Below are 125,979 nucleotides of genomic sequence, written 5' to 3'. Positions count from 1 at the left end.
CTATAAAAGCACACAGAGCTATGGGGACTGGGTATTGTGGATGTGTTAGCGGCCATATAGCAAACCATGTTCTCACTTCTATACACAAAATCCTGGTGACAGGTTCCCTTTAACCTGTTGGGGACACATGACGTACCCGTACGTCATGATGCCCTGGTACTTAAGGACACATGACGTACCGGTATGTCATGTGTATTTACGATCACCGCCGCACAGCGATCGGAACAGAGTGCCTGCTGAAATCATTCAGCAGGCACGCTGTCACAATGCCAAGAGGGGTCCTGTCCTGTCCTCAGCTCTATTCGGGTCTCTGGTGACCAGATAACCCAGAATAGGATTGTGATCGGTGGTGTGATAATACACCACCAATCACCATCCTGCGATCCTGAGAGGTGATGGTGACATCACCTCTCAGGATCGCTTCTGATTGACTGCAGGGCGGGCGGAAGGTTTAAGTTACTGCAGCTCTGCTCTCCTCCTCCTTTCTGTGTCTGGGAGAGAGGAGCCTGCGTCGGATCTGTGCCCAGCAACCCCCATCTCTGCCCAGCAACCCTCTTCTGACCGTCCACAGTGCCATCTGGCACTAAAAGGTACATAGGGAAAGGTTAGGGAAAGGATAGGCTAGGCAGGGATATTCAGGGAAAGTTTAGGGGGGGGGGAAATAAAATAAAAAAGTTTAACTGTTGCATCACCCTGATCGGGTGTCTGGGGTCCACAGCTTTGTGACCCTAGACCCCCCAGGGGTGCTGCATCTTGCCCCCCCCCCCACACATTTTTTGGGGCGCAAGCGTGTTTTTATGTTTTATAGGGCTGCAACGATTAATCGACTTTATTAATAATATTCAATAACGGGATTCGTTGTCGACGAATCCAGTTATCGAATAATCGCCGATTCGTTGCTATGCGGGCGGGCGGTTTACTTTAAATCAGCGCATCTTTATTTTACCTTACAATGAAGCTCCAGTAACAGGCAGAGCGGCTGGCAGCGTAACGTCACTTACTCACGAGATGCGCCTGCTCCGCCTCCTTCATTCATAAAGTGGGCGGAGCAGGTGCGTCACGTGAGTGAGTGACGTTACGCCGCCGCCCGCTCTGCCTGTTACTGGTGCTTCATTGTAAGGTAATAAAGATGCAATGAGTAAAAGTTACTGCCAGAATAGTCTGCTGTGAGCAGCGGGGCCAGGGCTGCTATGGGGAGGGGGATCTGTGTATGGCATTGTTATGGGGAAGGGGATCTGTGCACTGTTATGGGAGGGGGATCTGTGCACTGTTATGGGGAGGGGGATCTGTGCACTGTTATGGGGAGGGGGATCTGTGGATGACACATATAGCATAGGATGCTATATAGTGTCATCTATAGATCCCCCATATCAGTGTCATCCACAGATTCCCCCTCCCAATAACAGTGCACATATCCCCCTACCCATAACAGTGCCATCCACAGATTCCCCTCCCCATAACAGTGCACAGATCCCCCTCCCCATAACAGTGCACAGACCCCCTCCCCATGACAGTGCCATCCACAGATCCCCCTCCCCATAACAGTGCCATCCACAGATCCCCCTCCCAAAACAGTGCCATCCACAGATCCCCCTCCCCATAACAGTGCCATCCACAGATCCCCCTCCCCATAACAGTGCCATCCACAGAACCCCTCCATAACAGTGCCATCCACAGATCCCCTCCATAACAGTGCCATCCACAGATCCCCTCCATAACAGTGCCATCCACAGATCCCCTCCATAACAGTGCCAAAATTTTGGTGTTTTTTCCTGATTAATCGATTAAATTATCGACAACTAATCGATTATTCAAATAATCGTTAGCTGCAGCCCTAATGTTTTATTTTTTGCGTACGCTGACTGTGGCCGGCACTGTTAGCGCATCGCCCACCCCACCGCTAATCAGCTTTGGACGGCTGATCAGCGAGTCTGAATCCTTTTTTGTTTTTCTTTTTGCCTTTTTTTATTTAGTTTTTTTTTCTGTTAGGTTTAGGGCAAATTCCACGAACACCTGTGTCCCCACACACACTAAATAAAGTTTTCCACGCACACACACACTCCCCTATAGCCCGCCGGATGTTCTCAGTCGAGGAGGCATACGCCCAGCTTGCCTCCCACTCCGAGAGCCCCAGTGAGGACGAGGATGACCCAACTTTCCTCTTGTCATCCGTGTCCTCCTCATCATCTAGCAATGATGATGAGCCCCCAAGGCGGTGGAGCAAGGGGACCGCCATGCCAGGGACCCTGTGAATCTGATGGTGGAGCAAACAAACTTGTACGCCCAACAGTTCATTGCTCAACTCCCAGGCTCTTTTTTGGCTAGGGCCGGTTGCTGGACTCCAGTCAGTGCAGCCGAGATGAGGACGTTTTGGGGCCTCGTGCTGCACATGGGCCTAGTCAAAAAACCCAGTGTCAGGCATTACTGGAGTGGGGATGTCCTCTACCAGACCCCAATTTACAGTACGGCCATGACATGCTCCCATTTTGAGGCCATTCGGAAATGCCTGCATTATGCAGATAATGCAGCATGTCCCCCCCCAAGGTGATCCTGCCTATGACCGCCTGTACAAAATCAGGCCGGTCATCGATCACTTTGGGGCCAAATTTGTGGAGGCCTATGTACCTGGAAGGGAGGTCGCCGTTGATGAGTCTCTCATTGCTTTCCGCCAGTATGTTCCCTCTAAGCTGGTGAGGTATGGCGTGAAGCTGTACAAACTTTGTGAGAAACCTCAGGGTACACTTACAAGTTTCATGTGTACGAGGGGCGAGATTCTCATATTCAACCCCCAGAATGTCCCCCCACTCTGGGTGTTAACGGGAAACTTGTGTGGGACCTTATGCACCCTCTACTAGATAAGGTTTACCACCTGTAATTGGATAACTTTTATACTAGTATCCCCTTGTTCCAGTCCCTCGCCACCAGATCCACGTCCGCTTGTGGGACCGTGCGGAAAAATCAACGCGGCCTCCCTACCCACCCCCTCCAGGTACCTCTCCCCAGGGGTGAGACCCGTGCCCTTACCAGTGGAAACCTGTTGCTGGTCAGATATAAGGACAAGAGGGATGTCCTTGTACTGTCCACAATTCACGGTAATGGCATCACCTCTGTCCCTGTGAGAGGTACTGCGGCAACGGTCCTCAAGCCTATTGTATCGTCGACTACAATCGGTATATGGGAGGAGTTGATCTCTCTGATCAAGTCCTAAAGCCATATAACGTCATGCGCAAAACCCAGGCATGGTACAAAAAAGCTGCGGTCTACTTGGTACAGGTTGCCTTGTACAACTCTTTTGTGCTGTCCCGGAGCACTGACAACACAGGGAAATTCCTCCAGTTCTATGAGGCAGTCATCAAGGCCCTGATCTTTTCTGACCGGGAAAGAGCAGGCCGGAGTACCTCAGGATCTGGAGGCGCCCGGATCGTCCCTGGCCAACACTTTCCAGGTGTGGTCCCCCATACTGAAAAGAAGGGACGGACCCAAAAAAGGTGCAGAGTGTGTCACAGGAGGGGGATATGGAAGGACACCACCACTTAGTGTGACACGTGCCCCTATCATCCGGGCCTCTGCATTATTGGTTGCTTCAGGGAGTACCACACTTCCATAGAGTACTAAATTTATAATCCCCTTCCGCAATTTTAATTCCATTTAGCCACTGACAATCGGAAAAAAACGATGGTTCTCAGACTTGAGACACCCAAAAATTATATTTTTTTTCAAAAATTATATTTTGCAAAACTCAAATAAATAAAAAAGTAGACATATTAGGTATCGTTGCGTCTGTAAGAATCTGCTCTATAAAAATACTCCATGACTTAACCCCTCAGATGAATACGGTCCAAAAAATAAAAAAAAATCAAAACAAGGTATTTTTTGTCACCTTACATTACAAAAAAAGTCTAATAGTAAGCGATCAAAAAGTCATATTCCCCCCCAAAATAGTGCCAATAAAACCGTCCTTTCATCCCGCAAAAAATGAGCCCCTACCTAAGACAATCGGCTAAAAACTTTAAAAAAAACTAACTCTTAGGCCTCATGCACACGACGGTCCGCAAAAAGGGGTTCCCGTTGTTCAGTGATGCAAAAAAAAGGAATGTAACAAAAAAAAGTGAGATTTAAATATCCACACCCAGGATACAGGTATATATGATGGTCACCTGTGGTTTGTTTGGTGGCCATTTTCTGTAGTCTTTACAGGGTACAGAGGTGCGTTTGGTTGCTTGGCTTTGCTGGTCTTGGCTTTTTCCTTGTTGCGTCTTGGTTTCACCATGGCGGATGACTCTGAGGAGGAAGTTTTACTGCAATGGCTAGTTTCTTCGCGATGGGGACAGCGCTCAGTTTTGTTGGATAAGGAGCTGACTAGAAGGCGGCGATTTTGGGTTCATCCGATTGTTTCCCAATGCTACCAATGCTACCGGAAAGGACACTTTCATACCCTCTATCAAGATGTTCAGCAGCATCCTGAGAAGTTTTTTTGCGTTCTGTCAGATGTCAGTGTCTACATTTGATCGCTTGCTGTTGTCTCTACGTACTGTCTTTACCTTCATGGACACCAATATGAGGCGCAGCATTACACCTGAGGAAAGGCTCATTGTCACGTTGAGGTAAGCTATATCTTTGTCATAGTTCAAACTGTCATCAGTAACATGTTTCTGGAAATGGCTGGTGTTAGACATGTGCTAATGTTTGTAGAAGTTACCTTTCTTTTTCCATAATATGTTTGCCCAATTCTCAAATATATTATTGGGGTTAACTGACTGACACATAACATGGCCAGATTAAAGGTAGTCGTGTATGTTAAAATGGTTAATTATTTCTTTGGTTAATGTCATCATCATGCCGAGTGTTCACATCATGCTTGAAGTCGCCTATACATTCTGCATGCAAATGGCGTAAACACAGTTGCTGTAGCATAGCTGGTGTGAGTAGTGCCCACACCCTAATTTCCAAAAGTGTTTTGGTCAGTTGTACCCAATGTCTCATATCAAACATTAGACCAAAAATTATGTATTGTTAGTTAACTTCTTTTAGCTGCTTATTGATATTTTATTTTTCTCTATTTTTTAACAGATTCCTTGCAACTGGGAACTCATTTGCATCCCTGCATTTTGAGTTTCTTTTGGGAAACAATCCCATTTCTCGGATTGTGTGTCACACTTGCCAGGTCATCTGGCACCAACTCCGAGAGGCGGTGATGCCACAGCCCAAGACGGACAATTGGATTTGGATCGCTGAGGGCTTCAATATTTCAGCGCAGTTTCCCAACTGCCTCGGGGCACTGGATGGCAAACACATCCGTGTGAAGAAGCCTCCTCACTCAGGGTCCCGATTCTTCAATTATAAGCAATATTTTTTGGTAGTGCTTATGGCTGTTGCTGACAGTAACTATCAGTTTATAATGGTTGATATTGGGGCCTATGGAAGCACAGCAGATGCTCGCATCTTTAGTGCTTCTAGAATGGGTGAGCGGCTTCGTGCCAACCAGCTTGCCCTGCCCGAGTCCAGAAGACTGCATGGATCTGCTGGTCCGCCCGCTCCATTTGTCATCGTGGCGGATGAAGGGTTTGCATTGACTCACCATGTTATGCGGCCCTTTCCAAAGCGTGGTTTGGATGTCAGGAGGCGTATTTTCAACTATCGGTTGACTCGTGCCCGTCGGTATGTTGAGTGCGCTTTCGGGATACTCTCTATCAAGTGGAGGGTGTTTTTGTCATCCATACAGATGGATCCGGAGAATGCTACCCTGGTGATTCAAGCTTGTGGTGTTCTACACAACTTCACCAGAATTCACAAGGCTTCCTCTTCTGTTGACATGGAAGATTTTCCAACGTCATCAGGTTTGGGTAGGACCCTGCATAGAAGACCTGGGACTGCAGGCATTGCAGTTTGAGAACTCTATGCAGACTACCAGAGGGGTCCTTGCCATGGCAGAGGGACACTATTCATGGCAGTGTTTGATTTCTTCTGTGCTCGCTAGTATTTTTTTGTTTTCTAGATAGCTTGTGTAATTTATGTCATAGTTGAGTGTAGGGACTCGCAAGAGAATGAGGACCCTTGACGTGGGCTTGCGGGCTGAGGTTTTTTGTAACCAAAACATAATCAAGCTCAAGGATAAAACTTACTAGGAAAGGTTAAAGGACCTTAATATGTATAGCTTGAAAGAAAGAAGAGACAGAGGGGATATGATAGAAACTTTTAAATACATAAAGGGAATCAACTCGGTAAAGGAGGAGAGCATATTTAAAAGAAGAAAAACTACCACAAGAGGACACAGTTTTAAATTAGAGGGGCAAAGGTTTAAAAGTAATATAAGGAAGTATTACTTTACTGAGAGAGTAGTGGATGCATGGAATAGCCTTCCTGCAGAAGTGGTAGCTGCAAATACAGTGGAGGAGTTTAAGCATGCATGGGATAGGCATAAGGCTATCCATAGTACTCAGTATATTGGGCAGACTAGATGGGCCAAATGGTTCTTATCTGCCGACACATTCTATGTTTCTATGTTTCTATAACTAATAATGATGTTTATGGTTAATTTTTTATAACCTTCATTATTGTATTTGCTATATGTTTCAAAAAACCTTCTAATACTTCATTTTTTCGTAATTTGATGTTTGTTTTACCACGGAAAATAAAGTTTGTTTATTACTACAAGTATTGTGTGTGTCTTTCAAACTTCTAAATAGGTTGAAATGTTATGCATTTCATATCAAGCACTAATCTAACAATAACACTATCACATTCTACATGTATTTCTGTAACATTATATGGTTTATTTCAAAAATAACACTCAATACAAAGTGTTGTTGTCAGAAAATGCACAACAACCACTTGGTTATTAATATTTCACTCAACCTATTAGTTTATAGTGTGTTTGTACATTTGTGCCTTTTACTGTCAACCAATATTAGCTTAGATTTATCCCCGTACAAACAGATGTTTGGACTACCAGCAATTCCTTTGGCCTATATAATCTGTATTGCTACTTCACCATCCAAAGGTTGAGTTGTTTATTGAGCCACGTCCCATAGTTATTATATTTGATTGGAGGCACTATTGTAGTTGTTTATGATTAGAAAAAAAAAAGACACATAGCATTTAGTAATAGTCAAAATTTACTGAAACCCAAGCCCCCCAAATAAAAAAACAGCACACAATTTTGCCAAAAAATGAGCAAACTTAAATAACAATAAATGAAAACAAAATACCTTGGGGTGTCTTCTTTCCAAAATGGGGTCACTTGTGGGGTAGTTATACTGCCCTGGCATTCTAGGGACCCTAATGTGTGGTAAGTAGTTTGAAATCAAAATGTGTAAAAAATGACCTGTGAAATCCTAAAGGTGCTCTTTGGAATGTGGGCCCCTTTGCCCACCTAGGCTGCAAAAAAGTGTCACACATCTGGTATCGCCGTACTCAGGAGAAGTTGGGGAATGTGGTTCGGGGTGTCATTTTACATATACCCATGCTGGGTGAGATAAATATCTCGGTCAAATGCCAACTTTGTATAAAAAAATGGGAAAAGTTGTCTTTTGCCGAGATATTTCTCTCACCCGGGATGGGTATATGTAAAAAGACACCCCAAAACACATTGCCCTACTTCTGAGTATGGCGATACCAGATGTGTGACACTTTTTTGCAGCCTAGGTGGGCAAAGGGGCCCACATTCCAAAGAGCACCTTTAGGATTTCACAGGGCATTTTTTACACATTTTGATTTCAAACTACTTCTCACACATTAGGGCCCCTAAAATGCCATGGCAGTATAACTACCCCACAAGTGACCCCATTTTGGAAAGAAGACACCCCAAGGTATTTCGTGATGGGCATAGTGAGTTCATGGAAGTTTTTATTTTTTGTCACAAGTTAGTGGAATATGAGACTTTGTAAGAAAAAAATAAATTTTAAAAAATCATAATTTTCCGCCAACTTGTGACAGAAAATAAAAAATTCTAGGAACTCGCCATGCCCCTCACGGAATACCTTGGGGTGTATTCTTTCCAAAATGGGGTCACTTGTGGGGTAGTTATACTGCCCTGGCATTTTAGGGGCCCTAATGTGTGAGAAGTAGTTTGAAATCAAAATGTGTAAAAAATGCCCTGTGAAATCTGAAAGGTGCTCTTTGGAATGTGGGCCCATTTGCCCACCTAGGCTGCAAAAAAGTGTCACACAACTGGTATCGCTGTACTCAGAAGAAGTAGGGCAATGTGTTTTGGGGTGTCTTTTTACATATACCCATGCTGGGTGAGAGAAATATCTCGGCAAAAGACAACTTTTCCCATTTTTTTATACAAAGTTGGCATTTGACCAAGATATTTATCTCACCCAGCATGGGTATATGTAAAATGACACCCCAAAACACATTCCCCAACTTCTCCTGAGTACGGCGATACCACATGTGTGACACTTTTTTGCAGCCTAGGTGGGCAAAGGGGCCCACATTCCAAAGAGCACCTTTAGGATTTCACAGGGCATTTTTTACACATTTTGATTTCAAACTACTTCTCACGCATTAGGGCCCCTAAAATGCCAGGGCAGTATAACTACCCCACAAGTGACCTCATTTTGGAAAGAAGACACCCCAAGGTATTTCGTCATGGGCATAGTGAGTTCATGGAAGTTTTTATTTTTTGTCACAAGTTAGTGGAATATGAGACTTTGTAAAAAAAAATAAAAAAATCTGCATTTTCCGCTAACTTGTGACAAAAATAAAAAATTCTAGGAACTCGCCATGCCCCTCACGGAATACCTTGGGGTGTCTTCTTTCCAAAATGGGGTCACATGTGGCGTAGTTATACTGCCCTGGCATTTTAGGGGCCCTAATGCGTGAGAAGTAGTTTGAAATCCAAATGTGTAAAAAATGCCCTGTGAAATCCGAAAGGTGCTCTTTGGAATGTGGGCCCATTTGCCCACCTAGGCTGCAAGAAAGTGTCACACATCTGGTATCGCTGTACTCAGAAGAAGTAGGGCAATGTGTTTTGGGGTGTCTTTTTACATATACCCATGCTGGGTGAGAGAAATATCTCGGCAAAAGACAACTTTTCCCATTTTTTTATACAAAGTTGGCATTTGACCAAGATATTTATCTCACCCAGCATGGGTATATGTAAAATGACACCCCAAAACACATTCCCCAACTTATCCTGAGTACGGCGATACCACATGTGTGACACTTTTTTGCAGCCTAGATGCGCAAAGGGGCCCAAATTCCTTTTAGGAGGGCATTTTTAGACATTTGGATCCCAGACTTCTTCTCACATTTTAGGGACCCTAAAATGCCAGGGCTGTATAAATACCCCACATGTGAACCCATTTTGGAAAGAAGACACCCCAAGGTATTCAATGAGGGACATGGCGAGTTCATAGAATTTATTTTTTTTTGGCACAAGTTAGCGGAATTTTTTATTTTTTTTTCTCACAAAGTCTCCCTTTCCGCTAACTTGGGACAAAAAGTTCAATCTTTCATGGACTCAATATGCCCCTCAGCGAATACCTTGGGGTGTCTTCTTTCCGAAATGGGGTCACATGTGGGGTATTTATTAGGGATCGACCGATATTGATTTTTTAGGGCCGATACCGATAATTTGTGAACTTTCAGGCCGATAGCCGATAATTTATACCGATATTCTGGGAATTTTCATTTTTGAGAAAAAAAAAATTTCCTACACAAATCTGCTGAAAATTAATATGTTTATTGTTAATGTGTATTTTTTTTGTTTATTGTTAATGTGTATTTTTTTTTTATAAATCTTTTTCATTTATACTTAATATTTTTGTGTTTTTTTTTTTTACTAACTTTTAACCACTTAGGGACTAGAACCTTTGTCCTATTCACCCTGATAGATCTCTATCAGGGTGAATAGGATCTCACACTGTCCCTGCTGCTCTGTGCATAGTGCACACAGCAGCATGGAGCTGAACATGGCAGCCAGGGCTTCAATAGCGTCCTGGCTGCCATGGTAACCGATCGGAGGAGCAGGGGAGAGGGGATCCTGTGGCCACTGCCACCAATGATTAATACTGGGTGGGGGGGCGCACTGCGCCACCAATGTTTTTACTATTGGCCGGGATTGGGATGGGGGTGGGGGGCGCACTGCGCCACCAATGATTAATACTGGGGGGCGCACTGCGCCACCAATGAAGATAAGTCTCTCGATCATTCATATACAGGAGGCGGGAGCTGGCTGCAGAATCACATAGCCGGCTCCCGACCTCTATCAGCGGTAGCTGCGATCCGCGGCACCTGAGGAGTTAACTACCGCGGACCGCAGCTATTGCTCATAGAGGTCGGGAGCCGGCTATGTGATTCTGTAGCCAGCTCCCGCCTCCTGTATATGAATGATCGAGAGACTTATCTTCATTGGTGGCGCAGCGGCCACAGCCCCTCCCCTCCTCTTATGTTCTATCCCCTTATTGGCGGCAGCGGCAGCAGCAGCACAGGGGGAGGAGACACTGCTTCCTTCTCCCCTGTGCTGCGGAGGGAACACAGAGAGCGCTGAGAGCAGCGCGTTCTGTGTTCCCCATACGTTATCGGTATATCGGCAAAATTGATGCCGATACCGATAAAGTTCAAAATCCTCAATATCGGCCGATAATATCGGCCAAACCGATAATCGGTCGATCCCTAATTTTTATACTGCCCTGGCATTTTAGGGGCCCTAAAGCGTGAGAAGAAGTCTGGAATATAAATGTCTAAAAAAAATGTACGCATTTGGATTCCGTGAGGGGTATGGTGAGTTCATGTGAGATTTTATTTTTTGTCACAAGTTAGTGGAATATGAGACTTTGTAAGAAAAAAATAAAAAATCAATTTCCGCTAAAACTTGTGCCAAACAAATTTCTGAATGGAGCCTTACAGGAGGGTGATCAATGACAGGGGGGTGATCAGGGAGTCTATATGGGGTGATCACCACCCTGTCATTGATCACCCCCCTGTAAGGCTCCATTCAGACGTCCGTATGTGTTTTGCGGATCCGCGGTGTCCGTGTTTTGCGGATCCACAAAACACATACGGATCCGATCCATGGATCCGCAAAACACATACGGACCTCTGAATGGAGCCTTACAGGGGGGTGATCAATGACAGGGGGGTGATCACCCCATATAGACTCCCTGATTACCCCCCTGTCATTGATCACCCCCCTGTAAGGCTCCATTCAGACGTCTGTATGTGTTTTACGGATCCATGGATCGGATCCGCAAAACATACGGACGTCTGAATGGAGCCTTACAGGGGGGTGATCAATCATAGGGGGATAATCAGGGAGTCTATATGGGGTGATCACCCCCCCCTGTAAGGCTCCATTCAGACATCCGTATGTTTTCACGGATCCATGGATCGGATCCGCAAAACATACGGATGTCTGAATGGAGCCTTACAGGGGGGTGATCAATCATAGGGGGATAATCAGGGAGTCTATATGGGGTGATCACCCCCCCTGTAAGGCTCCATTCAGACATCCATATGTTTTGCGGATCCGATCCATGGATCCGCAAAACACATACGGACCTCTGAATGGAGCCTTACAGGGGGGTGATCAATGACAGGGGGGTGATCACCCCATATAGACTCCCTGATCACCCCCCTGTCATTGATCACCGCCCTGTAAGGCTCCATTCAGAGGTCCGTATGTGTTTTGCGGATCTTTGGATCCATGGATCGGATCCGCAAAACACATGCAGATGTCTGAATGGAGCCTTACAGGGGAGTGATCAATCACAGGAGAATGATCAGGGAGTCTATATGGGGTGATCACCCCCCCTGTAAGGCTCACTTCAGACGTCCGTATGTTTTGCTGATCCGATCCATGGATACGCATTACCGTATTACTGATATCCTCCGCAACAAGTTGGTTCTCCGCAATGAAGATCCACGCTGGTGCACAGGGCTCAACCACGGACTTAATTACAGCATACACCGGGTGGGTCTGCTGGTGTTCCCAACTTCTTTTGGTTCAGAATTTTCTGTGGCTACAAGTTGCTCCCACCATAGTGAAGCTCCGATGACTATTTTAAAAGGTTTATTTAGTACATACTTACAAACATGCACTTTAAAATCGCATAAAAAATCCCAGCGTCTTTCTCCTTGCCCGACCCAGGTTTCACACCTGACGAAGCTCAAGGAGCAAAACCTGGGTCGGGCAGGTTTTGCAGCGCCTGTGTGCGCGCGCATTCACAGGAAATCTCGTGTCTCGCGAGATGACGCGTAGATGCGTGACTCTGCCTGGGTGAGCCGCCTCCGGAACGCGATCCTGCGTTAGGCGGTCCGGAGGCGGTTAATCAATATACATTTACAAAAATTATCACTGTCAAATCATTAACAGATTTAACAGTGATCATTATGATAGGGTAACCCCTTTAAGGGTGCTTGGTTTGATTTTTTTTTTTATCACTTGTCAGGTTTTTTAATTTTAGCAAAAAACAAACAAAAAAAAACCACTGCAGCCAAACGTTACGAGTTGCCTGAAGGAAATTAGAAAACGCCCTGAAGGAAAAAAAAGTTTTTTTTCTAAATGGATTTTTTTTGCCCCCTTTTTTTTTTCCTTTTCAGGTATTTTACCATAAACTACTCTATAAGAACTAGGTCTGACTGCGAGTAAAAAAAAAAACACCCACTTATAATGGCAGTGTTTACATGCAAAAAAATAAATAAAATAAACTTCAATTTGGAAGCAGCCAAAAGTTTAAGTTTCTTTCACAAATAACTTTAGAATAACTCAATTAGTGACCGTTCTCTACTGCCATCACTTGTTTTACCACAAACTTCAAAATCGAGAAACATCACCACCTATCGTTTAAAGTCAGTGAAAAAAAAAAAACCTCAGCTAAAAAAATCATCGCATGACTAACACGGCGTCTGAACGGTCTCCCACTGCTAACAGAGGACACGTTCTCCGCACGTTTTTTAAGAAATCGTCAAATGAAACTTCTCCACAGCTTGGCTGCGAGGCTGAGACGTGGAGCCCGCGCGGCCGCCATTTTGTTTTCTGCCGGGTGACAGACGACAGCGCTGAGGGCTCTCCTCCACTGCCCGGCGCTGCTCTTTATTGTATGGCTCCTCGGCTACCACTTGTCTGCTGGCGGAGGACACGCCCTAACCTGACTGGAAATTAAAACCCTCTGATATTTCTGCTCTAGCCCATGGCACGTCCGTCACGTCGTGTGTCTCCCCCAGTGACAAAATGGTGGACGGCGCGGCACTGAGAGCCAAGGACGGGACGTGGTGGAAGCCACTAGTGATATGGCGTGGGGGGAGGGGTGCCTTGGAGCGGGGAGGCGGGCGGTACGCTGGTGCAGCACCAGGAGGTGTGAGGTGAAGCGTGGCCGCTGGGGGAGGGGTGGCACACAACGTCCTATGCTTGTGTGCGCCACTGCTGCTGCCATGCAGCCCACGTCCATCATCGCCATCACGATGAACCCGAGAGTACACGATGTACACACGTAAAACGCGACCTCCGTGTTTACATTAACGTGTCGACCTATTGGGCGCTTTCCACACGCTGCGTTATATTTTAATTCCGAGGCTAATTGATAGTTTTGCCGCTTCAACAAATTGCGCATGCTAAGTGCGTTCATCTTCATTACTGACGGAGAAATGCTTCCGGCACCGAAAGGGTGTGAAAGGCTCTATGGCGAGACGGAGCAGCCTCTCGCCATTACCATAGCGCAGCATAGCTCCGTAACGCGCCCGCCTCCGGGCTAAGCCCCTCCCCCCGTATACTGCCGTCAATATCAGCCGCTTCGCCCGTGTACAGCGCCAGGCTAATAACTGGTTCAATTCCTCGTCTGACCCTCCCTCCACCTTCTCGCAGACTAACTGCAACGCATGGGCGGTGCTTCGCCTTCATCAAGTTTCTCGAGGGACCGCCCTTCACCCTCGCACTAGAGGAGGCGGGAAAACCTTCAAGCGATTGACGGCTCTCTCTACCAATCAGCTCCGCCCTCCTGTACTCTGGTGCCGAACGGGCTCTGCCAATCGAGTAGTTAAGGGGGCGGGACATTCGGTAGCTCAGGCCGCGCCTTCTCCACTTTGCTGCTCTTTGACTCCGCCCCCCTTATGCTCCGGGACTGGACGGGAGAGTTGGGTTACGGGGGGAAGGATCGCTGTGAGGAAAAACTGCGGTTGGGGCCTGTTCTCTCTCTTATCTCTAGCGACCGGTAAGTGGACGAACGATGTTGGGGCACGTAACGGAAGAAAGCTTCTACGTTATTCGACCTGCTTTTGCCCCCGCGTGTGGAGGCGCTCTCTCACGCCACCTGGCGGGGGTATAGATATTATTTATTCCCCCTAGTATGTGGCGGGTATTAATCTGCGGTTGTTGCTCGGGGATGGCGCCGCCGCTCGCCGTGTTGTGACGGGAGGAGATGCCTGCTGTGCCCGCCGGGCGTTATTGTGTGGTGCCGAGGGGCGCTCCTGCCGTGGTCGGGTCACCTCGGGTGTGCCGGGGCTGCCTGCTCTCTGTATTGTTCGCCTCCTCTGGCTAATGGCGGACGGGGAGGCAGAGCGGAGTGGAAGTAACAGCGCTGGGGCAGAAACATTCCCACAGGGCAAACCCCACGTCCCCTCCTCGGTCCCGCCAGTCTCTTCATACAAAGGGACGGGATGTGGGAACCGCTGCGGTAACGCTCCCTGTATTCCCTCCCACTGTGCGGGGCCCTGGGGATATGGGGGGGACGCAGGCTGCGGTATGTGCCCCCGGCGCTTCCCACTTTCATATAGGTAAATGGTATGCACCTAGGCAGCTGTAGTGCTCCTCGGGCGATACCACTCATATATGTGGGGGAGTATATGTGTGTATTACCTATTCTTTCACATCAATCTGCTGTGAGGCCCGGGCAGGCCGCGCTTGCGCCGCAGTAGTGCAGCCGCTCTGCTCACTAGGCCCGACTCTCACATTTGCAGCCTGTTGTATTGTGTGAGGGGAATCCTTGTCTGCTCAGTGAGTGTGGCGATTGGAACATCATGGCAGCGAGGCTGGTTTGTGGGAGGGGGCAGCGAGCGCAGAGCTGAGTGCGGTACCGGCTCCGGCCGCTAGGTGTCTCACAATGCAGCGCAAGAGGGTAGAATGCAAATGCTTAGCATCTGCCTCGTTACCACGGTGCCTTTCTGCCTGAAGCCACACTGGGAGCATGTTGGTCTCATTTAAGCATGGCTCCTGGTTTTAACCCTTTCCATTCCAGGAAACTAACACTGCTGATTTGGAACTTATCCGGGGTTGAATATTCTATTCTAGTACAATGTACAATAAAGTAAAGGCTGCTGTGGCCCTCTGCACGTACCCGTTACCGTTAGGATTGCGCTGTTTCGAAGTCGTTGTGCTGCTGGCTGCCGTAAATGGTGAGCGGCTGGCTTTCTGCAGGACTGCGTTAGGCTGCGTTCACACTGTCAGTGTTTGGGCAGTGATTTTTCAAAAGCAGAAGGGGAGTCTGCACAGAGAACTGGTATAATGGAAGGATTCTGCTCCTGTTCTGTGGATTTGGATCACAGTTGCTGACCAAACACTGTGTGAATGCGGCTTTACTAGTAGGGAATACAGCCCTCGTGTAATGATTGTGACTGTAAGCCATTCTTTATGGTGGAGAGAGTCTTGTCCACGAGCTCTGCAGATTTCTGGGCTGTTGAGCGTTTGGTAAAAGCTAGGGCTGAAATACTTTGTGCTGCAGTGGAGCTGAGATGCTCTGCTTGCTCCTGTGGATGCAGTAAATGCATCCGACAGAGAAGAGCCTGCCGGAGTTCACCGGATACTGCCGTTGACCACTGGACTCTGTAGAATATAATGGGATCCGGCTTTCGGCCGGAGTAAAACTGTTGCATTCAGCCTGACGTTTTGGCGCATAGCGGATGGAAGCCATTATGGTCTATGGAGTCTGGGGGTGAATGGCTGGATCCGGTGAATCCAGGCAGGCCGTTCTCTGCCGGACAAACTTACCACAAATGTGAATGTAGCCTTACGCAAAAACGCTTCGGATAATACAACCGGCTGCATCCATTCTGAACGGATCCGGTTGTATTATCTCTAGAATGACTAAGGCGGACACATAAGAAAACGGATCCGGCGCTCATTGACTTAGAATGGTTTTAGTGCCAGATCCGTTTTCTTTCGTGTCTGAGAAAACGGATCCGTCTTGATCAGTATCCCATGACGCACGCAAAAATGCTTCTGGCATGGGAACGGAAGCCGAACGGAAGGCATACTGGTGCAAAACTGAAGCGTTTTCCTCCGGCGTTGAGATCCTATGACGGACCTCAATACCGGAAAAGAAAACGCTGATGTGAATGTAGCCTTAGTTTTGTGGCCGTGTTGCCCTATCAGGTGCCTTCTTTCCCGAGCTCTCAATATCCTTGCGTGTTTAATAAGTTTATGTAATACTGCCGTAATTGCTTGAGCCTTTTAATGCCAGTTAAGCCTCTTCCTAACCCCCCCCCCCCCCCCCCACATTCGCACTTCTCGATGGTTTGCGTTCTTTACAGAAAGTCTGACTGCTGACGTACGCCCCGTCAGAAATTAGGCGCAGCATCTGGCGTAGATTACGGTGTTCTTGTACACCAGGCAACTGGCGTAAATGATGGCTGTGGGTGCGCTGCTGGCCCCGCCTCCTCCCTGCCCTTGCCCTTCTCGGGTAAGTGGCGAAGGCAGAAACGTGACTTGCAGGAAATGTTTGCGCATGTGTTGTAGAAAGTCAAACATGCAGTTTACTGTTTCATACTAGAGCACCGGTGCAAGTTTATAATAAACGAGGGCCCGTGTCCGTGCTGCTGCTCACATCTCCTTTGGTGATTTTCGCCATGGTCCGGTATAGGAGCAGAACATTGAAAGTGCATGGCGGACGCTAGTGGCGCCTGACAGACCTCACTGACTCTTGGTGTCATTTCGTATTCTGTTATTATGTTTGTCATTTTATTGGACAGGATAGCACAGCATTTTACGCTATTCTGTCTGGCATTTGAAGGTCATCAGATGTGAACACAATCTAAGGGTTAATTTAGATGGCCGTATGAATGAATCCGCATGGACCCATTCATTTCAATGGGGCCGCAAAAGATGTGGTCAGCACCAGTAGTAGGACCCCGACCGATCTGCTACCCCCTATCCTGTGGATAGGGGATAACTTGTACCTACTGGAATACCACTTTAAGGGTCCATTCACACGTCCGTTGTTTCTTTCCTGATCTGTTCCGTTTTTTGCAGAACAGATCTGGACCCATTCATTTTCAATGGGTCCTGAAAAAAAATCAGACATTGAGCTGTCCGATTTTTTTTCAGGACCCATTGAAAATGAATGGTTCCAGATCTGGCTTCATTCACACTACAGTGAAAAACAGATGTCGTGTCCCTTTTTAAAGAGGACCTTTTAATGCAATTTTATTAAGGGAGATATATACCTGTACTTGTGGGGTACCCCCCGCTGATGCTGCCACCCTGCTTTAATTTTTATTTATTTATTTAAATATGCCTCCTACACCCCACTGTGCCCCGCTGGATTTCTCCTGCTCAGTATGCTAATACTGAGCATCGGAACAGGGAGGAGGAGACGCCAGGGTTTCTCAAGGTGTGTCTCCTTCTCCCTGGCTGTGACGCTCTGTGCTGTGATCGGACAGCACTACAACTGGGTGAAGGAGACGCCCATTGAGAAACCCTGGTGTCTCCTCCTCCCTCTCCCGATGCTTAGTATTAGCATACTGAGCGGAATAAATCCGGTGGGGCAGCATCAGAGGGGGGGTACCCTGCAGGTATAGGTATATACAGTAGTGTTCAAAATAATAGCAGTCAGACATCACTAACCTGATCAATCACTGTTTTTGGTAGAAATGCTATTTCTACATGGCAAATTTACTAGCAGGTGTAGTAAAGTAATAGAAACCTAACAGACCCAACCGTCATGACATGCATGCTGCTGATTCTCTGTAATTCAATCACTTATTGAAAGGGGCATGTTCAAAATAATAGCAGTGCGGAGTTCAATTAGTGAGGTCATTAATTCTTCGAAAAACAGGTGGCAATTATTGCCCTTATTGAAGGAAGGCAGCAAATGTTGTACATGCTGGTTACAGTGCATTTCTCTCTGAAATTCTGAGGACAATGGGTCGTTCCAGACATTGTTCAGAAGAACAGCGTACCTTGATTAAAAAGTTGATTGGAGAGGAGAAAACATATAAAGAAGTGCAGAAAATGATAGGCTGCTCAGCTAAAATGATCGCAAATGCTTTAAAATGGCAACCAAAACCTGAAAGACATGGAAGGAAGCGAAAAACTACCATTCGAATGGATAGAAGAATAGCCAAAATGGCAAGGACTCAGCCAACAATCAGCTCCAGGAAGATCAAAGAAGGTCTAAAGTTACCTGTGAGTACTGTTACAATTAGGAGACGCCTATGTGAAGCCAAGCTATCTGCAAGAAGCCCCCGCAAAGTCCCACTGCTGAAGAAAAGACATGTGCTGAAGAGGTTACAATCTGCCAAAGAGCACATTGACGGCCTAAAGAGACATTTTGTGGACTGATGAAAGTAAGATTGTTCTTTTTGGGTCTAGTGGCCGGAGACAGTTTGTCAGACGACCCCCAAACACCGAATTAAAGCCCCAGTACAATGTGAAGACAGTGAAGCATGGTGGACAAGCATCATGATATGGGGATGTTTCTCAGACTACGGTGTGGGGCCTATTTATCACATACCAGGGATCGTGGATCAGTTGGAATACATCAGAATACTTGAAGAGGTCATGCTGCCTTATGCTGAAGAGGAAATGCCCTTGAAATGGGTGTTCCAACAAGACAACGACCACAAACACACCAGTAAACGTGCAACATCTTGGTTCCAGACCCACAAGATTGACGTTATGGAGTGGCCAGCCCAATCCCCGGATCTTAATCCAATAGAAAACTTGTGGGGTGACATCAAAAATGCAGTTTCTGAGGCAAAACCAAGAAATAGAGAAGAACTGTGTGATGTAGTCCAATCCTCCTGGGCTGGAATTACCTGTTCACAGGGGCAGAAGGTGGTGACTCCGAGCAACACAGATTCTCAGAAACAGCGGTTATACAACTAAATATTAGTGAAGTGATTCAAAGGAAAGCTAAATCTTCAAACATTTTTCAGTTGATATAGTCAATGTTTGAGTTTGTAAAGAAGAATACAAACACTGCTATTTTGAACAGTCTAATATTCACTTTTTTTCAATATTTTTTTCAGAGGAACACAAAGTTGATATCTTTTTCTTCATGTTTTGATTTGGAATAGAATGTGTAGTGTTCCCAATGCATTTGTGTGTATGGAAATAAAAGCTATTAGAAGGATTTTGAGCTTTATTCACTTTTTTAAACACACTGCTGTTATTTTGAACACAACTGTATCTCGCTTAATAAAATCGCATGAAAGGTCCTCTTGAAGAACAATGGTAGTCTATGGGATTATTCACACAGACTTTTTTAAATTAATTTAACTGCCTGAATAATGGGCATCCAAATAGGGACCTGTCCTATTTTGTCTGTTTTCACGGTCTGACATTCCCCCCATACAATTGAGGCCTCATGCACACGACAGTATTTTTTCACGGTCTGCAAAACGGGGTTCCGTTGTTCCGTGATCCGTTTCCGTTTTTTTCCCCGTGTGTCTTCCTTGATTTTTGGAGGATCACCAGACATGAAAAGTGATAAAAAAAAGTCAAGTTTGCCTTCAAAATGATAGGAAAAAAACGGACACGGACGCGGATGACAATCTTGTGTGCCTCCGTGTTTTTTCACGGACTCATTGACTTGAATGGGTCCGCAAACCGTTGTCCGTGAAAAAAAAATAGGACAGGTCATATTTTTTTCCCGGACTGGAAACACGGATCACGGACTCGGATGGCAAACGGTGATTTTTCTGAGTTTTCAACTGACCCATTGAAAGTCGATGGGTCCGCAGAAAATCACGGAAAACGGAACAACGGACACTGAACCCAACAACGGTCGTGTGCATGAGGCCTATAGGGAACCATTTTAATGACAGTTTATCAGAAAGGCATCAGTGATGAGTGACTGTTACAAACAGTTTTTATGTTTTTAACAGCCATATTATTATTTTTTTGCAGTCATATGAATGTGCCTTAAGGGTCCATTCACACATCCGTAGTATATTGCGGATCCACAATACACCTGGCCGGCTCCCCCATAGAACTGCCTATTCTTGTCCGCAATTGTGGAATATTTTTTTGCAGAGCCGCGGTCCGGAATTTCGCAGCCTAAGCCCAGAAGTTCGGGGTCACACTCTGGAAACGCGGAGAGCACAAAGATAGTGTGCTCTCCGCATCTATTCGTGCCCCATTGAGAATGAATGGGTCTGCACCCGTTCCCGATATTGCGGAACGAATGCAAACCCATTTGCGGACGTGTGAATGGACCCTAAAGGGGTTCTCCAGGAGTAGCAAATTGATGACTTATCCAAAACATAGGTCATTAATGAGATCGGAGCAGGTCCGACATCCCCCACCATCAGCCGTTAGCAGCAGCCGCAGGTCCCGGGAGTAAACAATGAGGCTCATTTAGCTTAACTGTCTAAAAGAGAAACCCTTTGCCCATTAAAACCTTAGCCCTGACTGGTTGTTATTTCTGCTTTGGTAAAATGAAAGCTGTGCTGTAATTAAGCACTGCTTTAATTTCTGACTTGGGCCTCTCACCAAGTTAAGGCTACTTTCACACTTGCGGCAGGACGGATCCGACAGGCTGTTCACCATGTCGGATTCGTCCTTACGCTATTTCGTCGTGCCGCTGGACCGCCGCTCCGTCCCCATTGACTATAATGGGGGCGGAGCTACGGCGCAGCACGGTGAAAGCCGCCGGACTAAAGTCCTGCATGTCCGACTTTTTATGGTCAATGGGGACAGAGCGGCGGCACGGCGAGATAGCGGAAGGGCGGATCCGACATGGTGAACAGCCTGTTGGATCCGTCCTGCCGCAAGTGTGAAAGTAGCCTAAGCCAGTACACTCTGCTCTGCACCGATGAGGGGCAATCGCCCCGAAACAGCTTTCTGGAGATGAGATGCTGACTTATTTAATATCTGAGTGATATCTCAAGTAGGGATCGACCGATATTGATTTTTTAGGGCCGATACCGATAATTTGTGAACTTTCAGGCCGATAGCCGATAATTTATACCGATATTCTGGGAATTTTCTTTTTTTTTTTACTAACTTTTAGCCCCCTTAGGGACTAGAACCCTTGTCCTATTCCCCCTGATAGATCTCTATCAGGGTGAATAGGATCTCACACTGTCCCTGCTGCTCTGTGCTTTGTGCACACAGCAGCATGGAGCTTACCATGGCAGCCAGGGCTTCAATAGCGTCCTGGCTGCCATGGTAACCGATCGGAGCCCCAGGCTTACACAGCTGGGGCTCCGATCGGAGGAGCAGGGGAGAGGGGATCCTGTGGCCACTGCCACCAATGAGTAATACTGGGTGTGGGGGGGTGGCGCACTGCGCCACCAATGTTTTTACTATTGGCCGGGATTGGGGTGGGGGCGCACTGCGCCACCAATGAAGATAAGTCTCTCAATCATTCATAAACAGGAGGCGGGAGCTGGCTGCAGAATCACATAGCCGGCTCCCGACCTCTATGAGCGGTAGCTGCGATCCGCGGCACCTGAGGGGTTAACTACCGCGGATCGCAGCTATCGCTCATAGAGGCCGGGAGTCGGCTATGTGATTCTGCAGCCAGCTCCCGCCTCCTGTGTATGAATGAATGAAAGGCTTATCTTCATTGGTGGCGCAGCGGCCACAGCCCCTCCCCTCCTCTTGTCTTCCCTTCTGTCATTGGCGGCAGCAGCACAGGGGGAGGAGACACTGCTTCCTTCTCCCCTGTGCTGCGGAGGGAACACAGAACGCGCTGATAGCAGCGCGATCCTTGTTCCCCATACGTTATCGGTATATCGGCAAAATAGATGCCGATACCGATAACGTTCAAAATCCTCAATATCGGCCGATAATATCGGCCAAACCGATAATCTGTCGATCCCTAATCTCAAGTCTCAATTAAAGAGCTGAACATTGACTTATAGGATACCTGCCTTGCATCAGGTGGCATCCAAGGCAGAGCTTAAAGCGAACCTTTCACCTCATTTTCACTTTATAAACTAGCAACAGTACCTTATAGGTTATCTTCAGTGTGTTCTTATACATGTTAGTGCCGCTTTCCTGCGATGTTTATTCTTGAAAAAATAGTCTTATAAAGTTCACATTTCCAGCTCCAACAGTCATGCAATAAGTCAAGGGGGTATCCCTTCCCTCACCTCTGGCTGTACCTCCCCTGCCCTAACCCCGCCTCTATGCTCTGTAATTGACAGCCGGCTCAGTCGCCGGGACCGCGCTTGTGAATCCACAGGAAATGACTGTGATGCGTTCCACAGTGGAACGCATTAGAACTCAATTATAGGATTGTTACTATGCGTTCCGTGGATTGAAGCAGGGGGAGGTGTGGACTCTTGAGGGGCCGCTGTGTGCTGGTGAGTTTGGGCAGACAAGGGAGAGGAGGCGTGTTTGATGAGAGGGCAGGGTATACTGGGAGGCGCTAGTTCCAGCATGTAAGCTGGTGGGTGGAGCGCACCAGGGAAGGTAGTGCCGATGCGTTCCAATGTGGAGCGCATCGGGAAGGAAAGGGGGCGTGGTGTGGAAGGCGGACTTCCTATATGGGCGTTACTGTAGATAGGGGAGCGCGCGGACGGGAGGGAGAGCAGACAGACAGGCATTGCGTACGGCGCATGCGCGATTCTGTTACAGGATCGCACTTGTGTCTGCAAGAAAGACGGGCGGCGAATGAGGAGGTCGGCGCATGCGCAGGATTCACAAGCGCGGTCCCGGCGACTGAGCCGGCTGTCAGTTACAGAGCATAGAGGAGGGGTTAGGGCAGGGGAGGTACAGCCAGAGGTGAGGGAAGGGATACCCCCTTGACTTGTTGCGTGACTGTTGGAGCTGGAAATGTGAACTTTATAAGACTATTTTTTCAAGAATAAACATCGCAGGAAAGCGGCACTAACATGTATAAGAACACACTGAAGATAATCTATAAGGTACTGTTGCTAGTTTATAAAGTGAAAATGAGGTGAAAGGTTCGCTTTAACAGCTCATTTGCTTCCCTTTCATTCCAGGGGAGCATGTATGGCCTATAAGTCTCCTTATGTCGACTAAGGGTGCATTCACACGTCCGTAGTGTATTGCGGATCCGCAATACACCCGCCCGGCACCCCCCATAGAAATGCCTATTCTTGTCTGCAATTGCGGACATGTTCTATTTTTTTGCAGAGCCGCAGCCTGGAAGTTTGGGGCCAAGCTCCGCAAATGGGTATGCGGAGAGCACATTATGTGCCAATGAAAACATGCATATTCAAATCCCCTAAAAAGTGATTGGGGAAAGGAAAGTCATTTTTATTTTTTGCTTACAAAGGTCTGTCCAGATAAAAATAATAAAAACTATAATTGACTAAACTATAATTGATGCAAAGGAAGCAGGTCACTGCTGAGGTCAGCAATCGGTGGTATGTTCACCAACGCTGGTCAGTTGCTCTGAAGCCTAATATAGTTTTGGGTAACCCCTTTAGAGGTGTTCAAGTGAATGGGATGGAGCCGCTGTCATTACACTGCTCCTCTGCAGTGTTGGCGGTGAGCAGGTAAAACCTTCTCTGTGCTCTCAAATGACTTTACCATGGGTCCAACAGCTGACACCCACCAATCGGCTGCCCTCTGCAGCCTCTGGCACCACAACTAGTCCTCTGAACGGATCCGGAAGTAAAGCTCCATATAAAGTGTGTAGTGCCCATGCCGAGTTACTGCAGCTCAGGTCCCATTCATGAATGAGCATGCAGAAAATGGCTAATTGATGTGGGTGCCTGTTGCCAGACACTCATTGATTGGATAATTATGACCATTCATGAGTAAAAGTCATCTGTAGTATGACCCTCAGAAGACCCCCTTTAATATTGTGACTTGAGAGGCCACTTTCATTCAGCTCTTTAGACTTCTTTGCTCAGCTATCTTTGGCAATCCCCTAGAGAATGAATGAAGCAACCGTGCACGCACCTGACCTGCCACCCCATCAGGATTACATAGTAACAGTACATAAGGCCGAAAAAAGACATTTGTCCATCCAGTTCGGCCTGTCAAGTTTATCCAGAGGAAGGCAAGTTGATCCAGAGTTAGATAACTCCTGTTCTCAGGGTCGGTAGGGGTTCTAGCGGTCGGACCCCCACTGATCATCTAGTTGTCTCCTATTCACTGGATAGGAGGCCATGTGACCGATGAATGTGCTGTCACATGACCTAGGTAAAGCTGTGAGAAGGCCACAGTGTTTACAGGAGCGCCATTGCCTTCTCAAACAGCTGATCGGTGGGAGTTCTGAGTGTCAGAACTAGGGATCGACCGATATTGATTTTTTTAGGGCCGATACCGATAATTTGTGAACTTTCAGGCCGATAGCCGATAATTTATACCGATATTCTGGGAATTTTCATTTTTGAGAAAAAAAAAATAATTCCTACACAAATCTGCTGAAAATTAATATGTTTATTGTTAATGTGTATTTTTTTTGTTTATTGTTAATGTGTTTTTTTTTTTTTTATAAATCTTTTTCATTTATACTTAATATTTTTTTTTTTTTTTTTTTTACTAACTTTTAACCCACTTAGGGACTAGAACCTTTCTCCTATTCACCCTGATAGATCTCTATCAGGGTGAATAGGATCTCACACTGTCCCTGCTGCTCTGTGCATAGTGCACACAGCAGCATGGAGCTGAACATGGCAGCCAGGGCTTCAATAGCGTCCTGGCTGCCATGGTAACCGATCGGAGCCCCAGGCTTACACAGCTGGGGCTCCGATCGGAGGAGCAGGGGAGAGGGGATCCTGTGGCCACTGCCACCAATGATTAATACTGGGTGGGGGGGGGGGGGGGGGGGGGGGCGCACTGCGCCACCAATGTTTTTACTATTGGCCGGGATTGGGATGGGGGGCGCACTGCGCCACCAATGAAGATAAGTCTATCGATCATTCATATACAGGAGGCGGGAGCTGGCTGCAGAATCACATAGCCGGCTCCCTACCTCTATCACCGGTAGCTGCGATCCGCGGCACCTGAGGAGTTAACTACCGCGGATCGCAGCTATTGCCGGCTATGTGATTCTGCAGCCAGCTCCCGCCTCCTGTATATATGAATGAATGAAAGGCTTATCTTCATTGGTGGCGCAGCGGCCACAGCCCCTCCCCTCCTCTTATGTTCTATCCCCTCATTGGCGGCAGCGGCAGCAGCATCACAGGGGGAGGGAGACACTGCTTCCTTCTCCCCTGTGCTGCGGAGGGAACACAGAGAGCGCTGTCAGCAGCGCGATCCTTGTTCCCCATACGTTATCGGTATATCGGCAAAATTGATGCCGATACCGATAACGTTCAAAATCCTCAATATCGGCCGATAATATCGGCCAAACCGATAATCGGTCGATCCCTAGTCAGAACCCCACCGATGAGATACTGATGACCTATCCAGAGGATTTATGATGTAGAGAAAGTTAATACAAGCCACTTACTACAGGGAGTGCAGAATTATTAGGCAAGTTGTATTTTTGAGGATTAATTTTATTATTGAACAACAACAATGTTCTCAATGAACCCAAAAAACTCATTAAAGGGTTTCTATCACTTGGTATGACATAATTAGCTGTCAGACACTAGCGATCTGCTAGTGTCTGCTCTGGCCAACCATCCTACTATAATCACTTGTGGGGCAGCGGTTTTGCTAAAAAACTAACTTTTATAAATATGCTAATGAGCCTCTAGGTGCTATGTGGGCGTCATTAGCACCTAGAGGCTCCGTCTACCTTCATACACAGCCGCCGCCCAGCGCGTCCCTCCAGCCCGCCCATGTCCTCCTCCGTGTGACGCAGCGGCCGAATTCTCGCGCATGCGCCGTGCGCGGCTGTATTCGGCGCATTTGAGATGTGAGCTCGGAGCGGTCAGACATTCAATGCGCATGCGCCGAATACATCCGCGCATGCGCATTGAATGTCTGACCGCTCTGAGCTCAGACATCTCAAATGTGCCGAATACAGCCGCGCACGGCGCATGCGCGAGAATTCGGCCGCTGCGTCACACGGAGGAGGACATGGGCGGGCTGGAGGGACGCGCTGGGCGGCGGCTGTGTATGAAGGTAGACGGAGCCTCTAGGTGCTAATGACGCCCACATAGCACCTAGAGGCTCATTAGCATATTTATAAAAGTTAGTTTTTTAGCAAAACCGCTGCCCCACAAGTGATTATAGTAGGATGGTTGGCCAGAGCAGACACTAGCAGATCGCTAGTGTCTGACAGCTAATTATGTCATACCAAGTGATAGAAACCCTTTAATATCAAAGCTGAATATTTTTGAAAGTAGTTTTTAGTTTGTTTTTTAGCTTTAGCTATTTTAGGGGGATATCTGTGTGTGCAGGTGACTATTACTGTGCATAATTATTAGGCAACTTAACAAAAACAAATATATACCCATTTCAATTATTTATTTTTACCAGTGAAACCAATATAACATCTCAACATTCACAAATATACATTTCTGACATTCAAAAACAAAACAAAAACAAATCAGTGACCAATATAGCCACCTTTCTTTGCAAGGACACTCAAAAGCCTGCCATCCATGGATTCTGTCAGTGTTTTGATCTGTTCACCATCAACATTGCGTGCAGCAGCAACCACAGCCTCCCAGACACTGTTCAGAGAGGTGTACTGTTTTCCCTCCTTGTAAATCTCACATTTGATGATGGACCACAGGTTCTCAATGGGGTTCAGATCAGGTGAACAAGGAGGCCATGTCATTAGATTTTCTTCTTTTATACCCTTTCTTGCCAGCCACGCTGTGGAGTACTTGGACGCGTGTGATGGAGCATTGTCCTGCATGAAAATCATGTTTTTCTTGAAGGATGCAGACTTCTTCCTGTACCACTGCTTGAAGAAGGTGTCTTCCAGAAACTGGCAGTAGGACTGGGAGTTGAGCTTGACTCCATCCTCAACCCGAAAAGGCCCCACAAGCTCATCTTTGATGATACCAGCCCAAACCAGTACTCCACCTCCACCTTGCTGGCGTCTGAGTCGGACTGGAGCTCTCTGCCCTTTACCAATCCAGCCATGGGCCCATCCATCTGGCCCATCAAGACTCACTCTCATTTCATCAGTCCATAAAACCTTAGAAAAATCAGTCTTGAGATATTTCTTGGCCCAGTCTTGACGTTTCAGCTTGTGTGTCTTGTTCAGTGGTGGTCGTCTTTCAGCCTTTCTTACCTTGGCCATGTCTCTGAGTATTGCACACCTTGTGCTTTTGGGCACTCCAGTGATGTTGCAGCTCTGAAATATGGCCAAACTGGTGGCAAGTGGCATCTTGGCAGCTGCACGCTTGACTTTTCTCAGTTCATGCGCAGTTATTTTGCCCCTTGGTTTTTCCACACGCTTCTTGCGACCCTGTTGACTATTTTGAATGAAACGCTTGATTGTTCAATGATCACGCTTCAGAAGCTTTGCAATTTTAAGAGTGCTGCATCCCTCTGCAAGATATCTCACTATTTTTGACTTTTCTGAGCCTGTCAAGTCCTTCTTTTGACCCATTTTGCCAAAGGAAAGGAAGTTGCCTAATAATTATGCACACCTGATATAGGGTGTTGATGTCATTAGATCACACCCCTTCTCATTACAGAGATGCACATCACCTAATATGCTTAATTGGTAGTAGGCTTTCGAGCCTATACAGCTTGGAGTAAGACAACATGCATAAAGAGGATGATGTGGTCAAAATACTCATGATTCATTTCCCCCCCCCTCTTTATACACTACTCGTTTCCATTATTACGACCACCCTGCAATCCATCAGTGGTGGCCGTGCTTGCAGACTACAGGAAATAGCACTAGTCTATGCACACTCCCGTGGTCCTGGCCACCAGACAGGCCACAGCTTTTTCCTTTAGTGTCCAAGCACGACTAGCACTGCTGGATTGCAGGGTGGTTGTAACCATGGAATCAAGAAGTGTATAAAGAGACGGAAAAATGAATCAAGCCAGCAAATATGGACAATCGCAATATATTAGTACTGTAATATAACAAGGGGAGAAAAACAGAACTGGATTGCACATCCAAAATGCTAGGCTTTGATCTAATTAAACTCTCTTCTCAGCGCCATATTGAAGTGTACATCCCACCCATGCTACATGCTGTACAAGAGGCATTAGTGTACATTTTGTTCATAAGGCGTAAACCCACTCACCGTGCAAAGGTCCCCTCTTTGAGTGGGACCTACTCTGACAAAAAAGGCTCATCACACTGCGGGGGAAAAAATCTGCACTGCCCAAGTAGGCGGCAGGACCCAGGAGTCAAACATCAACCAGCTGTCTGACAATGGCAACGCTTTGTCACCGCATTGTGCTGCGCCCTTTTGTCAGAGTAGGTCCCACTCAAAGAAGCGACCTTGGCGTGGTGAGTGGGCTTATACCTTTTGATCAAAATGTACACTAATGCCTCTTGTACAGCATGTAGTATGGGGGGCTGTACACTTCAATATGGCGCTGAGAAGAGAGTTTAATTAGATCAAAGCCTAGCATTGTGGATGTGCGATCCAGTTCTGTTTTTCTCCCCTTTTATATATACAATACATTAGTAAGTTCCTTTTTTTTGGGGGGGGGGGGGGGGGGGGGGACACTTAAAGGGGTTGTACACCTTTCTTGTGTTTTTTTTTCTTCCCCAGAAAGCAGACAGATTATTCCCCTTCCCGGTTTGATCGCTCCCCCATTCTGAGCTCCTTGGCTAAAATACTTTTTAAAAAGGGTAAGAGGAGTATTTTTACTGTTTGAAAAATGGAGCCTGACCACGGCCGATCTTTTCCTGCAGTGGTCACATGAAACAGCCTGCTTGCCTCGGGTTGCTACAGCACCTGCATTCCCAATTTGCAGTGTATGGGAGACATCATTACAGCTGGTCTCCACCACATAGGGAAAACTGAAGGTTAGAGCTGGAGCTTGCAGAGGAGGAAAACTTCCAAAAAACGCTGCGAGTCATAATGGCCAGAAATGGTGTTGTAATGTATCGCTTAGGCAGAGTTCACTTTTTGATCAGTTTTAGGGTCCCTTCACACGTCCGTAGTGTATTGTGGATCCGCAATACACCCGGCCGGCACCCCATAGAACTGCGGCACTGCCTATTCTTGTCTGCAATTGCGGACAAGAATAGGACATGTTCTATTTTTTTTCCAGAGCCGCGCTCCGGAAATGCAGATGCGGACAGCACACTGTGTGCGGTCTGCATCCATTCCTGCCCTATAGAGAATTAATGGGTCAGCACCCGTTCCTGATAATTGCGGAACGTTTGTGGACACATTCTACGGACGTGTGAATGGACCCTTAATTGGCTTTCATTTGAAGGGTTATTTTGGGTATCGGTTGTGCCTGTGTCGGAGCCTTCCTTTGAGCGCAGTATTCTGAAAAAAAGTCCCTGAAGGTATGCTATAAAACTTCAGGCGCTGGTAATTAATCTTATTATCCGGTGTAGAGAATTCCAGAGAAGGGAAAGGTATTGGTGTAGATGCTGTATTTAGGACAGATTAGGAGGCATTTAGCTTCACTATAGGGTGCGCATGGAGCGACGGTATGTGATAAAGAGTAACGTACCGCGTGGTGGTTGCTTTCTGGTCACTGAAGGTCCTTGCCCTACTGCCCCTTCCTGCTCTCTGATGTGATGTAGCTTCTAACCAGCAGAGGTCGCACTACATTTTTTCCAGAAGAGTAAAAATACTCCTCCAACCATTTTTGAGGAGTATTTTTTACCCAAGGAGGAGTACGAAATTTGCAGTAATTCAAATACATAATATATAGCACCTTACCATACCAGGATGCCTTTATCTATGCAACTATCAAGATTGATTGCTTTTGATTATCTGATTATTCATCTGTGGTCCCCTGATGAACCAGTTCTACGGACTCTAGGGAAATGCGTTGGGTCAGGAATCTATCAATTTCACCGGCAGGGTCACAGTAGGTGAGGGCTTAGCCATCGAGAGAGGTAGGGTCGCTCTTTTCGGGGCGGGTGCTCCGCCTGTAAGTAGGGGTAGTGTTCAGGGATCTCCCCCCCGTCTTGACTTCACCTCCTGATATCCATTATCCCAGGCCTCGGTCTCCAAACTGTAAGTCGTTGCATCTTTATTCATTTGGATGGTATTACCATGGTCACATCCAAAGTAAGACTTTGCCTATTTACCTGCCACAGTTCATCATACATGTTCTATTTGTATGGGATGGTATTTTAATATCTATAAGTAAAAGTTAAGTTTTATATGATGTCATTTTTCTCTGATATTACACTTGTTCACATCTGCAGTGGAGGCTTTGTTGCAGATGAAAAAAGCCTTGTATGCAGCACTTTTTTTGGTCTGGTATAACAGTGCTCCAGACAAAAAAAATATGAAGGAGCCATTGGCTCCTAACCTGAAAAATTTAGGAGCCAAATAAAATTTTTAGTCGCCAAATTTAAAATATATATAATATAGCTGAGATGCTTAGGAGCATATAAGCCATCTAAGGCCTCATGCACACGAACGTGTATATTCTTTCCATGTCCATTCCGCTTGTTTTTTTTTTTTGCGGGCCGTATACGGAACCATTCATTTCAATGGGTCCGCAAAATAAACGTAAGTTACTGTGTGCATTCTGTTTCCGTATGTCCGTACTTCTGTTCCGCAAAATAAAATAAAACATGTCCTATTATTGTCCGCATTACGGACAAGGATAGGACTGTTCTATTAGGGGCCAGCTGTTCCGTTCCGCAAAATACAGAATGCACACGGACGTCATCCGTATTTTATGCAGAACCATTTTTTGCAGACCGCAAAATGCATACGGTCGTGTGCAAGAGGCCTAAGTCTGAGAGGACACAATAACCCCTTTAAGCAGTGCATGTTGATGAAGTCAGCTGGTACATGCCCAATGAGGCAGGTCTGTGAACAGTACCGTGCCATGAGCTTTTAATTTACTTTTTTACTAGGCCATCAGCACCTGCAATGACTGAAAATAATCTAACACAGCAATCTAACTCCTGTTATAGGTGCCAGGAAAAAAAAAAAAAAGGTGTCAAGGCTGTCAATAATGGACAGCTTAAACCAGGAACACACTAGAAATCAGACAGCAACTGTACATATGTCATTTAGTGCTGATTTGGAAAAATATTAAAAGGAGTTGACAGGGGAGGCAAAATTTTTAGTACAGTGCTCAGGGTGGTTTAAAAAGAATCAATACTCACCACCACTGATCCCCTGCCACTCCTATTTCAATGCTTAATGGATCTCCACTGGTCTCGGCAGCTCAGTCAATCACTGGCCGAGAAAAGTATAGCGCCATAGCTAGTGATTGGCTGAGCAGGCGTCTCCTGGCATTTCCTGCTTGTGGAGACTGGACCATTAAGTAGAGACCAGTGACCAGTGGGAACCCAAGGTCTGCTGGGAGCTTGACGGGATTTGCGATGCAGGAGTGCTGAATTCACAAGTCTGTGAGATCCCGGCCCGGAGTCCTGCTGAGTGCAGGAGTGCACGGCATCATTGGTTGCTATGACGCCGTGCGATTCCTGCTGCCGCCGCAGTACAATAATACACTAGTATGATCTATACCAGTGTATCACTGTACTGCGGCGGCAGCAGGAAGCGCACGGTGTCATAGCAACCAATGACTCCCTGCACTCAGCAGGACTCCGGGCCGGGATCTCACAGACTTGTGAATTCAGAAGCAGACTGCTGGAAGCGGAAGCACAAGATGCGGGAACCCAAGCCACGCCCACCCTCTATGCCGAGAAGTGTGAGCGAGCGGATCTTCATCCAGCAGACGGCTGCAGCGTGTCTCTGCTGGATGAAAGCCTTTTTTTCTTAGCGGCAGAGCAGCGGAGGGTTTAGGCGCAAATGGCGACAAGACTACAAAGTCTTGTCGCCATTTTGCAATTCCAAGTCGCATTGGCGACCATTTTGGTCGCCATCTGAAGCCCTGTATAAAGACAGGCTCGTGAATAGAAACTGAACGGACTCCATCATAGTAAGTGGGGTTTGTTAGGCCGGGTTCACATGACATTTTTGCTATATTTTTAAAGGGATGGCTCATCATGGACAATGGGGGGCATATCGCTAGGATATGCCCCATTGTCTTATAGGTGCGGGACCCGCACCTACAGTGGATATAAAAAGTCTACACACCCCTGTTAAAATGTCAGGTTTCTGTGATGTAAAAAAAAAAAAAAAAAGAGAAACAAATAAATCATTTCAGAACTTTTTCCACCTTTAATGTGACCTATAAACTACAACTCAATTGAAAAACAAACTGAAATCTTTTAGGTGAAGAGAAGAAAAAATATAAAATATGGTTGCACAAGTGTGCACACCGTTAAACTAATACTTTGTTGAAGCACCTTTTGATTTTATTACAGCACTCAGTCTTTTTGGGTATGAGTCTATCAGCATGGCACATTTTGACTTGGCAAGATTTGCCCACTCTTCTTTGCAAAAACACTACAAATCTGTCATATTGCGAGGGCATCTCCTGCGCACAGACCTCTTCAGATCACCCCACAGATTTCCAATCGGATTCAGGTCTGGGCTCTGGCTGGGCCATTCCAAAACTTTCATCTTCTTCTGGAGAAGCCATTCCTTTGTTGATTTGGATGTATGCTTTGGGTCGTTGTCATGCTGAAAGATGAAGTTCCTCTTCATGTTCATCTTTCTAGCAGAAGCCTGAAGGTTTTGTGCCGATATTGACTGGTATTTGGAACTGTTCATACTTCCCTCTAGCTTAACTAAGGCCCCAGTTCCAGCTGAAGAAAAGCAGCCCCTTGGCATGATGCTGCCACCACCATGCTTCACTGTGGGTATGGTGTTCTTTTGGTGATGTGCAGTGTTGTTTTGGGGCCAAACATATCTTTTGGAATTATGGCCAAAAAGTTTAACCTTGGTTTCATCAGACCATAACACCTTTTCCACATGCTTTTGGGAGACCTCAGATGTGTTTTTGCAAAATGTAGCCTGGCTTGGATGTTTTTTTTTTCGTAGGAAAGGGCTTTCGTCTTGCCACTCTACCCCATAGCCCGGACATATGAAGAATACGGGAGATTGTTGTCACATGTACCACACGGCCAGTACTTGCCAGATATTCCTGCAGCTTCTTTAATGTTGCTGTAGGCCTCTTGGTCGCCTCCCAGACCAGTTTTCTTCTCGTCTTTTCATCTATTTTGGAGGGACGTCCAGTTCTTGGTGATGTCACTGTTGTGCCATATTTTCTCCACCTGATGATGACTTCACTGTGTCCCATGGTATATCTAATGCCTTGGAAATTCTTTTCTACCCTTCTCCTGACTGATACCTTCTAACAATGAGATCCCTCTGATGCTTTGGAAGCTCTCTGTGGACCATGGCTTTTGCTGTGGGATGCGACTAAGAAAATTTCAGGAAAGACCAACTAGAGCAGCTGAACTTTATCTGGGGTTAATCAGAGGCAGATTAAATGATGGCAGGTGTATGCTGACCCCTATTCAACAGGATTGTGAATGTGATTTGCTTAATTCTGAACACAGCTACATCCCCAGTTATAAGAGGGTGTGCACACTTATGCAACCACATCATTTTTTTTTTTTTGTTCCCTCCATCTAAAAGATTTCAGTTTGTTTTTCAATTGAGTGGTACAGTTTATAGGTCATATTAAAGGTGGAAAAAGTTCTGAAATTATTTATCTTTGTCTCATTTTTTTTTTACAGCCCCGAAACCTGACATTTTAGCAGGGGTGTGTAAACTTTTTTTATCCACTGTATATCGAGAATGGAGCCCTGCAAGGTGGCTGGAGGATTCCGGTCTGGCCAGCACCAAGCCAGCTACCGATAGAAGTGAATGGGAGAGTACCGCACATGCGCAGCCCCCCGCTCCTACTCATTTCTTTGGGGCTGATGGAAATAGCTGAGCCAGCAGTGCTTCACTTGCGGGTCTCTGTTCTCAATATAGGTGTGGGTCCCTGCGGTGGTACCCGCACCTATAAGAAAATGGGGGCATATCCTAGCGATGAGACAACCCCTTTAATGTACACACAAAAAAAGTATATAAACATTAACAGATGCCATAACTGTGGCTTCTGTCACCATAGAACTCCATTTGTAAAAAAAATTTTTTAGCCTACATGTTTTTTTTGCTGGACTTTGCAGGAAGGTAAAACATGGTACACTACACTTTCCCATCCTGACAAGAACGTGTTTTTTTTTTAAAAAAAATTTAAACTATGGAACTCCATGGTGATGGATGTCCTAGTATGGCATCTGTTGTGTATGTTGATCGTATGACAAAAACCCAGACTTGCGTGCCTGATCCAGCACTTTCATTATTTTCGTTGTTCTGAGCAGAACAACAGAAAAAAAAGTGGTGATGTAAACGGGGCTTAAGAAGAGGGGGGGGGGGGGGGTTTTTGTAGGGGACCATTACTGGTCTAAATAACATCAAGCTATTATAGCGAAGTTATAAAGTCCAGTCTAATATGGCGGATCTTCCCTGTACTTTACCATAATGGTCTGTCTGCATTCACTACATACTGCACCACATACATGCGTGTGATGTATTGGTTCAGCGTGTGATGTATACGTGTGTGTGATGTGAGCTGATTGGAGTCCAGCATGATGTCATTGAGTCCAGCGTATATTTAATTCAGACCTATAGCCACTCCCCTGCCCACCTGCTGCTGATTCATATGGAAACAAACCGTCATTCAGCAGCAGGTGGGCGGGCAGAGTCAGGAGCTCATGAATATTCATGACTCATCATTATCAGCTGGAGCTTTTCAATACAATATGTTGGCAGATTGACTGGGTCAATTAAAGAAAGTGACCCAGCATTTTGCTAAGAGAATCAGTCACTTATTTATGTTGCCCTTAGTTAGGACACCATAAAACTGGTGACAGGTTCCCTTTAAGTTACATGCTGCTGTCACCTTCTTCTGTGTCCATCTTCATGTCTGGGCCCAGTCTTTAGCTCCACCGCCGCCAGGGTCCTTGTGCAGTGCACCCGGCACTCCATATTCAAACATCCCCTAGGAGCCAGCCCCCCGGCTTCCCCTGATGCAGGACCTGTATTGCTCCTGCGCCCGCCCAAACTAACCAATAGTAAAGCTCCTTGCTGTCCGGAGCTTTGCTATTGGTTGCTACAGGCAGCATCGCTGCGCTGCCTGTTCCGTTCACTGCGCGTCCTACGCAGATGAAAAGCAGGGAAAAGTCTAAGGCAGGGCTTGACAAATTTCCTTGGAATCTAGGAGCCAGCTAAAAAAGTTAGGAGCCAGGCGGAGCCGCGTCATAAAGCCCCTAGTAGGTGCCCCCATAGTGCTCCCCCCCCGACTTTTCCATAGAGCCCCCCAATAATGCTGTATACCATGTTGCATATACCGCCGCTCCGTCCCCGGACCCTATTGACTATAATGGGGACGGGGGTGGAGCTCCGGCACAGCACGGCAGTTCGCGGTGAGAGGCCGCCGGACTAAAAAGTTGGACATGCAGTACTTTTAGTCCGGCGGCCTTTCACCATGCACTGCCGTGCTGCGCCAGAGCTCTGCCCCCATTATAGTCAATGGGGACGGAGCGGTGGTCCGGCGAAACAGCGGAAGGACGGATCCGACAGGGTGAACAGCCTGCCGGATCCGTCCTGCCGCAAGTGTGAAAGTACCCTTCGTTATATAGCTACTGAATGAGACAGAAGAAGGGATGCCTTTTAACATGTATATCTCCTTGAGAAGCCAATTTGATCCTAAAGGGTTAATTCAACCTGTAATCTAAACTGTGTCATCTGTCACTTTTATCTCTCTGCTCCTGTCCCTTAATCTGATCACTGCTGCAACAAAAGCATCAGCCACAGCCTCAGTGTAACCTGTTCTTTTAACTCAAAGAATCGAATGAGTCACTAACTAATCGGATCTTTAGATTCTTTTAACCTGAGACTCATTCGATTCTTTCTAGACTCCCTCCTGTACTTGTGTCAGTGACCTAGAGCTGCTAGTCCTTGCCTCAGCTCTGATTGGTTGGTGGGCGGGGAGGGGAGGGGCTGGCAGAAGCAGCTTCCACTCTAGGATCAGATTACACTCCTCCCGAGCCCCTCCCCTCCCTGCTGCCAGCGTCTAGCTCTCTGTGTGCTGTGACTCACTGACTGAGGAGCTGTTTCAAACGGTGCTGCCTCCGGACAGAACGGCAGCTCCGCACCCATCGCCCGGGCACCTTTGAAAACGGGCTGACAAATACCCAAGCGCCAGGACTAAAATTCTGGTCGCCATGGCGACCTGGCGCCTGGGATTTGTCGAGCCCTGGTCTAAGGCGTGTTGGTGCGTCTTAGACTTTTTCCAGGGAGTAAAATTGCCGGAACAGGCGTCTATGACGCTTGTACAGGCGTTATTGCGACCTCTGTACATGTGCTTGTATTCCTGGCTGATATAAATGGCTTTCTGTAACAATCTCACATAAGGCTCACCTACAGGAGTAAGACACATTAGTCCTCAATGTTTGCTCCTTCTACCTGGCAGGACAGCTCGGTGACTACCTCTGCCAGAACTGATGGTGCCTGATGCTTTCATGTGACAGTGGATGGAAGCACCCAGCAGCTGATTGCGCCTAGGTCTCAGAGGGAGACTGTCTTGCAAGGGCTGATTTCTCTAGTCGCCATGGAGACCAGGGTTTGCTCAGCCCTGTCTTAGACTACGTATGCATTTACAGAATGGTACTTGGTGGCCAACATAGATTCTGCAGCAGTGTACGAGGATTGTAAGCGCTCAGTCTTTTCTTATGTTAAAAGGGTTTTTCGACACTTTAGAACTGAGCTATCCTCGGGATAGGTCATCAGTATCTGATCAGTGGGGTTTGACACCTGGGACCCCTGAGAAGGCACCAGCCCTCCTGTCCGCACCACGGCCTTCCCCTTACTCACCAAGCACAGCGCCGTCCATTGTAGAGTGGCTGTGCTCTGCCTAGGCTATGTGACTGAACGTGCCACTGGCCTAGAGAAGACTGAGAGAAGGCTGCCATGCTGCTGCGAGTGCCTCTGCCTTCTCAAACAGCTGATTGGCATTGGTCCCGGGTGTCGGACCACCACCGATAAGATATTGATGACCTATCCAGAGGACAAGGTCTTGGAAAAAAAACCTTCAAGCTTCATGAACGCAGCCATGGCTATGCTTCAGGGTCTTATGGCCCCTTTACACAGGCCGAGCATCAGGGACATAATTGCTAACAAGCATTTGTAGGAACACTAATTAGCGATTATCTGGCAGTGTAAAGGTGCTTGTTCATCGGGTAATATGCTCGTTTGTGCGGTCACCTAAATAATTTTTTGCCATCAGCAGATCGTGCTGTGTAAACCGCGAGTCTGTATGGGGAACGATCAATGGCATTAGCGATCGCTGCTCCCCATACTGTGGAGGAGATCGCTGCATGTAATTGCAGTGGCCTCCTTCCTTCCCGTCAAACGTCTGCTCTGCAGTGAACGCTTCCCTCCCCGTCGTTGCCTGCTCAATTGAGAAGAGTAAAGCAGGATTTAGACAGTCTCTTTAGGTCCATCTTCATAGTACAAAAGTAACCCATTTGTGTGTTTGAAGGAGACTGGAGTATCCAATGCTAAGCCATACATACTTGGATATTCGAACTCCAGACACTTGGTGCCCCCCGGTATGCTGTTACACTGTGCCGCACAAAAGTATTTAACACCCAGTCCACAGATTTTTATGACTTTAGTTACAGGGATCATGCAGACAGTGCTGGCTGATCGTGGGTGCAGCCTGGAATCTGGCAGAAGGAATAGAGCATGGTCTAACTACGGCAGAACATTTCTAAATAACGTCATTTAAAAAACATTCCTGGAACCTAAAAAGAACATAGTCACGGCCTTTAGGGGTGTCACTTCTGCCTAATTTGCAGTCCACTACCAGGAAGATCTGTCCCTGGTAACGGAAGGCATAGAGGAAGTGGGCGGATGTCAGAGCTAACTAGGATACTGAGCCGGATAAGAACAGCTTCTACATGGCTTATGAAAATTATAGGAGTCTCCTGTGTATCTGTAAGTGTGGTGTCGTCGTCCCCCCCACCCCCCCCCTCCTCCTGTTCTGGGAGCTCCAAAGCTGAAAATCTATTGGGAGGGGAAAGGATGTCGCAGCAGTATAGTGCTGGCAGATTCCACAGAAGGAAGACACACCCTCTGCTTCTGAATGGAATGCATCTAGCTGTGCAGCTGAAAGACATTAGGGAAACCCAGAAAAAAACTGATCCTTCATAGTTATGATTGTATAAAGAAGCACAGCCATTATGCAAACTTTTTTTTTTACTTGAGTACTCTTTAAAGGGAGTTTGTCACCAGTTTTATGCTTCCCTAATTTTCAACCCTTAGGCCTCATGCAAAAAATGCGGATGACGTCCGTGTGCATTCTGTATTTTGTGGAACGGAACAGCTGGCCCCTAATAGAACAGTACTATCCTTGTCCGTAATGCGGACAATAATAGGATATGTTCTATTTTTTTGCGGAACAGAAATACAGACATACGGAAACTGAATGCACACGGAGTAACTACATTTTTATTTATTTTTTTCCCAGTTTAGCAGCCCCATTAAACTCTGATGTTCTGTGCAGTGGGAATGAGTTAATTAATTTCAGCTTCCTACAATAAAAAACTGCATACTGACAGCATGTCAGAACTGCACTGTGTGCCAGCAGCTTAAGGCCCCTTTCACACGGGCGAGTATTCCGCGCTGATGCGATGCGTGAGGTGAACGCATTGCACCCGCACTGAATACCTACCCATTCATTTCTATGGGGCTGTTCAGATGAGCGGTGATTTTCACGCATTACTTATGCGTTGCGTGAAAATCGCAGCATGCTCTATATTCTGCGTTTTTTTCACGCAACGCAGGCCCCATAGAAGTGAATGGTGTTGCGTGAAAATCGCAAGCATCCGCAAGCAAGTGCGGATGCGGTGCGATTTTCACGCATGGTTGCTAGGTGACAGTCTATTCGCTGTATTATTTTCCCTTATAACATGGTTATAAGGGAAAATAATAGCATTCTGAAAACAGAATGCTTAGTAGGTGATCAATTGAGGGTTAGAAAAAATAAACTCTCCTTCTCCTCTTGTTCGCGTAGCTCCCGGTCTCTTCTTTACTTCTTAAAAGATAAACTACCGGCTAGGACCTGTGGTGACGTCAGATCACATGCTCCAATCACATGGTCCATCACCACGGTGATGGACCATGTGATTGGAGCATGTGATCTGACGTCACCAAAGGTCCTTTAGCCCACAGCTCATCATTAAAGAAGTAAAGAAGAGACCTGGAACTACGCGAACAAGAGGAGAAGGTGAGTTTATTTATTTTTTAACCCTCAATTGATCACCTACTATGCAGTCTGTTTTCAGAATGCTACTTTTTTCCCTTATAACCATGTTATAAGGGAAAATAATATCTACACAACACCTAACCCAAGCCCTAACTCCTGTGAAGAAGTTCGGGTTTGGGTACCAAACATGCGTGATTTTTCTCACGCGAGTGCAAAACGCATTACAATGCTTTCCACTTGCGCAGAAAAATCGCGGGTGTTCCCGCAACACACCCGGACCCCGTGTGAAAGAGGCCTAAGAGCCCCAGCACATGCTGATGAGTCCTGATATTCATGATCTGCTGCCTCCTTACACTGACCATTTGTTTCAGCTGAGCCGTGAGCTCATGAATATCGGGACTCATCGGCATGCGCTGGTTATGTAATATTTTAGTAAAACTGGCTTGGGCAATTAAAGAAAGTAACCCAGCATGTAGCTAAGGGGATCTGTCACTAATTAACACTGCTTTTAGTGAGGATGCCTTAAGGGTCTATTCACACATCTGTAAAATGGGTCCGCATCCGTTCCTCAATTCTGCGGAACGGGTGCGTCCCCATTCATTCTCAATGGGGATGGAAAGGATGTGAACAGCACACATTGTGCTGTCCGCATACGCGTTTTCGGTCCGCGGCTCCTGAAAAAAAAATAGAACATGTCCTATACTTGTCCGCAATAGCGGACAGGAATATGCATTTCTATAGGGCTGCCGGCCCGGTGTATTGCGGGTCCGAAATTTGTGCATCCACAATACACTATGGACGTGTGAATGGACCCTAAAACTGGTGACCTCTTTCCCTTGGCGCCTCTCAGACCCCTGGTTTTAAGCTGGCGCCTGATTTGCTAGTGAGGCAGTAGTCAGGGGCGTAACTACCATAGCGGCAGACCATGCAACTTCTATGGGGCCCAGGGCAAGAGGGGGCCCAGTGTTAGTTGGGATTATCTCCTCTACTACTTGAGGTGAAAACTTGGTCAGGACTCTATCCTGTAAAGCAGGGATGCTCAACCTGTGGCCCTCCAGCTGTTGTAAAACTACAACTCCCATCATGCTTGGGCAGCCTACAGCTATCAGCCTACAGCAGTGCATGGTGAGAGTTATAGTTTTACAACAGCTGAAGGGCCGCAAGTCGAGCATCCCTGCTCTAAAAGAACAACTTTTAACAAAAACTAGGCAGTGTAAAGATGGCCCAATGGTCATTGAAAAGAGTTTATGCAGAAACCCTTCTGTCCTGTGTGGGGGGTGTCTAGGATATAAAGCAAAAGGCTTTATATAAAAGACAGGATCAAAGAAAAGATTAATCCTTGAGGTGGACATTTATAACCCCTCAAGAGTTCGACCGGTTATTTAATTATATTGTGCAATCAGTAAAACAAGGTACAAGCATCTATGAAAAAATATAAATTATTTATTATGCAATAATTTAAAATACAAAGATTAATCAACGTGAAATTCAATAATCTGCAATGATGCACAGTGATATGCAGTACCCAAAATTCAATACCAGCGTATGTATACACAGTACCTCTCAGACAGAAGAAAATAATACAATCCGTCTCTACCACAATTTTTAGATATAAAAACTTAATAATGTTCAAGGATGGCTACGAACCCTTGCTCTGCACAAACCATGACAAATCTCGGATTGAGTAGGATGGTCACACAATTTATAAATGATCAAGCCTGGTGTTGACTATGGAATGAAATTATTTCAATCAGAGTTACCTCTGAAATCAATATTTAGGTATTTTATTCAGTAACATGCATCTTAACTGAATAGTGACAATATTGATGTAGCACTGTTAACAACTATACATCCGCCAACAGTGGGGAGTTTGCTAAATATCAGGTTGATAAATTTTTGTCAATACTACACAAAATAAAGTTATACATTACCGAGAATACGGATGATGTGCAGAGACTAAGGGAAGTCAGCTCTAAGGTATGATCTGGTCATTATGATCTTTCTCCTGGCTTTTCTTTGTCTTTTTCCTGTTGCTCTTTTTGTTTCCGTTCTGTTGCTCTCCCTCATGTGTGTATGAAGTTTGTGATCATAAACCAATCAGTTAGGCACACCTTCCTAGCTTGGAGTTTTCCAATCAGTCGACTAGGCGTGTACATATGATAAGGACTGTGATGTCATTGTATTAACCAAAATGCACTTCTGCTGTTGGTGTAATATTACTCATTTACCCCTAGGTGACACTATTACCTAAGCTATTAGTATCATTCTATTAAGGGTTAAATATCCAAGTATGACTTATGACTTTCTCACATTCTATACACATGACCTCTGGAACCTAAATCAAAGCTAGAGGGATTCATTCTGACACTTCTACCAATTAAGCACAGACTTTTAGTAGGGATCGAGCGATATTGATTTTTTAGGGCAGATACTGATAATTTGTGAACTTTCAGGCCGATAGCCGATAATTTATACCGATATTCTGTGAATTTTCATAAAAAAAATAAATCCTACTCAAATCTGCTGAAAATGAATGTTTGTTAACGTGTATTTTTTTTTTTAAATCTTTTTTTCATTTATACTTAATGTTTTGGTGTTTTTTAGTTTTGTTTTTTTCCTAACTTTTAGCCCCCTTAGGGACTAGAACCCTTGTCCTATTCACCCTGATAGATCTCTATCAGGGTGATTAGGACCTCACACTGTCCCTGCTGCTCTGTGCTTTGTGCACACAGCAGCATGGAGCTAACCATGGCAGCCAGGGCTTCAATAGCGTCCTGGCTGCCATGGTAACCGATCGGAGCCCCAGGCTTACACTGCTGGGGCTCCGATCGGAGGGGAGAGGGGACCCTGTGGCCACTGCCACCAATGATTAATACTGGGGGGGCTTGGTTAGGGGGGTGCACTGCGCCACCAATGTTACATAATACGATACATATGTCTTATTGATTTTCTTATACAAAACTAAGGTTGATTATACGGGTATATACATATTACAGACTTTCTGCTTCATTAATAAATGCCAAACTGTAGAGGTAATTGGCACCAGCTGCGTCCAGAGAATATCCTTGTCAGCCATAAATCCATAAGGAGACAAGAAGGCCTCTTTTCAGACTGGTACAGCCATGAGAAGAAATCTTAACTACAGCGTCCTTCCCATGACCCTCTCTCGGCCTTCTTTAAAATACATACATACATATAGCAATATGGCCTCTTATAGGTCTAATCAAATCCACTATAATTATGATATTTAGATAAATGTTTTATACACTTATGAAAAAGCACAACAGGGGCCTGGTTTGATCCTCGCTATGGGGCCCTTACTTCTCTATGTACGCCACTGACAGTACACAGGGATGCAGCGCCGACATCAAAGCTGGACTGTCCTGCTGGGCTGTGTGTTCCTCGGTCAACAGCTATTAACCCATAGGATACCAGTGCTGACAGCGGCATGTGCGGTTTCCTGCCAAGTGCGGGGTTGGGTGGCCATCGGGTCCCCGCGCTGCTGTGACGGCGACCAGATGGCTTGGGCATCGTGGCTGCCTTCGATAAGAGCCTGTGAGATCCAGCCACCTGGATCTCACAGGCAGGAAGCTGTAGGTGTATTACACTGTGTAATAAACTTACAGCCAATACATCACAATACAGTGATCCCTCAAGTTACAATATTAATTGGTTCCAGGAAAACCATTGTATGTTGAAACCATTGTAACTTGAGTAATTGGTTCCAAAGCCTCAAAATGTTATCCAAGATGAGAGAAACTGAAGATTTTAAGAAAAAAAAAAGCAGTTGACTAAGACGGATTAAAATATGTCTTTACATATAACAGTCAGGAATGGCTGTTAACTAGCAACTAATTCAGCTATTTTTACCAGAGAAGTGGCCTTGATTTGTTGGATCTGAGTTGGAGACATTGTATGTTGAGTCTGGTTTCAACTTGCGATGGGTCAGAAAAGACCATTGTATGTTGAAAATATTGTATCCTGAGGCCATTGTATCTTGATGGATCACTGTACAGAAGTATTGTAATTCATTGTACAGGGGCTCAGGCCCCCAAAAGTTGAAATCCCAGAGTGGGACAAAAAATAAAGTGAAAAAATAAACTTTATGGATATATGAACAAATTTTTTTTTTAAATTGTGGCTTTTGGAAGATTGGGGGGGGGGGGGGGGCGCAAACGAAAACTGAATTGGCCTGGTCCTTAGGGGTTAATCAAGACAAGTCTTGACTGTTAGGCTACTTTCCCATGAGCATATTCAGGCTGTGAAATACGCTCTGTATGACAGCAGTATTTTAAAGTGAACCTGAAGAAGACAGGTGAGATGATTTCAGCGGTCTGTCATTTAGAAGTAGTTAATAGTAAGTGGTTGCTGAGAACCAACATCACAATCATTGCAGACTGGGCCTGGAAAGGAGTCCCGGCCACCTGAGAAGAGTCCTGGTTATTCCTGCCCACCTGCTGATGACTGACAGTCTAATACCTAGTTTTCTCCCTTTCTCTCTAGGAGAGAACTGCCAATCATCAGCAGATGGGCGGGAGAGCAGGAGATTAGGAATAACCAGGACTCTTCTCAGGTAGATTGGACTCTTTTCCAGGCCCGGGCTGCAATGATTATGATGCTGGTTCTCAGCAACCACTTACATTTAGCTGATGAGTGACACACCGCTGACATCAGCATTTCTGTCCTTATTGTATGCTGCCCTCAGTGAGATCAGCATAAAGTTGATGACAGGTTCCCTTTAAATGGATCCGTCCCCATTGACTTGCATTGTGGGTCATGACAGATCTGTTTTTCTCTGAAGCCCATGACAGAAAGAAAACCACAGCTTGCCTTGGTTTGCTCTCCGGTATGGGAATGCAATCTGTTCAGTTTTGTCCCCATTGACAATGAATGGGGACAAAACGTAAGCGTTAGAAATGCTAGTGTGAAAGTAGCCTAAGTCATAATTAGTATGGTGCAAAGAAACACTAAATAAAAAATATATTGTTAAAAAAATAATAATCCACTGTTCAACCCTTTTCTGTAAAAAGCTGCTCCATCAATTAACCATATTCTGCTAAGGCTAGTCTCACCCCTTTGGTGTTGGCTGTTCTGGCAGACGATGCCAGGAATTGGCCAGACACCAGCTAGAGCATGCAGCAGCTGGCATGCTGTGTGTCACTTCTTTGCTCAGGGCTCGGTGATGGGAGCCAAAGGCACCCAAGTGATGTATAAACCTTTTAGGGGCCAGATTAGGGGTGGGCGATATAGACGATATGCGATATAAACGATATAAATTTGGCCAACGATAGAGATTTCGTTTATATCGCAGATTGCAGTAGAACTTGGCATGCACCGCTCTCGGCATCCACCATGTTCTCCTGAGCCGGCAAAGTGGAGAAGGAGAGAGTCGTCCCCCCCCCATCCCTAAAGAGGAGGAGGAAGGATTGTGGCCACTGCGCCACCAATGAATATAGTTAATATTCCTGAATACAAACGTAGCCTGTATGTGCCGGCCATATCCCATACCTGGCCTCTATTACTGCGCGCCGTGATCCGCAGCAAATACCCCCCTGAAATTGACTATCGCACATGCTTAAAATTATATTGCAATATAGATTTTAGGCTATATCGCCCACCCCTAGGCCAGATGATATTTTTTCATTTGCATCATTGTAGTGTCTTTCTGGAGCCCTATATCATTTTGATTGTAGCATGGACCAGTAACACAGGGCTGAATACATGCTATAGAATTACTTAATGGGGTTAGCCGAGGAAATGCCTCCCCATACTCCCGGGCCCCTACATTGATTCTACTTACCTAGGTCCCCGCACGGTCGCTGCTGCTTCTCCCGATGCGCAGATGAAAACATCTGGTGGTGGTGGGGGGCGGCAGGGGGAGCCAATGGCAGGTGGAGCCTCCCTAGCATTGCGGTGACGCTAGGGAGGCTTGTCCCAGTCACCGCCTGCCTTTGGCTCCCCCCCCACAGATGTTTTCATCCACGTGTGGGGACCAGGAGCGGCGCAGGTGTTGGGGAGCCAGGTAAGTAACAATAATCTGTGTACTCAATGTGACTTTGGCAACTGGCATCCCTGTGGGTCATAAGACTGCAGAGCTCATGGAAACGGCTGACTACCATACTCGGATGTATGGTCAGTCCTATTACTTTGAATTGGCATGTACGCTCGACAGCCAATCCATTCAGACTCTCTACCACCATCGGACTGTAAGCAATGTTTCTCGGGGAGGACATGTTCAAAATACAGCATGTGAAGCCGTACAATGTTACACAAAGTATCAGGGCCCCTCTCTCTTAGTGCTGTGTTGCGCAAAGAATAGTTATAAAGACTTTTGTAGTTATTTTTGCCACTTTATGGATAAAGTAAATTAGATCAAACTGCAATAGCAGGCTCATTTTTCCGGTTACCCCAGTTTCTTAGTTGTGGTGCTGCCTGCCCTGCCAATGATCCTTTTATGAAAAGATCTAACCCGCTATAAAGGGCATTAGGGCATATGGACATGATAGAGAGGGGTCAAATGCTTTGGACCCCCTGAGTCAGAATGCTGTGGGGAACTTAAAGGGAGTCTGTCACCGCCATATACAGCGCTTACATGGCTCTGTAGCACACCTATACAGGATTGTAACGGTACCTTTGTTCTTTTCTTTAGACTTGCACAAGCAGGGAAAACGACGTTTAATTCATATGCAAATGAGCACTCGCAAGTGCCCAGGGGCGGCGTTCAGTGCGTAGGTGCCCAGGGGTGCCCAGGCTGCTCTGCCTCCTTTTCACTTTACTCCTCCCCAGTCTCTGCCTTTGCCCGCCCTCCAAGTCTATGCCATCCATATTATTATTATTATTATTATTATTATTATTATTATTATTATATTTTTTGCGGATCCATTGTAACCATGCCTAAAATGGACAAGAATAGGACTTGTTATATATTTTTTTTGCTGGGATACAGAACGGACATACGGATGCGGATAGCACACGTTTTTTTGTGGATCCATTGAAATGAAGTGGTCTGCATCCTATCCACAAAAATGAACGAACAAGGAAGGAAAATACGTTCGTGTGCATTTCTTGGCGACTGTCGCAGGTGCGGCATATCGCATTGTGAGACTTGACCATTACAAAAAAATGTTGCACAACAAAAAGAATACAGCTAAATGGTGACGTGTGTCGCACAACTAATTGTCGCTGAAAAGACGTTCAACATTTTTTGTAATGACAGTGAATGGAGTTGTAATGCCATCATGTAGCCCCGGCAGGAACAGGTAGGAGCACTGATGTGTGTGCCAGTACAGAGTTAACTAACGCTACAATGGAATCCATACACTGCATACGTGTCAGCGCTGTACCAGTGTACAGATGCCTATTTTGTAAATTAAACGGGGAAAAAATAAAGTATATTACAAAAAAATAATCTTGGAATAGATTTTAATAACATTATTCAATAGGTTAGGTTCTCTTTAGCTATTGCCAGTGTCATAATGACTGTGTATTTCTCTGTCCTAGGTTACCTGGAATGCACATGTGTCCTTTTAAAAAGGGCTGAAAATTGACACAGTCTGTTTCTCCATCTCATGCAATGGCTACAGGACTAAAAAATGTGGGCAATGCTTTTGGTGGCCCAGCTTCCTCTAAAACCTTCCAGACCACCCCTGTTGTAGTAGACGACGATGATGACGTGGTCTTCATTGAACCTGTGCAGGTGCCTCCGAATGCAGCAGCCACAACTCCAAGAAGTGCCGGATTTTCATCAACGGCAAAAGAAAATAACAGGACAGACTTGAAATCGCACTCTTCCAGCAAGGATTTAGAGACTAGCAAAGGAGCAATAAGTGAGACAATCATCATTGATGATGAGGAAGAACCTGAGCCCACTCGTGTCCATGACAAAAATGCTTCCACTTATGCCAGTCGCAGACTTATGGACTCCAACAGACCTATCGGTGTGGATTATCCATCTTCATCCAACTTCTCAAGAAACAAGCCAAATGCCGGCCTAATCAGTTCTGGTATTACTACTGAGCCTGACTCTGAAATACAGATAGCAAATGTCACCACTTTAGATTCTGGATTGAACTCTGTAAGCGATGGACACCATCACACTACAGAGAGTAGAGATATGAATCTGATGATCACACATGTTACATCCCTGCAGAATCCTGGTATGGGAGACGTATCTAATGGATTGCAGTCAGCTAATTTTAGTGGCCATATACCGACTTTTCCACCTCCACTTACCTCACAGACCAAGTCTACAACAGGACCTTATAATCCAGGAAGAATTAGCGTCGGTGGTGATGTCTTTCAAAATGGTGAATCTACGACACATCATACTTCTGGTTAGTGTTAAATGATAAGTCAATAAGCTATTAAAATGAGGATAAAATTACAGATTCTGGGAAGATTTACATATCCTGCATTAATGAATATGCATATTACTTACTTTAAAGGGGTTATCCGACACAAATGCTCCCACATATGCAGGGCTCCTCACACGGATTCCATTTACCTGGCTCCCCGCGTCGTTCCTGGTCCCCGCGCCGCCTCTGTGTGCGCTGATGAAAAGACCAACCAATGGCAGGCGGTGACGGGGACAAGCCTCCCTAGCGTCACCCGCGATGCTAGGGAGGCTCGTCACCGCCTACCACTGGCTGCCTCCCCGACACCGGATATTTTCGTCCGTGCACGCGGAGAAGCAGCTGCGGTGCGGGGAGCCAGGTAAGTAGAATTGGTGTGAGGGGCCCGGGCATATGGGGGAGCATTTGTTAGTGTCGGATAACCCCTTTTAAAGGAGTTCCTCCAGTCATATGCATAAAAACCCCTTATACATGTCAGTGCATAAATTCTGTCTTTTTTTTTATATATATTATTTATCTAGAATTCAAAAATAATTGTTATATCCTGTGTTTTTTTTTTTTTTTTTCTTTTTGCAGGATGCTCCTACCATTGTTTTCAGTATGGGGCTTAGTAGGAGTCCTGCATTACTGCAGCTAAAGTAACTTGACTAAGGCAATGACTTTTATAAGCCATATTTGTGTCTTTTAAAGGGAATGTTCCATCTAATAAAATCCTGTCACCTTTGACCATGACCGGTTTTCAGCTCTACTGTATCTTTATTGTTGCGTATAGTGAGAGCTTCCTATTGCTTAGTAATAGGGATGGAGACATCTTTAGAAAAAAGAAGCTTTAAAAGGAAATCTCACATTACATGTTAATCTAACCTACTTTTTAGATGAGCACTTGCCAGTTGATTTTGATGCTTTTTTTTTGCACGTAGATCTTCTTAACTCAGTTTCCTTGATGGCTGCCAGACATTTCCCGGGCTGAAGGAAACTGTACTGCGCCAATGCCAGGTAAGGAGGAAACAAAGGCATCGGTGCAGTATAGATTCCTTCAGCCCGAGAAGCATCTGTCCTGCTTTCACAGGGGCAAACAGACATTCGCCAGGCTTGGTTACGTATGACAAAAGCTACTGTACATAAGTATCTTAGAGCGCTTTGCTGGCTTGATTAATTTTTCCATCACATTATATCCGGGGATTACGACAACCATGCAATCCAGCAGCGGTGGCCGTGCTTGCACACTATAGGAAAAAGCGCCAACATATGTGCACTCCCACGGTCCCAGCCACCAGAGAGACCAAAGCTTCTTGTAGTGTCCAAACACAACCACAGCTTCTGGATTGCAGGGTGCTCTTAACCCTGGATACGAGCAGTGTATAATGTGGCGATCAAACTAGGTAGGCCATCTGTTTTAAAGTCCCATGAGATCCCTTTTAAAGGGCTTTTCTGGGATCCTGCGGTCCCACAAACCCACCTTAATTACAAATAACCTGCCTTTCAAACAAAGATTGTCATTTACCTAGCATTCGGAAGTTAAGGGCCTCTCGGGAACCCAGTCCTGTGACTCTGCTCTTATGAAAATCTTGCTTCTGCCGACGTTGCGTTCTTTTACCAGGTTTCTGGCCTGGGCTATGGGCAGGACATTGCTTGGACTGTGGATGTGGACAGAACTATTGCTTTCCCTAGTGAATGCACAGATGAGGTGTATTCAGCCAGGAATCGTTGTGGCCCCGGCCACAGTGGAAGAGACATCCTGTCCATAGCCCAGGCCAGAAACCTGGTAAAGGGAGGTGTCTTGATGGAAGCAGGATTCTCAGAAGAGGAGCGTCTCATGATCATGTTCCTCAGATTACAAACTTTCTTCCATGGGCATGTAATGAGTAGTTAAGGTTGCTTTGTGGGTCCTGGAAAATGCCTCTAATGCATGGTGAGCTATGAGCTCCCAGCGTTGCGCTCTACAGCATGTTACTCTGTACAACAAGGATCAGCAACCTCCGGCTGTTCTGAAACTACAACTCCCAGAGCCCTCCTTTAACTTCTGTGGGAGTTACAAGAACAGCAGAGTAAGTGTGCATGCTGGGAGTTGTTGTTTCACAGAAGCTGGAGTGCCGAAGGTTGCTGATCCCTGCTGTACAATGATGCTTTATGGAATAGCTCAGCTTGCTTAGGCTACTTTCACACTTGCGTTCAGAGCGGATACGTCTGGTGTCTGTACAGACGGATCCGCTCCTATAATGCAAACGCTTGCATCTGTTCAGAACAGATCCGTCTGCATAACTGTTTTTTTCAGATCTCATTTTTCACTTTGTGAAAACTCAGATCCGACAGTATATTCTAACACAGAGGCGTTCCCATGGTGATGGGGACGCTTCAAGTTAGAATATACTAAAAGAACTGTGTACATGACTGCCCCCTCCCTCCCCTGTATTTAACTCATTGGTGGCCAGTGCTGCCCCCCTCCCTCCCCTGTATTTAACTCATTGGTGGCCAGTGCGGCCGGCCCCCCCTCCCTCCCCTATATTTAACCCATTGGTGGCCAGTGCGTTAGGCCCCCCCCCCCAATCATTGGTGGCAGCGGAGAGTTCCGAGCGGAGTACCAGTTTAATCGCTGGGACTCTGATCGGTAACCATGGCAACCAGGATGCTACTGCAGTCCTGGCTGCCATGGTTACTTAGCAATTTTAGAAGCATTATACTTACCTGCGATGTCTGTGACCGGCTGGGCGCTCCTCCTACTGGTAAGTGAAAGGTCTGTGCTATAAGCAATGCGCCGCACAGACCTTTCACTTACCAGTAGGAGGAGCGTCCGGCCGGTCAGACATCGCAGGTAAGTATAATGCTTCTAAAATTGCTAAGTAACCATGGCAGCCAGAACTGCAGTAGCGTCCTGGTTGCCATGGTTACCGATCGGAGTCCCAGTGATTAAACTGGGACTCCGATCGGAATTCTCCGCTGCCACCAATAATGGGGGTCGGTCATTTTAATTAGGGGAGGGGGGGCCGACCGCACTGGCCACCAATGAGTTAAAAACGGGGGGGGAGGGGTGGGCGGCCGCTCTGGCCACCAATGAGTTAAAAAGGGGGGGGGGCCGCACTGGCCACCAAGGAGTTAAATACAGGGGAGGGAGGCCGCACTGGTCACCAATGAGTTAAATACAGGTGGGGGGGGGGGGGGGGGGGGGTGTCTGCCGGGGGCAGTCATGTACACTTTTTTTTTTTTTTGTATATTCTAACTTGAAGCATCCCCATCACCATGGGAAGGCCTCTGTGTTAGAATATACTGTCAGATCTGAGTTTCACGATCTAACTCAAATCCGATGGTATATTCTAACATAGAGGCGTTCCCATGGTGATGGGGACACTTCAAGTTAAAAACTTAAAATATACCATCGGATTGGAGAAAACTCCTATCTGATGGTATATTAATAGGGACTCCTGACTTTACATTGAAAGTCACTAAGGGACGGATCCGTTTGCAATTGCACCATATTGTGTCAACGTCAAACGGATCCGTTCACATTGACTTGCATTGTAAGTCTGGACGGATCCGTTTGGCTCCGCACGGCCAGGTGGACACGAAAATGCTGCAAGCTGCGTTCGGGTGTCCGCCTGCTGAGCGGAACGGAGGCCAAACGGTGCCAAACTGATGCATTCTGAGCGGATCCGGATCCGCATCCACTCAGAATGCATTAGGGCTGGACGGATGCGTTCGGGGCCGCTTGTGAGAGCCTTCAAACGGAGCTCACAAGCGGAACCCCGAACGCAAGTGTGAAAGTAGCCTTAGATGACAAGTCATTACTATAGAAAATGTGGTCATGACTTGCCAAATCCAGGAGTTTACAAATCGTCCTTATATTTTATAGAGTAACTGTGACCAAAAATTAGTTTACAGTACTCCCGAATCCTCATAGGCAGTAACTTTCTAAGCCTTTCTATTTAAAGGGTTTTCTGGGTGTTTAAAAATTAGCTTAAGGGGGTTGTCCCACGGAAAAAATTTGTTTATATAAAATTTTTGGTAGTGGTCCTGCTTGATTCCTCATTCCCATGGGGGAAGAATCTTGTTACCCACTTCTGTCTTAACCTGTCACTGTGAGTTTCTGGTTTGTCATACTCAAGGACTGAGGTGCTGCCAAAATGGGACTCTTGAAAGGGTTGTAATGAGGGTTTGGTATTTGCATAAACTTATGAATCATGAATTTAAGCAGCATAACTCTGATGCAGTTAAAGGGCTTGTCACTTCAGGAAATCGCATTTATCATGTAGAGAAAGTTAATACAAGGCACTTACTGATGTATTGTGATTGTCCATATTTGCCTCCTTTGCTGGCTGGATTAATTTTCCCATCACATTATACACCGCTCGTATCTAGGGGTTATGACCACCACTACAGTGCAGATACGAGGTGGCTGGGACAGGAGCTGCTGCGCATGCGTGCCTGTGTGTGTGCTCCCACTTTCCTGGCCACAAAAGAGACCGGTGCATTTTCCTATAGTGTGCAAGCACAACCACCGCTGCTGGATTGCAGGGTGGTCATAACTCCTGGAAACGAGTAGTGTATAATGTGATGGAAAAATGAATTCACACAGGAACGGAGGCAATATGGACAGTCACCATACATTAGTAAGTGCCTTGTTCTCTACATGATAAATGCATTTTGCTGAGTTGAGACATCCCCCTTTTCAGAAAAAACAATTTGTTGCGATTTTTTTTTTATTTTTTTTTTATTCCCCCTTTCCCACCCCCCTTTCCCACTAGCATTAGAGAGGCCATGGAATAACTAGGATAGCTATGTCCATGTGACCGGACCTGCAGCTCTCTATATTATTAAATGGGTCTGAGTTGCCTTACCAGAATTTAGAATGGAATCTGAGTGCTATCAAAATTGACTCCTATGTCTTTTTCCTTTTAGATGCCTGGATATCGCAATCTGCATCATTTCCTCGAAATCAGCAGCCTGGTGTCGATACCATGTCGCCAGTGGCCTCCCTTCCTAAACAAGTCTTGCAACCTCCCCCACCACAGCAGCCTTCCAAAGCTGTCAAAGTCACTTGTGCAAACTGCAAGAAGCCGCTTCAGAAAGGGCAGACGGCATATCAGCGGAAAGGATCCACTCATTTGTTCTGTTCCACTACTTGCTTATCATCCTTTACACAGAAACCGGCTCCAAAGAAGCTCTGCACTATGTGCAAAAAGTAAGCCGCTGTTTAACATTATAGAGAGTGAGAGAGCGCAGGACAGGGGTTCTTAAATACATCCGACTACTACATTGTCCCTGACTGACCAGAAGCCTTACTTAAAGGGGTTGTGCCAACTGGACAGCTTCTCTGTGTGACGCTGAACCAGTGATCAGCTGGTAACATCTGGGAAATGTAGTATTACATTGCGCTCTTTTAAATGAATAGCAATTGTGGTGTTCACATCTGGTGTCAAACCTACCAGAGCATTGTTTCTAGCAACTCTGCATCTTATATAGGCTGTCCAGAGTGGTCGACTGGCTCTCTACCTTGTCCATGTGCCCAAACAGGTCAGACAGACGGAGGTTGCCGAAAGAGACAAGTGTGTATTTTATGGCAGTATGAAGTCATTGATTGAGAATCAAAATGAAAGCTGCTTTGCCAACAGGACCATGCAAAGTCCTCTTTCTATGCTATGACTCTAGGCCACCTGTACACATTGTGTTATATGTGCGTTTTTTTCTGCAAGGATTCCTGTGTGGGAAAAACCGCAGTGTATTACGGTGATTGCTTAATTTTTCCGCAGGAAAGATCTTCTGAAATTAGGCTAGCTCTGGGCTCCTTACTCCAGTGTCTATAATCGTGTTGAGATGCTTTTTCCATTTGTTTTTCAGAGATATAACAACAATGAAAGGTACAATTGTTGCCCAAGTAGATTCAAGTGAATCTTTCCAGGAATTCTGCAGTACCTACTGCCTATCACTGTACGAGGACAAGCAGAACTCTGCCAAAAATCAAAACAAGTCAAGGTGTACAATTTGCGGCAAATTAACCGAGGTATATCTTTCTTTTATTATCTTAAAAACTCGAATGCATTAAATTCTGCACTGCAAATTCTTTAAAATACTTTATTTTATATATTTTTTGAATTGGGAAGAATTCTGATAGCAGTTACATTTTAGGCCTCATGCACACGGCCGTTGTTTTGGTCCGCATCCGAGCCGCCGTTTTGTCGGCTCAGATGCGGACCCATTTGCTTCAATGGGGCTGCAAAACATCCGTTGCTCTGTTCCGTGGCCCCGCTTAAAAAATATAAGATGTCCTAATCTTGTTCACGCTTTGCGGACAAGAATAGGCATTTATATTAAAGGCTGACTGTGCCGTTCTGCAAATTGCGGAACGCGCACGGACGCCATCTGTGTTTTGCGGATCTGCGATTTGCTGATCGCAAAACACACCACGGTCGTGTGCATGAGGCCTTAGTCTGATTGGGGGAGCTGAGTATAGCACAATCACAGTCCAGTGATGGTATAAGACCTATTTGTGATGTAGCACTCCTTCAAATCTCCTCTCTGAACTAAAAATGACCATGCTATTTTTATTTTTATTTTTTATATTTTTTTCCCCATCTGCAAAAAAATGGATTCGTGAAAAAATCTTGTGTGTTTTTTTTTTTTTTTTTTTTTTTTCCTGCCTCATTCCAATCAAAAAAAAAAAGGACCTGAAGTGAGTTCCTGAGATCTGTTAAAGGGGGATTTGTGAATATGTATGTGATTCTTTGAAAATGGATAGCACACAGGAGAAAAATATGGGCATGAGAACTAGGCCTGCTTCGTGTTTGTCCAGAGATCTGGTTCAGTTCCCCTCTGGCGTTTTCTACACTGAAGGTAGAGCTGATCCCATAGTTTTCTGTGGAATCATTCCTATTCATTTGGCGCCAGATGTCATAACGCCAAACAGTAAAACTCTGCATGCTACGTCTTCCCGTCCAGCGTTAAAGTTTACATGCGTTGGATCTGTGCACTGACATCAGTTGTGTCCGGCTCCCAGCCTAAAAGAGCTGGGCGGGCACAAGGGATATATATGTGAAGCGGACCTAAGCTCTTTAAAAAGACCTTCTAAAACAGGCATGCTCAACCTGCGGCCCTCCAGCTCCCACAATGCCCTGCTGTAGGCTGATAGATGTAGGCTGTTCGGGCATGCTGGGAGTTGTAGTTTTGCAACAGCTGGAGGGCCGAAGGTTGAGCATGCCTTTTTCTAAAATAAGCATGTCTGTATGACATAAGGGTATCGTCACACATTGCACGTTTGCTGTGGATTTTTTGCAGCAGAATTTTGGGTGGAAAATCCACAGGGTACAATGGAACTAGCAAAGTGGACGAGATTTTACAGTATGTTAATTTATGCTGCGTATTTCCACCATGGAGTTCACCATTTGCAATACATAGGGTGCTATCCTTGGCAAATCCGCATTTAATGCATACAGAATTTACCCATTAAATATTCTGAAGCATCTTTTGTTTTCTAGTATACACTGTAATAAATTCCCATTTAAGAGAATGAATGCAGCTCGAGTGCTTTGGTGTTTCAGGTCTAACTATTTCTCTTGTTTTTATGCTTCCAGATTCGTCATGAGGTCAGCTTTAAAAACATGACCCACAAGCTGTGCAGCGACCATTGCTTCAATCGCTACAGGATGGCCAACGGCTTGATCATGAATTGCTGTGAGCATTGCGGTGAATACCTGCCAAGCAAAGGAGCTGGAGACAATATACTCATGGTTGATGGCCAGTGGAAGAGGTTCTGCAGTCCAGCCTGCCTCAATGAATTTAAGCTGGTAAACTACTTTTCAAGTGTTCCCAACATATACTTCTAGAAAGGAAAGAGAGTCCTTCATTGTGATAGTCTGCACACACTGCTATGCAATTTGTACCAGGCGCCTTTGATACTGAACATGTGAAACAATGAGTGGGAACCTGCATTAACTGTTTCCAAACTATGCGGGGCATGGTATTGCCTGTTCACCAGCCCCAGTGCATTACTGACTCTCAGGTCTGTAAAAAAAACACACATTAAGATTCTTGCAAGAAGAGTTACTACTTTAAGAATTTACTTATATTGAGAGTGCCTACTCTTCATTTGTTATTTCTGCTTGTAGATTTGACATTAACATACATTTTTGGGGACATAGAGGCAATTACCTACCATCTTTTGTCATTACCAATGCCTTTTATGTTTTGATGTTCTCGGCAAAACCCATTTGTTAACAAATAACAAGTATTCATTTGAAATATGCATCTTGTTCTTTGGAAATATTTAATCCTTTTGGTTTTTGCAGTGCTACCCTTTGTTGCATGTTACAGTTAGGCCTGGTGACTAAGGTTTGAGTAGACGGGGAGCATTTCCTGCTGTTCCCAATGCATTTGTATCGGTCACACTCTGACCACTAGAGTCCTGTAATACACCTACTATTAGCTTTAACGTTAAAAGCAAATATATGACAACTTCCTTTGTGTGTGATGAAAAAAAAAAGATATTTACCTACCGTAACATGCGTTTTTTGTTCTCATATTTTTTTTAAAATCGTAGCGAACTATACCCGAGTGCTGAAGACCGAGCTTACTTTGACAGGGCGTTAGTAGTGTTAGTTGGGGTGCATTTTTCTTCGCAGTTCCTCTTGTTTTTCGTCAGCCTGTTTCCGTGATTTCCTCACCAGAAATAAGGTGCGGGTTTCGCAGAGCTAATTAAAGGGGTTGTCTGGGATTGGGGACATTGGTCTAATAGTACTAGACTGCCTTACACATTACAAACATGCATGTACTACCTCTTGCACATATTTCTCATGCCCCGTTTTCATCCAGTAAATTCTTGGCCGGAAGTGACTGTTTTCTTGGTCTCCGTAACGTACCGGGTCCCTGGCAGGCGAGCAAAGCCTCCTCTTCCACTGCTCAGGGAGCCCGGTGACGTCACTGGCAGCCTAAGTCATTATGCAGAGTGGATGGAGGGGAGGTAACTAGGCCGGCTGACATCGCGCTAAGCCCCGCCCCTCCGGTCCAGTGACGTCATGGAGCTTTATAATGAATGGAGGCAGATCACTATGCTAGTTAGCATAGAAAACTCCTCCCATGTAATGTGCATGAGGCATGAATATGTATGAGGGGGGCGGGTGCAGGGATGCCATGTTAGAATGTAGAAACCGGGAGATGCTGCGCTGGGACCCGCAGTGCGGCAGGAAGTGATCGCACAGATATGTAAACAATCTGTTGGGGACTGTAGGAGCCATGCTGCAGTATAAAAGCATCTGGGGAACATATTCTGCTAGTAACGGTGAGTAAGCTGTTATAAAGTTGATCCCGGACAACCCCCTTTAAAGCTTGAAGCAAAGCCCATCCTGTTAGGCAACTGATTGCCTCAAGTCCTGTTTCTGAAACTCCCAGGGTTCCCTCTGGTGGGGGTGGGGTATGGGAGTTGTGGGAAACCATATATTCCCCCCTTTAGCGGCGGCTGCAGGGGTTATTTAGTATGACACACAGTGGCCTTTCATGTGATAAATGAATGGGCTGGGACTGCCGCAGGTACCATCACCTGGCTATCAGGTCCATTATAGGACACCTGGAAAAGCAGAGGGAATAAAGTCTTCTCATAGTTTATGGTCATCTTTACAATAGTAATTGAATTCAGGCTGCATAAAATGTGTTTTGTTTCTATATTCATCATTCTGCTATCATTTAAATTAACTGTGCGCAGTATTTTTTATTTTTTTTGGGGGGGGGGAGGGGGTTAAAGTTATGCCGTAAATAGACCAAAAATAGGGTTTTGTGTTGTTCTGGTTTCTACGTTTAATTTGTTTTATCACATGTACTTAATCGTAGACACAAGTTTAGGTTTAAGAAGTGTCTTGCATTGTCATATCTATTGTGTGGATCCTAATCGGTATATACAGGACTCGCTTGGCAGTGTATACACTGATGTGTATGGTGGCTTGGATCCTTACAGCAAACCTATGACGGAGAAGAGGTAGGCCAAAGCATTGAGGAGGGACATGATGGCGGACAGTGACAGTGTTGCTTCATGCTCTGTGAACTTAGTAAAGAGGGGAGATAATTTCTTTTTTCATTTACACTAAATAGTTCTGGTCGTTTTCCTTTTTATGTATTTCATCCCGCAAACTTATTAGTATTTTCCTTCTAATATAAATTCAAGGAAACTTGAGCCAGAGGAGATCTTATCTACTTCGTGTGCTTGTTTCATATGCGTGTTTTTCATATGTAAGACATCCCTTAGTGACCTCCTTTGCAGTTAAGATACGGCTGCCTGGTTTATGGTATTGGGGAACTTCAGCATGGCACAGGTCACAAGATTGCATTGTAGAATTCACAAACCTTAACCTATAGGACACTGTTGGAAATGTGGACGCTGTATACCACCATCTTGCTTCTGTCACATGTCACCTTATAGCCCAAGCAACAGGTATCTACACTGACTTTAAGAAAATGGCTTAATGAAATCAGGGTTAGGCTAGTTTCACATCTCTGGATCCAGCACTGCCAGATACAACCTGGATGCCCACCGGCCCCATTAACTATATAGGGGTCCAGTGGAGGTCTGGCTGCTATCCGGCAAAAATGCAGAGAATCAGCCGGACAAACTGCTGCACACTGCGGATGGTTTCCGGCCAGTTCCCAGCATTCTCTGCTGGATCACAATGCCTGACATCTGCAACTAGCCTTAAAGGGAACTTGTCACCCTGAAATACTGTGCAATCTGCAGGACGCAGTTATATAGAGGAGTGGGGTAGATTTATGTGATGTTATTCAGTACCATAAAATGTATTATCTGCATTTTCTCAGCTCAGTGGCCATTTGGACAGTCCTACTCTGACAGCTGTCCCTGTAAAAATGTGTATACAGATCTGTCAGTCACTGATGGACTGCCCAAATGGCTACTAAGCTCAGAAAGAGCAGATAATGGAATAATTTACAAGTTACTGAATCACTTCATATAAAACCATATATCAGTCTGCTCCACATCATGGCGTCTGCAGGATGCATTTCATTTTTATGTTCTTCATAAAATAATTCCCGTAGGCCTCAAGCATGTAGACCCATTAATTTCTATGGGACCGTAAAAAACTCAACATGCCCTAGTGTTCGAAAAATTATTCAATTTCTAATTGGAGAAAGGCAGGAGAGCAACTGGGGCTATGACGGGAGCAACTGCATGAGAACTCCAGCCAAGAAAAGACTTGACGTGGGGGAAGAATTGCTCATGCACAGCCCTCAGTTCATTAGGAACAAAAAGTAATAAAGGGGCTACTATCCCTAGACTGGGCAAGAGCATAAAAAAAGAACAGTAGTGGATGAAATGCTTAACTTTTGAGCGCGTGAAAATAGATATTGGTTTTGAGTTAGTAATAACCCCTGTAAATATTAAAACTCGTGGCCCCATCCAATGGAGATGTGCGCGCTGATATTTTCCTATAACCATTAACGGTTGATAATAGAATAGAGGTAATGGGTTCACGTCTTTCCTGGTGAGTGATCAGACTGCCAAAGTCTAAGGAGAAATAGGAGTGTTCAGTGGGAAGTGTCAGCGGCCACCATTGGGCTGTAGGATGCGACTATGAATCTTAGAAGGCACTAGGGTATTTGTGTATCATGCACTCTAAGTTTTATATAGAAAGCACTTTTAAATATATTTCCCTGAATTTATACCAGTTTTACTGGAAGGACAATATACATCAGCATATCTATACCTTGTGCCATGAAAAAAGGCAAAGAACAAGCCACTCCAGCCTAAGTGGAGTCACGGCTACCTAGAGTTGAGTAGTTGCATGTTATTTGCTTTACTGTTTTACACAGATTTTGATAGTGAAGCCTCTCCAAAAGACCACCCCTTTGAGACGACCACCCCCTTTATCTCATTTCCTGTAAGATTTTTAGTTCCCCCATATATTAAGCAGACTGCCCATCTTTTTTGAGAAGACCACAGCCCAGACCAGATTTTGCCCAAGGTTTCTGGTTGCTCTTGGAAACTGGCAGTCTGCATTTAGTGAATCCGAAGAATAATCGGATAAAAGTGAACAAGTGTAAAATCATTCACTTGTATGGATGCCTTATGGGTGAATAAAGTTGCACTTATTTACTGGAGTGCTGCCAGTTCTCGGGATTTTCTGCTTTTTAAGGTGCAAAGTCAATTAACCTGTGGCTTGCATCCATCTACAGCTTTATTTTCCTTTGGGCTGGAGTATAGTGCTGATACCTTGTGGTAATTATACTATGCTTCTAGACATCCAAGAGGCTCCTAATGTTGGGAGCTGGATGCAGACATTCTGTCGAGTGACAGACCATAGAAGTTCATTGCATCATTCGGGAATACAATTTTTAACAAACACATCCATTAAAATTAAACACTCCCCGACAGCTGATATTGAAGCTACCCCACCATTAAGGTCTGTGCGTAGCCCCATTCTAAGGGTCCATTCACAGATCCGTGTGTGTTTTGCGGATCTGTGGATCCGCAAAACACGGACACCGGCAATGTGCGTTCCGCATTTTGCGGACCGCACATCGCCGGCACTAATAGAATATGCCTATTAATAGGGCTTGTTCTATTTTTTTTCAGGAATGGAAATGCGGACCTGGATGTGCGGCCCCATAGAAATGAATGGGTCCGCAATTACGCTCCGCATTTTGAGGAATGGAATTGCGGATGTGTGAATGGAGCCTAAGGCTGTATTATGGATAAGTGACTTGGCCTGTCCGGGATGCCTATAATACGCTTGTCGTAAACTGGCCTTTCCCGCTGGTACATGTTGTGCATCCCATAATATAACCCTGCAGTAGAATGTAAATTGTGAAAAACCTTTAAGGTGGTTTCAGTGTTTGGAAAAATGCCACTGTAGAGATATATATATATTTTTTCTTTAAAGCTAGAAATTGGTCCAACCGAGAGGGATATGTTTTTTTTTTTTCCTTCATATTTCCTGCTCCTATTAAATCCACTTCTAACTTTTCCTAAATTGTGTGAAATCATCCTAATGCGAAGATTTGGATCATCTTCTGGTTTTGGCTTCGACATACTAAGCTCCCATAATTCACTGCTCTCTGGTAATACTTGGAAATTCCAAATTTCGATTTAAATATGAAGAATGTCATCCAGTAAAGTTAAGTATTTACTAGATCAGCTTACTATCCAGATTAAAAACTTTTCAACCAAATATTTAAAAGTATTTTCTTTTATGTGAATTAGTAGCCTAGTATAGTGTCTCCAGGGGCCTTAGGAAACTAAATCTAGAAGCAATTAAGTCATTCATAGAAGTCTGGGTGAAGCTCTGAACAAAAGTTGAAAAGTCATGCTTTTCCCCGATCCCACACTTTAGGCTATGTTCACACGGAGTGTAGTGTGCCACCCTACCAGTCGCCACTCGACAAAACTGCATGCGCTTTACTGTGATTTGCTGCAGTGCAGTTTGTATGTGTGCAGCTTTATTTAACCTGTTTTGGCTGCGTGGCACACTAGCAGTACGTGTGAACCCAGCGTGACCATGTAGAATCACTGACCTGGCATCGGTTGTTTTTATGGCCCCCACTAAATTTGCCTCCTTCCATGGTTAACCCACATTGCTGATTTAATAGATGAGTACTCTATTGATAATTTACTAAATGCTTAGAACTTTGTAAAGCCTCCTTAGCAGTGTAATTACTATATTGTGTTGGGTGTTGAGGGATGCTTTTATACTGTTGGCAAGCAAATATAGCATTGTAAATGTCTGTTAATCTCTGTTCTGTTTTTATTAAAAATCTGTTCTATTTAAAAAGTGTTGATGTAGTTTATTTTGGTTCATATTAAGTTACGTCATGACACATTTTTATTATGCCTGTCATAGCCCTTGTAGTGCAAATTGACCCTAAAACAATGTGCCACTAGAGACCTGCTAACCTGATTCTCTCATCTACACAGTCTGGTCTCGTCTCATTATTGCTCACGTACATAGCCATATTTTTATATTTACATATTTTTTTTGGGGGGGTGTATGCTATCTTTTTTTTTTAAATGGATAGTATTTTGACCAGTTCATTTCTGTTGGCCACACACACACCCATTTGTTTTGCAGATATCAACACAGGTACTATTTGTGGGTGAAAATATCCCTAAGGGCTCATGCGCATGGCTGTAGTTTCTTTCCGAATCAGGATCAGATGTGGACCCATTCATTTCAATGGGCCCGCAAAAGATGCAGAGAGCACACAGTGTTGTCTGAATCTGCCAGTCTGTTCCACAGTGGCGCAAAAAAGATGGAACATGTCCTGTACTTGTCCGTTTTGCTGACAAGGATAGGACATTTCTACAGAAGTTGAAAAAAAAAATGGGAGGCATGCATTCGGCCTGGATCCGTACTTTGCACATCTGCGATTTACATGCACATTTATACGGCTATTTGCATAAGCCCTAATATTGATGGGAGTAAGAAGATTGTGGAATACACACAGAAGCTATACATATTTTGCGGATCTGCATGCATATAGGGCCTTCCATGTAGTCACTGTAAAAGTCTTAAAAAGGTTAGATACAATTATCTGTTACTCTCATCCTTTGTATAGCATTGTTTTTTGGTTTTTTTTCCCATCTGAATTGGGTCAGAATACTATGCAGAATAATTTCTTAATATAGGTTTATAGTGGTCGAATCTTTGTTTTTCTGATGCAGAGCTCCAAATCCCCTGCAATGGAATAGATTTCGTAGATGGCTTGCTACCTGGAAGTAGCCACCACTAGAGGGAGCTTAATAACTTATTCCAGTGTGCAATGAGCTTCCTCTAGTGGTTGGCTGCAGGTAGCCAGAATCCGAAAAACAGTGCCAACCAATTCAAAGACATAGTAACCCTTTCACTACTAAGGACGTATCTAACACGTCCTTGCTACTGATGGGTGGATTCAAGCCAAGTCTTGTTTTAAAGCAGAGACGATCAGCTTTAAAACAAGACCACGATCGCAAGTTACAGCACTTAGAAATCGGGTCAGGAATGAAAGCTCTGAGGGCTTTAACTTACAACTTAGATTGTCAGCTTTTAAACAGGACCTGGCTCTAATCTCTAGCTTTTACACAGCCTAAGATCCAACCATCATTAACATAGACTTACTAGGTACATCCTTGGCGACTGAGTTGCGAACCTTCAAGGACGTTTGAGATATGTCCTTGGCGGGGAAAGAGTTAATCACAAAATTTTGGACTTTAAAGTGCACACATTAAGGAGTGAAATGGAGAAAGAAATCTGTCCCCAGAACCCTGGAAATCCTGTGCAGTTGCCTAAAAACAGACGTGCATTCAAAAGTCTCGTTATTGATGAACAGCCATGGTTAATTCAAATTTCCAGTTGTCTGGTCGGTACTACTTTAATGAAGCTGAAAAAGTCCAAGTATTAGACCTATTGCAAAAATACTGCAGAGCCATCAGGTAAGTTCAGAGCTCGTCTCCTGGCTGGGTGGCCAAACACTTGTGCTGTGGGGTGTCCAGAGAGCAACTATTGTGCCGCAGTATAGAATGGCACAGTGGCTGCAGCTAGAATCACTAGTGTGACAGCCGTAGTATTTCACATGTCCTGAATTGCATTGATGCTGATTTATGGACTCATTGTTACGTTTTGGCAATTTATGCCACGCATAAGGGTGCTGCCACACATCATATCCGCATTTATCCTGCATTTCCATCCAGCCAGTGAAAATGCACAGAAGTTTAATTGACATAACTCAATTTTGTAAATGCTGTAATCCAATGTTTTGCCTTTTTTCTTTTCCAATGGTGGAAAAAACATTACAAAAACCGCCGTGTTTTTTGTGTTGTGCTGCGACGTGTACAAGCCTATATTTGTTTTTGGACTACAGCTGGATAGTTAAAATCAATCACAAGTATTAAAATCCATGTGTAGCCCTGTCCTTAAGGCCTCATTCACAGGACTTTATTTTTGGTCCTTGTCTTATGCGCATTTTTTTTTTTTTTTTTTACAATCGCACACGAGATCATTCATATCTATGGGTCTACAAAAAAAACCATGGGCCATAAATTACACTGCAACAATGATTTTGCTACCGAGAGGAAAAACGTGATTTATACTAAAATGAGCGCACGGATTCCAAATATGAACTCGGCATTTGCCTGACATGTCTATTTTAACCCCTTAAGGACCCTGGTATTTTCCATTTTAGCGTTTTCTTTTTTTCATAGTCCTAACTTTTTTTTACATTTTTCAATTCACATAGCCTTTTGAGGGCTTTTTTCTTGCGGGACAAGTTGTACTTTCTAATGTCACCTTTTATGGTTGCATACCATGTATTAGGAAGCGGGGGGAAAAATTCCAAATGGGGTAGACGCTCTTACCGGAGCGAAAGTGCGCGACTTCTGCTTCTGGACTGCGCAGATGCCGTGGAGACATTTGACCACGGCATCTGAAAGGGAAAATGTATGCGATCAGCCTTATGTCTCTGCTATTTAAAATGTCAGAAACCCGGCGGCTATGGCACCCGCTGCACGTGTGAGCGGGCGCCATGTTTGGAGGTCCTTAAAGGGTTAAGTTATACATGCAAAGCCTATTCAGTTATAATATTAATGCATTATATTGGAGATATTCCAATGGACATGTCCAGACCTGTTCGGACGCGCTCAGGCGGTTGTCAGCAGTAAGTATATAAGGCAAGCTGGACAGATTTTGATAAAGTGATCTGTTATAGCGCTATCAGCTTTGAAACTTAAGATGGATAAACGCAAATGTGTTAGCGATCCAGACAATTTCTGCTACATATGTGGCAAATACACTACTTATGATCAGCGCAAGAATCTGACAAAGCGAGTGCGTCTTGCAGCTTGGGATGCATTTGTGCTAGAAGTGCAGAACTTCCTTGGGAACAGACGAGCTGCAAACTATGCTGAATTAGTAGACAACATGCTTACAGCAGATGAACAACTTGGCTGCCGAATGTCATTGAAAGTGCATTTCTTACATTCCCATCTTGACTTTTTCCCACCCAATTTGGGACACGTAAGTGACGAACATGAAGAGCGGTTCCATAAAGATATTTCTACAATGGAGAACAGGTATCAAGGCCGCTGGAATCCCAACATGATGGCGGACTACTGCTGGTTTTTGCAACGGGAAAATATGACCGTTCACAAACGCAAAAGCAGATGCCTGAAGTACTTCTAACAGTACTGGGCCTTGCTCAAGTAAGACTTTTAAACTAAAAAACGAGACTTTTTGAAGTTTTGTTATTCCATTACATTTTCATGCACTGTTTACTACGCAAACTTTGATGTAGATCAGGTAATTGTTGGAGTAAAACTCGTTCTGTTCAGAATTATTCAATGCTTTCCAAGTGCTTAATTCATTTAGGCATACTTATGTATAGCAAAATGTCGTGACGTGTTCCAACAATTCTGACTTCGCATTTGTAATCTGCACACTCGATTTAGCATAGGACAAATGTTTTTTGCCCAGTAGCAGACTTTTTTTTTTTTTTTTTTTTTTTTTTTGGGCGTGGTGTTATAGAACCTGCCCTATTGTCTGTTTTGTGGACTAGAATAATTGCAGGATGTACATGGACCACAAAAGGGGTATGGTTCTGTGCAGGAGGCCTGAGGGTCAACCAGACAGTTGGCCTGCATTGTTAGAGCCTGCATGGCCATATTGTGAGGTCTTACCCTTAGGGTTTATCCCAGAATGGCTAGTTACCCCCCTCGCCACTCCCAGTCCACAAGATGTATGATAATTGTCGATCATGGTGATCTGATCGTTTTGGACAATCGATCATGACAACAGGAGTACGGTGTCCTTGGTTTGAGTAGATCATGTGCACTGCTGCTCCATTTAGACTCTATTGATAGACGGGACACTGGTTGAGCTCCAGTCACCATTGAAACAGAGTTCTTGTGTTTGTGGGGGACCCAGCACTTGGATCCCCAACTGTCAGACACTTATCACCTGTCCTGTGTCTAGATACGTTGAGATTCTAGGACAAGTTAGGGCTCCATGATGACTGTCGCCAGAGATTCATGGTGAGGTTGTGGCATTACCACAACTTTGGGAAGTTTTAAGCTTAACCCACTGGGAAAAAGTTTCATTGAACTTTAGAACAGTGAAGTTCGAGCAAGTTTTGTTAATGCCATGATTTTATAACCAGTCACTTTTGTATCCATGTTCTCCAAGAGCACACAGTGTTAGATCAAGTATGTCTAGGATGTCTGAACACCTTTTGCACCAAATGGTCTATAATTTATCAGACTGTAACTGCGGAAATATTTGCCTGTGCGCGCTGTAGCTGAAAAGGCTTAGGTACCATGACCTCTCCATAGATGAATGTTTTGCCCTGGTCGGCTCTCTAATTTGGACAGCACGTGGTGCAAGGCCAAGGTCAGTGTGTGCATAAAGTAGGAACACCTGCTACCTATAATAGTCTTGTATTAGCAGGGATGTCTCATCACTAGTACTCTGGCTTCATAGGGAACACATTGTCACTATGCCACACGGCTTTGATATCCCCTGCACTACCAGAGAATCTACTTTAATTTATTACGAGGCGCTCTCCGAGATTTGCTTATCTACTTTTTAATTTATAACTTTTGCATAGTTTCATTTCACACATACTCATGCTTAATAGTGGATCTTGTTTAGACATCACCTTCTCATATGACCTGCCCATGGATTGCCAGCAGTGGTGATCTCCAAGTTAAAAGGCGTGTGTTGCCTCCAAAATCTATTTCAAAGTAAGCATAAAGCCATGTAGGCTAAATGCCCCGAAGCATAACCATACCTTTCTTGTATAAATCTGGTGCTCTGATCCTGAGAGATGCTTCATTTGGTGCACCATGCTCCTCCAGTATCGCCGCCCAGCACCATGCTCCTCCAGTATCGCTGCCCAGCACCTACCTTTGTTTTCACAGTCCCTAGGGTTTCGCTGGTAGCGATGATGCAGGAGAAGCCTCTCAATGTTCACCATAAAATTGAAGGCCTTTTTCAGGATTAGTGGACCAGATTTTTAAAAGAAAGGTATGTTGATGGTTTCATGAACTTAACCTACACGGCGGTCACTTTGAAACTGGTTTTGGTGGCGACGGGCTCTATTAGGCAAGTCTGAGCCCTATGCTTGGCTTGTGAGGACTGTTTTTCTGGAGGTGCTCTGTAATCCCAGAGCCACTGAATAGATGACAAGCTCTAATGTCTGTTCACTGTAGAAAACTGCTTGATAGATGGAGCCCCCGTCAGCACCACCAACAAGAGAGGCTCATACAGGCTTGCTGGCACTTCTTCAGCCAGAGACATTCTGCATCTGTCTGAAGAAATGGATAGATCTCCAGCCATTAGCAGCTCATGCTTGGTACTATTATTGTGCCCATGATCACTGCCCATCTGTGGGGTGAGACGTCTTTCACATGCACAATAATAACGGACATCAATGCAGTAGGTTGCTAATCTGCAGTAAATCTTAGCCACACAGGTGCTAGAACTTTGACAGACTTAAAATAGTCATCCCCCTTCCTTCATTCCACACCCTTGGAACAATGGCACGTCTCACCATCTTGGCAAGTTTTTTTTTTTAACAAAAGTTCCAACCAGTGGAGCAGATTTCCTTCAGTCGGTACTTCAGATCAATAGCAATATTTTAATCACTATGGCCAGGAACGCTTTTGCTAGAGAAGAATGGGAAAGGTATGTGTTATATTAAAAATAAGTTTCTAAATGTTCTAACAATCTGATGGCCTACTAAACCTCTCTCTAATCTGCAGCTGATGTTATAGTGGTATAATGTTACTTCACTGCACATTTCTTCATTCCCCTTCCCCTCTTTCCCCTTTTATACTTAACCCAATGCCCCACCTTTGTATTGATTGTACATGATTTCTGTTTCTTTGGATCCAATATTAGATTACTTTCACAGTTTCTTATGAAAGTGTCCTCCTGGCTGGGAATTGTACCAACTCAATATACAAATGTAGGAAATGTTAACTTGACACGTTAAATACACAGATGTAGCAAAGTGTCAGGTTAACGTGTACATCTGTATGACATGGTGTCCTGCTGCCCTGACTTTCAGACCATTTCCCTTACGTTCAGACAGTAGAGTCTCATAGCATGGCTGTATAGATGGTTACGGAGTTGCCCTCCATATGGAAAGCTTGGTCATTCTTAATTACTAAATGATCCTCTTTGTCTGTCTGCTTTTATTTAGAAACATGGGAAGCTAACCAGCTGCACCGGATGCAAAGCCCAATGCAGAATATTCGACATGACTCAGTGCATTGGATCAAACGGACACATGGAGCCATACTGTTCAACAACGTGCATGAATGCTCACAAAGCAAAATTTGCAAAGCCGCCGCCGCCTCCTCCTCCACCACCTCCACCTCCACCAGTTCAGACCATCATACCCACCCAGAGTAAGTTAGACCTTGTTCACAATAAGTTCTAATCGGATTTCCTAGGCTTTTCAGTGGTCAGAATAGAATAACACTATTTTAGCCAGAAAATGTAGACAGAAACCCTTATAAGCCAATGGTTGGTGAGAAATGGCAACATAAGATAGATGGTGTAGCAGCACTCAGGGTATACCGAAAAAAAGACCGTCCAGGTCGAAACGTCGCATGAATTTGATGAAATAAAGGGATTAAAGAGACAAGAGTGCTGCGGTTTTACTATTTCTAGATATTTGGTGAGAAATGGCACCAGTGTGCCCAGAGCCTTGCTTTGCGAAGGTATATGGGAAGTTACATCACCAATGCCAACTAGTGAGTGGTCTGGAAAATGGTGTAAAAGTTTCTCTAGTTGACTGTCAAGGTAGTGATTGAGCTACGTGGATCAATATCCATGAAAGGGTTTACATGTGGAATATTGGGTAATTTTATTAAGACTAGCATTTCAGACGCCAGTCTTAATAACCTCTATAGCTGGTGGTGGACCCGCCGAAGTTAAGAGGCTTCGGCTTCTGCATAACTTTGTCGTACTTGCCGCCGGTCTAAATGTAAGCTCGCTACCTTTCTGGCCAACATTTAGACAATTTTTTTATGCCTTAAACAGGCATAGAAAATGATGAATGAGACTGGCCTGCCAACCCGTCCTCTTACCCTCCCACACGGGGAAAAATAGCAGATTCCGGTACAAATGACCTTGGCGCCGCAATCTGTGACAGTAATGCACCTAATATAAGCGTATTTCTGGTTACTACATGACACCCATTTTATTTTAATAGTGTAGGGACTGAGATTTTACATGTTTTGGGATTTTACTTCATCAAGGAAAGATGCATCTTTGCCTAGAAGACAGCGTGTAGACTCTTCTAGCAATACTCTAACAGTTTGCTAAGGCCCCTTTCACACTAGCGAGTTTTCCGCGCGGGTGCAATACGTGACGTGAACGCATTGCACCCGCACTGAATCCGGACCCATTCATTTCTATGGGGCTGTGCACACGAGCGGCGATTTTCACGCATCACTTGTGCGTTGCGTGAAAATCGCAGCATGTTCTATATTCTGCGTTTTTCACGCAACGCAGGCCCCATAGAAGTGAATGCTACGGTTTTATCTCCGGCGAAAAAAACAGAACACTTGCCTGTATGCTGGATCCCGCTTTTTTTTCCATAGGAATGTATTAATGCCGGACCCGGAATTCAAAATACCAGAATGCCGGACCCGTCCTTTCGGTCTGCGCATGTGCAGACCTTTTAAAAATGAGAAAAAAATAAATACCGGATCCGTTTTGCCTGATGACACCGGAAAAATTGATCCGGTATTGCAATGCATTTTTCTAACTGATCAGGCATTTTTCAGACTGATCAGGATCCTGATCAGTCTGAAAAATGCCTGATCGGTCAGAAAAAATGACATGCGTTTGCCTGATCAGGCAGGCAGTTCAGGCAACGGAACTGCCTGCCGGAATCAATTAACGCAAGTGTGAAAGTACCCTAATCCACTTGATCGCGCATACCGGCTTCTCTTCTGTCTTCATCTTTGCTGTGCACAGGAAAAGGACCTTTTGTTGACGTCACTGCGCTCATCACATGGTCTGTCACATGATCCATCACCATGGTAAAAGATCATGTGATGAGCGCAGTGACGTCATCAAAGGTCCTATTCCTGTGCACAGCAAAAAATAAGACAGAAGAGAAGCCGGCTGCGCGATCAAATGGATTAAGGTGAGTTATATTTTTTTTTTTTTAACCCCTCCAGCCCTATTGTACTGTACTATGCATTCTGTATTAAGAATGCTATTATTTTCCCTTATAACCATGTTATAAGGGAAAATAATAAAATCTACACAACACCTAACCCAAACCCGAACTTCTGTGAAGAAGTTCGGGTCTGGGTACCAAACATGCCGATTTTTCTCACGCGCGTGCAAAACGCATTACAATGTTTTGCACCCGTGCGGAAAAAACGCAAACATGGAACGCAATCGCAGTGAAATTGACTTGTTTTAGTGTCAAAATCGCACCATTTTCCCTGAACGCATCCGGCCCCAATCCACAACGCCCGTGTGAAAGGGGCCTATGGGATAGTCTGTCTTTAGTATTTTACTGAGCGCCCCTGTGTGTAATAAGAAGAGGCTTCCATCCGCCTCTTGCCGCTACTCCAGTCCCTGACCATGTACATGTGTCCAATCAATGCCTATCACCCCGCTTATCTGACTTGTTACAGGTGTCTTGAGTGCTCAGTAGAATACTGACGACAGGTCCTCCTTATTAACACTCAGTTACTGCTTTGCCAAGAAGACTCTTTAAACTCCTTCACAGTTACACTTTCACATTTAATATTTCTCCTAGATTTCTATAAATTCTCAATAATACGAAGAATAAAGGAAAACAGACCTAGTTGCCCATAGTAACCAATCAGAGCTCAGCTTTCATTTTTTTCAGAGCTCCTTTGTAAAATGTAAGGTGGAATCTGATTGGTTGCTATGGGCAACTAAGCCTGTTTTCCTTTACATCAGTTTTGATAAATCTCCCTTATTGTATTAATTTCTCATTGCCATCTACAGTAACTTCCTTAAACCCAACTTGGCAATTTTCTAAGCGCATTGATCACCCGCCTTCTGGTCTAATAACGGGGAGCATCTTGCGGAGCACCTTTTTCCTCTTAAAGGGATTCTGTCACCTCTTTTTACCCTATAGAGTTGCAGGCATGCACGGCTAGATCGCCGCTAGTATGTCTGCAATATACCTGTCCCATATCTCGGTGATTCCCTTTAAATCTTTCTGCATCTTCTGATGGCCTCCCATCCAACTATTAGTGACTTCTGAGTCTGTACATGTAATGGACACAATGACTGTGGCCACAAGCACTGAGCCTCTGCCTATAATTACAGGCATGAAGTAGAAAGGTGCTGTCTGGTTATTAAATAAGATCGGAGGAAACCTGCGCAGATAAAGCGACTTGTTGTTTAATATGGAGTTTAGCTGTCCTCTGTCCGCCTTTTCCATGCAGGTGCTGTCCTTTTGTTTTTTTATCTGAGACCCTGTTTCTATTTCAAAGCTTTAAAGACTTATTCCAGAATTTTTTTATGTATGGCTTTCTCTCAGGAAAGGCAATCAGTATCTCATTTGTGGGGGGTTCGGTTGGGATAGGTCATCGATATACAAACCCTAGAAAAATCCCCTTTCTTTAAAAATACACCTTCATGACTTATCCACAGGATATTCCAATAATGGTATGGCAGATTGGGGAGAATGAGGTGAGACCCGCATACATCTGTCAAATGGTGGTACGTTAACTCATCCCGCTGCCTGAATGAATAGAGAGGTGGTTGGCATTACAGAAATAGGCAAGTTTGCTGTTCAACGCCATTTTTGCAGCTTCCATTAAAGTGAATTGAAGCTACAGAAATAGAATAGCACAACACGCTCTGTTGTTGGAGTAGTCTAGATTGTGAGCTCAGCTGGGGACAGCGAGGGAAGGTAATGGGGGTCATTTTATCAAGTGACTTGCAACTTTTTTAGTTGTTAAAGTTGCAAGTCCCCTTTTGACTTTGACAGATGATGGAGGCGTGCCGGGAACCCAGCCCAGCTAATTTGTGAACATATTCTGCTGGATACCAGCGTAAATGCCATGGCTGGAGTAGTTTTATGCCAGGCACACAGATTGCTGTAGGTAATAAATTAACCTAAATTTATGGTAGCGTAGGCGGGTGGGGATCCAAGACCAGCATAACAAGCTGATTTTAGTAAATGACCCCCAATGTCTGTAAAGAGCTTAAGATTATAAGTAAAATAATCCCTGCTACCTTTCTGTTCATTCAGGCAGCAGGATGGGTCTGGATACCTCTTTTTTTTATAGATAGACGTGGCTCCCACATGTGGCATCCCCATCTACCAGACATTTATTGCAATATCCTGTGGATAAGTTCATGTCTGAGATGAGAATACCGTTTTTTAAAATTAAGCAATTTCTTAATTTGTTTATCTATTTCCCCTTTAGATCCGGGAATAATTTGTCATTTTTGTAAAAGAAACTCCTTACCTCAGTACCAAGCCACCATGCCTGATGGAAAACTGTATAACTTCTGTAGCTCTGGATGTGTAGCTAAGTTCCAGGTTTGTCCATTTCTTTCTTTGTTGCAAACTGTTTTGTAAATTGAAAGATATTTTTTTTACTAATGAGCACCATGGTTTCTGGCACCCAGTCAGTATGCGTGCCTCCGTTACTGTGTTAGACTTTGGACTCCTCAGAGTTGCAAGCAAAGCATTGTACAGACCCATCAACTCTGTATGGCCTCTGAGGAGAGCCTAGCAAAGCCAATCATGGCTGAAAACGATCACCGGACCTCAGACCCTGATCAAAATTTAACCTCCAACATGTGTTATTTCAGGTGTTAGGACTTATTCACATGTGGAGGAATAATGGATGTGCGCTGTCCATGTTCCCCACTTACAGCACATGCACTAATTGATTTAAATGTGTTTACGCACACATCCGTGTTTTACCATACTGTCGTTACATCACCGAAGCATGCCCTATTTTTGTCCATGTTCAAATATGCCTCACACTCATTATAGTCTATGGGCCTGTGAAAAAACACGGACACAACACGGGTGGCATCTGTGTTTCAGCAATCATTGCTAGGAAATGCTCTTTAACCCTGCACATGTACGGCACTGGAGCGATGTGCAAACATGGCGTGCACGTGCAGCGGGCTTCATGGCCGGCGGGAGACCCGCGGCTAATTACCGTGACCAGCAATAATGCCGATCACGGTATTTAAAGCCATTAGATGCCATGATCAAGTGAGCTCTCTCTTCCGGGCTTCCTGCCGACATCCTCCGCGGCCAATGAGGATGCCGGTAATTGATTTCAATGCGCCAAAGAGATCCAGGGTATTAAAGCTGCAATTCTTATTTTGGCAGGCCAAGATAAGAAATGAGAAATTCTCAGTAATAAATGGATTTAAAAAATCCATGATTGTTCAGAATAAAAAAAATACAAGTTTCAAAATCATAAAGTAACAAAAACTGTTAAAAATATATAAAAGTTTAAATCGCCTCCCTTTCCGTATAATAAAAATATAAATGCATAATTAAAAAAATATATAAACATCATAGGTATCACAGTGACTTAAAACGCCTGTACTATTAAAATATAAAAATATTTTACCAATACGACGAATAGTGTAACGGGAAAATGGGTCAAAACGGCCAATTTGCAATTTTTTTCATTGCTTCTCTTACCCAAAAAATGTAATGTGTTCAAAAAGTCACACACACCTAAATGGCATCATTAAAAACTACAGATTGTCCCGCAATAGAATAAGCCCAGCTCAGTAGATATAACTATAAAAAAGTTTTGGGGGTCAGAATATGGTGATGTAAAAAGAAAAACTTTTTTTTCTCAAGTTTAAATTTACCGTATTTTTACACTATTTAGACATAAAAAACATATACATATTTGGTATTGTTGGGAACAAAACCCATGAAACGATGGAGGAATTTTTTTTGCCAATGCCACCCCTTTTGGAATTTTTTTCCCTGCTTCCCACTACATTGTATGCCATATTAAATGGCGGCATTAGAAAAGTACAACTTGTCCCGCAGAAAATAAGCTCTCATACAACTCTGTGAACAGAAAAATAAAAAAGTTATGGCTTAAAGGGCTTCTGTCACCCCACTAAAGTTTTTTTTTTTTTTTTTGATACTTATAATCCCTATACTGCGATTTATGCATACATACTGTAATTAATAATTTTGGTTCAGCAGATTCTGTTAAAAACGTACTTTTAAAATATGCAAATGTCCGCCTCTCAGTGCGCCTGCTCCGACTGAATACCGCTACGGCGCAGGCGCGAGTTCTTGATGGCAGACAGGACCAGCCAGAGGACGATCCCGTTTGCTGGCCCTGTCAATCAACATGCGGAGGGGGCGTCTTTATGATAGGAGGATGCGGCTGCTACCAGCAAGTAGCCACCCTACTTGCTGGTAGCAAGGTAATTTGCATATTTTAAAAGTACGTTTTTAACAGAATCTGCTGAACTAAAATGATTAATTACAGGGATTATAAGTAACCAAAAAAAAAAAAAACAGTTTAGTGGGGTGACAGAAGCCCTTAAAGGCAGGCATGTTCTACCTGCGGCCCACCAGCTGTTGTAAAACTACACCTCCCACAATGCCCTGCAGTAGGCTGATAGCTGTAGGCTGTTCAGGCATGCTGGGAGTTGTAGTTTTGCAACAGCTGGAGGGCCGCAGGTTGAGCATGCCTGCCTTAAGGAATATAGGGAAGAAAAATGAAACCGCTAAAACCTCCGGTATCCTACAGGGTTAAAATAAGTATTCAGCTAAGCAGTGTCCATGGAATACAGATTCCACACTGACCTAAAACAGATCTTTCATGGACATCTTCACGGATAAACCACTGCCCATCTTATCAAAGGTGTCTGTCATCACAGACATGTGAATGAGGCCTTACTCAGCAGACTTATGTGAAGGGACATGACCACTTCTGATTTGTGTGGCAGACTGTACAGTATAAGTTTCATGTTTGGATGACGAAACCCTTTTAAATGTCAGTGTTTCATTAATAGCATAGTATTACAAAATGTCATTTGTAATGTATATATCTTAATATGTGTTTGAGTGTATGTATATGGTATGGTGTTGCATTAAGGTGGTTTTAAAAGCTATATTTATTACAGACCAGTGGCGGGATGTAGTTATAGTATAAAAAAAAGTGAGCAGCAGTAGTAGATTGTATGGGGATGGGATGTGAGTTTTATTTTTGATTTTAGGCCCGTTGTCATTGGGCCATAATTATAACTTGGTAAGCCACCTTAAATGCCTTTTTTTGAGAATACCATTAGGAATACGCTTATGATATATTATAATTTGTTAGTCATTGAAATACCTGACTGATTATTGCATATAGATGATGATTACTGCTTCTGTATTGGGGAAGGGGCTGGACAGTAACTTTGTCCCATGTCCTACCATGTTGTAATGCAGTTTGCATATTGAACAGCAGAGTGCGCTGTTACCGGTGAAATAGCCTTGTGCAACCCATCTGCAAATGTAATGTGTTCCTGCCTTCAAGAGGTTGACTGCTTTGGAAAATCCCTTTTAATAATTAATTTATGAGCGGTATGTATAGTAGAAATGAGAAGCAACAACCTATAATCTGTAGGAATGAAAACCAGATATAGTGCGTCTTCTCCTTTCTTCTAGAGGAGATTTGTGCAGCCGTGGGTGGCTTTTTCAGTCGTGTTGTCTGAGCATTCACTTACTGAAGCACATCTAACAGACCTTGGGCTTCATGAATAGTGCAGATTTGGTCAGTATTTTGCATTTAGTTTTTTTTATAACCAAAATCAGGAGTAGATGCACAAAAGAGAAGTATAACTTTCCATTCTACTTTATATACACTGCTCAAAAAAATAAAGGGAACACTTAACCACCTCAGGACCGCCGTACGCAGGATTGCGTCTTTGCGGCGGCCCTGCTCTTCTGGGTGGACGCGCCGGTGCGTCCTCTCGCGAGACGCGAGATTTCCTGTGAACGCGCGCACACAGGCGCGCGCGCTCACAGGAACGGAAGGTAAGAGAGTTGATCTCCAGCCTGCCAGCGGCGATCGTTCGCTGGCAGGCTGGAGATGTGTTTTTTTTAACCCCTAACAGGTATATTAGACGCTGTTTTGATAACAGCGTCTAATATACCTGCTACCTGGTCCTCTGGTGGTCCCCTTTGTTTGGATCGACCACCAGAGGACACAGGTAGCTCAGTAAAGTCCCACCAAGCACCACTACACTACACTACACCCCCCCCCCGTCACTTATTAACCCCTTATTAGCCCCTGATCACCCCATATAGACTCCCTGATCACCCCCCTGTCATTGATTACACCCCTGTCATTGATCAACCCCCTGTAAAGCTCCATTCAGACGTCCGCATGATTTTTACGGATCCACTGATGGATGGATCGGATCCGCAAAACGCATACGGGCGTCTGAATGAAGCCTTACAGGGGCGTGATCAATGACTGTGGTGATCACCCCATATAGACTCCCTGATCACCCCCCTGTCATTGATTACCCCCCTGTCATTGATCACCCCCCCCTGTCATTGATCACCCCCTGTAAAGCTCCATTCAGATGTCCGCATGATTTTTACGGATGCACTGATAGATGGATCGGATCCGCAAAATGCATCCGGACGTCTGAATGAAGCCTTACAGGGGCATGATCAATGACTGTGGTTATCACCCCATATAGACTCCCTGATCACCCCCCTGTCATTGATCACCCCCCTGTAAAGCTCCATTCAGATGTCCGCATGATTTTTACGGATGCACTGATAGATGGATCGGATCCGCAAAACGCATCCGGACGTCTGAATGAAGCCTTACAGGGGCGTGATCAATGACTGTGGTGATCACCCCATATAGACTCCCTGATCACCCCCCTGTCATTGATTACACCCCTGTCATTGATCACCCCCCTGTAAAGCTCCATTCAGACGTCCGCATGATTTTTACGGATCCACTGATAGATGGATCGGATCCGTAAAAATCATCCGGACGTCTGAATGAAGCCTTACAGGGGCATGATCAATGACTGTGGTGATCACCCCATATAGACTCCCTGATCACCCCCCTGTCATTGATTACCCCCCTGTAAAGCTCCATTCAGATGTCCGCATGATTTTTACGGATGCACTGATAGATGGATCGGATCCGCAAAACGCATCCGGACGTCTGAATGAAGCCTTACAGGGGCGTGATCAATGACTGTGGTGATCACCCCATATAGACTCCCTGATCACCCCCCTGTCATTGATTACACCCCTGTCATTGATCACCCCCCTGTAAAGCTCCATTCAGACGTCCGCATGATTTTTACGGATCCACTGATAGATGGATCGGATCCGCAAAACGCATCCGGACGTCTGAATGAAGCCTTACAGGGGCGTGATCAATGACTGTGGTGATCACCCCATATAGACTCCCTGATCACCCCCCTGTCATTGATTACACCCCTGTCATTGATCACCCCCCTGTAAAGCTCCATTCAGACGTCCGCATGATTTTTACGGATCCACTGATAGATGGATCGGATCCGCAAAACGCATCCGGACGTCTGAATGAAGCCTTACAGGGGCATGATCAATGACTGTGGTGATCACCCCATATAGACTCCCTGATCACCCCCCTGTCATTGATTACCCCCCTGTAAAGCTCCATTCAGATGTCCGCATGATTTTTACGGATGCACTGATAGATGGATCGGATCCGCAAAACGCATCCGGACGTCTGAATGAAGCCTTACAGGGGCGTGATCAATGACTGTGGTGATCACCCCATATAGACTCCCTGATCACCCCCCTGTCATTGATTACACCCCTGTCATTGATCACCCCCCTGTAAAGCTCCATTCAGACGTCCGCATGATTTTTACGGATCCACTGATAGATGGATCGGATCCGCAAAACGCATCCGGACGTCTGAATGAAGCCTTACAGGGGCATGATCAATGACTGTGGTGATCACCCCATATAGACTCCCTGATCACCCCCCTGTCATTGATCACACCCCTGTCATTGATCACCCCCCTGTCATTGATCACCCCTCTGTAAGGCTCCATTCAGACATTTTTTTGGCCCAAGTTAGCGGAATTTTTATTTATTTTTCTTACAAAGTCTCATATTCCACTAACTTGTGTCAAAAAATAAAATCTCACATGAACTCACCATACCCCTCACGGAATCCAAATGCGTAAAATTTTTTAGACATGTATATTCCAGACTTCTTCTCACGCTTTAGGGCCCCTAGAATGCCAGGGCAGTATAAATACGCCACATGTGACCCCATTTCGGAAAGAAGACACCCCCAGGTATTCCGTGAGGGGCATATTGAGTCCATGAAAGATTGAAATTTTTGTCCCAAGTTAGCGGAACGGGAGACTTTGTGAGAAAAAAATAAAAAATATCAATTTCCGCTAACTTGTGCCAAAAAAAAAAAATTTCTATGAACTCGCCATGCCCCTCATTGAATACCTTGGGGTGTCTTCTTTCCAAAATGGGGTCACATGTGGGGTATTTATACTGCCCTGGCATTCTAGGGGCCCCAAAGCGTGAGAAGAAGTCTGGTATCCAAATGTCTAAAAATGCCCTCATAAAATGAATGTGGGCCCCTTTGCGCATCTAGGCTGCAAAAAAGTGTCACACATGTGGTATCGCCGTACTCAGGAGAAGTTGGGGAATGTGTTTTGGGGTGTCATTTTACATATACCCATGCTGGGTGAGAGAAATATCTTGGTCAAATGCCAACTTTGTATAAAAAAATGGGAAAAGTTGTCTTTTGCCAAGATATTTCTCTCACCCAGCAAGGGTATATGTAAAATGACACCCCAAAACACATTCCCCAACTTCTCCTGAATACGGCGATACCACATGTGTGACACTTTTTTGCAGCCTAGGTGGGCAAAGGGGCCCATATTCCAAAGAGCACCTTTAGGATTTCACAGGTCATTTACCTACCTAACACACATTAGGGCCCCTGGAAAATGCCAGGGCAGTATAACTACCACACAAGTGACCCCATTTTGGAAAGAAGACACCCCAAGGTATTCCGTGAGGGGCATGGCGAGTTCCTAGAATTTTTTATTTTTTGTCACAAGTTAGTGGAAAATGCTGATTTTTTTTTTTTTTTTTTTTTTTTTATACAAAGTCTCATATTCCACTAACTTGTGACAAAAAATAAAAACTTCCATGAACTCACTATGCCCATCAGCGAATACCTTGGGGTCTCTTCTTTCCAAAATGGGGTCACTTGTGGGGTAGTTATACTGCCCTGGCATTCTAGGGGCCCAAATGTGTGGTAAGGAGTTTGAAATCAAATTCTGTAAAAAATGACAAGTGAAATCCGAAAGGTGCTCTTTGGAATATGGGCCCCTTTGCCCACCTAGGCTGCAAAAAAGTGTCACACATCTGGTATCTCCGTACTCAGGAGAAGGTGGGGAATGTGTTTTGGGGTGTCATTTTATATATACCCATGCTGGGTGAGAGAAATATCTTGGCAAACGACAACTTTTCCCATTTTTTTATACAAAGTTGGCATTTGACCAAGATATTTATCTCACCCAGCATGGGTATATGTAAAAAGACACCCCAAAACACATTCCTCAACTTCTCCTGAATACAGAGATACCAGATGTGTGACACTTTTTTGCAGCCTAGGTGGGCAAAGGGGCCCATATGCCAAAGAGCACCTTTCGGATTTCACAGGTCAATTTTTACAGAATTTGATTTCAAACTCCTTACCACACATTTGGGCCCCTAGAATGCCAGGGCAGTATAACTACCCCACAAGTGACCCCATTTTGGAAAGAAGAGACCCCAAGGTATTCGCTGATGGGCATAGTGAGTTCATGGAAGTTTTTATTTTTTGTCACAAGTTAGTGGAATATGAGACTTTGTATGAAAAAAAAAAAAAAAAAAAAAATCATCATTTTCCACTAACTTGTGACAAAAAATAAAAAATTCTAGGAACTCGCCATGCCCCTCACGGAATACCTTGGGGTGTCTTCTTTCCAAAATGGGGTCACTTGTGGGGTAGTTATTCTGCCCTGGCATTCTAGGGGCCCAAATGTGTGGTAAGGAGTTTGAAATCAAATTCAGTAAAAAATGACAAGTGAAATCCGAAAGGTGCTCTTTGGAATATGGGCCCCTTTGCCCACCTAGGCTGCAAAAAAGTGTCACACATCTGGTATCTCCGTACTCAGGAGAAGGTGGGGAATGTGTTTTGGGGTGTCATTTTATATATACCCATGCTGGGTGAGAGAAATATCTTGGCAAAAGACAACTTTTCCCATTTTTTTATACAAAGTTGTCATTTGACCAAGATATTTATCTCACCCAGCATGGGTATATGTAAAAAGACACCCCAAAACACATTCCTCAACTTCTCCTGAGTACGGGGATACCAGATGTGTGACACTTTTTTGCAGCCTAGGTGGGCAAAGGGGCCCATATTCCAAAGAGCACCTTTCGGATTTCACAGGTCATTTTTTACTGAATTTGATTTCAAACTCCTTACCACACATTTGGGCCCCTAGAATGCCAGGGCAGTATAACTACCCCACAAGTGACCCCATTTTGGAAAGAAGAGACCCCAAGGTATTCGCTGATGGGCATAGTGAGTTCATAGAACTTTTTATTTTTTGTCACAAGTTAGTGGAATATGAGACTTTGTAAGAAAAAAAAAAAAAAAAAAAAAAAATCATCATTTTCCGCTAACTTGTGACAAAAAATAAAAAGTTCTATGAACTCACTATGCCCATCAGCGAATACCTTAGGGTGTGTACTTTCAGAAATGGGGTCATTTGTGGGGTGTTTGTACTGTCTGGGCATTGTAGAACCTCAGGAAACATGACAGGTGCTCAGAAAGTCAGAGCTGCTGCAAAAAGCGGAAATTCACATTTTTGTACCATAGTTTGTAAACGCTATAACTTTTACCCAAACCATTTTTTTTCTACCCAAACATTTTTTTTTTATCAAAGACATGTAGAACTATAAATTTAGAGCAAAATTTCTATATGGATGTCGTTTTTTTTGCAAAATTTTACAACTGAAAGTGAAAAATGTCATTTTTTTGCAAAAAAATCGTTAAATTTCGATTAATAACAAAAAAAGTAAAAATGTCAGCAGCAATGAAATACCACCAAATGAAAGCTCTATTAGTGAGAAGAAAAGGAGGTAAAATTCATTTGGGTGGTAAGTTGCATGACCGAGCAATAAACGGTGAAAGTAGTGTAGGTCAGAAGTGTAAAAAGTGGCCTGGTCTTTCAGGGTGTTTAAGCACTGGGGGCTGAGGTGGTTAAACAACACAATGTAACTCCAAGTCAATCACACTTCTGTGAAATCAAACTGTCCACTTAGGAAGCAACACTGAGTGACAATCAATTTCACATGCTGTTGCGCAAATGGGATAGACAACAGGTGGAAATTATAGGCAATTAGCAAGACACCTCCAATAAAGGAGTGGTTCTGCAGGTGGTGACCACAGACCACTTCTCAGTTCCTATGCTTCCTGGCTGATGTTTTGGTCACTTTTGAATGCTGCCGGTGCTTTCACTCTAGTGGTAGCATGAGACTGAGTCTACAACCCACACAAGTGACTCAGGTAGTGCAGCTTATCCAGGATGGCACATCAATGCGAGCTGTGGCAAGAAGGTTTGCTGTGTCTGTCAGCGTAGTGTCCAGAGTATGGAGGCGCTACCAGGAGACAGGCCAGTACATCAGGAGACGTGGAGGAGGCCGTAGGAGGGCAACAACCCAGCAGCAGGACCGCTACTTCCACTTTTGTGCAAGGAGGAACAGGAGGAGCACTGCCAGAGCCCTGCAAAATGACCTCCAGCAGGCCACAAATGTGCATGTGTCTGCTCAAACGGTCAGAAACAGACTCCATGAGGGTGATATGAGGGCCCGACGTCCACAGGTGGGGGTTGTGCTTACAGCCCAACACCGTGCAGGACGTTTGGCATTTTCCAGAGAACACCAATATTGGCAAATTCGCCACTGGCGCCCTGTGCTCTTCACAGATGAAAGCAGGTTCACACTGAGCACATGTGACAGACGTGACAGAGTCTGGAGACGCCGTGGAGAACGTTCTGCTGCCTGCAACATCCTCCAGCATGACCGGTTTGGCATTGGGTCAGTAATGGTGTGGGGTGGCATTTCTATGGAGGGCCGCACAGCCCTCCATGTGCTCGCCAGAGGTAGCCTGACTGCCATTAGGTACCGAGGTGAGATCCTCAGACCCCTTGTGAGACCATATGCTGGTGCGGTTGGCCCTGGGTTCCTCCTAATGCAAGACAATGCTAGACCTCATGTGGCTGGAGTGTGTCAGCAGTTCCTGCAAGACGAAGGCATTGATGCTATGGACTGGACCGCCCATTCCCCAGACCTGAATCCAATTGAGCACATCTGGGACATCATGTCTCGCTCTATCCACCAACGTCACGTTGCACCACAGACTGTCCAGGAGTTGGCAGATGCTTTAGTCCAGGTCTGGGAAGAGATCCCTCAGGAGACTGTCCGCCACCTCATCACGAGCATGCACAGGCGTTGTAGGGAGGTCATACAGGCACGTGGAGGCCACACACACTACTGAGCCTCATTTTGACTTGTTTTAAGGACATTACATCAAAGTTGGATCATCCTGTAGTGTGTTTTTCCACTTTAATTTTGAGTGTGACTCCAAATCCAGACCTCCATGGGTTGAAAAATTTGATTTCCATTTTTTTTATTTTTGTGTGATTTTGTTGTCAGCACATTCAACTATGTAAAGAACAAAGTATTTCAGAAGAATATTTAATTAATTCAGATCTAGGATGTGTTATTTTTGTGTTCCCTTTATTTTTTGAGCAGTGTATATATAAACCTCTCCTGATTTTTTACTTAAAATAAATTAAGCAAAATACCAAATCTGCAGTAGGGTTTTCCATAGTTGCTTCTGTGCCGATCACCGCTAAGTTGTTGTGGACCTACCCAAACTGAAAGAGGTCCTCCATCAGCACCTTTAATGGTGGTTTCGTAAATGTTCTGTTGTTTGGTCATTATCAGGACGGGTATTATGAGAGATTATTTCACTTATTTATTCCACTACTAAATTCTGCAGCGCTTTACAGACATTAGCAACCAACTGTCCCCAATGGGTCTCAAAAGCTAAGTTACCTATCACTATGTCTTTGGAGTGTGGGAGGAAACCTGATGACCCGGAGGAAACCCACGCAACCACGGGGAGAACATACAAACTCCATGCAGATGCTGTCCTTGGTCGGATTCGAACCTAGGACCCCAGCGCTGCAGTGCTAACCATTGACCCACCGTGCTGACCACATATCAGACAGGCCTGTGTGTAGTAAGCTTTGTATAAACCTGCAGATAAATGTCTTCTAACATAGTTCTGCTCTTGTTTTTTAGACTCTCAGCATGCAGTCTTCTACTAATGGCCAGCATGTCAGCAGTGACGTTCAGTTGAAATGTAATTACTGTAAAAACATGTTTTCCTCTAAACCAGTAACACTGGAGTGGGAGGTAAGACATCGGTAACATCTGGAGCGCTGTTTCTGTCTTAGACGGGAAGTGATGTTGTAGATAGTGACATAGCAGGAACTTGTGTTTAGGAGAAGATAAAGTTGTATTTCATTTCATTAAATTATTTCATTTTTTGGGTATATCTAAACTGTTACAGGTGTTGTCCTATCAGGAACCCCTCCCAATATCAGCAAGTGTGGAGAGCTGATAAAAAGCATTTGTATGGCCCTCGTAAATTTTCGCTTCCCTTAATGAGACTTCTGCAGGGGAATTGAGCAGAGGGCCACATCTTTCCCCTTGAAAGATCTCAGACAGCTCTTACATTAAAGGCTATGTAACTTTCGGGGGTAATTTTTATAAAACCTTTTTATATGAATGCTTTTTACCCATTGTGGGCTAAAAATTTTTTTTCAATTGGTATAAATATTGAACCATTCTGTCACAAAAGGTTAACTTTTTCTAGCTGTGTGAATGGTGTTTTCACTTTTTGCTGGTCGTCTAATAACCCTTTTCTAAGAGGTCAGAAAACACTTATTTTTCTCATCAGTAAGATGAGCTATAATGAGTGCTTATAATGTAAGAGCAGAGATCAGAGAAAAGGAGCCCGTCGGCTCCCTGACAAATTAGAGAGAAAATTCAGATCCTACTAGTAGAGCATCTCAGCTCTGTACATAGAAAAGGACTCATTTTAAATAAAGACCCATTTAAAAAATGATTTTTAGGTTATATTGAGTATAATGCAGTAATATGAAAAAAAAAAACTAGCCTCCGAAGGTGTACATAGCTTTTGAGGCCTCGTGCAAACGACCGTAATTTCGTTCAGCATCCAGTCCATATTTTTCGCATATTGGATGCTAAACAATTCACACCGGTGTGCTATCCACATCTGTAAGTCTGCAAAAAAATAGAACATGACTGGGGGGGGGGAGGCAGCATGCTTACAGCCCAGAGAAGTGTTTTGTGGCCTGATGCATAAGGCCTAAAAGAGTTATCCTTGGTAAGACAACCCTTTTAATCAGTATTTCTATTATCACCCATTCATGACTTGACTGCCCTGGTTAGCTTATAATAGTAAAGCCTTTTCTATATAAAAAAAAAAAGTATTTTGTTCTAAAGAACAGGATCAATTTTACAGTTTCCACAGCTTTGTAAGATTACCCCATTTTTACTATTCCAACATACATAGACATTATTGTGATTGTGCAGGGCCTAGATGACCATGACTGTGATTGACAGCCACCCTCCAGGACGAACAGCCAAGATCAGTAGGTTTGCTCCAACAAATGCCTGTGCATTTTACATGGTGAGGCAGTAAAGACATACATACAGTTAGGGTACTTTCACATTAGCGGCAGGGGAGTCCGGCAGGCTGTTCCGGCCGGTGAACAGCCTGTCGGATCCGTCCTGCTCCTAGTTCACGTGTGCCCCTGGACTACCGCTCGGTCCTCATTGACTATTATGGGGACGGAGTTCCGGCGGCAGCGCACGGCGAGAGACAGCTGGACTAAAAGTACTGCATGTCGCACTTTTAGTCCGGCTCTCTCTCGCTGCTGTGCTGCTGCTGGAACCCCGCCCCCATTTTAGTCGATGGGGACGGAGCTGCAGTCCGGGGGCACACGTGAACTAGCGGCAGGACGGATCAGACAGGCTGTTCACCCGCCGGAAGAGCCTGCCGCTAGTGTGAAACTAGTCTTCAAAAAAAAAAAAAAAAAGTGTGAACGTAAAAGCCTCCTAGTGGGATCAGAAAAAAAATATTGGTTTGGTACTTAGAGGAGGACCTTTCACCGGTCCTGTCATTATCGTGTAAATAGCTGGCAGGGTAGGGGATACTGACGGCATGTGAGATCGCTTACTATTTTTCCTATGCACTGCTCTGTTTGCCCGCTGTGCCCCCTGTTCTGGTTCCCGCCTGGTATATAAATAAATACCATCGGTACAGGGAAGAGGAGGAGGAGGAGACGGCCATGTTTCTCAAGCGGCTGTGAGCTGCCCAATCGCAGAGGAGCGCATCACAGCCTGGGAGAAGGTGAGCTTTTTTTTCTCCCTGGCTGTGACGCTCTCCACTGCGATTCGGCACCTCTTCCACGTACTGATGGTATGAATTTACATACCCGGCGGCAAACCTCAAATTAGTAAGCAATATAACATATCACATGCCTTCAGTATGCCCTACCCTGCCAGCTATTTACATGATGTCGGGGCCGGTGAAAGGTCCTCTGTAAGTGGCTTAGGGTCCTATTGGACCATCATTTTAAAATGCCCCTATCAATATAGAAAGGTTAGCAGGGAGCTCAGTGTTCTCTTTAGGATATATGATTGTTCTGGTTTTCTGCATGGCTATACATTGCGCCACGTTAATCAGGACGTGTTTTTTAATTCCTTTGCAGAAAAAAGTCCACCAGTTCTGCAGCACGATCTGCTGCGAGGACTATAAAAAGCTGCACTGCATCGTTACCTTCTGTGAATACTGTCAGGAAGAGAAAACCTTGCACGATGTCGTGAAATTTTCTGGTGTCAAGAAACCATTTTGCAGTGAAGGTTTGTTTTTCTATTAAGATGCAAAGTAAATGTGAGAATCCGTTTCTATGCATCGGTTTAGATAAAGATTTCTATAGTGTGTTTCCTGACGGAGTACAGTCTTCCCCTCCCCAAAAGCACTTGTCTCTCTGCCTTCAATTTCTTTACCTACCTATGAATACTATATAGTAACATTTTATACAGATTACAGTAAGCTGCTTAGGTTACAATAAAACTCATCTGGATGCAAAGGCAATGTTGAGTCCAAAGTGTGTATATTGTGTGTGCCTTTTTTGCAGGTTGTAAGCTACTATACAAACAGGACTTTGCAAAGCGGCTGGGATTGAAATGTGTGACCTGCCACTACTGCTTTCAGATGTGCAAAAGAGGAGCGACTAAAGAGTTTGATGGCAAAGTTAGAGATTTCTGCACAGAGGATTGCAGTAGAAAGTTTCATGACTGGTATTACAAGGTAACTTGAGCTGAGGATGGACATTAATTTTAAAGTAGCCCTAAATCCAATATATAAAGCTGGATTTCATAGAGCTGCAGAAATGTATGCTAACTTTCTGGAGGGTCTCTATATTGGACGTAAGCAAGATAAATAGAAATCAAAAAGGGCGAACCTTTTTCTGCACTTCTCCCAAACGGCAAATTGCTGCCTGCAGTCGATTGCTGTCCACATTGGGCTTGACTTGTATTGATGACCAATCCTTAGACGACCAGCCGTACATATACCGCGTAAGTTGTCAGTTTAAATATGCCGCCCACTTGGGAGCGGAGAGGATTTTTGCTTTTTAAACAGAGACCCTGGGCTAATGTCTGTAATTGGCAATAACACCAGCTGCAGACATTTAGCCCCACAGATTCTGTGGTCAAATGTGAGCATAGCATCCGCGAGCTAAAAAACCTTGCAGTGCGTTTCCCCCGGTGCTGGCACGTCCTCCCCTTGCTGAGATCGGGGGAAGGCGTTTTTGTAGGCCTATTACTGGTATATTCCAGTGCAGGCCTACAGGTGGCAGCACTGCATTGGAATATACAGAATCTTCTTTTCAGTAATGGAATAAATTCCATTACTGAATAGAAATAGCAGTCTGATGAAAGTAAAATAAATAAATAAAAGCAAAAAAAATTCAAATCTCCTCCTTTTCCCAAAATTAAAAATAAACAATAATAAAACCTGATAGGGATCACTGCGTCCTAGAACACACAGACTATTAAAATATAAAAATATCATATAACGGGTTCCGTAATAGTTTCCTGAACTAAGACAATTTTTTTTTTTTTAACTGTGGCAAGTGCTAACTTTGGAACCGGACATGAGGGACATTATGTTGCAAGGCTGGGAAAAAGTACGAAAGTACATAGTAATTGAGCGATGGCGAAAAATGTGCTTCAAACTAATGCGCTCTGCACTATACGGCTTTAATATACCTCGCTCTCCACATTCCATAACATACTGGCATCTTACCCCAAATGTCTCTCACCCTTGACGGATGTTTGGCATGGGGTCTGGAGTAATCCTAAAACATCCCTATTTTGGCAGGATATCGTAAATTACATTAAAAGTTTTTAGCAAGTGCATCTTGCCAATCCCCCTCAATCCTTGTTATTTAACTGGCTCAGAGGAATCGAATAGGGAGAGTAAAACCCCTAGCTTCCATCACATGATCCTTTTGGTCACCCTTAGAAGTCACAAAACGGCTGGACCGAGAACCCCTGATTGTCATTTTATAATTAAATCTACCGCTTATTCAAGACAGAGGTGGAGATGCTCAAAAAAACACTGAGAAAGTCTTTGCCAAATAGAAGATTTTTATTGAACCACACATTTCCAGCCAAGGCATCCGAGACCTTATGAACGCCTCATTAGGAAATCTTAGAATCTGAGCAGGAAGAGGAGGGGGGTCGCTACCGACCTGGAGACCCCAAGGTATGATGCCCAGGAAAATTCTGGGCGTCACAGTATCTCCTGAGAACAAATCTAGGGTATCAGTCCTAACACGGTGAAATGACACATCCTACATTTTCTTTATTAATGCATATCCTTTGTAAAGATTATCGGCCACTTATATCAATAGATCTGTTTGTTATGACTATATAGCATGACAAAATAAATAAAAATGTTTGCAAAAAATATTAAAATATTGTTTTCGAATAGCGTAACAGAAAAAAAAAATCAAAATGCCCAATTTGCCGTTTTTGTTGCTTCACTCCCCCCCTCCTAAAAAGTAAATTGATCAAAAATTCTTACATTCCAATGGTATCACTAAAAATTACAGATTGTACGTACTATAACTATAAAAAAAAGTTATTAAAAGGGGGGGGGGGAGCAGAATATGGCAATAAAGAGAAAATTGTTTTCCAAAGTTTTTTTTATTTTCCTTCAGTATCAAAACACATGAAAAACTAAACAAATGAGGTATCGTTATACTGACCTGGAGAGTGTAGGTAACAGGTCATTTTTACCACACAGGGAATGCAATAAAAATAAACCCCATAACTGTAACTGATTTTTTTAGTTTACCCCCGGCCCAAATTCCTCCCCATTTGGAACTTTTTTTTTTTTTTTTTTAAATCTTTCCACTACATTGTCTGCAACAATACATGATAAGAACAGAAAGTACAACTTGCCCCACAAAATATAAGCCCTCAAACATCAATGTGAATGGAAAAGTGTAAAAGTTGTGGCTCTGGGAAGGCAGGGAGTAAAAAACGAAAAATCTCCCAGGTTTAAATGGTTAAAATAGGCAATCTGCGTTTGGTGAGGCTGGACGTCTGTTTGACAGTTGGTAGGGGGAGATGGAGTCCCCCCAATAAGATCTTGGGGCTCATGACCACAAACGTATTTTTTTCCGTGTCCTTTACATTTTTTTTGTGGCCCGTATGTGGAACCATTTGCTTCAATGGGGCTGCAAAAAAACTGAAATGACTCCATATGCATTCCATGTTTTTATGTCCACATGGCTGTCCGCAAGTCTTATTCACCTTACGGACAAGGATAGGACTGTTCTATAAGGGACCAGCTTTTCCGTTCTGCAAAATAGGGAAGGCACAAGGCCGAGATCTGCAATTTGCGGACTGCAAAACGGTTGTGTGCATGAGCCCTTATGGTGAGGTATTAGTTTTTTTGGGCTAGAGACTGTGTGGGTCCTTTTGATACAGTATTTTAGCACAGGATGAGTTTACTCTTCTAAATTCAGTCATTGTTTCCTTTTGTACTTTTACTTCTTTTTGGATCCTCTGCTGTGTTTGGCTCCAAAAGCTGCATCAAAAATATCAAATGTGATTTACTCTGCCTTTTAAAGGGGTTGTCCGGGCTTAAAATATTGGCGACTTATCTTCACCCCCATGGATCGGCAGCGGTGCTGGAAACTCAAGTGTTTGAAGCAGAAGGCTCCGTACACTAGTTTCTGGCGCCGGCATACTGCATCACAGCTCCTATTCACATGAAGTATCTGGGCACAGCGTTAGGAACCGTGCTCTGTACACGGTATAGTTTCTGGTGCCGTGGCTGATGGTTGCGGATGGTGGACCTCCACAGATCTGATATTGGTGACCTATCCCGATGATGGGTCATCCGTATCTGAAGCCTATACAGTCACTATAAAAGCTTATTTTGAACTACCTGTGTGATTGCTTTTTTTGTTTCTTTGTGCACTTGTAAAATGTCTGATTCACGGCAATTGAATTGAATGCCTTTATCATTTGTTTCAGGCAGCAAGATGTGACTGCTGTAGAACTCAAGGGACTCTTAAGGAGAAAGTACAGTGGCGAGGCTCTATAAAGAACTTCTGTGACCAGCAGTGCTTACTGCGTTTTTACAGCCAGCAAAATGAGCCCAATATGGCTACCCAGAGGGGCCCAGAGAACATGTTTATTGGTATGTAGTCACACTGGTCTGACAGCTGCTTATGCTTTGCGGTAATGATGATTGACACTTGTGCAGGTCAGATAAATTGTTTTGTAGATTAGACTGTTTTATAAATTTAAAGGGGTTGTGTCACAAAACATACTACATTTTTTTTTCAAACCAGCGCCTGGATCTGAATACTTGTGGGCTAATCCATAATATGTATCTGTTTGGCGCTACCTGCTGTTTGTTCTTTTCCTTATTATTTGTCCATCTCACTGATCTGGTCGCACATGCTTAGTTTAAATCTTCAAATGCATCCAGCCATATGTTCTGTTAGAATCAGTGGCAGTTACATAGAGAGACCTGCAGCAGAAAGGACACGCCCCCTGAGCTGCCAGGCTGAAGATAATCTAGCCGAGCAATTGGAGCAGTGAATATGGAGATCTCTGGACCCACATGCGGTACAGGGCTGGTTCTAGCTTTGACATTTTCATGCACTATACGATGTCTGATTTTCATTTTTACATCAATCATGGCACACCCCCTTTTAAGTTGGCAATTTTTCAATTGCTAATATTGCGGTATTTAGAGGTTAATGTGTAAAACGCATGGAATGAGGCACCACGACACAGATGATTCACATTACCTAAAATCAGTCCTTTAAAGTTATGTGCCATCCCCAGAGGGTTTTTAATCTATGTCCTGGTGCCTCTCCTGAAAAAGTGGGCAGCTGTATGACTTAAGGGTTAAGTGGTGTTGATGTAGTATTTATTGCCTTTGCCTTTAGGCCTTTATAATTATTGTATTCTTTACAGATCAAGGAGTTCAAGCTTCACGGCCAAGAGTTACGGTAATTACAGCTTACCTGTTTAATATACGCATTATGAAAGTTCTTGACACTTGCTCTTCTGAGTTTGACTTTTATGTATTGAATAAGGAACATGTTTTTTTATTTCAGGGTCCAAATTCTACCTGTTCTCCTGCAGCACCCAAAGACATGAAGAATAAGGCTGTGCTGTGCAAGCCATTGTCAATGACAAAGGCCACCTTCTGTAAACCTCATATGCAGACCAAGTCTTGCCAGACAGGTATCACAAAATGTCATTTATTTTTATTTTTTTAAGTTTTAAAGGATTTGTCAGTTTATTTAGCCATTGGCTGCTACCATGTTGTACCTATATACCAGACCTTGCCACTGTAGGCAATCACGGCACAACACCATACCTGCTGTGATCACATGTGGTATACAGGAACATCACCACTGCAGTCATCAAACAAAGCCCGATGTGGCGCATGGAGTGGCTGCTCTGGAAGTGGATAGGGGTCCTATATATATATATATATATATATATATATATATATATATATATATATATATATATATATATATATTCTTAAAAAAAGCAATTCTGACAACCCCTTTAAGGCCGAATGAACGCGGCCGTGAGCTGTCCGTGGTATGCTGGCCTGGATTCCTATAAGAGTATATTACTGTAGTGCAGCGGCGGCATGAAGCGCACGCCGTCATAGCAACCAATGACGCCGTGCACTCCTGCTGTCAGCAGGAATCCAGGCCGGCATACCACGGACCGCTCACAGCCGCCGAACATGGCTGTGTGCATTCGGCCTAAGGGTCATATTATCCACAAAGTGATCCTTTTTATGTAACTGGACACTAGAAATAAGTTTCACCATATATTATAAGTTTTGTCTAGCCACTGTTATCTTCACTTGAGTCCCATATTCAGAGGAACTCCATGTACCTCCTTTTGAAATCTCCAGGAGGCATCGTTTTGTGTGCTGCTGCTACTCAAGTACTTAAAGGGGTTGTCCGGGAAATAATATTGATTACCTATTCACAGGATAAGTCATCAATATCACATCGATGGGGCACCTTCGCCAATCAGCTGTTTTGGGAAGCTGTCTGGTGAGCACCATGGCCTCTCAAGCTCTTAACAAGCACAATGCTGCACAGCATATAGCGGCTGTGTTTAGTATTGCAGCTCAGCCTCACTGACTTGAATGGGGCTGAGCTGCAACTGGGTTTTTTCTGACCGATGTTTGGTGACGTCACATGGCCTGGGAAGAGGCAACGGAGCACCCAGAATCCCCTCCCATCTGATATTGATGCCCTAGCCTGAGGATAGATCATCAATATTCCCAGATAACCCCTTTAAAGATTTTTATCTTTAGCAATGTGCTAAATATGTCAATGACTTTATTTATGCTTTATTTTCTCAGAGGAAGACTCCAATACAAAGTATGTTCCAGTGCCTATTCCTGTCCCTGTATATATACCGGTGCCTATGAATCTCTACAGTCAAAAAGTACCGGCTACAACTCCATTACCTTTTCCAGTAAGTAACTTTTTTTATGATGGAATTTATTTAAACAGTCCAGGCCTGTCTCATGTACATAAAAAAAAATTAAAGGACCGGTCACCATAAAACAGTGCAATCTGCAGGCAGCATGTTAGAGCAGGAGGGGCTGTCTTATGAGTGAGTGATAACACTCCCAGTTTAAAGGGCATCTGACACCAGCGACCTTCCCATCACTCTCTTTGCATGGACACTTAGCTGTGGGTCACCTGAATAAAATGTTGTTTTTCATTTATTGATCTGAGGCTCTGTATCAGTTATGATTTTTCTTTGGCCTTTGGTGCAACGAGGGCATCACCGCTGCTCTCTTTGCATCTGATCTTCGCTCCCTTCCGTGTCCAACTCCTCCCTCACTGCTTTGCTACTTCCTGACCCCGTCAATAAAAGGAGAGGCTGGTCACAAAAAGGAGTGAGGCTTGGGTGCAAAAAGAGCTATAGTGAAGCCTTCATTGTACCAAAGACCTAATTTGCAAATGATCAGTGGCTCTGTTCCTGAGTTAACAAAAGTAAAACATTATTTTAATTAGGTGAACTACAGCTGCGTGACTGTGCAAACAGTTCGATAAGGAGGTCGCTGTTGACAGATTCCATTTGTGTGTATACATGTATAGCTGTCGTGCACGGTACACGGGGTGGTCTTAAGTTAGCAAAGAGCAGAGGTTTAAATGTATAAATTACTAGGTTTACAGAATCTTTTTTCATAGCTATATATCAATCTGCACCGCTTCTTCTGGCCTATAACATGCTGCCTGCAGATTGCACTGCATTTTCTGGTGACAGGTTCCCTTTAAAATGTGGTTGAAGAAAAGATTGTTCTCATCCTTCCAGGAATTAATCTATTATGAACACTGTTTAAAAGTTTAAGCAGTTAACATTATCATAGTATTGGTACACATGGGTAGGTAAGACTGCTAACCGCATATGATTGATTTATGACAGGTACCAGTCCCATTTTTGGTGCCAGCTGATTGGGACAAAATTAAAGAACTAAATGAAGAGCTGTGCCCTAAAGATGTAGAACTAAATCTAGAAGATGATTTAAAGGCCGAACCAGTTAAAGAGGAAGAAATGGATGATTCCATATTACTGATAGAAGATACTCAGGAAGACGAGAAGATGGATGAACACCTACTGGACTGTGAGGTGTTAAAGGAAGAAGAGTGGCATGACATAGATAAAGAAGAACAAACTCGAGAGAAAGATTCACTGAAAGACGAAGGAGATTCGCTGAAAGACGAGGGTGATTCACTGAAAGACGAAGGAGAAAAAGATTCGCTGAAAGACGAGGGTGATTCGCTGAAAGACGAAGGAGAAGGAGATTCGCTGAAAGACGAGGGTGATTCGCTGAAAGACGAAGGAGAAGGAGATTCGCTGAAAGACGAGGGTGATTCGTTGAAAGGAGAAGGAGATTCGCTGAAAGACGAGGGTGATTCGCTGAAAGACGAGGGTGATTCGCTGAAAGACGAAGGAGAAGGAGATTCGCTGAAAGACGAAGGAGAAGGAGATTCGCTGAAAGACGAAGGAGAAGGAGATTCGCTGAAAGACGAGGGTGATTCGCTGAAAGACGAAGGAGAAGGAGATTCGCTGAAAGACGAGGGTGATTCGCTGAAAGACGAAGGAGAAGGAGATTCGCTGAAAGACGAAGGAGATTCGCTGAAAGACGAGGGTGATTCGCTGAAAGACGAGGGTGATTCGCTCGAAGCTGATGTCAAAGAGGCATTTACAGAGGTTTTAGATCTTAGTCCATTGCAGTCAGTGGAATCTATTGTGCTGGACACAACTGTTGCTGAAGATAAGGCAGATTGTGTCACAGGTATGTTATGGCTCGGCTTTGCATTTTTGCTAAAGTGTTTTTAACATGGTAAATGTTGAAATCCTTTTTTTTCTTAGAAGATGAAGGCAGTGTAGATAAAGATGCTTCTACAAACTGCGCTGCAGAGAGTCCACCGGGCCTGCCAGATTTGCCATATGAAGCAGAACTTGATCTTGAAATTGACTTCCCAAGAGGTAAGGTTTAATTTTAGATTTCATATTGGTTTACTGTGAATTCTGAGATCCAGAAATAAGATAGGCTTGACATGGTTTGGGAGCATAAAAAGTTTAATAAACGGTTATAGACTACATAAGAGATACTTTACTCTGTCCATCATCTTTTGTACAATAAGTAATAGTCACCTAGGCGGTGAACAATTGAGCGAGCTTCCTATTGAACAGTTCCCAAAATGGCACCTGGCTAGCGCCCATATGAGAAGTGGTAGTAGCAAAACACATTTTTTCCATTCGGATTTGAAATTCACATTCAGAGGTGTTAAGTAGTAGGTTAGTCACATGCTGATTAGCCCCATTGTACGTGCAAATCTGCAGCAGAAATCTGAGGGTCTGTGTCCGCCTTAGTCATGTGAACATACTCTAAGGGTCCATTCACACGTCCGCAAAATGTGTCCGGATCCCTTCCGCAAATGCGGCCGCAAAAGATGCTGATGGCACACTTCCGTTTCCCATCCGCACCTCCGTTCCACAAAAACACTGACAAGAAAAGGCATTTCTGTTTAAAGTGCCAGCCATGTGCGGTCCGCAAAACGCATAACACACATGGCAGGTGTCCGTGTTTTGCGGATCTGCAATTTGCGGACGTGTGAATGGAGCCTAAGGGTGTTAGGTTTGTAAGTCAGTGTTGAATTTTCTGGCTTTGATTTAACTTTTGGTCAAGTGTAATTGGTATTATCTTATTTATATTTAAGCTGCTGAGGAATTTGATACAGAAAGCGAGTTTTTCTTGCCTCCTGTATTTGAAGAGGAGTATGATGATCAGCTCAAACCTAAACCATTGAAAAAGGTACTTTTTAATACAAAATTAGGTGTTGACCTAAAAATTATAGGTCCTTTTAAAGGGGTGATCTGGTAATTTATATTGATGACCTATCTTTAGGATAGGTCATTTAATATCAGATTGGTGGAGGTCTGACACCCGCGACCCCTGCTGATCAGCTGCTAGAAGAGCGCTGCGCTCTGAGAGTGTCACGTCTTCTTCCTAGGCCATGTGACGTCACAGTACATCGGTCACATGGCCTAGTTGCAGCTCAGCCACACAGAAGTGAATGGAGCCCAGCTGCAATACCAAGCACTGCCACTATACTATGGTTCGGTTCCAAGTGGTACCTTGGAACCGAATCACAGTTCGGGAAATGTTTTTTTACAGTATAAATTAATTTCTGAAGTTATGTGAAGTCTCGTGAGACTTCGCGAAGTAATAACTTCGGCACATCAGAGCCAATACATTATAATAATGTACGGAGCTCCCGCTCCGTACAGTATTAGAATAAAGTTTTATGCGAATCGACTTCGGATGTTTCATCCAAATTCGATTCGCTCATCTCTAGTGCTGTACTTGGAAAGCTGCTGGAATGCGGACCCCTGCTGATGTGATAATGATGACCTAGCCAGTGAGCACCGCGGCCTTCTCTCTGCTTATCCTAGGCAAAGTAACAACACGGTCATGTGGCCTAGGAGCAGCTCAGCCCCCTTCAGGTGTCTTGTCAAACAGCTAATCGGCAGGGTTCTTGGGTGTCAGACCCCACTGTTCAGATACTGATGACCTATCCTGAGGATAGGTCGTCATTAAATCCTGGAAAACACTTTTAAGTTGATTACTCAAATATTATTCTGTACTACTATACTTTTCTCGCCCATATTCCTTGGGGGACACAGGAAACCATGGGTATAGCTCTGCTCCCTAGGAGGCGTGACACTAAGTGAAAGCTGTAAGCCCCTCCTCCATCAGCTATACCCCTCAGCCTGGAGAAGAGACTGCCAGTTTTTGCTTAGTGTCCAAGGAGGCAAGACACCCCCTGCTTATGCAGGGTTGTTTTCCTATAATTTTTAATTTTTTGCGTTATTTGTTGTTTTAATTCGATTTTTTTCTACTTACAGGGACAACAGAGGCGCATTAGACCCCTCTGTTTCTCCCGGGGTTGAGTTGCGCCAGTGCCGGTAATACCGCACTGCCGCCTCCCCCACAGAAGACAAGGTGGACCAGGGCAGCCTCGCTCCCCTGCGTCCCGCCAGCTCAAGGGTCGCCCGCACGCCAAGTCCCTCCCCCGGCTTCCTGCCACTGCGGTGCCAGTAGCTGAAGGGGCGACCCTGCTGGATGGATTGAGGGCGAAGACAGCGTATGGTGAGAGTGGCTGCTCCAGCCTCCCCTTCCTTCCCACTGCTGCTACATCGAGCCCCCCCCCCCCCCCCCCCCCCCCCTCTCCCCCCCCCCCCCTGGGCATATCTTACCGGCACCTTACCGGGTATCATTTGGGGGGGACTTTGTCAGGGCAAAAATCCACTTTATTAGCGGCAGGGCACGAACTCATAGAAGGGAGGTTCCCTTCAGGGAACGGCTGTAGGCTGGGGGCCGTTTTTTCCTTGGCACGAACAGGCGCCATAGCTGGCCGGCACTCATCCAATCTTGGGGGTTAAAATCATTTTGCCGCGCGCGCGCGGCTTTGCGTTTCTTCAGCGCGGCGAGGGGTGGGCGGAGCTTCATAGCGCTCCGCTACTTCCGGTTTCGTCGGGCTCCACATCGCATACCTCTACGTCCGATCCTGAAGCTGTTCATCCCCGTGCCGGCTGCCTCCCCTCCACAGCCTCCTTCTGTCTGCTTCCCTTGCTGCTGCCGCTTGCAGGGTCTGGTAGGACTGTTAACCCCCTCCGTGCCAGTACTGTTGTTGGGTGTAATCTCCGTTCCTTTTGCCCTGGGGTCTCCCATAAGGCAACATTTCCACCATGTCAGACCCTTCTGCAGCTGCCAAGCCTTGGTACCATGCCTGTACTGCTTGTAGGGAACCCTTTCCCCGGGGGCAGTCTGATCCGCACTGTCCTGCATGCCGAGCTCCACCGCAGCCTCAGTCGCCCGCTGTGTCGCTCCCTGCTTCCTCTGACCCGCCTGACTGGGCTAGATCCCTGTCCCAGGCCGTGGAAAGCCTCACTCATGTTGTGGGCCGCCTAATAGACAGGCCACCTACCCCGCAGGACGCTACTTTTACTGTCGCGCCCTCCGGGTCCACCGCTTCTGCCGCTGCAGCGGGTTCACTCCCTCTTAGTGACCCCTCCCGAGCCAGGCACTCTCAGAAGCGTCTTAGAGTAGAGCGAGCCTCCTCCTCGGATGCCTCCCTCTCCCCGCCACGCGTGCGCACCCAGACGAGCCTCTCCTCTCCAAAGGATTCGCTCTCTGAAGGTGAATTGGCGGTTTCAGATTTGGAAATGGACTCGGCCCTGCCGTCCAAGCTAGCCTCAGCGATGAGTCAACTCATCTCTGATATTCGTGACACCTTTAAGGTGCAGGATGACCCCCCTAGCTCTGACGCAGCTAGCGTCTCCTTTATCAGACCCAGGCAGGCCTCAAAAGTCTTTCCAATCCACTCTGATTTCTCCTCCGTGGTGTCTAAGGCTTGGGCTCGCCCGGACGCCCGTTTTGTCAATCCCAAGAAGCTGGACATTTGCTATCCTTTTCCAGCCGATGTCGTGGCCACCTGGTCGTCCCCACCCAAGGTGGACCCCCCTGTGGCCCGTCTGTCAAAAAACACGGCCATCCCTGTTCCCGACGGGTCCTCTCTTCAGTCAGCGGAGGACCGTCGCATGGAGACCCTTTCCAAGGGCATTTTTGCTGCCTCCGGTTCTGCTCTCAGACCGGTTTTTTGCCTCTGCTTGGGCAGGTAAAGCAATCTCTGCTTGGGGTGCGCAGCTGGAACAGGAGTTGGACTCGGACGTCCCCATCCAGGACCTACGTTCCTTGGCCCAGCTTATTATTCGGGCCGGGAATTTTGTTTGTGAGGCCTCCCTTGATGCGGGAGCCCTTATTGCACGCTCCTCCGCCCTGGCGGTTTCCGTCAGGAGGGAGCTCTGGCTGAAAGTTTGGAAAGCGGACGCTGCCTCCAAACGTTCCTTGGCGGGGCTACCGTTTGCGGGTTCCCGCCTTTTCGGGGTCCGCCTAGACGAGCTTATTTCGGAGGCCACGGGTGGTAAAAGCACCCATCTCCCTCAACCCCAAGCCAGGGGCGCCCCCCGCGGACGCCCCGGTGCGTCTCGTTTTCGGTCCTCCCGCAGGACCTCTGGGGCTCCCCCCGCAGCTGCCGCTTCGGCCCCTCCCCAGGATAAACGTAGGAAGCCGTTTTTTCGGGCACAGCCCTCCTGGCGCAGGCCGCAGGCTGCCCGCACACCCGCAGCAAAGCAATCCTCTGCCTGAAGGCGCGCCCCCACCCACCCGGGTGGGGGGCCGGCTCCTCCTTTTCAGGGACATCTGGATGGCTCACATCTCCGACGCCTGGGCTCTCGAAATTGTGTCCTCAGGATACAAAATCGAATTTGTGTCTTTCCCTCCAGATCGGTTCTTTCGCTCCCGCCCCCCGCGGGACCCGAAAAGCGCGGCTGCGTTCTCCGCGGCTGTTCAAGCCTTACTGGACAGAGGGGTGATTACCCCCGTTCCTCTAGAGGAAAGGTTCCAAGGGTTCTATTCGAACCTCTTTGTTGTTCCCAAGAAGGGAGGTTCGGTGCGGCCCATTTTGGACCTCAAAAAGCTCAACCGTTTTCTCTTCCTTCGACGGTTTCGGATGGAGTCCCTCCGTTCCGCGGTGGCTTCCCTGGAGCAGGGAGATTTCATGTCTTCCATCGATATACAGGATGCCTACCTCCATGTTCCGGTAGCCCGGTGTCACCATCGCTTCCTCCGATTCGCCGTGGGGGACCTCCACTTCCAGTTTGTCGCCCTTCCCTTTGGGCTGGCAACAGCCCCCCGGGTGTTCACCAAGGTCCTGGCCCCGGTTTTGGCCTTACTCCGTTCCAGGGGTGTTTTTCTGCTACCATACTTGGACGATATCCTCATCAAGGCTCCGTCCCTTTCTCAAGCGGTTGCCAGCGTGGATCTCACTCTAGAGACTCTGACGAGGTTCGGTTGGGTCATCAACTTCCCCAAGTCCTCCCTTCCCCCCTCCAGACAACTGGTCTTCCTGGGAATGCTTTTAGACACGGGAGCGGCGGAAGTACGTCTTCCCTCGGAAAAACGTCTGATCCTCCGTGGGGCGGTTCGGGGTCTCCTTCTCCACCGTCGACCGTCCTTCCGCTTCTGCATGCGGGTCTTGGGGCAGATGGTTGCCTGCTTCGAGGCGATCCCGTTTGCGCAGTTTCACTCCCGCCCTCTCCAACGGGCGATCCTCTCCTCCTGGGACAAATCGCCGCAGTCTCTGGATCATCCCTTCCATCTATCGCCTCCGGTGAGGTCATCTCTCCGCTGGTGGTTACAGTCCCCTCTTCTGGGCAGGTCTTTTCTGCCACTCAACTGGTTGGTGGTTACAACCGATGCCAGTCTCTTGGGCTGGGGAGGCGTGTTTCCTCCCCGATCCGTCCAGGGCATTTGGTCTCCATCGGAGTCCAAACTCTCGATCAATGTCCTGGAGCTGAGAGCGGCCCTTTTGTCTCTACGACACTGGACTCATCTGTTGAAGGGTCATCCAGTTCGTGTACAATCGGACAACGCCACGGCTGTGGCGTACATAAACCACCAGGGGGGCACTCGCAGCGCTGCTGCAATGAGGGAGGTCTCCAGCATTCTCCGTTGGGCGGAAGCCCACGTCCCGGCCCTATCGGCAATTTTTATTCCAGGGGTGGACAATTGGGCGGCGGACTTCCTCAGTCGCACCACTGTCGACCCCGGCGAGTGGTCTCTTCACCCGGAGGTATTCGAGGCCATTTGCCTTCGTTGGGGCATACCGGACGTGGACCTCATGGCCTCCAAGTTCAATCACAAGGTCCCCGCCTATCTGTCCAGGGCCAGGGATCCGGGAGCTTGCGGAGCCGACGCCCTCGTTCTTCCTTGGCGAGGCTTCGCGCGTCCATACATATTCCCTCCCATCCCACTCCTGCCCAAGGTCCTTCGGAAGATCGCGGCGGAAGGCGTCTCGGTGATTCTGGTCGCTCCGGACTGGCCCCGCCGGTCTTGGTATGCCGACCTCATGCTGCTCCTGGCAGACGCGCCCTGGCCGCTGCCCGCCAGGGAAGATCTTCTCTCTCAGGGACCGATCTTCCACCCGCGTTTAAGGTCCCTACGTTTGACGGCGTGGTTGTTGAGACCACCGTCCTGACACGTAGGGGTTTTTCTGCGGACGTCGTCCGCACCATGATCCGCGCCCGTAAGCCGTCCTCTTCTAGGATCTATTATAGGACCTGGAGGACCTATTTGGGGTTCTGTGCCGATCTAGGGATTCCTCCGCTCCGCTTTTCTCTCCCCACCGTTTTGTCCTTCCTGCAGAGCGGACTTGCCCAAGGTCTGGGTCTTAGTTCTTTGAAGGGTCAGGTGTCTGCGCTGTCCATTTTGTTTCAGCGCCCACTGGCCCCCCTTGGTCCTGTCAAGACCTTCCTTCAGGGCGTGGCTCACGCGGTTCCCCCGTACCGGCCTCCGGTACCGCCCTGGGACCTGAACCTGGTTCTCTCAGCGCTCCAGGCTTCTCCTTTCGAGCCTCTGCGGACGGTTTCCTTGCGACTTCTGTCCTGCAAGGTTATTTTCCTTGTAGCAGTCACCTCTCTCCGGAGGGTGTCCGAATTGGCTGCACTCTCCTGTCTGGAACCTTTCCTAGTGTTCCACCAGGACAAGGTAGTTCTTCGTCCGGTCCCTTCCTTCCTTCCTAAGGTGGTCTCCGCCTTTCATCTGAACGAGGACATCGTTCTCCCCTCTTTGTGTCCTTCCCCTTCCCACCCTAGGGAGAGGGAACTTCATCGCCTGGACGTTGTCAGGGCGCTCAAGGCTTACCTGGAGGTAACCGGCTCTTTCAGGCGTACTGACTCGCTCTTTGTGGTTCCGGAGGGGTCGCGCAGAGGGTTGGCGGCATCCAAAGTTGCTATCGCCCGTTTTGTCAAGATGGCTGTTACTGAGGCTTATCTCGCCAAGGGCAAGGTTCCGCCCCTCGGTGTTACCGCTCATTCCTCTAGAGCGGTCGGGGCTTCCTGGGCTCAGAGAAATCGGGCTTCTACGGAGCAGATTTGCAAGGCGGCCACTTGGTCCTCCTTGCACACCTTCACCAAGTTTTACAGGGTGCATACTCATGCGTCGGCTGACGCTGCTTTAGGCCGTCTGGTGTTGCAGGCGGCAGTTGATTGATGCCTCCGGTGTTGGTCTAGTTTGTTCTGGTCCCTCCCTTCTGGGACTGCTCTGGAACGTCCCATGGTTTCCTGTGTCCCCCAAGGAATATGGGCGAGAAAAGGAGACTTTTGTATTACTTACCAGTAAAGTCTCTTTCTCGCTCTTCCTTGGGGGACACAGCACCCGCCCTTCATTTGGGTTTACAGTTGTGGTTCCGGCTTGGTTGCCCCCGTTGGGGCTTGACGGTTCTTTTTCCGGTTGGTGGTTATCTTTCACTACTTGGACACGCAACTGGCAGTCTCTTCTCCAGGCTGAGGGGTATAGCTGATGGAGGAGGGGCTTACAGCTTTCACTTAGTGTCACGCCTCCTAGGGAGCAGAGCTATACCCATGGTTTCCTGTGTCCCCCAAGGAAGAGCGAGAAAGAGACTTTACTGGTAAGTAATACAAAAGTCTCCTTTTTTCATTATTATTTGCAATAACTCAGTTACCTTTCTCATTAAAGGGTGCAAAAAGGAAAGCGGTTTCTGACATCTTCTCTAATGAAAACTCTGAGTCATTGTTTCCACTGAAGTATTCCTATGGCATCAATGCTTGGAAGCAGTGGGTAAAAGCACGATTAGCTGCAGATGAGCTGACAGAATGTAAGTATGCCCCTCAACGCTGCTTGTTTTTAGCCTCTTGTATTACAGTTGCAAGACCTGGACCACTTGCAGACCTACTGTAGCCAACGTTGATCACCATAGACCCATATGATAATCCAAGTTCGGCTCATAAGATTCATAGAGGGTCCATTTTCCTCTTATGGCTGCCTGAAAACAGCCTTAGCTTTGTCTTTAAAACATCACCAGCACCACAAAGAGGTTGGAATATGGTTCAGTCTGTGTCATTACTAATTTTGTGTAGAAGTGGGACCTAAAGTTTCTAACTCTAATGTAACCAACCTCTCCCTCAATTTTACTTTTCAGATAAATCAGTGAGGTTAAAAGAAGACCTTCTGTTGCTCCCTGCAAGTGTTCTCAGTTATTGGCTGTCATGTTTTATCAAGGAGGTGCGAAGACCAAATGGAGATAGCTATGCGCCAGACAGCATTTATTATCTATGCCTTGGCATCCAGGAGGTCAGTAGTGTAAGCTTGCAAGTATATAAACCATATAGTTAAGTTATCAGGCGTGTATATTATGTGTTATATTACAGGTTGTGAAATAAGTCCCCCTTAAAGGGGGTGTGTAGGGAGTACATATTGATGACATATGCTCAGGGCAGGTTATCAATATCTGATAGGTGGTGGTCTGACTTCTGGCACCCCTGCTGATCAACTTTTTGAAGCAGAGGTCACACTGGTGAGTGTTACTTCCTCTTCAAGGTTACACTGCGTGTCGTTACGAAAGTCTTGGCAACGCAGTGTAATTACATGTGCTTGTTCCATTCACTTGAGTGGGATGAGCAATTGTAATTACACTGCGCCATCACTTCAAGCGAGACAATGCACAGTGTAATCTTGAAGAGGAAGCAGAGCTCGTACGACTTCCTCTTAAAACAGCTATAGGTCAAGGGTGCCAGGAGTTTGACCCCACTGATCAGATATTGATGAGCTGTCCTGAGGATAGGTCATCAATATGTACTAGCTGCACAACCACTTTAAGTGTGTGCACAAAGAGATCAGACTTGCCTGCAGCTGCATCCTTGTGCTTGGCTCTCTTGACTAGAGGATGTTAAGAGCTTAGCTGAAAATAATATTTGGGTACGGCAAAAAAAAAATGAAGTTTCAAGTGAAAAAAAGTGTCCTTTTCCCAAAATAAAGTAAAAAAAATAGGGAAAAAGAGAAAAGTAGACATATGTATCGCCGTGTTCGTATTAACCGGCTCTATAAAAATATCACATGATCCACCCCGTTAGGTGAATGCCGTAAAAAAAATAAACAGTGCCAAAACAGCCATTTTCTGGTCACCTTGTGTATCAAAAAGTGTAATACCAAGTGATCAAAAAGATTGATTTGTACCATTTTGGGCTAAATATGCCTGTCATCTCATCCCACAAAAAATTAGCCCCTACCTAAGATGGTCAAACAAGAAAAAAAAAAACTATGGCTCTCAACAAAAATAAAAATTATAGACATATTGGGTATCACCACGTCCGTAACAACCTGCTCTATTAAAATATCGCATGAGATGGCCCCTCAGGTAAATGCTGTAAAAAAAAAAAAAAAAAAAGATGCCAATTTTTGGTCACCTTCACAAAAATTGTAATACCAAGCGGTTTTATGTACCCCAAAATGTTACCAATCAAATTGTCACCTCATCCCGCAAAAAAGCCCCCACATAAGACAATCACTTAAAAAATAAAAACCAATGGCATCTGTAAACGGCAATCCATCAAAATCTGCGCTACAAAAGCCCTGTGCCCCCTTCCCCAGAAGTTTACCAGTACATATAGGGTGTTGCTGTATTCTGGAGAAAGTGGGTAACACATTATGGGGTGCTTTTTCTCCTGTTACCCCTAGTGAAAATGAAAAATTTGCAGCTAAGGGCTCTTTCACACCTGCGTTCTTTTCTTCCGGCATAGAGTTCCGTCGTCGGGGCTCTATGCCGGAAGAATCCTGATCAGTTTTATCCTAATGCAGTGAAATCCGTTCAGGATGCATCAGGATGTCTTCAGTTCCGGAATGGAACGTTTTTTGGCCGGAGAAAATACCGCAGCATGCTGCGCTTTTTGCTCCGGCCAAAAATCCTGAAGACTTGCCGCAAGGCCGGATCCGGAATTAATCCCTATTGAAAGGCATTGATCCGGATCCGGCCTTAAGCTAAACGTCGTTTTCGGCGCATTGCCGGATCAGACATTTAGCTTTTTCTGAATGGTTACCATGGCTGCCGGGACGCTAAAGTCCTGGCAGCCATGGTAAAGTGGAGCGGGGAGCGGGGGAGCAGTATACTTACCGTCCGTGCGGCTCCCCGAGCGCTCCAGAGTGACGTCAGGGCGCCCCACGCGCATGGATGACGTGATCACATGGCACGTCATCCATGCGCATGGGGCGCTCTGACGTCATTCTGGAGCGCCCCGGGAGCCGCTCGGACTGTAAGTATACTGCTCCCCCGCTCCCCACTACTACTATGGCAACTAGGACTTTAAAAGCGTCCTGGGTGCCATAGTAACACTGAAAGCATTTTGAAGACGGATCAGTCTTCAAATGCTTTCAGTACACTTGCGTTTTTCCGTATCCGGCGTGTAATTACGGCAAGTGGAGTACACTCCGGACAAAGAAAGTGTGAAAGAGGCCTAAAACAACATTTTATTAGTAGAAATGAAACTTTTCATTCTCACAGCCACGTGTTTCCAAATTCCCTAAAACGCTTAGGGGATAAAAGTGCTCAGTACCCCCTTACTATATTCTTTAAGGGGTGTGGTTTCCAAAATGGGGTCACTTTTTGAGGGTTTCCACTGTAGGGGTACACCAGGGTCTCTTCAAATACAAAATGGTGCCTAAAAAACATCTAATAAAAATCTGCCTCCAAAATCCATATGGTGCTCCTTTCCTTCTGACCACTGCCACGACCACATATAGAAACCTAGAATGTGTCGGCAGATAAGAACCATTTGGCCCATCTAGTCTGCCCAATATATCTGAATACTATGAACAGCCCCCATGGCCCTATCTTATATGAAGGATGGCCTTATGCCTATCACATGCATGCTTAAACTCCTTCACTGTATTTGCAGCTACCACTTCTGCAGGAAGGCTATTCCATGCATCCACTACTCTCTCAGTAAAGTAATACTTCCTGATATTACTTTTAACCCTTTGCCCCTCTAATTTAAAACTATGTCCTCTTGTAGCAGTTTTTCTTCTTTTAAATATTCTCTCCTCTTTTACCTTGTTGATTCCATTTATGTATTTAAAAGCTTCTATCATATCCCCTCTGTCTCGTCTTTCTTCCAAGCTATACATGTTAAGGTCCTTTAATCTTTCCTGGTAAGTTTTATCTTGCAATCCATGTACCAGTTTAGTAGCTCTTCTCTGAACTCTCTCCAAAGTATCAATATCCTTCTGGAGATATGATCTCCAGTACTGCGCACAATACTCCAAATGAGGTCTCACTAGTGCTCTGTAGAGCGGCATGAGCACCTCCCTCTGTCTACTGGTAATGCCTCTCCCTATACACCCAAGCATTCTGCTAGCATTTCCTGCTGCTCTATGACATTGTCTGCCTACCTTTAAGTCTTCTGAAATAATGACCCCTAAATCCCTTTCCTCAGATACTGAGGTTAGGACTGTATCACTGATTTTATATTCTTCTCTTGGGTTTTTACGCCCCAGGTGCATTATCTTGCACTTATCAACATTACATTTTAGTTGCCAGATTTTTGACCATTCCTCTAGTTTTCCTAAATCCTTTTCCATTTGGTGTATCCCTCCAGGAACATCAACCCTGTTACAAATCTTTGTGTCATCAGCAAAAAGACACACCTTACCATCGAGGCCTTCTGCAATTCCGCTGATAAAGATATTAAACAATATGGGTCCCAGAACAGATCCCTGAGGTACCCCACTGGTAACAAGACCATGGTCTGAATATACTCCAGTGACTACAACCCTCTGTTGCCTGTCCCTCAGCCACTGCCAAATCCATTCAACAATATGGGAGTCCAAGCACAAAGACTGCAATTTATTGATAAGCCTTCTATGTGGGACAGTATCAAAAGCCTTACTAAAGTCTAGATATGCGATGTCTACTGCACCTCCGCCATCTATTATTTTAGTCACCCAGTCAAAAAAAATCAATAAGATTAGTTTGACATGATCTCCCTGAAGTAAACCCATGCTGTTTTTCATCTTTCAATCCATGGGATTTTAGATGTTCCACAATTCTCTCAAGTATGGTTTCCATTAATTTCCCCACTACTGTTGTCAGGCTTACTGGCCTATAGTTACCCAATTCCTCCCTACTACCTTTCTTGTGAATGGGCACAACATTTGGTAATTTCCAATTTTTTGTGATGACTTCTGTTACCAGTGATTGGTTAAATAAATATTTTAATGGTTTTGCTAGTTCACCGCTAAGCTCTTTTAATAGCTTTGGGTGTATCCTATCAGGCCCCTGTGACTTATTTGTATTAATTTTAGACAGCTGACTTTGAACCTCTTCCTCTGTAAAGACACATGCATCAAAAGATTTCATTTTCCTTTGTAAAAGTATTCATTGAGGCAGTCAGCTAGTTCTTTATCTTCTTCCATATACCTTCCTTTTGTTTTTAATTTGGTAATTCCTTGTTTTAGTTTCCTTTTTTTCATTTATGTATCTGAAGAATGCTCTATCGCCTTTTCTCGCCCAATTCCTTGGGGGACACAGGAAACCTTGGGGTATAGCTCAACTCCCTAAGAGGCGTGACACTAAGTGAAAACTGTTAAGCCCCTCCTCCAGCAGCTATACCCTCAGCCTGGAGAGAGACTACCAGTTTTTGCTTAGTGTCCAAGGAGGCAAGACACTCCCTGCTCTGCAGGGCTGTTTTTTCTCCTTCATTTAAAAATTAAAATTAAAATTTTTTATTGTTCTACTTTTCACGGGGACAACAGAGACGAATGGACCTCTCTGTTTCTCCCGGGGTCGAGCTGCACCAGTGCCGGCCATCCGCACTGCTGCCTCCCCCACAGAAGACTAGGAGGACCAGGGCAGCCTAGCTCCCCTGCATCCCGCCAGCGCAAGGATCGCCCGCACGCCAAGTCACTCTTCCAGCGTCCTGCCACTACGGTGCCAGTAGCTGAAGGAGCGACCCTGCTGGAACGGACAGAGGGTGAAGACATCAGGATGGTGAGAGTGGCTGTTCCAGCCCTGCTCTTTCCCCCTTCTCCCTCCCTCTGCACTGGACGACCGGCACCCCTTAACTGCCGGCCGGCAGCGCGACGGCCACACAGAGATCGCGGCGGCGCTCTTGTGCTGGTACGGCCAGTACCTCTCTGCGGCGACTTCTTTCATTACTACGCCGCATACTGCCCCCTTTTCCATAAGATACAGGGGGGAAGAATGAAAATAATCGGCACACTTCGGCGCCATTACTGCGCCGCAGGCCGTCACTTCCAGACTATCTGTATTTAAACTGCGCGCGCGAACGAAGCTAGCGGGGGGGCGGGGCTTCGCTTCCTGCTCCTCTCTATCCCCACCTTCCGGTCTTTCCAGGAGACCAGCAATCCCTGCTGCACCTCCTTCCCTGAGGAGAGATCGTGCTCGTGCTCCTACTCCTGCTCCGGTCCCTGCTGTCTGCTGTGCTTCCAGCCCTGAGGTCTTTGGTCTGGTAGGACTGCTAACCCCCTTCCTAGTGCCAGCCGTCCCTAGCCTGGATGGCCATACCATTCTAGCCAACATGTCCAATCCCTCAGGGGCCTCTGCGCCCTGGTATCACGCCTTCACCGCCTGTGATGCACCCTTCCCACGGGGGCAATCAGACCCACATTGCTCTGCTTGCCAGGTCCCAATACAGGGTCTGCCACTTGCTGTTCCGCCCCCTGTCCTCTTGGATCCTCCTGAATGGGCAAGATCCCTGTCCCAGGCCGTGGAAAGCCTCACTAATGTCGTGGGCCACCTTGCAAATACACAGCCTGCCACGCAGCCTGATACACCCTCTGCCGTACCCTCCGGGTCCGCTACTTCGGCCGATCCGTCTGGGTCCCTCGCTCCCAGCGACGCCTCCAGGGCCCGGCACCCCCAGAAGCGGTCTAGGGCGGAATGCGTGTCATCCTCGGATGCATCCCTGTCACCTCCAAGGGTGCGGTCTCAGTCGGGCCCCCCCTCCTCACAGGACATGCCCTCAGAGGGAGAATTAGTGGATTTGGATTGGGATATGGACTCTGCTTTACCGTCCAAGCTGGCCTCTGCTGTGGGCCATCTCATTACCAACATTCGTGACACCTTTAAAATTCGCGATGACCCTCCAGCTCTGACAAGGCCGGTGTGTCCTTTTTCCGCCCCAAGCTAGCGTCCACAGTATTCCCTCTCCATGCCGACTTCTCGTCGGTAGTTTCTTAGGCCTAGTCTCGTCCTGATGCCCGTTTTACCCCCCCAAAAAAGTTGGATATCCGTTATCCCTTCCCGGCGGATTGCATCTCCACTTGGGCGTCTCCGCCTAAGGTTGACCCTCCCGTGGCCCGGTTGTCCAAAAGCACGGTCATTCCTGTGGCGGGACGGCTCCTCTCTTCAGTCCGCTGAGGACCGGCGCATGGAATTCCTTACAAAGGCCATATTTGCCGCCTCCGGTTCAGCCCTCAGGCTGGTCTTTGCTTCCGCCTGGGCAGGGAAAGCTGTCTCGGAATGGGCTTCCCAGCTGGATCAGGAACTTGATTCGGACGTCTCCATTCAGGACCTCCGTGCTTTAGCCCAGCTCATTGTTCAGGCAGGAAAATTCATTTGTGAGGCCTCCCTTGATGCAGGGGCCCTCATGGCTCGTTCCTCTGCTCTGGCCATTTCAAGGTTTGGACGGCGGATGCCGCTTCCAAATGGTCACTTGCTCGCCTTCCCTTCGCGGGCTCCCGCTTATTCGGGTCCCGCCTGGACGAGATCATTTCTGAAGCCACGGGGGGGGAAGAGCACCCATCTTCCCCAGTCTAGGACCAAGAGCGGCATTCAAGGCCGTCCTGGTTTCTCTCGCTTTAGGTCCTCTCGCAGGGCCGGCAGTCCTCGATCCGCGTCCGATCCGTCATCTAACTCTTCCCAGGATAGGCGTAAAAAGCCTTTTTTTCGGACTCAACCCTCCTGGCGTAAGTCCCAGCTTGCTCGCCCTCCCACGGCCAAGCAGACCCCAGCCTGAAGGTGCGCCCCCACCCGGGTGGGGGGACGACTCCTCCTGTTCAGGGACATCTGGCAGGCGCACTTCTCCGACGCCTGGGCTCTCGAAGTTGTATCTTCCGGATACAAAATCGAATTCGTGTTCCTTCCTCCGGTTCGCTTTTTTCGCTCCCGTGTCCCTAGGGACCCCCAGTGTGCGGCCGACTTCTCTGAAGCCATTTGCACCCTTCTGGAAAAAGGAGTGATCACTCCCATTCCTCTAAGGGACCGATTCAAGGTGTTCTACTCGAACCTTTTTGTGGTCCCCAAAAAAGAAGGTTCGGTAAGACCAATATTGGACCTCAAGCGGTTAAACAGTTTCCTCTGTCTTCGGCGGTTCAGGATGGAGTCCCTCAGATCCGTGGTGGCCTCTCTGGAAAGAGGGGAGTTTCTGTCGTCTATCGACATCCAGGACGCTTACCTCCACGTCCCGATCGCTCAGTGTCACCAGCGTTTCCTTCGCTTTGCGGTGGGGAACGACCATTATCAATTTGTCGCCCTCCCCTTCGGCCTGGCGACGGCTCCTCGGGTGTTCACCAAGATCCTTGCTCCTGTCCTGGCCTTGCTCCGCTCGAGGGGTGTTTTTTTACTTCCCTACTCGGACGATCTGCTCATGAAGGCGCCCTCCTGTTCGCAGACGTCCACCAGCGTGAACCTCATGCTGCAAACCTTGGAGCGGTTCGGTTGGATTATCAACCTTCCCAAGTCCTCGCTTACCCCATCCAGACAACCCCTCTTTCTGGGGATGTTACTGGATACAGAAGCGGCGGAGGTTCGGCTCCCACCGGAAAAGCGTCAGCTCCTTCACCGTTCGTTTCGGACCCTGCTTCTCCACCGCTGTCCGTCCTTCCGGTCCAGCATGCGAGTATTGGGACAGATGGTGTCCTGTTTCGAAGCGATTCCTTTCGCGCAATATCACCCCCGCACCTCCCAGATGGCAATTCTGTCTGCCTGGGACAAGTCTCCGGAGAGTCTGGACCGGCCCTTCCTCCCCATGCTCGGACCTCCCTCCTCTGGTGGTTACGGACCCCCCTCCTGGGAAAATCCTTTCTGCCAATGACCTGGTTGGGGGTTACCACCGATAAACATTCTGGAACTGAGGGCGATTCTCCTATCGCTCCGGCATTGGACTCCACTACTTCGGGGTCATCCCGTTCGTGTCCAGTCGGACAACGCCACGGCTGTGGTGTATATAAATCATCAAGGGGGCACTCGCAGTGCAGCGGCTATGCGGGAGGTGTCTCACATCCTCCATTGGACTCCTGTTCCGGCCCTGTCGGCCTTTTACATTCCGGGGGTGGACAACTGGGCGGCGGACTTTCTCAGTCGGACGACAATCGACCCGGGCGAGTGTTCTCTGCATCCCGACGTGTTCGAGTCCATTTTCCTCCGTTGGGGTTGTCCGGATGTGGATCTCATGGCCTCCAGGTTCAACCACAAGCTCCCCGCCTTCCTGTCCAGGTCCAAGGACCCGAGGGCGTATGGCGCCGACGCTCTCGTTCTTCCGTGGACGGAATTCTCCCTCCTGTACGTGTTTTCCCGCCCCTCCCTCTTCTGCCACGGGTCTTCCGGAAAATCGCATCACAGGGCGTGCCTACGGTTCTCATAGCCCCGGATTGGCCTCGCCGGCCTTGGTACGCCAACCTTATACTGCTCCTGGGAGACGCGCCTTGGCCGCTGCCTCTAAGAGAAGACCTCCTCTCTCAAGGGCCGATCTTCCACCAGCATTTAGGGTCACTGCGTTTAACGGCATGGCTATTGAGACCGCAGTTTTAACGCTACAGGGTTTTTCAGCAGATGTGTTTCATACCATGATCCGCGCACGAAAGCCTGCCTCGTCCAGGATTTATTACCGGACCTGGCGGTCTTACCTGGGTTTTTGTGAAACTCTGGATGTTCATCCCCTTCGTTTTTCCCTTCCCACGGTCTTGTCCTTCTTGTAGTCTGGTCTGGACCTGGGTTTGGGTCTCAGCTCATTAAAGGGTCAGGTCTCGGCGCTTTCCATCCTCTTCCAGCTTCCTCTGGCCCCTCTCGGGCCTGTCAAAACCTTTATCCAGGGAGTCGCTCACTCTGTTCCCCCGTATCGCTCTCCCATTCCACCCTGGGACCTTAATGTTGTGCTAACGGCACTCCAATCTACCCCCTTCGAGCCTTTGCGGAGGGTTTCTCTTCGCCTTTTGTCCTGCAAGGTCATGTTCCTTGTGGCTATCACGTCCCTTTGACGGGTGTCTGAATTGGCGGCACTTTCTTGTGCGGAGCCCCTTTTGGTCTTCCACCAGGATAAGGCGGTTCTCCGTCCGGTTCCTTCCTTCCTTCCGAAGGTGGTCTCCGCCTTTCGCCTCAATGAGGACATCGTCCTCCCTTCCCTTTGTCCGTCTCCTTCTCATCCTCGAGAACGGGAGCTTCACCGCCTGGATGTTGTTAGGGCCCTGAAGATTTACCTGGAAGTCACCGGACCCTTTTCGGCGCACGGACTCTCTCTTTGTGGTTCCGGAAGGTCCGCACAAGGGGTTGGCGGCGTCCAGGGTGTCTATTGCCCGCTTCATCAAGATGGCTATTAGCGCGGTAAGCCTCAACAAGGGCAAGGAGACGCCTTTTGGTGTTACCGTTCACTCTACCAGAGCGGTCGGTGCTTCTTGGGTTCAGAGGCATCGGGCTTCGGCTGAACAACTGTGTACGGCGGCCACCTGGTCTTCCTTGCACACCTTCACCAAGTTCTACAGGGTGAACACCTATGCATCGGCGGATGCTGCTTTGGGCCTCCTGGTCTTGCAGGTGGCGGTTTCTTGATACCTCCGGTGGTTTTCGCCTTGGGCTGTAGTCCCTCCCCTCTTGGACTGCTCTTGAACGTCCCAAGGTTTCCTGTGTCCCCCAAGGAATTGGGCGAGAAAACGAGATTTTTGTATAACTTACCAGTAAAATCTCTTTCTCGCTCTTTCTTGGGGGACACAGCACCCACCCATTGTTCTAGTTTACCGTTACGGTTTAGTTGCCCCTGTCAGGTAGTTGACTTGTTTGGTTTTATATGGTTGGTCATTGCCTTTTTTTTCACTACTTGTACACGCAACTGGTAGTCTCTCTCTCCAGGCTGAGGGTATAGCTGCTGGAGGAGGGGCTTAACAGTTTTCACTTAGTGTCACGCCTCCTAGGGAGTTGGGCTATACCCCAAGGTTTCCTGTGTCCCCCAAGGAAGAGCGAGAAAGATTTTACTGGTAAGTTATACAAAAATCTTGTTTTTTCACTGACCTGAACTAATTTCTCTTCTGCCTGTGCTTTAGAAGCTCTTATAACTTGTTTGGCCTCTCTCTGCCTAATCTTATAAATTTGCCTGTCATCATCGTTTTTTTTTTTATAATTACTAAATGCTATCTTTTTGTTTTTAATGATTTTGGCCACTTCTGCGAAGTACCACAGTGGTCTCTTCCTTTTTTGCTTTTACTGACAAGCCTAATGCAATTTTCCATTGCCTTCAATAGTGCCACTTTTAAGTAGTCCCATTTCTCCTGGACTCCAATGAAACTGTTCCAATCTAATAGGGACTCTTATACCACTAATCAAATTTTAGAAAAGTCAGTTTTTCTAAAATCTAAAACTTTTTGTTTTTGTGTGGTGTACTTATAGTAATCCACACTGACTGGTGATCACTAGATCCCAAGCTTTCCCCTACAGTAATATCAGATACCAAATTCCCATTTGTGAATACTAAATCTAAAATGGCCTCCTTCCGGGTTGGCTCCTCAACTACCGTATTTATCGGCGTATAACACGCACTGGCGTATAACACGCACCCTTCATTTTAAGGGAAATTTCAGGAAAAAAAATTAAATTTCAAATTGTACTGCTATGGGGTGGGGGGATCTGTGGATAGAACTGTTATGGGGGGGATCTGTGGATGACACTGCTATATGTCATCCACAGATCCCCCTCATAACAGTGTCCATTTCAAATTGTACTGCTATGAGGTGGGGGGATCTGTGGGTGGAACTGTTATGGGGGGGATCTGTGGATGACACTGCTATATGTCATCCACAGATCCCCCTCATAACAGTGTCCATTTCAAATTGTACTGCTATGAGGTGGGGGGATCTGTGGATGGAACTGTTATGGGGGGGATCTGTGGATGACACTGCTATATGTCATCCACAGATCCCCCTCATAACAGTGTCCCCCAATACACCGGGCCTCTGCTCACCGAAGTATTTATAAACGTGAATCCTTATCCTGTTATTAAGCTGCCCTCTCCCATGTTCCCCTGTATCCCCACAGCACTTACGATTCATTCACACGCTTCCATAGCAGGCAGGGCGGACGGCAGCAGTAACGTCACTCACTGACGTCGCGCGTCTGCTCCGCCTGCTTCATTCATAAAGGGGGCGGAGCAGGCGCTCAACGTCAGTGAGTGACGTTACTGCTGCCGTCCGCTCTGCCTGCTATGGGAGCTTAAGTAAGTGCTGTGGGGATACAGGGGGGACATGGGAACATGGGAGAGGGCAGCTTAATAACAGGATAAGGATTCACGTTTATAAATACTTTGGTGAGCGGCGGGGCCCGGTGTAAGAGTACAGTGACTGCACCGGGCCCCGCCCCTAGTTACGGACTCCAGCCCCTCCTCTCTCCCGGCTCATACAGCGCAATGAATATCGGCGTATAACACGCATACATGATTTGCCCCCTATTTTCAGGGGGAAAAAGTGCGTGTTATACGCCGATAAATACGGTACTTGCTGTAGAGATAATCCCAGTAGGGAATTTAGAATATCTGTACTCCTAGCAGAACTAGCTATTTTGGTTTTCCAGTTTACATCAGGAAGATTAAAGTCTCCCATAATGATAACTTCCCCTTCAATGTCATTTTAGCTATTTCCTCAACTAGTGGATCATCTAATTCTGACCACTGCCATGTGCCCATAGAGCAGTTTACAACCACATATGCAGTATTTCTGTAAACTGCAGAATCAGAGTAATATATAGTGAGGTTTATTTTGTTAACCCTTGCTTTGTTGCAAGAAAAAAATTAATTGACATAAAAAATCTACCAAAAAAGTGACATTTTGAAATTTCACCTCCATTTTCCTTTAAAGGGAATCTGTCACTAGCATATTAGCATTTTTTTTTTTATGAATCCATGTGTAATAAAGTACCTTATTTCCATATGTCTTGTTCTTTGTATTCTGTGTCTTGTCATTTCTTCAAAAAAACGCTTTTTATGATATTCAAATGAAGCTGTAAGGAGCCCAGAGTGGCGTTATTCTTTGTCCACGGTGCCCAGGAACGCCCCTCTGAAGTGCCGTGCCCACCTAAATTTGAAAACTAATAACTCCTCCAAGATCGCCTAAATTGCCTCCCAGCGCCGCGCTCTGCGGCAAACCCCCCTGATCCTCCTCTCGCCTGCATCCGAAATCCCGCGCAGGCGCAGTGCCGGCGATTGCCTGCGCGATAAGACGACTGAGGGCAACAGCGTCACCTGGCATGCGCCGATCCCAGCTGTTTCCTCAGCCAGCTAAATCGCCCGCACTGCGCCTGCACGGGATTTCGGATGCAGGCGAGAGGAGGATCGGGGGTGTTTGCCGCAGAGCGCGGCGCTGGGGGGAGGGGCGGGAGCACTTAGCCTCGCTTCTGGGAGGCGATTTAGGCGATCTTGGAGGAGTTATTCGTTTTCAAATTTAGGCGGGCACAGCACTTCAGAGGGGCGTTCCTTGGCACCGTGGACAAAGAATAACGCCCCTTTGGGCTCCTTACAGCTTCATTTGAATATCATAAAAAGCGTTTTTTTTGAAGAAATGACAAGACACAGAATAAAAAGAACAAGACATATGGAAATAAGGTACTTTATTACACATGGATTCATAAAAAAATTTTTTTGCTAATATGCTAGTGACAGATTCCCTTTAGTTCTTGTGGATCACCTCAAGGTTTAACAAAGTTTGTAACATCAGTTTTAAATCATTTGAGGGGTGTAGTTTCTAAAATGGGATCATTTATGTTTAGTTTTTTTCCCCCTTGCGTAAGCCCCTCAAAATCACTTTATAACTGAATTGGTGTTTAACAAAATGGTTTTGGAAATTTTGTTGAAAGTTTGAAAAATTGCTTGTAAACTTCTAAACCTTTTTAACGTCCTAAAAAATTTACAAAATGATGCCAACATAAAGTAGACATATGGGGAATGTTAAGTAATAAATATTTTGAGGTATCACTTTGTTTTAAAAGCAGAGAAATAGAAATTTTGTAAATTGCTAATTTTTGGTAAATTTGGGATTTTATAAATAAAGGTGAAATATATTGAATTTATGACTGTCATGTAGTACACACATAAAGTGACGCATGTCAGATTTGCAAAAATCGGCCTGGGATTTAAGGTGAAAAGTGGCTCTGTACTGAAGGGGTTAATAAAATGGGCTGTAGTTTGCAAAGTTGTTGTGTTGATTTAAATTCTGGTGCGTGTAATGGAGATTTACAGGTTGTTGTGATTTTTTATTTTTTTTTCTTTAGTTCTTGTCTGCCAGCAGGAAGAAAGAAAATATATTTTATGATGAAGATTATGAGATATTTGGACAGGCCCTCAATAATATTCTTAGAAGTTGGCAGCCAAGTATTCTACCAGATGGTAAGCAATTAAACAAATACAATGTCTTGCTGTTTTGGAGTTATATTGTGATTTAAATGCCTACTGACTACTTTTCTGGCAAGCTTTATGCAATGCTAAAATTCCAATAGTTCAGCAGAGGGAACAATATTGGACACATGCCAAGGTAGAATAGAAGCTAGTAAGAGACATGCTAGCTCACATTTATTTGCCAGGGTAACTTAAGACCCCCCCCCAGGCACTTGGGGGTTAAACGTTTTATGACCTCCTTTTCTTATGCCAGTTTTAATAGTAAAGCTCGCTGTCATGGTGTGCCAAAAATAGTGTGGCATGCCTCCTTTTTTTTTTTTTTATAATTTTGGCACCTCCTGGGCAGCACGGTGGCTCAGTGGTTAGCACTGGTGCCTTGTAGCACTGGGGTCCTAGGTTCGAATCCGACCGAGGACATCCGCATGGAGTTTGTATGTTCTCCCCGTGTTTGCGTGGGTTTTCTCCGGTTTCCTCCTACACTCCAAAGACATACTGATAGGGGCCTTAGGTTGTGAGCCCCATTGGGGACAGTGTGATTCTAATGTCTGTAAAGCGCTGCTGAATATAGTAGCGCTATATAAGTGCATAAGATAAATGTATTATCCTCTGGAGGGCCATATGCCAACAAGGAGCTGTTGTAAATTTTTAATGTAATGTGTGCCTGCAGGCAGGATCTCAGAGGCACAGCAAGAGAGACTGCATAGACATTTTATATGTCCGTGCTAAACTCGCATCCGTGCAAATCAGTACCTCTCTATAATCTACTCCATGATCCTGGGCTGCTTTAGTGACTAAGGGCTCATGCACGCAAATGTATTTTCTTTCCGTGTCCGTTCTGTTTCTTTTTTGGGGGGGGTCTGCAGCCTGTATGCGGTACCATTCACTTCAATGGATCCACAAAAAACGGAAATGACTCAGAGTGCATTCCGTATGTCTAAGTCGGTTCCACAAAAAAAAAAAATAGACCAGATCATATTATTGTCCATTTTGCAGACAAGGAGAGGCATTGTTACAATGGATTGAGCAAAATACATATGGTCTTGTGCATGAGCCCTAAGAGAAAGGTATGAAACCATAGAAATGGTTCAAGTGGATGGTATTTAATATTGATAGATATTTATATAATCATTTTTTGATTATTTATTTTTTTTTAAATCTCACTTGTAGGCTCAATATTTTCACGCGTCGAGGAGCCTTATTTGTGGCTAACAAATCAGCTTGGAACCCAATCTGCCATGTGTCTGCTTTTTACCCTCTTCTACTTTAATACTAAGTATTTTAATTTGAGGACAGTAGATCAGCACTTAAGACTTTCTTTTGGTAGCGTCTTAAAACAATGGAAAAGAAATCCCCTTACGCAAGAGAAACGGGCTTGTCTTCAATACCAGGGTTCTTCATTATTTGAGAGCGACAGTGAAGGTAAACCGTTTAGTTTCATTGCGTTAATAAAATTACTCGCCATCAGTCACGTGTTTTGCAATTTGCAATTTGTTTGTGGGGAAAAAAAACTACATATTACTGCTGACTGAAATAAGGCTACTTTCACACCTGCGTTAGGTGCGGATCCGTCTGGTATCTGCACTGACGGATCCGCACCTATAATGCAAGCAATTGTATCCGTTCAGAACGGATCCGTTTGCATTACCATGAACAAAAAAAAATACATTTTTTTTTTGTTCATGATAATGCAAACGGATCCGTTTTGACTTTACATTGAAAGTCAATGGGGGATGGATCCGTTTGAAAATTGAGCCATATTGTGTCAACTTCAAACGGATCCGTCCCTATTGACTTGCATTGTAAGTCTGGACGGATCAGTTAGCCTCTGCATGGCCAGGCGGACACCCGAACGCTGCAAGCTGTGTTCAGGGGTCCGCCTGCTGAGCGGAGGACAAACGGTGTCAGACTGATGCATTCTGAGCGGATCCGCATCCACTCAGAATGCATTAGGGCTGGACGGATCCGTTCGGGGCTGCTTGTGAGAGCCTTCAAACGGAACTCACAAGCGGAGCCCCGAACGCTAGTGTGAAAGTAGCCTAAGGCCGCTTTCACACAGCTTTAATACGGCTCTTTATTCAAGTCTTCAATAGTCAGACCCTCTGTGGTTCAACTGAACCAAACTTAGATTACCATATAACCCTATGATGTAGTAATTCCTGTCCTGTAGGAGGCCCAGGCGTAATACGGCACTCATTTCATGCACATATTACAGGCTAATTTCACTCAAACCAAGTTTTCGTGGGGATGCGTTCCGTTTTTAGAATGGATAGCATCTGGACTGAGCACTGACCCATTTGAATATATATGCACTTAAGCATAAATTTTATTTTTACCCACCATCTGTATGTTCAGGAAAAAAATTGCAATGTGTTATGTCGTCTTCTGTTTTTCACCGGGAACTAGTCCATTCAAGTCATTGGGTCAGTGAAAAAAAACATAGCCCATGAACGTCATCAGTGTGCGGTCTGTTTTTTACTGATGGTGGCGAGGAGATGCTTTGTGTTATTCAGTTTTTATCCACACGTGTGAACCCTTAAAAAAAACAAAAAACTGATTGGATCTGTGCAGTAAAATCTTAAGAACTTAGGCCAGTTTCACACTGGTGTTAAGCTGTTCTGGCAGGGGAACAGCTGCCGGATCTGTACTACCGTTTGCACATGTGTGCTGCTAGAAGTCCGCCCGGGCTCTTTCACTATAATAGGGACCGGCCGGAGATCCGGCCTCAGCACAGCAAACATGTCGAGAGGCAGCCAGACAAATATCACAGCATGCTGCGGTTTTTGGAACGGACTTCCACTGCACACTATAGTACAGACCCCTGCTGGAACAGCTTAATGCCAGTGTGAAACAGATTTGCAAAAAACATTAAAGCAAACTGAGGGAAAGATGTTAGTTTTTCACTGACAACTCAGACTAGTTCCATATTGCTCATGTGTAAGAAGCCTTATGCTGAAATCCACACATGCAGTCTTTGACGCAGCTTTTTTTTTTTTTTTAAAGCGGAGATTGGAAAAAGGAAGGAAGAACTTAAAAGAAAGAAATATATAATAGGATCCATTTTTTCCCTTGTCTCAAGTTACATGCGTAATTCTACCCTTAGGTTACACTTAAACATCCTTTTTGGTCCTTCATTGCTTTACTGAAACAAACTGAGGATACCGAGTAGTACAACTTCCAGTAAACTTGGTTTCTTTCAGACAGCTGATCAAAATGTGTTTATGTAGTCCAGGCATAAACTACATGGATGTTGCATGTTGTGCTTCTTGTGCAAACATTTATGTTGCATGTCTCTTGTAGATAAAGTTGTCCCTGGGAAAAGGAAACATGAAGATGACGAGGCAGTAATGGAACTGATTGAAAACACAGCTGACCCATCACGTTGCCCTGTGAAAATTTTTGAATACTATCTATCTCAAAGGTAATGTAAAAGTATCAGTCATCTGCTTATAGGCACCTAAAGGTTTTCCTCATCTGCACAGACTATATATGTATTTAACAAACTATACTTGAGTAATAAAATGCGTTTGATGTGATACAAATGCTGTTAAATAGGTATTTAGCCTAAGGGCTCATTCACACGGCCGTTGCCATATTGCGGCCCGCATACGGCGAATCCACAATACACGGGGCACCAGCCGTGGGCATTCCGCATCACGAATGCGGACCTGTTCCCTTGAATGGGTCCGCAAATCCGGAGATGCGGTACGGAACGAAACCATTCCGTGCCTCAAAAAGATAGCACTTGCCTTATTTTTTTTGCGGAACGGATGGATTGCGGACCCGTTCAAGTAAATGGGTCCACGATCTGCATGCGGCTGGCCCACGGTCGGTGCCCGTGCAATGCGGACCACAATTTGCGGTCCACAGCATGGGCACGGAGGGGCAACAGTCGTGTGAACAAGCTCTTAAGGGTATGTTCACACAGAATTTTTTCTTTGGGGATTTTGGTGTGGATTCCACTTGTTTTTGGGGGGTTTTCCATTTGTTGTTTTACCCCCTCCCTACTTCCACAATGTACAACGAAGAGGGAAAGGATTTGTATGCCAGAAAAATAAAACCCATAAAGCAATGGCAGAATTGCTGCCTTTTCTTTTTCCTGCTTCCCAAAAAGCTAAATAAAGTGATCAAATAGTTTTTGTTCTGCTGTTAACCCTTGCTATGTTACAGGAAAAAGCATTTAATTTTAATGGGTTTGTCTCATCTCGCCATTACTAAGGCAAGATGAGGCACCGTACCGAACACCAGCCGGCCAGGAAACAGCGGCGCATGGTGGCGCTTGCTGTTTCAGTAACTCCAGTTGCATTGAATTGGAGCTATGGAAACAGCATAGCGCAGCAAGCTGTTGTGTTTGAGTCATAGCTTGCTGCTGTTTCTGTATCTCCCACACACTGCAATGAGAGCTACAGAAATGGCACACACTGGCCCGCTCTGCTGTGTCCTGGCCATCTGGTGGTTGGAACTGGGTTTCATCTTGCCTTAGTAATGGCTAGACGATTTTGTTAGCAGCTAGAAATATGAAAGCTGGAAGTGCAAGCTTTTATACAAGACCATAATCATGAGCAGGATATATCGCAGTTAGAAATTGAGTGCGGAATAACCGTGGTAATATCTGCATTTACTTTCACTTTTAGCTGCATTCACTGCCATCGCGATTTCTAACAGCGATATCTTCCAATGTACTGAAGATAATCCTGTGGTTCTGGTATTGTTCCAAAGCTTGGAATCCCATATCTCTAGTTGCTTCCTATCCAGATAGAGAAGCAGCTAAAGCAGCCCTCCCCCTACTGCCAGAGCACTTGGGCAGAACTGTTAGGAGGTTAAATAGGAGATGAAGTTCAATACCAGACACAGCTTATGAACACGAGTGGCGCAGTTTCTGGTGAAAAAAGCTGATCCATATTTCTAATCATAGACAACCCTATTAACTCTGAAATTTTGATTTTGTGTGCAATCCCCTATTAGCAGTTCTATGTTTTGCTCTGTTGCATGTCCTCGCTTTGTTCTATTGGAATGTTTTCAAATGTTTTATGTTTTACAGATTTTTTTTATTTTTATTTTTTGTTCCTCCCATACTTTTATTTAAACATGTTTAATTCTACTCTTTTTTGCAGCCCACAGAATCTCAACCAGAGATTGGATGTGTTTTATTTGACTCCTGACAGCCTCGCTTCTGATTCCTCTCTGTGGTTCACGTCAACTCCCCTGGGTCGCAACACTTTGGAAAACATGCTAATACGGGTTTTACTAGTAAAGGATATTTATGACAAAAACAGTTATGAACTGGATGAAGACACAGACTAAATCTTGTTGCAAGCTATAAAGTGGTGGCAAGAATGGAAGTCACGTTAGATAGACAAGCTGCTGGCGTGAATAACTGAGAGCGAAGAGTGAAAAACATTTCACGTTTACTCCACATGTATTTTATGAGTTTTGTAGCAGTGTGCCCGGCCCGGGTATAACCATGTAAATATTTGTGTGACATTTTGCCATTTTCCTTGTAGTGAATTTTAGGAAGCCTAAAACACAACACATACAACTCAGATTTTTTTTTTTATTATTTATTTGAATTAGGGATGTTTGTAACTTTTTACATGAGATCCGAATGAGAATGTGCCATGTGTATTTGCTTTATCTCCATATTGCACAATTCTACTGTCGAAAAGCTTTCTGTAAAAAAAAAAAGAAAAAAAAAAAAGAAAAGGTTTTGCCCAGTTTCTTAAATTCGCTAGTTAAGTAAATCAGCTAGAATTAACAAGATTTAGATTATGCCTTCTCAAATTTTAACTTCAACTGTAAAGTCATAGGAACTGTTTTTATTTTGAGTTTGGGGATAATAGAGAAATCCTATTGACTGACTTAGAATGAAATTCTTGTCTGTACCAAAAACTAGACAATTTTGAAAATGTCAATATTTGTGTACTGTAACGTGAACTTTTGGTTAATTTTGTTTCATTTCTCCCTATTTTTTTTATTTTAGCCCCTCCCAATTAAAATATTACCATGAATTTTCTTTGTGATTCTTATATTGCCACATAAATAAAATTACTGTCTGCATTTGAGTAGCTGAAAAAGTTAGGATGTTCTGTTGGATACATTTTTTTTTTGTTATTAAAGGGGTTATCCCTCAAATATGTATCACTTACAATACAGACCAAAAGTTTGGACACACCTTCTCATTCAAAGAGTTTTCTTTATTTTCATGACTATGAAAATTGTAGATTCACACTGAAGGCATCAAAACTATGAATTAACACACGTGGAATTATATACATAACAAACAAGTGTGAAACAACTGAAAATATGTCATATTCTAGGTTCTTCAAAGTAGCCACCTTTTGCTTTGATTACTGCTTTGCACACTCTTGGCATTCTCTTGATGAGCTTCAAGAGGTAGTCCCCTGAAATAGTTTTCACTTCACAGGTGTGCCCTGTCAGGTTTAATAAGTGGGATTTCTTGCCTTATAAATGGGGTTGGGACCATCAGTGGCGTTGAGGAGAAGTCAGGTGGATACACAGCTGATAGTCCTACTGAATAGACTGTTAGAATTTGTATTATGGCAAGAAAAAAGCAGCTAAGTAAAGAAAAACAAGTGGCCATCATTACTTTAAGAAATGAAGGTCAGTCAGTCAGCCGAAAAATTGGGAAAACTTTGAAAGTAAGGGCTATTTGACCATGAAGGAGAGTGATGGGATGCTGCGCCAGATGACCTGGCCTCCACAGTCACCGGACCTGAACCCAATCGAGATGGTTTGGGGTGAGCTGGACCGCAGAGTGAAGGCAAAAGGGCCAACAAGTGCTAAGCAGCTCTGGGAACTCCTTCAAGACTGTTGGAAGACCATTTCAGGGGACTACCTCTTGAAGCTCATCAAGAGAATGCCAAGAGTGTGCAAAGCAGTAATCAAAGCAAAAGGTGGCTACTTTGAAGAACCTAGAATATGACATATTTTCAGTTGTTTCACACTTGTTTGTTTATATAATTCCACATGTGTTAATTCATAGTTTTGATGCCTTCATAGTCATGAAAATAAAGAAAACTCTTTGAATGAGAAGGTGTGTCCAAACTTTTGGTCTGTACTGTATACATAGGTGATAAATAACAAATGGTGAGAAGTCTGACCCTTGGGGACCCCTATTAAACCTGAGAATGTAGGGTTCCAGAGTCCCCTCATTCTATATGAAGTGGTAGTGTCCTATTATTCCGTTGCTCCATTTTAGTCTATTGTACCGATAGAGCACTATTTACTTTCAACCGCCTGGAAGTGACTGGAGCAGAAGACCAGCAAGCACACTACTGTTCCATTCAGAGAGGGAACTCAAAAAACCCTTATTCTCAGGGACCCTTTGGTCAGAATCCCTAGATAAGTACTTTATTGTGACATAACCCTTTTAGTAGAGCACATTCCTAAAGCATTGAAGCGACCTTGCAATATCCGCCTTCTGACTGGTATAAAAGAATTTAACGAAAAATAAAAATGAGGTCGTGGATTTGAATCGTCTGCTACTACAGTGGGTCGTGTGGTGCTGAAAACCTCGTGTTGAAGCCACATATTTCAGTGCCTTTCAAACGTTTAAGGTGCTAGAGTCCGGTTGAAGTGGCCATTTGTTTTTTTAAATGCTTTGAGGCAATTTGGAAGTCTTTCTCATCTAGAATTAGGAGTTCCTTACCACAGCTAGTGATACTCAGATCTGATTTTGCTGTTAATTTTTTTTTTCCATTTTTGTAGAGGAGTTAGGCGCTATACAGCCCTTTTATCGGTGCGTACAATAATTCAGTTTGAAACCTTTTAAACCTAAAATTGATTGACGGCACAAGTAATGTTGGCTCTGTGTAGTTAGAAAACAGCTGTTTTTTCCCCCCGAGAAATATTGCAGTTTCACTGCCCTAAATGAGTGGAACTAAACTGCAATGGTACATCCCACCTGTGGGCAAGTGTGCCACTTTTTCTTAAGAAAAAAAAAAAAGTCATGATTTTTCTCCTGGACCAACCACATTGAATTAAAATATGAGAAATTGCCAAAGTTACCAAACTTTTTTGATCATTCTTTCAGGACTATAAGGCTGCATTCACATGACCATGCCATGTTTTGCAGTCCGCAAATTGCAGATCCACAAAACGCGAATACCGGGCGTGTGCTTTCCACATTTTGCAGAATGCACAGGGCTGGCGCTATATAGTTAATGCCTATAATATAAGAATAGGACATCCTCTATGTTTTTTGCGTGGCCATGGAATGGAAGTACAGGTATGAACAGCACACTGTGTGCTCCCCGCATCTTTTCCAGCCCTATTGAAATTAATGGTTCTAGATCCGTTCTGCAAATTTTGCAGAGCCATTCATACAGCCGTTGTGAAGGTACCCTAAACAGAATGGACTGTGAGTATATATGAATACCCTTTCTGGATCTACTTCACCACAGGAAGTCTGAATAGTCCTGGTCAGAAACCAATATTAGCTGTTGCATTGCTAATGGTCGTCACAATATCAGAACTATGAGATAAACCTCTATACCTCTCGTGCAACTGTTGAAGAGTCTGTCATTCACTATTGAAACGTTATGCTTGATACCTTTATTCACTATTGCTACCCAGCCGCGCTGTGGTTTAGTACTGTGCGACCATTTGAGCCACAGTGGGTTCTAATTATACTAGTTAGGACCCCTCTGTTTAGATTATGTTTATGTGATAATCAGCGATCTAATGCCATGCACCCCCACTGATCAGCGGTTCTGCTGTAGCTCCATCTGTTGTGCGGTGGACGGAACTGGTAACTGCTACACTGCTCCCACTAAACAGATGGAGTTGTGTAGTTTCTGCACTGGATCTACCGCAGAAAAGCTGATCAGCAGGGTGTCGGACCCCAGAAGATCAGATAATGATAGCCTATCCTTAGGATAGGCCATCGTTAGTAAAGTGGACACCCCCTTTAAAGTCAACCGTCTTTACCACAAAATTACTCAATTGTCAAAAACCATCGTAAGGGATCCTACGGTAGTTTATTTTTTCGAATAATTCCTAGTTCTAGGATTGTGTTCCCCCCTCAGCAGATGTGCACTTTTTCAATACAGTTTTAAGGTTTGCGTTTGAAGTTTGGACTGTAAAACATTTGATTTGTGTTATATTGGGGTCACCCAGACCCAAGGATTGATCGTCACATAGCACTTTTTCTTGAATAATCATGGATAGGGGTGCTGCCTGTTTAATAATGTAGGCAATTTCCAATGAACCTATATTGATAGTACTGAGGGCAATATTACATTACTAACTGCATTTTCTTTTTAAATCTTGCAATTTGCATTGTTATAAATGTTAGTGCTTTTTCTTCTATGGTTTCAAAACGTATTAAGACTATGCAAAAGCAATAAAGTTATGCTTAAATGTTAATACGCCAAAATACACTTTATTGGTAGGGGCAAGTACAGAAGGTAGTGATCTCATTTGTGTACTTCTGGATATTGTCGTCTGGGTTCAGAGATCAGAAACTCTTCTCCTATCCCTATAACACAGGGATCAACAACCTTCAGCACGCCAGCTGCTGTGAAACTACAACTCCCAGCATGCAAACATACTCAGCTGTTTATATAACTCCTATAAAAGTGAATGGAGAATTCTGGGAGTTGTAGTTTCAGAACACCTGGAGCGCCACAGTTTGCTGATCCTTGCTATAACACCATGCTGTACGGGGAGTAGCAGAATTACAAACCACAATCCATGGACAAAGGGGAAAAAAATAACAGTAAACCTTTTTATTTTTTAAGACCTGCCATTCCAGTGCTGTGGCTCCCATCCCCTTGTCCAGATGTTGTTTGTGGTACAGCCAACCCCTGGCCTCTTTGGAGATATACACACACTGCCATTCGTGCGCGATACAAGGGGTGTTCAAATATAAAGAGAAATTTATTAGCTACACTTTTATTTATTAAATACAATGAAGCGACGTACATACTATAGGGGTCATTTATCAAGTTTACGTAAAATGTTGCAAGTGATCACTGCGTGACAAATTCGGTGGGTGTGTGGTCTGCATTTTGTAGCCAGGAGTAAGACCTAGTCTGTCACTTTGAAACAGACACACAAATGACATCCACAGGCAGTCTGAAAAGTACTCGGGCGAGATTGTGAACGCATTGCACCTGCACTGAACCAGGACCCATTCATTTCTATGGGGCTGTGCACATGAGCTGGGATTTTCACGCATCACTTATGCGTTGCGTGAAAATCGCAGCATGCTCTATATTGTGCGTTTATCACGCAACGCAGGCCCCATAGAAGAGAATGGAGCTGAGTGAAAATCGCAAGCAAGTGCGGATGCAGTGCAATTTTCACGCACTGTTGCTAGAAGACTATCGGGATGGAGACCCGATCATTATTATTTTCCCTTATAACATGGTTAGGCTACTTTCACACTTGCGTTCGGAGCGGATCCGTCTGATGTTTCATCAGACGGATCCGCTCCTATAATGCAGACGTTTGCATCCGTTCAGAACGGATCCGTCTGCA

At 45.3% G+C, this 125,979-nt stretch overlaps 1 protein-coding gene and 1 long non-coding RNA gene across 13 annotated transcripts; one reads left to right on the top strand and one right to left on the bottom strand.

The window, feature by feature from the left end:
- The first annotated feature begins 14,042 nt into the window (after positions 1-14,042).
- ZMYM2 (zinc finger MYM-type containing 2) lies at positions 14,043-121,577 on the top strand. Of its 12 annotated transcripts, XM_040426230.1 has the most exons (26): positions 14,043-14,153; positions 46,844-47,676; positions 52,588-52,870; positions 53,527-53,689; positions 55,257-55,469; positions 67,852-68,059; positions 72,089-72,204; positions 83,071-83,184; positions 85,572-85,722; positions 86,001-86,173; positions 89,419-89,584; positions 90,373-90,407; positions 90,516-90,645; positions 91,799-91,914; positions 92,875-93,175; positions 93,251-93,271; positions 93,341-93,382; positions 93,464-93,748; positions 93,829-93,942; positions 94,677-94,771; positions 101,558-101,696; positions 102,021-102,172; positions 115,356-115,470; positions 116,647-116,898; positions 118,777-118,897; positions 120,591-121,577. In XM_040426230.1, exons 2-26 carry the CDS (start codon positions 46,917-46,919, stop codon positions 120,778-120,780), a joined length of 4,455 nt encoding a protein of 1,484 aa, XP_040282164.1. In that variant the 5' UTR covers positions 14,043-14,153; positions 46,844-46,916; the 3' UTR covers positions 120,781-121,577. The 12 variants fall into 12 exon arrangements, with proteins under 12 accessions (XP_040282164.1, XP_040282171.1, XP_040282170.1 ...); XM_040426237.1 differs by lacking the exon at positions 93,251-93,271 and having other exon boundaries at positions 93,581-93,748; XM_040426236.1 differs by lacking the exon at positions 93,251-93,271 and having other exon boundaries at positions 93,560-93,748.
- On the bottom strand, positions 121,034-122,830 carry LOC120996360. Its single transcript, XR_005777761.1, has 2 exons — positions 122,556-122,830; positions 121,034-121,617 (listed from the first exon to the last, which is right to left on the bottom strand). It is a non-coding gene; the product is annotated as an uncharacterized LOC120996360 (long non-coding RNA).
- Positions 122,831-125,979: the final 3,149 nt, after the last annotated feature.

Source organism: Bufo bufo, chromosome 3 (genome assembly GCF_905171765.1).
Source record: "Bufo bufo chromosome 3, aBufBuf1.1, whole genome shotgun sequence".
Classification (NCBI taxonomy): Eukaryota; Metazoa; Chordata; class Amphibia; order Anura; family Bufonidae; genus Bufo; species Bufo bufo.
The sequence above is the reverse complement of the archived record's forward strand: the minus strand, read 5'-3'. Positions and strand labels throughout refer to the sequence as shown.

Coding starts and splice junctions, on each gene's coding strand:
- ZMYM2 (XM_040426227.1), top strand. CDS start 46,917: ATGGCTACAGGACTAAAAAATGTGGGCAATGCTTTTGGTGGCCCAGCT. Junction 47,677..52,587: donor TACGACACATCATACTTCTG/GTTAGTGTTAAA, acceptor TTTTCCTTTTAG/ATGCCTGGATATCGCAATCT. Junction 93,749..93,828: donor TAAGGCAGATTGTGTCACAG/GTATGTTATGGC, acceptor TTTTCTTAGAAG/ATGAAGGCAGTGTAGATAAA.